This window comes from Ahaetulla prasina, chromosome 7, assembly GCF_028640845.1.
Source record: "Ahaetulla prasina isolate Xishuangbanna chromosome 7, ASM2864084v1, whole genome shotgun sequence".
Lineage (NCBI taxonomy): Eukaryota > Metazoa > Chordata > Lepidosauria > Squamata > Colubridae > Ahaetulla > Ahaetulla prasina.
In genome coordinates, this window is record NC_080545.1 from 23,926,355 (window position 1) to 24,070,533 (window position 144,179).

General features: G+C 39.9%; 1 long non-coding RNA gene across 1 annotated transcript; it reads right to left on the reverse strand.

Annotated features, from left to right (window-relative positions):
* Nucleotides 1-3,813: 3,813 nt before the first annotated feature.
* LOC131202122 (uncharacterized) lies at nt 3,814-86,395 on the reverse strand. Its single transcript, XR_009156066.1, has 3 exons — nt 86,360-86,395; nt 16,230-16,313; nt 3,814-3,843 (listed from the first exon to the last, which is right to left on the reverse strand). It is a non-coding gene; the product is annotated as an uncharacterized LOC131202122 (long non-coding RNA).
* Nucleotides 86,396-144,179: the final 57,784 nt, after the last annotated feature.

Genomic DNA, 144,179 nt, shown 5'->3' on the forward strand with positions numbered 1-144,179 from the left:
CTAGTGCTGTTAACTATGGCTTTAAAACTTTTGATAATTATAAATCCTGCAGTCATACTAAACTAGATTGGCAGATGAAATACTGATTACTAAGGGCTTATTAAGGCCTACTTTGCAACCAATTATGCTGATATTTGACTTGATTTGACAGTTGTATTGCGCAAAAGATCCCTCAGAACAGAACAATTTTTAATCCTTATCATTCATGGATAATTGTTTTGAGTATGTTCATTAATATACCACTACAAAATATATTTTTATCCAACATGGAGTACCCTTAATTCTAGCTGTTGAGAAATACTTTGCAAACAAGCCTTATGAAGCATTTTGTTTTCTATTAGGTTTTAGGTAAAGGTTATTTCTCTTTAACATTGTTTTCCTGGAATTCATATTGATAGCAATGACAAAAGGTGTCTCTTATCTGTAGATATCAACAGATATACTTGTTTATAGCATTTATCTGTAACTTTTCTAGAACAGTTAGAATCTAATAAGAAAACACTGCAAGAAAAAAAGATGGGTGCCCGTTCTAATCACTTTATTATTTTCATAATGCCAAAATGCAATGGAAATGAACTTCACTTGGTAATACAGGTGATACAATCTTCAGAGTATCCATAAAATTACTTTAATTTTCTAGTACTGCAGTTTTTATTATAGTCTTGAACTAGACATTCAGTGTAAATTAGAATCATCAATATGACTTTTCTGTTCTGCTAATCACAGACATATCTACCAACATTATGTTCTTAGAAAAAAATGTGTTATCTTAAATGTATGTGTAACTTGTGTTCCACCAAGGCAGATAAATTATGTCAGCCATGCATAGCGTTTTCTGGTTTTTCTTGTTGTTGTTTTTTTAAATGGGAATTTTAATACAAAAATCCTTTCTTGGTTTGTGAATAAGGTTCAGGAACCCCAAATAGGACAAGAGTTTGAATAGAATAGAATAGAATAGAATAGAATAGAATAGAATAGAATAGAATAGAATAGAATAGATTTTTTTATTGGCCAAGTGTGATTGGACACACAAGGAATTTGTCTTGGTGCATATGCTCTCAGTGTACATAAAAGAAAAGATACCTTCATCAAGGTATAACACTTACAACACTTAATGATAGTCATAGGGTACAAATTTAACACTTAAGATATATCCAAACAAATTCTTCCAGGCTGCCCAGTTTATAAGCAGATCTATACTAGAACATGGTTATTAGGCCCATAATCATAACAATGTATGTGACCCAATTCCATTAGAATTAGCTGAAGTTTTATCATTCTCCCAGTGAAAAACATGCATAACAGATAACCCTTTTATCTCAATACTTCATCTTGAATTCTTTCTTACTTCAAGGCACAGCAGTACAGACAACCAAACTGTTTGGCACTCATCTGCTTTTGGTTTCGGCCAGAAAAGCAAATGACAAAATAAGAATTCCTTTCCTTCAAAGCTTACTTGACATAAATGATGGCAAGGAAACAAAACTCATCCTTCATCATATAGAAATACAGTTCTCTCTGTTCTTGTGATACTATTGGAATAAAACTTTCTGCTAATGTTTCTAATCATTATGAAAGAAACTTTAGGAAGCCAAATCAAACAGACTGCTAAATATAATCATTAGATTAACATGGGCATCTAGCAAATGTTAAGCTCTTCATTGAGATGACAGAGTTGTGCCATGAACTTACTTACATAATACCTTTTTTTTTCCAATGTGGAATTTAAAAAATAAACATGGAATGATGCATTAATTCAATATATTTGCAAGGTGGCCATAGGCTTATTACAGCCCTATACACCACAAAATGATGACTTAAGAAAACAGTACTGATGTCATAACGTTATCCAGGATTAGATGGAGCCATGGTGTCTACTGTAGCTCTCAACAGAGAAAAGTTTCACTTCTATCCCAAACATTGGGCCTCCTTCTCCAGCCTCCCTTTAATGCAAATATAAGTCACACAGAAGTCTGAATTCATTTCTAACCAGCTGTGATATATTTTTACTTTTGCCTTCTCACAATCTACAAGAGCAGCTTTCAAGTTGACTCTCTTGCAGAATTAAAATGGTCCCATGTCTTACTTTACAGAGAACAGGCCTCTGTTTAAGCTTCTTCCTCTATTTAGAGAGCTGTGGAAGATTATAAAGATTTTATAAAAAGAAAAACCAAAACAAACATGAGTTCTAGGGGCTTTGGAGTGGCTCATCAAATACCACTGAGCACATATTAAGGTTAGCAAGTTACAACCTGCCCCACTGTCAAGAGATTATTATTTCTTCTATATAGCTTTCTTTCATTATTTTTTTTCAGTTTTGCATCTTTTTGCTTGGAAAATCATGGACAAATCTGTAATCTCTCTTACCTTTGAGGGGGCAACATGGAAACAGTCACCTTTAAAAATAGTTTTATGATAAAATATAACTTTGTGTTCATTGGAGATTTTAATATAAGATCAGTAAGTCATGTAGAAATATAATTTTAAACTCTATCTTTTTTTTTAAACAACAGGCCATAGTTCATGTTATAGAACCAACTTTGATAGACTATGGATTATATGCTAACAACTCATTGTCAGTTCTTAGAAACCGCATATATAATCTCCATGATGATCTGCCCAATCTGGTCCTTCAGCTCTTCTAATTGCACTCCTATTGTCTCTGTAAACAAAGCTGTCAACTTTGCTGCTAATCATCCCCTATTTCCTTCCACATTTCCCAGTACTAGAGCATTCTTCAGAGAGTTAGCTCTTCGCATAATGTGTTCAAAGTAGGATACTTGAGCCTGGTTATTTGTGCCTCTAGGAACTCTGGGTTGATTTGTTCAAAAGTCCATTAGTTTCCTTGGCTGTCCACAATACTTCTTCTCCAACACCAGAGTTCAACACCTTGGCAGAGATACCCAAAAAAGGGCAGGGTGTTAGCAATTGTGAAGCAGAGAAAGCAGTGCATTAAATAACTTTATTCCTCTGTACAAGATATATGATTGCTCAAAGAACATTGATTTTTCACATATTAAGTATCTGAAAGTATCTAAATGAGCTTTTCTTTATTTACTTTCATGACATTAAAGTAAGACTGTTGGAACTTTCTTTTCTGGAAATAAATTCCATCAAAATCAACCCACCTTACTTCAAAGGAATATGACCTTGAGGGTGAAGGTTTGTTCTCTGAGCTTGTGTGTTGGTTTCCAAATATTTCATTACCAAACTGGGTAACATTTTCAGCAGATTTTCCAAATGAAACATTCGGAAACCAACCCACAAGCTCAAAGAACGAACCTTCACCCTAATCCTACACCCGAACTACAGATATCCACCACTATTGTGAATCTGTCCTTGTTAACAAAACTTTACACCATCCAGAAATAATTGTTGCTTGTTTGTTGCCATTCCCTCCTGTAATCTTTTTTTCTCTTTTTCCTTGGTGCCATTATGACTGATTTGTGCACAGGCTGATATATACTGCCCTGTCTAAATGATATTAAGTCAAGATGCTTAAAAAATTTCTTCTTTAGCAGTTATTTCCAATTGCTTTCTATTAACATGATTCTGCATCTTGTAATGACAAGTGATTGGAAGCAATTTCTTTTTTAAAATATCATTTTGTCACTAAGATGACTCCTAGTTGTGTGTGTGTGTGTGTGTGTGTATGCGTACGCTTGCTTAGACAAAACCTCTTTGTGTGTCAGGAGTGCAGACAGAGTAGGAACTGAAAATTATAAGGAAGTTGAAAGGATCAGTTTCAAATTGGAATTTGTTACTTGTCTGGAGAAAAGATGAAAATGAATAGGCTCTCCGTGCACTCAATCCAAGTTGAAAGGAAGCCTCTACCAAGCAAACCTGCACAATTCAAAAGAGCAGGGTCAGCTTTGCAAATTCAGTTGCAAACATTCTGTGACAAGTGTTTAAAATGTTATAGATGGCCAAACAAGTGACCCTAATGAGGTTCTGTTGAAAATAAAAGGTCATAGCCTGAGTTAGGAATCAAATCTGGTTCAAGAATCAAGTTGTCTGCATACACACACATATGTATGCATACACATAGAGAGAGAGAGAGAGAACACCAACACAAATTTGGCCCATATCCTGATTTTGGATGTATAGAAACAATAACATACTCAGTGGCGTGAAACCTAAATTTACTCAATGTCATATTAGATGTCACCAGCTAATCTAAGTGGTCCACTTAGAAGTCTTTTGGGGGAGCCTAGAGTTGTTGGTCGTGTTCTAACAGCATCACTATATCATTGGAAATAAGAAAAAAAATTGCAAAAAATGTGGAGAGGTAATCAATTTTTAACCTGTGAAAGAAAACTGCAACTTTAAGGGTTTCATTGCACTTTACTGGGAGTCCCACAATAAACTAAAGATAAATACCATAATTAGTCCAATAATGTTATATTTCCTTTTCCATTCTATTCAATTAATCTCAGCAGAGTGACTAGTTATCAACTGAATTTTTAATCATATTCATCCCTCTATCACCTGAAATTAGTTCAATTTGATGCGTAAGTCAAGCTTACATTAATCAAACTGAATTAAACTCAGTCCAGGCAATTCAAGTAGGTTTACTTCACATTTTCTTCTGCTGTTAACAGAAGGGAATTTTCAGGCCATAATAAATATACTAAAATATATATTATGTTTTTACTGAGTATATATTGATACCCTGAGATTCCCTATATGCAGTGGTGGGATTCAGCCAGTTCGCACCACTTCAAGAAAACCGGTTGTTAACTTTCTGAGCAGTTTGGTGAACTGGTTGTTGGAAGAAATCATTAGGGCAGAGAACTGGTTGTTAAATTATTTGAATCCCACCACTGCCTATATGTCATTTTTATATGACATATATAAATGTATATGTATATGATGTGTGGGGGGGGAGAGAGGGAGAGAAAGAGATTTGAGGATGGTCCTCAATTGAATGACATATAGAGAAATTATATTTATGGCTCTCTTAGGAATACATCATCAAAATGAGCTGGAAATCCCCGCATGCATCCCATTATATCTGGCATACTCCAGAGTAGACTAGATGATGCGTTCTCAACATCTCTTGTTCCCAAAACTGTCTAATGACATTAAGAGTGAAAAATGCATTCAAAATACAATAAATATCTGCCTCACTTTATACGCTTGGCTTCTGGCTTACACTATGTTCAGTAACTCATAAATGGCACAAGCCACAGGTCACTGGAGTCTGCATGCATAGATGTCAATATATGAACTTGTATACAATTCATAATGGGGATGTACTTGTGTTTAAAAATAATTGCATTAGCTCATTTCCTTAAACTTCTTATATGTCTATTACATAAGCAATTTTCTTCCTGATCTATGCTATAAGGTTTGTTTCTTTGCTCTTGGCCTTATTAAGCATCTCCAGGCTGCAAAATGCAGGCGTGTGATCTTTGGCTGTCTTGAATTATGTTCCTGAAAGTAAATAAGCCTCTGTGGCTCAGACTGGTAAGACAGTCTGTTATTAACAGCAGCTGCTTGCAATTACTGCAGGTTCAAGCTCCACCAGGCCCAAGGTTGACTCAGCCTTCCATCCTTTATAAGGTAGGTAAAATGAGGACCCAGATTGTTGGGGGCAATAAGTTGACTTTGTATATAATATACAAATGGATGAAGACTATTGCTTGACATAGTTTAAGCCACCCTGAGTCTTCGGAGAAGGGCGGGATATAAATGCAAATAAAAAAAAAATATATTCCCTAACTAAGAAAAAATTCAATGCTCTTGGATTCAAATGAGAGAAGATGACTTCAGACAATTGGTCACAGACCTAATTATCTGTATATTAACATGCACCCAAATTAAAATTCTTATTTAGCATTTGTATGTATGAAACTATTCTTACTTAAAACATGTATTTCTAAAAACAGGTAGTATCCAGTAGTTCTGCTGGCATACGGAAATTCTGTGGATTTGTAATCATCAACTTATTTGCATCTTTAAATGAAGTTCTGGAATACTGGAGAACTCTTTAAAGGAAATGTGAGATCCTGCATATTGGTAAGGAGGAGATTAGTAGAACGTTCCAGTTATAAAATTTGTCCCTGAATGAAGCCCATCACTTCCAAAATATAGACTTCTAATGTATTTTCATAAAATCCATGTGTCAGGATATTCGAAAGCTTCAGAAAAATTAAGATATGAAGCTTCTTGTACTGGTTTCATGTACTGGAATGTGAATCAGGTTCATGTATCTGTGTTGCTCAAACGTTTTTTGTCGGGATCTTCTAGGTATTCATCAAAAAGCCCACCAAAAACATCCAAGGATCTCCCAGCTAATGGCCTTCAGAGGCAGCCTCCCTGCCATCCAGTCTAGAGACATAATCCACAGGGACTAGGTAGGTAGGAGACTCTTATGCCCCAAATCTCTTTGAACCCAGAAAGATTCCATAGTATCCATTTTTTATTTTTTTTTGTGGGTAATTCAAAATCTTGTTGGTTGTAAAAGTGGGCAAGCTATTTTTTTTGTCATAAGATCAGCCTAACACAGTATTATAAAAGTGCTCGTAGGAACAAGTAGAGGTCCATATGCTTACGAAGCTCACTGACCTCATAATCTTGTGTGAAGTCAACCCTTATAACCATTCTTGTGAAGTCAAGTAGGGAAGACTACATGTCATCTCACATTCCTTGAATGACAAATGTTTTTTTTTAATTTTTTCTTTTAGTTTTTTTATTTACATGTATTGATCGCCCTAGTCCAATATAGCCTTATGTTTCTGCAGCTACCTTCTCTGACTGTTAATCAAACCACTCAATACATATAATAATAATAATAATAATAATATCAGAGTTGGAAGGGACCTTGGAGGTCTTCTAGTCCAACCCCCTGCAGGAAACCCTACACCATTTCAGACAAATGGCTATCCAACATTTTCTTAAAAATTTCCAGTGTTGGAGCATTTACAACTTCTGCAGGCAAGTTGTTCCACTGATTAATTGTTCTAACTGTCAGGAAATTTCTCCTTAGTTCTAGATTGCTTCTCTCCTTGATTAGTTTCCACCCATTGCTTCTTGTTCTACCCTCAGGTGCTTTGGAGAACAGCCCGACTCCCTCTTCTTTGTGGCAATCCCTGAGATATTGGAACACTGCTATCATGTCTCCCCTAGTCCTTCTTTTCATTAAACTAGGCATACCGAGTTCCTGCAACCATTCTTCATATGTTTTAGCCTCCAGTCCCTCTTTGTCGCTCTTCTCTGCACTCTTTCTAGAGTCTCAACATCCTCAACATATATGACACAATTCCTAGAAAACAGCTGAATGATTTATAGCATCCATTATGCAGAATTCCTGGTATTTTGGATAACTCTAGCTGCAATTCACAAGAATCCAGATTTGCTTCTTCCAGCCTGTGGTTAATAGCAAATATACTCTGTTTTTTGTGTGCACAAAGAGGGCTAATTATTTCTGTGTATAACCCTAAATAATTAAATATACAATTACATGAAAATCAATTGTATTTTTAATCAGCCCTGTAACTATAGCTTTCTACATTACATTGATAAAGATTTATGACTGAGTTCAACACATTTATAATATGCTAAGAAGTCTTTATTGTGGTTCTGTAATTATTCTTGGTTTGATGTCCAGCCTTGAGACTAAATTTCAGTCATAAGCAAAATAATCTCTCAAGCAATCTGTTTCTAAGTGCTATAATTTGGAATGATTTGCAGCAACCAATCTAGTGCCAAAACTGCGACAAATTTATTTTGCTGAACCCCAAATATGCAAAGATCATTACTGGTTATATATACTTTCTGAAAGCTTTACTACATCTATTCTAAATGTTCAGATAGTCATATTTTTACACACACACACACACACACAAAATATTCTGGCAGTTCTATAACAGGGCAGCTGGCATTTTAATTACTGTTACACATTTACGGGTTCACATGCTGTAGACCTGATTCAAACACAATAATTTCAGGGGGGGGGATGTAAATCTGTACTCTACAATGTGGGCTTTGTCATAAGAATTGTTTTATTATTGTAGTCATATTTTAGGCTCTGAGCCTAGGTATTGTTCTTTTTTCAGCAGTTGTTCTGAGAGATCAGAGATTTTTTTTTCTTTAACAATCTCCTGCTAATTACAGCCTTCCTAGCTTTCAAGGGGCCAGTGGGTCTCCACATACCATCTGTTCACAATTCTGGTCTTTGCCCTCTTTTAGGTCTCCCCAGTCCTTAATTCATTTTTGTTGTCCATTATAGAGAAATCTCTCCTTCAGACATACACATTCATGGGGTCATGTCCTTTCTATACCCCACAGCACATGCCACTATCCTGAGGGATTCAAAAGCAAGGCTAAAATTACATCTACTAAGCTCTCTTCATACCACCTCAGAATAAGAACAAAACTAAATTGCCTTTTAACTTATAGTCTTGCCAGTGGTGAAATTAATTTTTTTTTTACTACTGGCTCTGTGGGCATGGCTTGGTGGCCGTGGTGTGGCTTGGTGGGTGTGGCTTGGTTGGCATGGCAGGGGAAGGATACTGCAAAATCTCCATTCCCACCTCTTAGATTGGGTGAATGAAGAGACGGAAGCCAGGCTCAAACAACAGTTCTTTATTCTAGCTCTGAATCATCTAGCAAAACCTGCTTGGCAGTTTGCCTTTATATAGGGATCTGTCAGACATCTCAACCAATCAGGTTCAATTGTTTTTCCCACTTGTTCAGCGGATCTGAGTGAAGCCTATTGCTTCACTGTTAGTATTTAACACCACCCCACTCCAGGGGAAGGATACTGCAAAATCTCCATTCCCAGCCCACTCTGGGGCCAGCCAGAGGTGGTATTTGCCGGTTCTCCGAACTCCTCAAAATTTCTACTACCGGTTCTCCAGAATCTGTCAGAACCTGCTGAATTTCACCCCTGAGTCATGCCCATAATTTGTCCATGAAAGCATTAAATACACACAAAGAGGCAAAATACAAGATGCAATAATTTAGTTTCCAAAAGGACTCCAAAACAATTCCAGAAGATTCAAATTAAAAATCTAGTGCCAGTGCAGGAACTCAGAGTAGCTTGAAGACTTGCTGGGCCAGCATCTCCTCTGCTTCAAGGCTTGAGCAGACCTCTGCAGTACTACATTTGAGGGAATGTATGTTTCTGTCATTTGGGGATGGTTGCATAGATATTCTTTTTATGTGTTGGCGAATTTTAGCATTTGCTTTCTCCTGCCTCAGAACCAATCAGCATGCAAGGTGTGCATCTCCAGATGTGTAGCTGGGATTTGGGAAGTGTTTGCATCAGCCCATCTGAAGCCATTTGCAACCTCACAGCACAGGTATGGGGCAAGAGGTCTGGGCAGTTGTGGGCAACTCTAAATGAGCTTCTGCCACCATTATGTTCCCCTGAGTCGCTTTCACCACAACCACACTCACTCCTTTTCCTGCTTCAGCTATGAGGGGCATCCCAAAGTCTAAGCATCTTTCTTGATAATATTCTTCTACATGAAGAACTTTTAAGATTACCTAGAAATGGCAATTGCTGAAAAATTTAGCTGCCTACCTACTGGCTGTAACAGCCTCTTTAGCCCCAAAAAATCTACAATGTAGAAAATAGCAGGGTCTACTAATAGGCTTCCAGATGCACTTCCAAGTACTGTTTATGACATTTCAGCATTACATGCTTAGCTTCTTCTTACCTGCCACTTTACAAATATACCTGAGCTTCAGAAATACATGATCGTGTGGTCATATCTGACTAGAACTGTTTGGTCTGGTGTCATAATTTAAGAGCCGTGGTGGCGCAGTGGTTACAGTGCAGTACTGCAGGGCTAATTCATGGCTCACTCTAGGAGTTCAATTCTGTAAACCACTTAGAGTGGGCTGTAAAGCTCTGTGAAGCAGTATATAAATATAAGTGCTATTGTTATAATCCCAGCTAGTAAGGTATCCCTAGCACAAGAGATAAAGAGGGTCTTGGGGCAAAGCTTCTTAGTTATGGATCTCATTTCACAAGATGATTATTATTTCTTCTTCTTCCTCCTCCTCCTCTTCCTCTTCCTCCTCTTCCTTCTCTCTCTCTCTCTCTCTCTCTCTCTCTCTCACACACACACACACACACACACACACACACACAACAACTTCTCCTCAGGCTAGGCTTATATAGACTCTGACCTCACTTTAAAAAAGCAGCAAAACTGTACTACTGTATTCCATAGGACTTTGGGAATCTCAGGTTACCTATTGAGTGGGATCTATAGTTGGTATGGCTGGTTAATTGAATTACTGAATTAATTACTTAATTATAGTGTTTTTGTTTCAAGGACTGTTATATTCTTATATATATATATATATATATATATTATATTCTTATATATTTCACTTTATTGTGAATTGGTTATGTTGCCATTGTGAACTGGGATTTTGAGATTTGGCAATGCAAATTCAATGCATCAATATATGAGACATCTCATTAAAACAAATCATGCTGGCATGTTTCTTCTAGACACATTGAAGGATGTCATTTTTCAGGCCCGTGATCTTTAAGAATTGTTTTGCCCCACCCCCTCTCAAACCGATTACAAAAAAAATGCCATTCTGTCAACCATGATGCAAAATATATGCAAACATAAATCTCAACATTTGTGATTGTGCTGAGTTTTCCAGGGCTCAGGTTTGCCTCTGCCAAACTAAGCAATGTTTACTGTCAGGTAAAAAAGAAAAGAAAAAAGAAAAACACATTTTTATCATTTAATTCAACAAAACATCATTTGGTTGTGAAATCTCTCTCGAAAGAGTCAAGACATTTTCTGAATTCTTCATGGTCAGAATGTGGTTTTCTTGCACATGTCCAGCTATGTAATGGTTATGTGGGAAAGAATTTGGGAGATGGGGTGAAGAGATGCTGCCTCAGGAAGGGTCACATATGAGACAATATATCCTGCAGCTAGATAATGGGTAGAAGAGACTTTAGTGTCTTGAGCTATAAAGGAGACTTGCTTGCAATGAAGCTTTACAGTGTAGTAGAATTAGCTCATCAGCTTACAATTCCTGTCAGGTCTAAGCTATAAGGCCTACAAGCAGTAAGACAACCAAAACAACACAGGAGAATATTAATGGTAGAATTGTTTTCTTCAGTACCAACTCTGACTTTCAACACTTCAAGTTAAATGCCAAGGAAATACAAAATGAGACCATTCCTTCCACTAAACCTTTTCAAATTTAGGACATGTGGTTAACTAGGAAAACTTTAGAGTGATGGAAAGATATACAAGGATTGAATGAAAGCAATGTGGCCTCCTCCATTCCTTTCAATAGGGATATTTTAATAAATAAGTTCCCTTGTTACTTATACTTTTGTTTCTCCACAAAATAATCACCATTTGCTACCCAATCCTACCAATGAAGGGCAAACTTTTGAAAGCTTTCACAAAAGAACTCTATACTTTATCTCTTTGATTACATTCTGACAGTCCTTTCCACCTTTTTGAGTCAAATAGATACCTACAAATACCTTACAATAGTTTTAGATGAAACATGTAAATTTGATTATATGTTCTGCAAAAAAACATAACAAATTTAATTTCAAATAACGCATATATATATTCTACCAACAGTGGCACTCTCAAGAAATCTACCAAGTGGGTCCAGCAAGATAAAGAACAGGATTATTATTATTTTCTATTTTTTTTACACTTTTTTCAGGATCAACATTAATTCCTCCCTTTGCTAAGAGCTTATCCAGGAACTAGGAAGCACTAGGAACAGATCTGCCCTGTTAAAGTAATAGATGCCAAAATGCACATGAGAATATTTTTCTTCCATTGTATATGAATAAGGAATGTCATAAAACAAAACGTTTCCTGTATGGAAATTAGAGTGACATATTGAAAAATAGATTCATTTATTAATCCTTAATTATAGTCCAATCAGAGGTGAGCTGCTGGGGTTCGCAGGGGTTCAGGAGAACCTTTAGCTAAGATTCTGTGCAGTTGGAGAACCCCCAAATCCCACCCTGGCTGGCCCCACCCATCCTGCCCATTGCCTCCCAGGAATCCCCATGCAGCCTGTTTTGGATGTAGGTAAGTGCAGGGTGCGCACGGAGGCTCAGGGAAGGCGAAAAAAAGGCCTATTGGAAGTTCAGAAAGGGCCTCCAGAGCCTGAGGAGGCCCTTTTCACCCTCCCGGAGGCTCAAGGAAAGGCTCCGGAGCCCAGAGAGGGTAAATCCCCAAACCACCATGGTGCAGGAAGCGGACTAAGCCATGCCTACCATGGCCACACCCACCCAGCAACCAGATAGAGAACCCCTTGGTAAGATTTTTGAAGCCCACCCCTGAGTCCAATCATAATGTATCACAAACTCTGCAAGCCATGCCCACCATGGCCACACCCACCCAGCAACCGGATAGAGAACCCCTTGGTAAGATTTTTGAAGCCCACCCCTGAGTCCAATCATAATGTATCACAAACTCTGCAGGATTCTCAGCTTTTTCCTTGCAGCTTGTACCTCTCTATTATATAAAAAAGCGAACACAAATGAGAATTGTCAGTATCCATTGCTGCACTTCTCAAAAAACCAGACATACAGCCATGTGAAATTCCACATCTTCCATATAATATGGGTGAGATAAAGATATAAGAATGCACAACTTTTATGAATTCCTTCGCTTGAAAATACAAGAAAATCATAAGGTTACAGCAGATATATTCTGACTAAACAGAATTATATTTTTTTCTCAAGGTTTCTCAGCAGATTTAGCTTCTAAAATATATGTATGCATACATTACCTTTCCTTTTATATAATGCATGTCAGATAGGATTGTTTAAGGACTGAACCTCTATTGTGCAGCTTTGTACAATATCCAGATCTTCAAAACAGCAATGTTTTCCAGTTGTCAGATTGGTCAAGTAGAAAACAGCTCTCTTGTTTTGTAGAGGAGATCCAACTGGAAGGTCATAAATCAAACTACAGCATCCAGCTGAAAGATCTTTGACATGAGTCACTGATCCTTCTTTTAAAAGCTGAATTATTCCATAAGGAATTGTAGTGGGAAAACTCCTTTTATATTAAAATTAATTTAATTCCTGCTGTATTTCTCATTTACCATCAGCGTCTCGGTTTAGACCAGGAATCTCCAAACTTTTCAGTCTGAGGGTCACATTTGACATTTTGAGGACCCGGTGGGGGAATCAATTTTATAAATGAGTGAATAAAATTTAGTTGAATGAATGTGTTTTATTTTGCTCAATGATATGATTCACCACAACAGCAAAAAGGAAATGTAACAACTACAATTTATGAAGAAACAATGCTGTGCTTGTAAGGACAAATGATACAAGAAAAATGTCGAGCATAAACAAACCCCCTGAAGAAACAATAAATTAATAACTGGGTGAAAAAAGAAAGCTATTCTTTTTTTGTCAATAAATTTTATTTATTTAAATTTTACAAAGTTACATTAATGAAAATCTGCCCAATTTTGTGGTGCAGAATATAAATAATAACCCCAAAAAGAACTCCAGTAAAACAAAGCAAAGAAATTCTGGCAATTGCATATTTTAATCAGCAGGAAACACAGGATTACTGGGAATGATGAAGCCAATTTTTTTTAATTGTAAACTACATCACTGAACTGAGGTTTCAAACTTGAGGAGCAAATGATCAGAACAGACTTCAAATCCTCATCACATAATTTTGCTTGATGGTTGACTTGATTTGCTTGTAGATTGGCATCAGTTTTACGCACAATATGCCTATGTGAACAAACATTTTCAAAGATGAAATGTGTCAAGTCTAAATATTCCAAAGTCCAAAATTTCAAGTTCAGAAACTGCTCAGGAGCAAATTTTTATAGAATTGGATTTGATGACCCCCACCCTGTTAAAGACCTTGGAGTTTTCATATCCAATGATCTAAGTGCCAAAGCCCATTGCAACTACATCGCAAAAAAAGGCTTTAAGAGTTGTAAACCTAATCTTACATAGCTTCTTCTCCAGAAACACTACACTACTAACCAGCGCTTATAAAACATTTGCTAGACCTATTCTTGAATACAGCTCGCCTGTCTGGAACCCATACCACATTTCAGACAGCAATACAATTGAACGTGTCCAGAAATATTTTACAAGAAGAGTTCTCCACTCCTCTGAATACAACAAAATACCTTATGTCACCAGACTTGAAATCTTGGGTTTAGAAAACTTAGAACTCCGCCGCCTTCGACAGGACCTGTGTTTAACTCATAGAATCATCTATTGCAATGTCCTTCCTGTTGAAGACTACTTCAGCTTCAATCACAACAATACAAGTGCAAACAATAAATTTAAACTTAATGTTAACCGCTTCAATCTTGATTGCAGAAAAAATGACTTCTGAAATAGAGTTATTAATACTTCGAACACACTACCTGATTCTGTGATCTCTTCTCAAAATCCCCAAAGCTTCAACCAAAAACTGTCTACTATTGACCTCACCCCATTCCTAAGAGATCTGTAAGGGGCATGCATAAGAGCACAAACGGGCCTACTGTTCCTGTCCTATTGTTTCCTTTCATTATATCCAATTAATATAGTTGTTACATATATACTCCTATATATATGCTTATATATTATATAGTTATTTTCATGCTTATGCGTATATAAACTGTTGTGACAAAAATAAATAAATAAAAATAAATCAATAATCAATGATCTCCAATTGAAACTGACTTGGGAGTTTCTCAGCATAGCAATCAACACTCCAGCCGGCTTCCTATTCTGTGTCTGGCTGGCCCTGAGCCAGTTCAAACGGGGCTTTCTTTGGGCAGGAAGGGAGGACAATACAAGGGAGCTCCTTGGATTCTACCTTCCTTTCCAATCAGCTGTGCTGTTCGGAAAGGATTGGGGCACAGCACATGGGATGAGCCAGAGGTGGGCTTCAGCAGGTTCTGACCAGTTCTGGAGAATCGGTAGTGGAAATTTTGAGTAGTTTGGAGAACCAATAGTAAAAATTCTGACTGGCCCCGCCCCCATCTATTCTCTGCCTCCCAAGTCCCAGCTGATTGGGAAATGGGATTTTGCAGTAACCTTCCCCTGGATTGGGATGGGAATGGAGATTTTACAATATACTTCCCCTGCCATGCCCACCAAGCCACGCCCACCAAGCCACACCAAGCCACGCCCACAGAACCAGTAGTAAAAAAATTTGAAACCCACCAGTGGGATGAGCCATTGGGAAGGATGGAATCTTCTGGAGAGCCCGATATAACCTGTGGGCCTTAGTTTGGAGACCCCTGGTTTAGACCAACAAAAAAAGCTTTATTATATATGTTCCATAAGCATCTATAAGGTCTATGTGTACGAGTCCTAGGAAATATTATGGTGTGACGCACCGCCATGGAACATTTCTTAAATACGGCAACAACTTACTTTTCACTTGATTCTAGTTTCTTCACTTCATCAAGTCTATTCATTAGGATTGATTGTATCACCGTAACATTATTTTGGTGTGAATTGAAAATGAAATGTTTTAGACATGAGTGTGTGCGCTATGTGTTTGGTGTCATTGTTTATATTTCATAGTTTTTAATCCTCTATGAACCACCCGCCGACATTGTGAGATAAATTATATAAATAAAAAAGATGAATACATTTTATCAGGACGCTGAATTGTCTTGATTGCAATGTCTTTTCAAAAATGAGACTGACCAAGCTGATGCCAGACTTGCTCCCAGCTAAATGGATATAAAGTTGTGCAGTCATGCATTTTATGCAGGTTTACAAAATGCATTACTGAGGACAACCCATTATTTATGCTTCAGTAATGTGAAATGATTGCAGAATAATATAAAGTGGAATTCCTCTATCATTATGCACATGTATCAATGACTGAATAATTTTATTCCACTTTGCTCAAGGCAGCTGACAAATATACCAATTTTTTAAAAAAGCCTTTGAATGTTTTCTGCAGTCCTTTTCAGTTTCCTGAATGCCTACTTCATCTTGAATCTTTCTGACCCTACATTTTTACAGACATCCACTTTTATATAGACTATAACAACATCAGGATTTTCCACCCACGCATAGAATCTTTTAAATAGCGCAGTGTCACTTATAAACTATTGCTGGCAGGTTACAAGCAATAAGCTGCTTTGCAGTCTGGGCAACACAGCATATTTCCTTTTTCCTTTCTTTCTTTCTGCATCTCTATTTTGGATGGAATGCACATTTTAGCATATTCACTTGCATATTGTTCCTTCCTTAGCAAATATTAGTTACTCACCAAGACTGCAGTTGTCCAATTTTCATTTCACGCTTATTCAATCAGCACTAGTAAGCACCTGAAATCATTTGCAATCTGCTCTAGCTGTGGACAAAACAAAGAGGTGGGTTTAGAATAGTTTACAGATTAAATGCACTGTGGCACATCAGGTTAGTTATATAGTTTCTGTAGTAGTGGATAGATGCAAGGAAACTTTATTGGTTTGCAAATTTGGCATATACCTGGGCAGGAAAAAAGGCAAGTCACATGCATCTTGACTTCATTGACAATAATGTGTACCATGTAATTACCCAGATACATTGATACCAGTGTCAAACTCAAGGCCCACAGGCTGGATCCAGCCCATGAGGTGCTTAGATCTGGCCCACGGGGATGCTCTGGAAACAGCAAAGGACTGGCCCACTGTGCCTCTGCCAATGAAAAAGGAGCCCAGGCACACAGCTCTCCTGGGCTCCATTTTTGCCAGCAGAGGGCTAGCAAAACAAACTAAAAAAAACAAAATATGTTGTATGCATTTGAGCATACAAGAAGGGACAAAAAAGGAGAAAGGGAAAGAGGAAAGAAAAAGAAAAAGAAGGGAAGATGGGAAGATAGCAAGGAAGGAAACATAAGGAAAGGGGGAAGGAAGATGAGAGAAGAATGAAGAGGGAAGGAAAAAGAAGAGAAGGAAAGGAAAGGAAAGGAAAGGAAAGGAAAGGAAAGGAAGGAAGGAAGGAAGGAAGGAAGGAAGGAAGGAAGGAAGGAAGGAAGGAAGGTTATAATGAGAGTAAGGGAGATTCTGAAGGAAATCCTGCCTTAGCACTTGGCTACCACAGGTGCTGCTGACACAAGTGACCTCTTGTGACCCCTGGCCATACCTACCCCAGCCATGCCCACCCACCCCATCCCACTCCCCAAGGTCAAACATGACCTGATAAAGCCCACAATGAAATCGAGTTTGACACCCCTGCATTACACAATTCAGATCACTTGAGCAATTACATTAGGACACATGTGCCATCACTGTGGCTTCTACCAGAGCCCTACATCTAAAAAAAAACCTCCCCTCCCTCCATGGGTATAAAAGGAATTTTTAAAAAAATCTACAAATAGATATAAAGTGAATGAAGTAAAATGAAGGACAGAGACTCAGAACTAGGGATGGAACTCATAGCCTTTTCTGTCTACATAATCTATACAATAAGAAGATGCACTAAAGGAAAAAGTAATTGTAGAAAGCAGCCTACTGAACAATTTCCTGACCAAAAAGTTATTTTTCTCATCCCAGTTCTGGTAAGACAAGTGGAAATACAAATATTCAGGATCCTGAATGTCATGGGGAGCTCTTTTTGCCATTTGACAAGTAATTTCTTCCAGAAACAGGCAGGAAAACGATTGTGCAGATGATTGTGTGTCAAGCTCAACTGCGAGAATCAATGTTCAAAACAAACATCCAGTAACAAACTCCTCACAGCAGGCAGGACAGCTCTGCATCTTATAACTCTGGCCCATTCACACGGTTAACAAAGCTGAACAGTACTATGAATTCCTTGGGGACAGAAAAGCAATAAATATCAAATAATCTTTATGGTGAACAATATGGATGTTCCCTGGGAAAACAAAGAGTAGGATATGATTGCTTCAGTATAATATTTCTTATTTAGTAAAGCTATCTGCTAAAAAAAAAAAGTCATTGATTTTGTGGCAATAAATGAAGATTTAGAAGGTGTAGACTTAAAGGATAGTACCGCTTCAGTTCCCTGTAGTACACTAATACAAATTCTGGACACATGAGTTGTTCTTTGATGACTTACTTTATTAGGTTTCCAAATCATGCTGATGCCCAAAGGGCATGAATGGAATGGAATTCATTCTACATTGTTACAGGAAACATGAAAAGGGCCTGTTTTATGAAGTAGAAGCTGATGCTAAAATAATATCTAACAGATGGTCACTTTTTGCTGTTCATTATAGTGGACGCTATTTTGTATTGAGCACTGGGAATTCATTGTGTGTTGTAGCCCAAAATATATCAGCAGCATCTCTTTAATTTGTTGACAATGTTTGTCACTGTAGAAAAATTGTAGAAAAAAGAATGATATGCTTTAATACTAACACATTACTGTAACATGAGCACATTGATACGATTCCCTTTGAATCCTGCATGTATTCTCCAACAAGGTTATTTCTATGTTTTCCACCATTTACAAATGCTCTTATTGCACAGCTTATTAAAATTCTTACACTCAACAGAACCTTGTTTCATAATATTTAGACTTGCTGTTTTCTAAAGGTTTGTCATTTTCTTCATAGATATTAAAGCATGCCATTACACAGGCAATAGATACATGCACAACTTTGAAATGCATTACAGATCTCATACTCTGACAGCCATACTAGTCCGGGGGATAATAGTTAGGGGGGATAATCTCTGCGGATGCGCCCACCCCATGTACTACATGGAACCCTGCCCCCATGCATAGCCCCCAGCACATGTCCCGCTCCACAAACATGCATGCACAGGCCCCTGCAAGTGCCCCTCCCCCCACGCATGCACGCATGAACCTCCACATGCCCCCCCATCCCCCACACATGCGCAGCAGAGACCCAAAAACATGCTGGCTGGCGGGAGGTGCGCACACATGTGCAGCGGAGCTGAACTGGGGCGATGGCTCGTGTGCCCACAGAGAGGTACCGCATGCCACCTGTGGCACATGTGCCCTAGGTTTGCCATCACGGGCCTAAATCTTTGCATAGTACTGTAAAATTGTATATTGTAATTATATGAACAAGTGATGTATGTGAAGCCAATTGCAATCTCTGCCTGAGATTTAGCAAAATCTCAATAAACATGTAAGTTAATTTTGGTGCTGGAATACAATATTAACTGTTAATTTATCATCAAGGTAATACATCACAGAAAATAAAGAGTTTTGTCGGTTATTAGCAAGAACCAGACTCATTTTAACCCTCCAAAGAGACCTACCAGAAGAAAGACAACAAAACAATCTGCACAGGTACAGTATTGCATTTGTTTTTTTCACCTACGCCTTAGAACGGTGTTTTGCAACCTCGAGAATGGTGGAGAGATCATTTTCACTGCTCCTATCATGCAGGATGGAATACAGGTAATGTTAAAGTGTTCCAGATGTGTTTGGATTACATGCAAGTTGCCTATTACTATTATAATCTTTGCTTTATTTTGCCACAGTTGTTCCATTTCTCCAGGTATTTCTCTTCTATTTTATTGTTATCTGGTACTGCTATGTCTACTATCCAGATTGTTTTTGTCTTTGTTATTGACAATTGTTAAGTTTGGAGTGTCATGGAACAGATGCTTCTCCGTTTGAATTCTAAAATCCCAGAGCATTTTACCGTGATGGCGGGAGGCTGTGGCAGGTGGGTGGAGATGGTTTTGCATCTCATTGTGTGTGCAATATTTGACTATGTGAAAATATTTACAGACCCCTCACATCCTGGACATAAACTGTTTCAACTCCTACCCTCAAAATGATGCTATAGAGCACTGCACACCAGAACAACTAGACACAAGAACAGTTTCTTCCCGAACGCCATCATTCTGCTAAACAAATAATTCCCGCAACACCATCAAACTATTTACTAAATCTGCACTACTATTAATCTTCTCATCACCCATCTCCTTCTCATCACCCATCTCCTTCCGCTTATGACTATATGACTGTCATTTTGTTGCTTGTATCTTTATGATTTATATTGATATTGTTTCCTGATTGCTTATTTGTACCCTATGATTGTCATTAAGTGTTGTATCATTAAGTGTTAAATTTGTACCCTATGACTATCATTAAGTGTTGTAAGTGTTGTACCTTGATGAAGGTATCTTTTCTTTTATGTACACTGAGAGCATATGCACCAAAACAAATTCCTTGTGTGTCCAATCATACTTGGTCAATAAAAAATTCTATTCTATTCTATTCTATTCTATTCTATTCTATTCTATTCTATTCCATACATGTGCAAATGGAGCATGCACACCCACAGCTTGCTTAGATTGGGGGTTGGATCCCCTGATGTAGAGCTCTCAATATAGGCATAATGTTACTCAGCCGCTCTTAACAACTAGCATGCAGGCCGTTCTATCTGGAATCAGCTTCAGGTTGTCAATAGTCTCTAAGGACAGCCTTATGTAGAGAACATTAGTAATCCAACTGTAAAGTACTGAAGGCATGGATGTCAGTCACTGGGGCCTCGTGTTTTATAAAGGGACAGAACCTATAAACCAATCAAGGCCAAGCAAAAGTCTCCTGGCCACCAACTCCACTGTTATTCCTGTAGGACTCATGAATCCAAATTATTCTTTTAAGGGTGGTATGAGACTATCAGAGCCAGTGTGGCAGCCCACTGAGAATCAGATGATTTATAGACAAATAACCACTTCATCTTTCAGCTTCAGTTTAATACAATCTATGCAATCTCTTATGGCTTTCAGGCATGAAGACATATATTGTATCTCCAGTAGAGAGTAGGATCCAAGGTATAAGATATACAATTGGATATTATCCACATATTGATGCTACCTGACCTAGGACCAATGAATGACCTTTCCCAGAATTTCATCTAGATATTAACTTCTATTTCTTATTTTTATTAACTATAATGAAAAGAGGTTGCTGTCATAAATACCACATTTTAAGTGACATATATGTAGAATAGAATAGAATAGAATTTTTTATTGGCCAAGTGTGATTGGACACATAAGGAATTTGTCTTGGTGCATATGCTCTCAGTGTACATAAAAGTCTAGATTCCTTCATCAAGGTACAACACTTACAACACTTAGTGATAGTCATGGGGTACAAATTTAACATTTAATGATCATTAAGATATATGTAATGTATGTGGGAAAGATCTTAGAAGAATGGGCCAAGAAATGCTACCTAGTGAATAATCAGAAAAGAGACAGCATAGCCCACGGTTAGATAGTAGGTAGGGCAAGAGACTCATACGAGACCCTCCCTAGTTTCTTGGGCTGTAAACGTGACAGTGGGAGAACTGTATCATCATACATGCAAGATTCTATTAATGGAGCTTTACAGTAAAGTAGAATTAGTTCATCTGGTTGTTTCCTGTATGGTCTACTTGGTAGAACTGATGTTGGGAAGCACCCAGCCTAGCGAGGAGAGAACAAGCACAGAGCTATGCTGCAGTTGCTGCACAACCACTAAAGGACTAGGGCCATACACATTCCAGTTCCTTGGAGCTTTATCTAATTGTACCAGGTGTAGGCTGCCAGATTGGAGAGATTCCCATATTATATGCAGGACATAATAAAGTAGCTAGCTCAAACTCTGTACATGTGGGTCCAATTGTTCATGCCTGACAGCTTACATTAGAGTCTGGCATTAGTTTTAGTTATGGGAAGGTTGAAAGCAATGCTTGAGCATCTTCCACTGCATACTCATCTCTGTGGTGCCCAGCACTCTCCATGCCTGGCCACATAGTTGCTCCAGCCAATGCTACCAAGCAGCAGCAGCTGTGACTGCAAGGTGTATATATAGCTCAAAGAAAGAAAACACACACTCTAATAATTCAGTTACAGGAAGGTTGATGTCTGGTCGCATCTTGTCTTCCCTTCAACAAGGATCTCCCCAGTGTCGTGCAATCTCCCTTTTTGGCATTAAAGGCGTGTTCTTAATTACCCCCAAAAATCTTCCTCATTCATGTTTATAAGAGATTACCTCTCTATCATCCATTTTTTCTTCTAGATCTATAAATTAACTATCTGAGATTTTTTTAAAAACAGGATCAAAATGTATGATGATAAGCAGTCAATAAAATGGATTGGATTTACCCTATCGGCCCACCTAAAAGATACGTGCATCTCACTCATGTTCAAAAAGGCAGTTTACTTATGAAATAGCTCCCTCAAAGCCTAATAAGGAGTCAGAGCTGTCATTCAGTCACTGGATGATCCAAACCCATTCACTGCCCAGCTGGAGCTAACTGCTGCTTCGGTTAAGGAAGCTCAGTTGCATTTCATGGCCTGACACCAATTTTCTCTTGATCTAATTTAATGAGAATATGTTTTCTGAGGGCACTGTAAATGTTTCATTAGAATAAAAATAATGGCTTCCTGGGCTCTTTTTTCCCTTCTTCCAATTTAAAGATAAAATTCTGTTTTAGCTAAAGGAATATAATAGAGATTTTGATAGACTTGTTTGCTTGACCGCAGTATGTTGAATGAATTACAGATGTCTGAGCCTGCACATGAAGCTGACCATGAATTACAGGCCACAGTGAAAGGCCTGCCACCTAACATCCCTCCCTCAACAGGCCACATCCTGGCTTAGTGTGGAATATCAACCCACCTTTGTATATTTAGATTCTTGATACGAGAAGAAAAGAGAAGACATCAATAGTTCAATCCCTTACTATCAAAATTCCCTACAGGTGAGTCATGCAAAAGATCTGGGGAGATCTCTTCACAGGCATCCCAAGGCAGACATTTTTAAGAAGATGCTGAGGAAAATAATAGCTTTTCTAATTAGGTGGATTTCCCATGTTGCTAGATGACGTTATAAAAAAAATACCAATAATTTCCTGAATGCAGATCCTTTTCTCTTACAAACAAACATCCTTCTCTTATGCCAATATCACCTGCATAGGAGAAACTATGAAGGAATATATAAGCTCAGCTAGTTTATTTTACGTAACATGGTATTGTGATGGGACTGTGTCAGTTTAAGGAAGAAGATAGTGGTAGACAGAAGAGAATGGCCAGAGCTAGGTCAAGGCCAGTATTATAGGGCAATTGAAATGGCAAAACTTTCCCAATGGTGTTGTAAATAACTGATGAAAAACACACACCCTTTGATTTGCTACCTCTGCAATTATTAAAACAAAAATCCTTCTCTGCCCTTAAGCAGACCAGCAAATTTATGTTCAGGTATTTTATTAAAAATTCAAACATAAATCTGCCACCCTGAAGTTTGCCCTACAAAGCAGGCAGTAGGGCAGATCAGATTTACACCAATCCAAACATCCCTACTGGGGACGGGCCCTTATTAGACAGATGGCACAAAAGGTAGGATAAAGTTCACATTTAATGTGTTAAATGTTTTTCAGTAATGTACTGCCTTCTCACTTGGGTATTATGTGTTCGGCTACCCCGTGGTCTTTTGCTGCAAACACAGGCTCAGCATTTTCTACCAGTTTAGCAATTCTGCCCACATGTTAATAAACATGTTCTATGAATTCATATGTGTATTTAACTATTTCTAACAAAGGGACAGGAGTGGTTCTACAATGGATGTGAATGGCACTCAGATTCAGTGGTGAATACTTTGAGTTCCCTAAGTTAATGACATCTAAACCTGTACATGTGATTCTAGCTCTTCTACATATTTCCAGCCCACTGCTACAGAGGTCCTTTGTTCACAGGAGCCCAGGAAGGAAATTGGAAATACAATAAATAGTCAATAAGCTTACAAAAAAAAGAACTCCAATGTGGCAAAATTGTAGGAACGATAATACCTATCTTCTGCTATGATTTTACCGTTTAACATGCAATAAATGCTCTCAGGCATCAAATAAGTATTAAAGTAATTCATTATTTATATCCCTTTTTGTCATTTTTTTACATAAATAACTTAAAGTGGTACATACACATAATAGTCCTTCCTCAACAACCCTGCAAGGTGAGTTGGGCTGATAAAATGGTTAGCCAGCCAATTTTCATGTCTAAAGCAAGACTAGAATTTAAAGTCTCCTTTTATTTATTATTTATTTATTTATTTTGTCGAGTACATATTAAATAATATAGATAAGTATAAGCATGAATTGAATACATAAAATGAATACATCTAAAGGGAACATTAGGACAGGAAAGGTAGGCACACTGATGCTCTTATGCATGCCCCTTACAGACCACTTAGGAATGGGGTGAGGTCAACATTAGACAGTCTTAGGTTAAAGTTTTGGGGGTTTTGGGATGAGACCACAGAGTCTGGTAGTGCATTCCTTGCTTCTAGCCTGGTACCTTCGCCACTAGACCAAACTGGTTCTCAATAATTTCTATTTTTATATTAATTTAATTAATTATTATAACATAATAATGTTCAATAATATTGAAAACTATTTGAAAATCAACTGTGTTTGAGACAATGCAACCAGCCAATCCGGATTTAACCTTATACAATTAAGTACGTGTGCTTACTTGGGATCAAATACTAATTAGGCTTACTTCTAAATAAAAAAAACTTTTAGGTCTTAAGTCCAAACTGAGAGCATAGAAAGTTGGAAGGACGGCCTTTCTCATCTGTTCCCCCTGTGTTCAGCCTATGCAATACCCTAACTCCAACCCTGACCCTACTCAACACCTACATTTACCTGGCACTTCTGACCCCAGCCTCCATTCTGCTCTGCTATAAAATCAGTTAAGTCAGTTGCTACTGCCGTTAAGTTATTTTGCCATTTGTCTGTTTGCATCAGGCAAATGAATGAATGCTGCCTGTGAGGCGGGAAGCAAAGGGTTCTAATCCACTCATTGGCTGTTCCTTGTGGAGCTTTTATTTCTCTGAACTTGACATCTTGGTGCTTCAGTTCTGACTGGCTGTCCAAACCAGCAGCATGTAATCATCACCAATCCCTGACATTAGAAACTTCATGGCCCTCAAAACACACTTTCAGAATGTATTATCTCTTCATATCCATAACCAATAGCATCAAGGATTTTGAATGTTTGCAACTCCTACCAGTAACTGTTTTAGGAAATATGTCTCTTAGACCAGGGGTCTCCAACCTTAGACCCTTTAAGATTTGTGGACTTTAACTTCCAGGGTCCCTCAGCCAGCAAAGCTGGCTGAGGAACTCTGGGAGTTGAAGTCCACAAGTCTTAAAGGGACCAAGGTTGGAGACCCCTGTCTTAGACATCAGAGCAGTTCTGTACCAGACTTTTTCCTAGTCAAATCTCTTGGTCAGGTGGCAGAGGCTGGTTCCTGCTAACAAAGGCAGATTTCCAACAGGAAAATGGAAAAATGCCTGCAGAAGTGACTGTCATTTTTCTTTCCAATATCTAGCACATTCTTCCATTAGAAATAAACTTTTCTTTTCCTTAAAGTCAGACTCAATGTCGTGTCCCACTCCTCCTCTGACGGCCGGGTCAGGGAAGTCCATATCAAGCATGGCTGCAAAGCCTCTGCAGCTTTGCCAAAGTTCTGTCAGAGTTCTCAGGGCAGGCAGGAGACCAGGATGTAACTTCAGCAATCCAAGTTAGACTTTGCCTGACTCAGAGAATGCCAGAAAGCAGATCCTTTATATAGGCCATGGGGTGTGGCTCCATGATTCAGCACTTATCCAGGCCTGCCCCTCCCTTCCTTTTGCTGACGTCGCCTCTCTATTCTCTGGAAGCGAGGATCTCTCCAGCCTCCAGCTGTTGGTAATATTAACTCATGACTGGCTTCACATTCTTCAGGCTCACATGCTTTGGGGGAGGGGTTTAGTTGCTCCGTTTGTCTGGGCATGGTGCCAGGACGGGGGCTGGAGGTACGTCAGGCCATTCGTCTTGCTCGGCCTGTCCGGGCATGGTGCCAGGGCTGGGGGCTGGAGGCATGCCAGGACATTCTTCCACACTATCAGCGTCCAGCAGGAGATAAGAGGGGCCCGGCTGCAGCGGGGGGGAGCGAGCGAGGCACAACACTCAAGTCCTGGCAGCTACATAGACAAATCCGAGTGGTTTTCCAGACAGAATTTTCTGCCACTGTAATTTTAGGAGTGCAATCTCATCATGGTGGTGAACACCATTTCAAAAATCTAAGTCCCTAAAATGCAATAAAGCACAGTAAAGTAAAGGTTCCCCTCTCACATACATGCTAGTCATTCCCAACTCTAAGGGGCAATGCTCATCTCTGTTTCAAAGCTGAAGAGCCAGCGCTGTCTGATGACAGTTCCATAGTCATGTGACCAGCATGACTAAATGCCAAAGGTGCACGGAATGCTGTTACTTTCCCACCAAGGTAGTCCCTATTTTTCTACTTGCATTTTTAAGTGCTTTCGAACTGCTAGTTTGGCAAAAGCTGAGACAAGAAACAGGAACTCACCCCGTTACGCGATGCTAGGGATTCGAACTGCCAAACTGCCGACCTTTCTGATCGACAAGCTCAGCGTCTTAGCCACTGAGCCACTGCAACCCCCATGGGCTGGTATATAAGCCTAAATGCTATTGCTATCTATACTAAAACATGATTCTCCTGCTTTTCTTGAACACATTGAACAAACGGGAGCCCACCACATCTCTGGTTTAAAATGTTTTGTTTCCATGTTAAGTTCAATAATAAGTAGTCTCAAAAGGATAGTGCTCTGCATGGAGTACAAACAACTTCTGCTTCTCTTCTCACCCACCAGCGTCATTGGCCAAAAGTTACCCAGTTGTATGAATCCAGAGTACAGAAATAAATGGCTTAAAGAAAATCTGCATAAAACTAATCACGACAACTGAGCAAATTGCAGGATGTCACTCCAGCCTGTAAGTTCTGCATGCTAGAAATTTATATAGCATGTTTCTGCCTTTGAGGTCACAGGAGGATAGACAATGTAGCTACAGGCTAAAGAAAACTAAAGAACTTTAAACAAGCCTTAGACATGCTGATTAGGAATTGCGAAAATTGAAGTTCAACACATTTTGGGCCAAGAAAAATGGCATATTTATACACTGATGTAACGATAGAACAAATGCTTACCAGCTACTTCAAAAAAAATGTTTCAAATTATGGAGGTAAATATTAATCACACACCAGTGGGCATCAGTTAGAGCTGAGGGACTGTAATTTTGACCAAAATACACTCAGGCATTATCCTTGAAAAGTTGAATTCAAATGAAAGTGACAGGAATGCACTTTTGACATCATATTTCCCTTCGTCCACCTAAGCCTGAGGAAAAATCTAATACTTCAATTTTATAGTTCAGTAATTTTAAATTAAAAAATGCTTTAGCTCTTTGTTCAATAGCATTAACATAAAATTCTGGCATTGCTGCCAAATTAGCATCCTCCATAATCATCAGCTTAAGGCCAGCTACTCAGAAGGTCTCAGCAGAGTACTCTGGCTTTTTCCACTTAAGTTTATCATAATTGTCCAGCCTTTGAGTAAAAAGAGAAGGGGAAAGATTGGCCATATTACTATCAGTTTCCTTAGACAGAAATACTATTTTTAAAAAAGCAATCACAATAATTCCTCATGAAAAGAGAAAACTGTAAGCCATTTTATTACCACAAAAGCAGAACAGCATAGCAAATGAATTCAGCATAAAGACACACTTTGCCATTTGGCACATTTGTGAAGACGTAAAATATAATCGCTTACTAATGATAGGAGTTTTCAGAGCATGGATTAGTATCCTTATAAAAAAAAACCAGCAACCCTCTCTTAAGTACAAGTGGCAATCTGAGTTGGAAATTTTTATTAAATTATAAACTAAATATTCTTTTAAAAAACAACCTGGCAATGACACCTATAGCTAACAATGTCTAAATTTTTTTGTTACAATTTGTTGTCTTGTCATCCCAAAACATACCCTGCTAAAAGGGAACAGGTCCACAACTCATAGTCGTGGACCCAGGTATCATTTATTGGTGACTGTTGAATGTGTGACATCTCTGAATGTTTCTTGCATACTTTGCAGGGCTCCTTCTATCTGCAGAAAAGTTTTGGATTCACGTTATCCTCCTAACAGACAAAGGAAGTGTGGGAAAAGTAGGGAGAAATTCTCCTTTCTCCCTTTGGCCCAGAACTTCTCATTTCTGATGGTCTCTGAAAAAAAAAGGCAGGGCAGGGCAGGGCAGGGCAGGGCAGGGCAGGGCAGGGCAGGGCAAGGCAAGGCAAGGCAAGGCAAGGCAAGGCAAGGCAAGGCAAGGCAAGGCAAGGCAAGGCAAGGCAAGGCAAGGCAAGGCAAGGCAAGGCAAGGCAAGGCACTGGCAGTAAAACACCAGCATCATCATACAAAGACAGCCACTGTTACCTGGAAGCAAGCACACCATGTTTAATTTCTAAGGAGGAATGAGCAAGGGAAAAAAGTAGAATCAGAGGAATAAGATAAGAGATAAACAGATAAGAGACAAACAAATGAGTGGCAATTAATCCATCATTCAGAATGAGTTTCTGCTTAGCAGTACAAACTACGGTATACATGAGGAAGGATTAACTGAATGCTTTTTATTATAATTGTTTGTTTGTTTACTGCCCATTTCCCTACAAGAGAGATTTTCTGGGACTGGACTTGGCTAACTTAATTTAAAGGAAAAGTGAGGGCAAGTAAAATGTATATGCACCCTTCTTGATAAGTCAGCAATGCTTTATTGTTGTTAGACTTCAATTTTCTTCTTATTTGTTGCTAACTCATGAAGTAGTGTATACATGTTTTCTCTGAATAAGTTCCCTCTGCTGACCAAGGCTGTGTACCAGATGATCTCAAAAGAACCAATCTCAGTAGTTTGTAAACCGTAGATCAGAACAAGTGGGAAGTATTTGGAAAAGCCAGTTTGGTGAAGAGGTTAAGGCATCAAATTAGAAATTGGGGGACTGTGAGTTATAGTTCCTTTTTAGACACAAAGCTAGCTGGGCTATTTTGGTCACGTCACTCTTTCTCAACCCTAGGAATGAGCAATGGCAAACCATTTTCAAAACCTTGTCAAGAAAAATTCAGGGACTAATCCAAGCAGTCCCTGGGTATCAAAAATGATTCAAAGGCATTAAAAAAGACCCAAATAAACAGAACTTGGAAGTCCATGTTTCAACAGGAAGCATATCAACCCTTCAAGGTAGGTAAGGTCAGGAAACAAACACAGGCTATAATAATAGAATCTTGAAAATCATTTCTCTAGTTTCTTCCTTGCACTTTCTTGTTTTCTCATATTTAGCTAATGTTTTGCTAATGCTTGCTGCATACTTTCTCCAAGGTCATCTCTGAGCGCCTCTATAACCAGGAAGAATAATGGACTCTAAAGAAGATATCTGAAAAGGGGGAAGAATTAAATGTTGAGCCTTTGTAACATTCCCCTGTCCACTGGATCAATTTTTCATTGGCACAAAGAGCTGCAAAAAAAATGCAGATCTAAAATGTGAGCCTGGAGAAATTCTCCCAACTTATCAGTAATAAGGTTTGGCTACATGTTCAAAGTTTTGGACAGGGATGGGTTGCTGGTGTTTTCAAGATTGCAAAGGAGACCACCCTCCCAAATAAAGTCATTCTTGCTCAAATGATAAATATGGCTTTACCTACTTCCACTCTGACTCCCTGTTTATCCTCTCACACAGATGCACAAAAGATTAGAACACTTCTGACTTTTTGTTCTTTTGAAGCAAACATTGTTCTCTGAGACATAGCTAATAATCACTGTCAAAAGTGTTGTAATGTTTTGCTCTTCTGCAAAACCTCCACCTTTACACAGGCTTCACACGAAAGCATGAAAGTACGAAAGGCTGTGCCATGCCTCCTAACCAGTTTGAGAAATTCATAATCATCTTCATCTTGTTTTAGTTTAGTTGCATTGGTTGCCATCTGGTTTGCAGGTTATCAACTGATTTGCAGGATTTGAATATTTTTTTTAAAAAATATTCACATATCAAGACTATGGCCTGATTCACTTGCTAAAATCTGGTTAGTAGGATTTGCTGTCAATGTCACGTTTGCAGTACATAATAACACAATGAAAAGCCATCTAGAACAGGGGTCTCCAACCTTGGCAACTTTAAGACTTGTGGACTTCAACTCCGAGCCAGCAAAGCTGGCTGAGGAACTCTGGGAGTTAAAGTCCACAAGTCTTAAAGTTGCTAAGGTTGGAGACCCCTGATCTAGAAGGGCCTTATCTGATTTAATTATTTAATTCAGTTTCAAGGCCAGCCTACTCAACTTCTCTGAGCTTACCCTTAAAATAAAGCAGCCTACATCAAAAGAGAAATAGAATACAGCCAATTGAAAGACCAAATCTATAAAACAAAACCAAGAATGGAATGTCCCAGCATCCATGACTTGAACATCTCTTAAACAATAGAGGGTAATACAGCTTTTTCTTAAATATGTTTTCAAAGGGCTACAAAATCTGTCTTTGGAAATGTACATAGCTTCTCAATGTGATATTGGAATTTTTACCCCTCATGTTCCTTGGTTTATTTTTCACATTTGGAAATTTGATGGGTTCGGCAGCATATTGCCAGTATTGAATTATTCTGCCAATAAGTAGAATAATATGATTAAAAATGAACACACTAAATTTCAACTTGGTTAGCATATTATTATAGTTTTTGTAGTTAGTCTATTAAGTTTAGGGTTTGTTTGTTTGTTTGTTTGTTTGTTTTTTGGCTAACAGTTGGCATTCTAAGAAAAACTCACTAAAAAGAAAATAGCATTCCTAACCTGAAAGCAATTTTTATTTGCATTGCCTATGAACCACCAATTTTCTCAGTGACAACAAATAGATCATCATTTTTCTATTGCAAGGCCTCTAGCTATTTTCTTTCCTGATACAAATAACTTTTAATATATCCTTTCATATGTTAGTAATATATTTCCACAGATTTATCATAAAATCAAAACTAAAGATATTTTTTTCTGTCAGAAGACTAATGGCTGCAATCAATTCTTGCTCTAAGATGAAAACATGAAAGGGGTGAAATGCTTCTCATCATCCATTTCCTGTATTATTATGCAATGTCTTTTGTTCGGTTAAGGTGGATAGTTATCCATTTTCAGTGGCTCACAATATACTCTTTGCTACAAGGGTAGACTAACTCCTTCAACAAACAAGTACACGTTTCTTAGTCAATTCTTCACCATTAATAATGGGGTTGACTACCCTTAATGATAGCTTCAAGCCCTTACTGAAATCCAGCTTAAAATGGGAATACTGGGTAAATGAATGATGGTTAGATTTATTACAGGCTTCAGCCTTTGCTGAAAGCAATTGAAGGAGATTAAGTGCCAAGATATTTAAGCTTGCCACTTGGTTATACATAGGTTATAAGCTATGGAACTATGATCTTATTTACTGGTTAACTTCAGAAGCCATCTACTTACCTCTTGTAAGCATGATCGGGCTTTTCCCATGAATCGCTGCATCTATTACAAGCCACAATACCATTACAAGGCACACTACATCAAAATACACCTAAACTCTTAGGGATTCCTGTTTACAAACCTACTTTGAAGGGATGACATGAGTTAATATAGAAAAAAATAGTAGTGGTGGGATTCAAATTTTTTTACTACTGGTTCTGTGGGCGTGGCTTGGTGGGCATGGCAGGAGAAGGATACTGTAAAATCTCCATTCCTTCCCCACTCCAGGGGAAGGTTACTGCAAAATCCCCATTTCCTCCTGATCAGCTGGGACTCGGGAGGCAGAGAATAGATGGAGGCGGGGCCAGTCAGAGGTGGTATTTACCGGTTCTCCGAACTACTCAAAATTTCTATTACCGGCTCTCCAGAATTGGTCAGAACCTGCTGAATGCTACCTCTGGAAGGTAGTATATAAATATCAGGTTTCAAAGGATAAACATAGCACCTGAAGGGCTTATGATCATTCACTAATTTGAATGAAGCAGCAAGGAACAAAATTATATTTTACCTGTTGTACACAACTACATGTCCGGTTGTAGGGCACAATTAGTGCAAGTTCAAATAATGTGACATTCAATTTAGTGTGAATTATAAATTGATACTAAATCACATTTAATGCAACCCCAGAGTTCAATAAATGTGAGCCTTTTGTGTGCACGACTGAACTAACACATGTGCAATTGCAGTTGGGGTTTTAGATGCTGCTAATCTTCATGTCTGCAAAATGGAGAAAGGGAAGATTCTGTCAGAATTAAACAGTATAATTTTTTTTAAAAGAGGATTATTATTACATTAGATCAAAAATCTGATGTAATTGAATGACATAAAAGTGCTGAATCTCTGAATCTGAGGTAATTTTTTGTGGTTTTACTTTGCTTTTTATAACTACTCCATGATTTTGTTAACCATAAATTTAAAATATATGTTCTTTTCATCTTTTACTGTAACGGTTCATTAATATCAGGGGTGAAATGCTTCCGGATCAGACTGGTAGTGATTGTGGCCAGTAGTTCAGTGATTCGGTAGTGATGGCAGGGGTGTCATATGTGTTTTTTACCTTCTGCGCATGCACAGGTGTGTGCATGCATTTCCTGATCGGTAAGGAAGGTAAGTAGATTTCACCCTGATTAATATGCAGAAAACAAGTGATGTTTAAAAAGTTTCATTGCCTATTACCATTGAGCTGGAACCAATTACTGTATTTTCCATAGAAATAGCACTTCAAATAGTGCAAATTCAAATAATGCAATCATTTAATAGGATTCATTAACAGCATTAATTAAGATCTACCTGTGTATTGCACATTACTTAGCCACTGAGAAAGTTACAATTTTATCACTATGACATATATGTGTGTGTGTGTGTGTGTGTGTGTGTGTGTGTGTGTGTGTGCGCGCGCGCGCGCGCGTTAAATCAGATGTTACTTGAAACATGTGACAGCCTTTGGAGAAATATCTAAATGTATTATGATTTCATAAAGATGTCTTACACCAGATTCTGCCTCCAGATACCTTTCCAGACACAAAGACGTGTCTTATAGGCTTATTGAAAGACCATTACTTTCGGGAGAATAAAATAAAAACCAGCCTTCAATATTGAAATTTATATCTCAATTATATGCTGACCCTTTGAAATTCAAATACTAACTGAATATGTGTTTCTGCTATTGAGCAAAATGTGTTTTGCAAGATGAAGATTTCCATATATATCTCTATAAACCGTAATGATATCTAATGTTGTTTAATGTACATACTAAGTATTACAATATTGTTCTGCCATTATGTTTTTGAATGTGCTGTATTCACAACAACGGGTAAATAATACTAATTTAATTTGTTTCCTCATATCAGAGAGAGAATGAGAGAATAAACCATGTTCCCAATAGAGTAATTGGTTAGTTATTACTTTAGAGAATCTTTTAATCAATATATACACCTGGGGCCCAAGCTGATCCTGCATTCTGTTTTGTTCTGCACTACAAAGAAAATTAAAGAAAAAGAAACTCTAAACACATAGCATGCAGTATTCTACTAATTGCATTAGGAAAGCTTGCTTGACATTAGCTGAAAAACAGATTCCATTCATAGCATAAAATGCATGTATATAAAAAGCTGCTTCAGTGATAAATAATACTGTGCTAGTTTTGAAGAATTTAGCATATGTTTGCTTGAAAAATGTCACATAAAATTCCTAAATATAATTAGCATAATAGCCTAACAGTTTTGATTCATGTCTAACCAAAAGGCTAGGAAATTGAACTAGATAATTAATAAATTATCTTAAGAGGATATTGAAAGTGCGTAAAACCTAGATAATACCAGCAGTTTTATCCACTCACCCATAAACTTAATTTAAAAAACTAAAAAGCTGAAATGTCATCTCTCTCATATGTTTACGGTATTTGTGCATGTGAGCACATGTTTGTTTATTTATTTATTTATTTATTTATTTGTGTATTTGTGCATTTGAGCACATGTGATTCTATATTCTCACCCAAAATCTAAGGAGATTTGTGTGCCCCATATGTAGACAAAAGCTCAGAGGCATTGTTGTCAGAATTTCACACATTTCAGCATTTGCATCTAGTACTTGATTTAAACCCCTGGAGTAGAGAAAACATTATGAATCCCAGAGAAAGAGAAATTACATGTGTGCTGTGCAGCTGCACACAATAGTCCAAACTAATTCTAGCTCCATGGTTCCCAAGTCTACTTAGTAAAGACTATTTGAGCTTCTCTGCCTCATGCAGTTAATCTTAAAGAAGAGTACAGTTTATAGCCCTGCAAACTTATTTCTAGCTCAGGCTAAAAGTCAAGCAAATTGTTCATCTGAATTATTACAGGGATAAAGCTGAAGTACAAAGCTCAGGAGTACTAGAGTACAAACTTCCCCATATAACCTTTTTCCAAACTCGTCTCAATCTGCTCCCAAATTTGGAATGGATTCATCATCAGTGAATCCATGGCAGCGCTGAGAAATTCTGGGAATTGAAGTCCACAAGTCTTAAAGTTGCCAATTTTAACCCTGATCTAAGATCTAAGAGACAGGTTCATTCCAGAGGGCAGGCACTGCTACAATGAAGGCACACTGGTGTATGGTGGAAGCTTTCAGGGTCAACTATTCCTAATAATTCCCCTATTTTGTGTACTAAAACAGATGTAGAAACTATAGGGCCCATAATGAATTGAGTGGGAGAAGTGTCTAATTCGTCATTCATAAATGTACCCCCACACCCATTTTCAAACCTTCTTTACATTGCTTTCTCCCCTTATTTTGATTTTGCTCCAGTTTGAGGGGCTGCCACAAAGAAGAGGGGATTAACCTGTTTTCCAAAGAAAGCAAGAAAAGAAACAAAGAGAAAAGCAACCTAGAACTAAGGAAAATGTTCCTAACACTGAGAAAAAAACAGTGGAATGGCTTTCTTCAGAAGTTGTGGTGCTTCAACACTGGATGCTTTTAAGAAGAGTCTGGACAGCCACTTGTATGAAATAGTATAGGTCTCCTGCTTGAGCAGAGGGTCAGATTAGATGACCTCCAAAATCCCTTCCAACTCTATTAATCTGTTCCGTTCTCTGTTCCCAAGAGTGACCCAAATTAAAGCCACAGACAACCTTAACCATCACTGTTTCTGTCAAACCTTAGGGGATTAAAATGGCTGAAAGGGAAGAAACAATGTCTTGTGATATTTTCTCTAATTTATATATTCCAAATAAAGGGAGATGCATTACAGTGGACCAACTCAAACCCAAAGTAACCAATTTTGAGTGCATTCACTCTGAACTGAGCCCATAGAAATGTTGTAATCATTTTGAGCAGAAGCTGGAAATGTGGGTCTAAGACACAGTGCACTCTAAATAATTTTGATATATTTGTTGTTATCTTTGAAGCAATACAGAAAGTTCCCATATTTCAAATCTTCTAGTGTTGTCCCTTTTAATATTGTTCTAGCATTAAAGTTCAGCCTTAACATGGTGTTCAGAGACCTAAAAGCAGATAGAAACTAAATCATAATCAAGTTTACATAAAAATAGAATCTCATAATATATAAATGTTACAATATAATGAAACATTCATGAGAAATATATGCAAAACAAATTCATACTAGAATAGAAGCAATTTAACCTTAGCTTGTTCTTTGACTCATGGACCTTGAAGAGATTAAGATCACCTAATTCTAATTTGCCATATTATGGTTCAGTGATTTTTACAAACACTCTAAATGAAGACCCACATCTTTAAAATTTCCAGTTCACACTTGTTTAGAAACCTAACAAGTTTTCCCTCTATATTTCCTCTCTACTCAGGTCACATCAGATACCTGTACAATTAGCACAGGGGGCCCCCAAGGCGTTGTGCTCTCCCCACTTCTCTTCTCTCTGTCTACCAATGACTGCATCTCTAACAATCCATCTGTTAAACTACTGAAGTTCGCAGATAACACAACAATGATTGGTCTCATTTGAGACAATGACGAATTTATTTATTTATTTATTTTATTAGATTTTTATACCGCCCTTCTCCCGAAGGACTCAGGGCGGTGTACAGCCGAAATAAAATACAGAGTATATACAATTAAAAGAAATTAAAAAAAACTATTAATAAATGGCCGATAATTTAAAAATTTACAAATATTTAAAATCTCTAAAACCCAATTTAAAATCAACTATTTATGCCAGTCCTGCTTGAGTGAATAAGTATGTTTTTAGCTCACAACGAAAGGTCCGAAGATCAGGCACTTGACGTAAGCCATGGGGGAGTTCGTTCCAGAGCGTCGGTGCTCCCACAGAGAAGGCCCTACCCCTGGGAGCCGCCAGCCGACATTGTTTGGCGGACGGCACCCTGAGAAGGCCCTCTCTGTGAGAGCGTACGGGTCGATGGGAGGCATACGGTAACAGCAGGCGGTCTCGTAAGTACCCGGGTCCTAAGCCATGGAGCGCTTTAAAGGTGGTAACCAGGATCTTGAAGCGCACCCGAAAGACCACAGGAAGCCAGTGCAAACTACGGAATCCACATATAGACGAGAGGTCGATTGACTAGCCTTGTGGTGCGACCGAAACAATCTGGAACTGAACACACTCAAAACCATAGAAATGGTGGTAGACTTTAGGAGAAACCCTCCCATACTTCCACCTCTCACAATACTAGACAACACAGTATCAACAGTAGAAACCTTCAAATTTCTAGGTTCTATCATATCGCAAGATCTAAAATGGACAGCTAACATCAAAAACATCATCAAAAAAGGAAAACAAAGAATGTTCTTTCTGTGCCAACTCAGAAAGCTCAAACTTCCCAAGGACCTGCTGATACAGTTCTACAAAGGAAATATTGAGTCTGTCATCTGCACCTCTATAACTGTGTGGTTCGGTTCTGCAACCCAACAAGACAGACACAGACTTCAGAGGATAATAAGAACTGCAGAAAAAACAATTGCTACCAACCTGCCTTCCACTGAGGATCTATATACTGAGTGAGTCAAAAAGAGGGCTGTGAAAATATCTACAGAACCCTCACATCCTGGACATAACCTGTTTCAACTCCTACACTCAAAATGACACTACAGAGTACTGCACACCAGAACAACTAAACACAAGATCAGTTTCTTCCCGAACGCCATCACTCTGCTAAACAAATAATTCCCTCAACACTGTCAAACGATTTACTAAATCTGCACTACTATTAATCTTCTCATCGTTCCCATCACCCACCTCCTTCCACTTATGACTGTATGACTGTAACTTTGTTGCTGGTATCCTTACGATTTATATTGATATTGTTTCCTGATTGCTTATTTGTACCCTATGACTATCATTAATTCTATTCTATTCTATTCTATTCTATTCTATTCTATTCTATTCTATTCTATTCTATTCTATTCTATTCTATGTCCCTAGAACTTTTACCACAAAATCTGTTGAAAGGCTGATAAATGATGCTAAGAATATATTAATATCACTGCTATTGTGGTTAATTTCCTAAATATTCCAGACACAATACACATTCTCCAGCCACTAAAATATTGCCAATGTCTTTTTATAACACGTGCAAGCTTTAGGAAGCTCTTGTGATGTTGTAATGCCACCATCTGGTTGGGGAATAAAAACATATGGTTGAGAAGGTGAAAAAAATGAGCATTATGCATTTTTAAGATGTGGAAGGAAAAATGTTCATTGAAATATTCAGTGACATGCCAGCAACGAAGTCTTGCAAATATACAACATGTAGACGGAAATGATCTTGTTCATTTAAAGACTTCAGGAAGTCAGAATATAGAGGAAACAGCTAAAAGGAGATGAACATGCTTTGGCTTGCTGTTACACTGCTATTCCAAGGAGCTGTGTCATTAATATTAATCCTGCATGAAGATCTGTTCCCCAGTTTCTTTAAAATTCACTTTCCCTGCAAAGGAGTCTTCTCTTTTTGACTTATTCCAAAGGCAAGAGTTTTCTTTTTTTATTACTTTCTTTGTTGTCCAGTTTTTGATCTGAAAAAGCAACCTGTGGGAGATATTCCTCATGAAGGCTCACTTTGGGATTTAATTAAATCATGTAAAGCAGTGGTGGTTTTCACATTTTGTTACCACCGGTTTGCCGTATGCACGCACGCTCGCTTCGAGCATGTACGTGCCTTCCATGCATGCGCCCGGCCCAGAGGTGGGTTTCAGCAGGTTCTGACCAGTTCTGGAGAACTGGTAGTGGAAATTTTGAGTAGTTTGGCAAACTGGTAGTAAAAATTCTAACTGGCCCCGCTCCCATCTATTCTCTGCCTCCTAAATCCAAGCTGATAGGGAGGAAATGGGGATTTTGCAGTAACCTTCCCCTGGAGTGAGGAGGGAATGGAGATTTTACAGTATCTTTCCCCTGCCACAGCCACCAAGCCACACCACACCCACCAAGCCATGCCAACAGAATCGGTAGTAAAAAATTTTGAAGCCGATCATGTGCTTTGCTTGCACGTGTGCCTTCCGCGCATGCGCCCAGCCTCAAAAATGTGCCTAAATCGCTGGTGGGGCAGGCCCACCAGCGATTTCCGCTACCAGTTTGGGTGAACCAATCTGAACCAGCTGAATACCACCTCTGATGCAAAGCCAGACAGATTTCTAGTCACGAAGCAGGTAATCTGTTACGAAAGAGGAGGCATTTGCTTGCAGAGCAAAGAAATATGCTTGCCTTTCTTTTTGAAGACATGGGGTTTGAATAATAAGGAAAAGATAGGGAGAGGAAACAGGAAAGCAACTCCTATTGCAATAGTAATATATTTAGAGCAGTGCTTCTCAACTTTGGAAACTTGAAGATTTGTGTGGCCTTCAATTCCCACAATTTCCCAGCCAGCTTGCTGATTGGGGGATTCTGGGAGTTGAAGTGCATATATCTTTAACTTGTTTAGGCTGAGAAGCACTGCTCTAGAGCAATTACCTGTTCCATTCCCCTAACAGCAAAATATTATTTAAGGAATGAATGCATACATTGATTCTATTCATAGGAATCAACTATATGAATTAGAAGTGATTGGTTTCCTTTCCCATCCCAAGTCTGGCATGGAACTGAAAAGATGCTGAGGTTACTTTTTGGGGATTTAATTTCCAAAGCATCTCACAGAGAATTGGTCAGCCAACAATTTTTTTCCCCAAAAAATAAAAGTGGGAATGGAACAAATAAATTCTAGAAAGCAGATTATTCCCATTTCCTCCTTTACAAGTCCCAAGCCAAGTTGACAGTTTTGTTGCTGAATTTCAGGAGTGATAGAGATACAGGTATCTACAAAGAAAGTTCAGGAAAATCTATCCCTAATTTAAATTAAAATATTAGCATCTTGTGTTAGACTTGAAAATGGACAGGCCATCATACTGCTTTTTCAGAACTGATGTAACTGTACCAGCAGAATTCTTATTCTTCAGTTCTATCAGGTTATCTTAACTATTTTCAAGTTCAATTCTTATATATTATAATACTCCATACTGAAGCATTAATAAGTAACCAGTCCATACAGATAATGAAAGTTTACAGCTGATAAACCAAATATAGAATACAAAATAGCAGAGATGCAAGGGACCTTGGAGGCCTTCTAGTCCAACCCCCTGCTCAAGCAGGAGACCCATACTATTCTGAACAAATGGATGTCCAATCTCTTCTTAAAAAACCCCAGTGATGCAGTACCTACAACTTTTGGGGGCAAGCTGTTCCCTTAATTTTTTTCACTAACAGGATATTTCTCCTTAATTGTAAGTTTGCTCTCTCTCTGATAAGCTTCTATGCATTATTCTTGCCCTGTTGACCTAGGTGCTTTGATGAATAGATCCCCTGTTCTTTGTGACAGCCCTTCAAATATTGGAAGATTCCTTTCGTATCATCCCTAGTTCTTTTCTTTGTTAGACTAGACATACCCAGTTCTAACAACTGTTCATTGTAAAATTTAGCCTCCAGTCCCTTAATCATATTTGTTGCTCTTCTCTGCATACTTTCTAGAGTTTCAACATCTTTTTTGTTTCTTGGTGACCAAAACTGTGCACAATATTCCAAGTGTGGTTTTACTAGTGCAGTAGAAAGCAGTAGTAGCCCTTCATGTGATCTTGATTCTATTCCTCTGTTAGGCAACCTAGGACTGTGTTGGCTTTTTCGGCAGCTGCAACACATTGTTGGCTCCTATTTAAGTCATGGTCCACCAAGACATTTGGATCCCTCTCACAATTGCTGGTATTAAACCAGGTACCAATTCTCCTATATTTGTTCATTTGGGTTTTTTTTGCCTAAGTGTAAGAACTAGTTCTCACATGGAAAGATAGTGGTGTCCTTGCATGTGTATGTGTCAAAAAAGTGTCACGCTCATGCCCATACAAAAGGAGTAGAGGTTCAATTTACTGCCAGGGTCATCGTTTTATTTTTTTTAAAATTCTCCCCACGGACACTTCTGTAAAAATCTAGTTTGACATTTTCTTCTGTTCCTTTTGCTCGAAGACTTCTACAGCCTTACTTTGATTATATGTAGGTTTCTGAAATTCTTGTTTTAAATCGTTAATATTCTGTATAATGAATGCAATTAATCAGAGTTGTTCTACATATTTTCAGCCTCCACAAGAAGGTGAGAAAGTTAACACTAAAGTTGGAAAAAGGGGAAGTTGGAAGCACTGTAGCAAAAAGTATTGTTGAATATGCAATATGTTTCAAACAAATCAAAGTTTGTTATTGATATATGGATAAGGTTAAAAAAAATCCTAACTGTTCACTTTCAGGTATGAAAATGAATATGAATTGTTCATGGTTTAGTGTGTTGCTATATGCAAATGCCATTTTTTTTCCAAACCTTGCCTTGTTAACAAGCCAGGTTGTGAATCCAGTTTGATAATTAGCTTATATATAGGGCTGTGCAACATTTTGAATTAAGACTCCAAAAGGTGTTTTGAAACAGTTGTGAGTGTGAAAACACAGTAAGATAAAGGTAAAGGTAAAGGTTCCCCTTACACATATGTGCTAGTCATTCCCGACTCTAGGGAGCGGGGCTCATCTCTGTTTCAAAGCCGAAGAGCCAGCACTGTACGAAGACATCTCCAGGGTCAGATGGCCGGCATGACTAAATAACAAAGGTGCACGGAACGCTGTTACCTTCCCACCAAAAGTGGTCCTTATTTTTCTACTTGCCTTTTTTTAACGTGCTTTCAAACTGCTAGGTTGGCAGAAGCTCAGACAAGTAATGGGAGCTCACCCCATTATGCAGCACTAGGGATTCAAACTGCTGAACTGCTGGCCTTTTGATCAATAAGCTCAGCATCTTAGCCATTGAACCACCACGTCCCTATTGAAAACACACTACCAGATTATAAAACCTTAAACATCTGTGCCTCTTCCCAACAATTGTGTTATATCCAGGGCAGTTATGTGATCTCAGGGAAAGACACATCTGATTTTAGCTGATGTATTCATGCTCCTGTCATTCCAAAGCATCTTTTGGAGTTTGAATCATTGCACACTATTAAAATATAATATGGAATATAATGTGTTATGCCCACCCCAATGACTCATTCCTTATTGAGTCTGGATGCAAGCTATAAATTGTTTGATTCCTCATTTGTTTATCAATATTGCATACTGCTTTTCTTCAGTAAAACACAAAGCAATATTTAAAAGTTAAGGTTTTAAGCAGAAGAACCCTTTATTCACATTCAAGGTTTCTCTTTGAACCATTAGGTAAAGGTAAAGGTTCCCCTCACACATATGTGCTAGTTCGTTCCCGACTCTAGGAGGCAATGTTCATCTCTGTTTCAAAGCCGAAGAGCCAGCACTGTCCGAAGACGTCTCTGTGGTCATGTGGCTGGCATGATTAAACACCAAAGGCACATGGAACGCTGTTACCTTCCAAACAAAGGTGGTCCCTATTTTTCTACTTGCATTTTTTATGTGCTTTAGAACTGCTAGGTTCAGAAGCTGGGACAAATAATGGGAGCTCATCCTGTTACGCATTACGTTAAGCCACTGAACCACCGTGTTCCTTATATTTGAACCGTTAATGTGATACTATAAAGAAAGAAACAACTTTTGATAGTTTGGGAAAGTTTTGTATGAAAGTTTGCATATATGAAAATAATTATGTATATACAAGCATGCATATACACACATACACAGATTGATTCTTGGCAGATAATACTCACAATGACTTTACCTCAATCATATGGGCTAAATTTTGAGTGTCTTTGGGGAATGTTCTTTACATGTATTGAACTTATTGTAAAGATTATAGGTTTTAATTTTTCTATCTTACTTTACAGAAGGAGCAGGTGACTATATTTCCCACATTCTTGTAGCTGGCTGATGAATTTTAGAGATATAATAGCTGGAGGTGTAAAAAAAAAAAAGAGGTCACATGTAGCCAACAGATAATCCATCAGTCCTTAAAAACTTACATACTACCTTAGCTAGGCAGCAAAAAAATCCTGATAATCATGAAATAGAAGCCCACAATAAGAGTTCTGTCTTGGTTACTTCCAGCTAGTGATCATGTGAATTTTTGTAGCTCAGATGCATTTATTTATTATTATTTATTAAACCTTATTTAAAGTTTTGTCACTAACTTTTCCATTATATAGCTTTTGTCGTCTCTCACCCTATAACTACTATGAAGGATATGGCTTTGTAGCATTTGTACTTCCTCAAAATAAGCCTGTGGGAGGCCTGGGACCTATCAGATGAAGAGATCTCTAGTAAAACCAGTGGTGCTATTCAGCTGGTTCTATCTGATTTGGGCGAACCAGTAGCAGCGTCTGTGTGAGGCTCCGCCCACCCACCCAGACGTCATCATGTCCTGTTTTTTGATGCTCTGCACATGTGCAGAAGATCCTGCACATTCGTGGAGGTGCATTCACATTTGCGAACCATTAGCGACGGAATACCACCCCTGAGTAAAACGCTACAGAATCATCATGGATGGAGAACAACCATCATTGATAATCATTCTAGATCAATACTATAAATAATAATTGGGAAGTTGATGGAATCTTGGCAGATAAACTTGCCTTGAAGATGTAAAAAAAAAGCCACATTTATCCAAAACATTTTCACTTCACCCTGTGCAAAAGATAAAACTTTCCTTCTGGCTTTCTAATCACTCTATTTGCAGGAGAAGCAGTCTGACCTATGCTATCTCATGAAATGATTGAGTGAAAACATAATGCCTGATGGGGCACCTAATAAATGAGGGAAAGAGGAGGGGAAGGGGGCAAAACTACCAATATTTTATTTCTGTACTAGAATTCTGACACGGCTTATCGGGGAGCGAATGTCATCGTTTTGAAATGAAAAGCTTGGCTAAATTAGTTAACAGCACTGCTGCCGCAAAACAATGAAGGGAGCAGATGTGTTGTCACATGACCTGGAGACCTTTTCCACTTAAAGGTCAGAATCTGTGCCTCTGCACAAAAGGGAGTCATTTGAGAATTCAGTTTTACATATATTTGTCATGTTGCTCAATAAGAAAGGTATGACAACATCTAACTGGTCCATGTCTGCCAGGGTCAGTCCAAATATGGCAGAATCCTCAAGGTCACCTTAATGGTTCCACTTTACAATTCATACCAGTGTCCGAATGTGCTGAAGCAAGCCATTTCAGTATTACACTTTTGATGTTTACTTTTCCACTAATCACTTCTTTTGACCTCGTGGTTAACCAACCACTTTTGATCAGAAAATTATCCTTTGGAATTGGATCCTTTTGGCAGGGCGTCAGCTGTCTAATAGTTATAGAAGTGTCCCATCAATCAATAGTTTGGGGATTATTGGATCCTCCACCTTCTGACAGGAACAGAATGGACTGAGAATAAAGCAATTTTAAAAATGCACATTGTAAATGTGGATATTTTATAGGAAAGGGTTTTATTTTTACCAGAAAAGAAAAGTTTAAAGAGCATAGTAATTTTTCAAGCAAGTGGGTGGGTACGCATATCTCTGAGTCAGTATTGAGAGCCTGGATTAGTCCCTGCAATTTTTGGAAGTGATTTGGTGCTGTCTTCCTTTTGGGGCTGAGAGAGAGGGCTAACCCAAGGCCACTCTTCTGGCTTGGTTGTTGTTGTTGTTAGTTGCGAAGTCGTGTCCGACCCATTGCGACCCCATGAACAACGTTCCTCCAGGCCTTGCTGTCCCCTATCTTCCTCTATACCTAATGCAAGATAACACAGTGCAGTCCTATATATATTTATTCTGAAATAAATCACACTAAATTCAAGAGAGCTTACTTCTAACAGAATAAGTCTCTTCAAACTCAGTGGCCCTTTCTTCTGAGCTTTATACATTGAAGATTCTGCTTCACCCGCCTTGTTTCCCACACTGTATAGAGTTCCCACCCTGCTTGAGCAGGGGGTTGGACTAGAAAATCTCCAAGATCCGTTTCAACTCTGATGTTCTGTGTTCTACATTCTTCTGGTTTGGGGGGAAATCAAGCCTGGGTACTATATGGTAAAAGGAATAGAAAAAGAGAAGAAACTACAGACATTTCGCTTTCTGAAAAGCTTCCCTCAAGGCTCTCTGGCTTCTTTCCAGATCTGTGAATTGAATTGTATCGTATCACTTCCATTGATCTACTGATAGTTTTATGGCCATTAGTTACATTCCAATAAGTAATTAGGTACCAGCACAGGATTAGAAATGCAGGCTAAACTGGGGGGTGTGGTGCAGGGGGAGAGGAGGAAATAAAGCTCATTAAAGTCAAAGTCAAAAGACCAACAACCTTTTTACAAGTCCAAGAAACTCCCCTCTCTCTCCCCCGCCCTCTCTCTCTCATAAAACAAGCTATGGAATTGGTGGCTTCTCATATTTTCCTCATATACACACCCCAGTCACTGTGGCTCTACCTACTGTTTCTGAGAAGGATCTAGAATGCTGTAGTCATCACTATGTGAAGCTTCTCAGTCTTGACAAGCCTAGCTAAAATTCGTTATAATAATCTCAACATAACATGACTAATGCAAGAATTCCTGTGGCGTAGCTACTGTTCCTGACTAGTAATGAAAGAAATGACAGATCAACAAAAACTGAGGAAAATATTTTGAGGTTGCAACAACGAACTCCAATTCCAACAGCAAAAGATGAATTAAGGAGGTATATGATTACTCCTTCAAGGACAGTTCAAGTCCATTCTTGGGGTTTGGGGATAGGGTTACGTAGGAGAGAGACCTCATGTCATGACATCATTCCACAAACATCACAACGTATATGCCTAGGACTCAACTGCATAATTGTATCATTCGGCAAAGCCATTATGACACATGATATCCTTTTGAGATCATTTTGGCTTGTAACAGACACCTATTAATCCAAATTATTTTTTTAACCTACTTCTAAAGACCAATCACTTCAAAGAGCCTTTGTCTTATCAGGATTCACCCTTCATTTAGCAATCCTCATTCGGCCCATTATACCATTTATACCATCTAGACAAATCAAACCTGCATATTTATACCTTGGGTACATTAAATAATTATACCAAGAAGAGGAAGACTGGGACCCATCAGCAAGATCTCTAATGACTTTACCCAGAAATTTCGTATACATATTAAATAATACAGAGAAAGCCACTGTGAAGGATATACTATTATTATTCTGGTACAGAAATTATAATAAGACTGTTGTAAACAGTTATTATCCAGCTACAGACAGCTATAGAAACTTCAATTGTTCTGCCTATCATGGGTGGAAAAAAAGAGTTCAGTTTCAGAAAGTCATGTTCAGTTTCAGTTCATTTTATTGTTAATTAATTAGTCAAATAAGCAAAAAAAAAAAATTGGACAAATCAATTTGGTTTCAGTCACAATTCAGAGTTTCAGAAAACAGTCCATTAAGCTCAGTAGTAGGATTCAAATCCCATTGCTCATGGGTGCATGTGTGATGCTTCTGCGCATGCGCATGTGCGATGCTTCTGCGCATGCGCAGAGATTACTGGGCGGGTGGGCAGAGCCTCCTACCGCCACCACTACTGGTTCACCCAAGCCGGGGTGAACTGGTAGCAACCCACCACTGATTCAGCTCCATATTGATTTGGCATCTTCTCAATGCAAGTCTAAGCATGAGCTTGAATCACCATTTCAAACTCTAGATATACATATTTTCCACTGAATTGTGGTTAATCATCAGTAAACACCATCCCGTCTTTCATTTTTGACAAAATCAAATGACCTGTTCAAAAATGGTAGTACTTCTTTTGGGTGATGTTTAAACCAAACAACAAAGAACGCTAGATTTACAGATTATTATTTTTTTAATTTTTTGATAAAATTTCATAGCAATGTTAACATTTCTGAGGGAATTGTGTTTGCCAAAGATTTCTATGCAATACAACCTCCCCAACTGGGAATATGCTAGTCATCCATATTTTGCATAAACAGGTTCCTGGAAAAGGTATCTATAGGTTCTGCAGAAATTGGCAGATGTGATCTCAGAACCACTGAACCATACAGTATCTTTCAAAGATCCTGGAGCAGTGGGGAACTACCAGATGACTGGAAAAGGGCTGATGTAGGTCCCATAAGCCAACATAGTGCTAGGCTGTATTAACAGAGGGATAGAATCAAGATCACGTGAAATGTTAATACCATTTTATAATTCCTTGGGAAGACCATATTTGGAATATTGTGTCCAGTTTTGGTTGCACAATATAAAAAAAAGATTTTGCTACTCAAGAAGGAGTGCAGAGAAGAGCTACTAAGACAATTAGGGGACTGGAGGTTAAAACATCCAATATCTAAGAGGCTCCCACAAAGAAGAAGGAGTCAATCTAGTCTCCAAAGCACTTGAAGGCAGAACAAGAAGCAACTGATGGAAAGTAATCAAGGAGAGAAACAACCTAGAACTAAAGAGAAATTTCCTGACAGTGAGAACAATTAATCAGAGGAATGACTTGAAATCGTATAGGGTTTCCCACTTGAGCAGGGGTTTGGACTAGAAGACCTCCAAGCAGGGGTGAAATGCTACCGGATTGGACCGGATTGGGCGAGTCGGTAGCAGAGTTTGGTTTTGGTTCGCTGATCCGGTAGCAATCGCTGGCTGGCCACACCCCCGAACCAGTCCACGGCCTGCAGTCTAGCCTTTGCAACACCGGAACACCAGGAAGGCAGCTCGCCACCTGCTCGCCCTCGGGTCAGGGGCCGGGGCCCATTCCCTGAGGCCCCGGAGCCGCCGCCTTCCCCAACCGGGTCAGGGAATGCACCATTCCCCGACTCAGGCCTTTCCCTGGAGCCGCCGCCCGCTCTTCCTTCGCCCACTTGCTGTCCGCTTGCCACCTGTTCCCCCTTCGCCTTTGGTCAGGGCCCAGGGATACCTCATTTCCCTGAGACCCCGGAACCACCCCCTGCTTGCCGCCTGCCTCAACCGGGTTGAGGAATGCACCTTCCCCGACACCAGCCTTGTCCCGGAGCCGCCGCCCGCTCTTCCTTCGCCACGCAGCACATACTTACTTTCTTCCAGCGGCTGGCTGTCAGGAAAGGCAATTTCTTGTTGAATCTCCTTGAATCTGCCACTGCCATTTCTGCTTTTCCATGCACCAACCGCGCAAGCACACACCCGCTTATTTCATTTATTTATCAGCGGCAGGTTGGGTGTGCGCGCAGCCAGAGCATAGAACGCGCTCGAGCGGGCCATCCCTTTGAACCCAACCAATCACAGTTCTTAAAACAACGTCCCGGTAGGAGGCCCGAGCCACTTCCTGAGATGTGACTGGGCCAGAGTCCAAAGAGTCAATTAGTAGAACGGGTGCGCCCGGGTGGGTCCTCGATTTCCTGGCAATGGGCATCTGCTCAGTGCGTCCGCATGCCCCAGCTCCTTTCCAGGCCGATGCTGCAGTTTGTAGGAGTAGGCGGCCAAAAAATAGTCCATCTGGTCAGTCTAGGTGAGAGTGCTACTGGCGTTGGGCGGTCGCCAGCCAGTAACCCCAATAGCGGTCTGTGATCAGTCACAATTTCAAAGTCTCGCCAAAACGATTCGTGAAATTTCTTCACCCTGACACTATTGCGAGAGCCTCCCTATCTAGCTGGCTGTAATTTCTTTCAGCCGGGACATCGCTCGTGAATAGAACGCTATAGGGGCTTCAGTGCCGCTTTGGGAGTCTGTGGCTAAGTACAGCTCCTACTCCATAGGGGATGCATCACAAACCAATACTAACGGCAGCCTGCTACTGTATTGTATTAACAGGCTATCGCTTGATAGCAAACTTTTACTGCCTCAAATGCCCTATTCTCTGTCTTTCCCCAAGACCAAACAGTGTTTTTCCAACAACTTGTGCAACGGTTCAGCAACGGTTGCTTTGTTTCTTAAAATACAGCATAAAAGTTTACCAGACCCAGGAAAGCCTGGAGTTCTGTCTTGTTTTTGGGTGCTGGGGCTCTCTTTATCGCTTTGACTTTGCTCTCAGTGGGGTGAATCCTTTTGTCTATTCTATAGCCCAAAATTCAACAGATTCGACCCTATCTGGCATTTTTGCTTTAACTTTTAATCCTGCTGACCTAAAATGGCCAAAACTTTCCTCAGCCGCTCCCCAGTTCTCTTAAATCTTCCCTGATACCAACACATCATCGAAATAGGGCACGACTCCTGGTAACCCTTGTAGGAGCCGCTCCATCAAATTTTGAATAGCCCAGGGCCACACTCACCCCAAACTGTAACCGGGTGCATTTAAAGGCACCTCGGTGCGTTATAATGGTCTGGGCTTCAGCTGTGCTAGCATCTACGGGTAGCTGTTGGTACGCTTGTGCCAAGTCTAATTTGGCGAAAACTTGTCCGTGCCCTAGTGAGTGCAATAAGTGTTGCACTACTGGAACTGGGTAGGCGCTTTTGCAATGCTTTGTTCAAGGTAGCCTTGTAATCAGCGCAAATTCTTATGGACCCGCCTGGTTTTATAGGGTGACGATTGGCGCCTCCCATTTGGCATGGTCAACTGGCACTAGTATCCCTGGCTGACTAATTTATCTAACTCTTTGTCGATTTTAGGTTTGAGTGCAAAAGGAACCCTCCTTGCCTTTAACCTAATGGGAGCTATTTGGGGTCTAAATTGAAGGAGATAGGGGTCCCTTGTACTTGCCTAAACGGTCCTCGAATACGCCTGCGAATTCCTCCATTAGGGTGTTTTGCAGGTTGCATCCGTCCGTGGACGCCAGTCACCCCATTCCCAACGCCTGAACCAGTCTAGCCCCAGCAAGCTTGGCAAGGTTCCCGACTAACGTGATGGGCAGGGTCTTTTCGTATGTCCGATTGACCTCGACGGTCGTTGTCCTCGAACAGGGATGCGGTTGCCCTGGTAATCCTGCACCCGGAGCCGTTGTTTCTGTAGCTTGCGCTGCGATGTGCGGCAAGGCTTTCACAAAAGTGTCCCAGGACATGATTGTGATAGCTGATCCTGTGTCTACTTCCAGTCGGCACGGTACGCCTTCAATTGTCGGGTTTGTGAAGATCTTTTCTTCGATGCGGTAGCTGCGTGGTCTATGGTAACAGTCATTCGGTTTGACTTCGCGCTCTTTCTTTCCTGGCCAATCGCTGGTCGCCTCGCCGATCTCGCGCTCTGATTGGCTGGTTTGAAATTTCGCGGAATGTGGGGTTTGCATCTCTGACTCAGAGCCGCTCTGATTGGCCGATTTGAATTTTCGGCGGAAGGTTGGGGTGCTCGGCAGACTTGAGCCAGGTGCCCTTCCTTTCACACCGCCGCAAATGGCGCCCTGAACTTACATCTTTGGCGCTGATGTCGCCCGCAACTTCCGCATTCCTCCGGTCTTCCCTTGTCGATTTTCCGTGTAGTGGACTTCTTCCTCCTCTTCGCTGGTTGACTCACGATAGGTTTCTTCGTGGTGGACTGTGCTCGGCTTTGCGCCCGCCATCGGCGTGAGTCGCTTTGTAAGGTGTCTGCTGCATGGTTGGACATCTCATGGGCTCTGGCTTCGTCCAGGCGTTTGCCAATGTCAGGTTGCTCTTGGCTAGCAACCGCCTCCTCAAACGGATGTCTCTGACCCCCGTATAAGTTGTTCCAGCAGCTCTTCGTCCAGATCGCGGTACTGCAATGCTTGGAGGCTTGTCTCAGGGCTGCCATGTAGTCGCTGATAGACTCGCCTTCTTGTTGCCTGCGCTCCCCAAACTCGCACCGTCGAACGATTTGGACGGGCTGGTGCGTAGTGATTCTTCAGGAGGGTCTGAAGGGTCTGCCACGATACGGAGTGTAGCGGTGTTGGCTCCGCTAGGGCTTCTGCGACGGCGATGACTGCGGACCCACAGTGGCTTATGAAGTAAGCCCGTTTACGGTTGTCGGAGACTCCCTGTAGCTCGTTTGCCTCCAGGAAACTCTCGAAACGGGTCATATATATTCCCCATGTCTCCTGGGCAGGGTCAAACGGAGTGGGTGGCGTGTAGCCGGTCATCGCTGCATTCGCCGTCACCTTGCTGGGTTTGAGTCTCGTAGTGAGTTCAGCTCTGTTCTGGTGCTCTGCCTCAAGATCCCATCCTCGTCGCCAATGTTAAGTATGGGTATTGACGAGGCAGGAGACCAGGTTAGTGACAACAGCTCTTTAATATAGTGTGACCCAGCAAAACTCTGGAGAAAAACCTCTCCTTATATACACTTCAGCCTGAGGCTGCATCCAATCAGAGACGAGATATTTCCCGCCTAAAACTCCCGCCAAAACTTACAGTAATACATTACACTGTTCAAAAATGGTAGTACTTCTTTTGGGTGATGTTTAAACCAAACAACAAAGAACGCTAGATTTACAGATTATTATTTTTTTTATTTTTTGATAAAATTTCATAGCAATGTTAACATTTCTGAGGGAATTGTGTTTGCCAAAGATTTCTATGCAATACAACCTCCCCAACTGGGAATATGCTAGTCATCCATATTTTGCATAAACAGGTTCCTGGAAAAGGTATCTATAGGTTCTGCAGAAATTGGCAGATGTGATCTCAGAACCACTGAACCATACAGTATCTTTCAAAGATCCTGGAGCAGTGGGGAACTACCAGATGACTGGAAAAGGGCTGATGTAGGTCCCATAAGCCAACATAGTGCTAGGCTGTATTAACAGAGGGATAGAATCAAGATCACGTGAAATGTTAATACCACTTTATAATTCCTTGGGAAGACCATATTTGGAATATTGTGTCCAGTTTTGGTTGCACAATATAAAAAAAAGATTTTGCTACTCAAGAAAAAGTGCAGAGAAGAGCTACTAAGACAATTAGGGGACTGGAGGTTAAAACATCCAATATCTAAGAGGCTCCCACAAAGAAGAAGGAGTCAATCTAGTCTCCAAAGCACTTGAAGGCAGAACAAGAAGCAACTGATGGAAAGTAATCAAGGAGAGAAACAACCTAGAACTAAAGAGAAATTTCCTGACAGTGAGAACAATTAATCAGACGAATGACTTGAAATCGTATAGGGTTTCCCACTTGAGCAGGGGTTTGGACTAGAAGACCTCCAAGCAGGGGTGAAATGCTACCGGATTGGACCGGATTGGGCGAGTCGGTAGCAGAGTTTGGTTTTGGTTCGCTGATCCGGTAGCAATCGCTGGCTGGCCACACCCCCGAACCAGTCCACGGCCTGCAGTCTAGCCTTTGCAACACCGGAACACCAGGAAGGCAGCTCGCCACCTGCTCGCCCTCGGGTCAGGGGCCGGGGCCCATTCCCTGAGGCCCCGGAACCGCCGCCTTCCCCAACCGGGTCAGGGAATGCACCATTCCCCGACTCTGGCCTTTCCCTGGAGCCGCCGCCCGCTCTTCCTTCGCCCACTTGCTGTCCGCTTGCCGCCTGTTCCCCCTTCGCCTTTGGTCAGGGCCCAGGGATACCTCATTTCCCTGAGACCCGGAACCACCCCCTGCTTGCCGCCTGCCTCAACCGGGTTGAGGAATGCACCTTCCCCGACACCAGCCTTGTCCCGGAGCCGCCGCCCGCTCTTCCTTCGCCACGCAGCACATACTTACTTTCTTCCAGCGGCTGGCTGTCAGGAAAGGCAAGTGCCCAAAAGTTGCTGGAATCCCTCTCCTTGAATCTGCCACTGCCATTTCTGCGTTTTCCATGCACCAACTGCGCAAGCACACACCCGTTTATTTCATTTATTTATCAGCGGCAGGTTGGGTGTGCACTTGCGCAGCCAGAGCATAGAACAAGGCGGCATATTCAAGGAGAGGAACTCTGGTAACTTTTGGATGCTTGCCTTTCCCGGCAGCCAGCCGCTGGAATAAAGTAAGTATTTGCCGTGTGGCAAAGGAAGATCAGGCGGCGGCTCCAGGAAAAGGCTGGTGTTGGGGAATGGTGCATTCCCCGACCCGGTTGAGGAAGCGGTGAGCAGGGGGTGACTCCGGGACTGCAGGGAATGGGGCGTCCCTGGGCCCCAGCCCCTGACCAAAGGCAAAGGGCGAGCGGGCAGTGAGCGGGCGGTGAGTGGGCGGCAGCTCTGGAGAAAGGCTGGAGTTGGGGAATGGTACATTCCCCGACCCCATTGAGGCAGGTGGCGGCTCTGGGGCCTAGGTGAAGGGAGAACAGGTTGGCGAGGGAAAGGGAAAAGAATTTTTTTCCCTACTGGGTTCTGTGGGCGTGGCTTGGTGGGGGGTGTTGTTACTGAGTGGGCATGGCTGTGAGTGACATTGAGTTGGCCACACCCACTCAGTCACAGGACACACCCACCACCAAGCCACACCCACAGACTAGGTAGCAAAAAAATTTAGATTTCAACCCTGCCTCCAAGGTGCCTTCCAACTCTGTAATTCTGTTAGAGCACTGGCTTTTTTCTGAATGTTCAAAACTATATATGGGAATAATATAAATCAAACGATGAGAAACAAAGCATATTCATTTGTCAAATACCCATACAAGGAATATTTATTGGAAAAAAAGAACATAACAGTAATAGGCTGAAATGCGGTTGTAGAAAATTAAGGAGACTAAAAAAAAAGAAAAGCAAGCTGTCTTCACAGGTTCACCTGGATTTAATATTGAAGGAGTTTTATGGGATTTAATTGTATCCTATATTTCTAAACCCCCACTATTTTGGAAAAGTAGTATTAAATAAGTGATAAATCAAATTAATCAGAATACTAATCAGTAAATATATCTTAAGCTCAGGATTCAAAAATTTTTACTACCAGTTCTGTGGCTTGGTGGCCGTGGCAGGAGAAGGATACTGCAAAATCTCCATTCCCACCCCACTCCAGAGGAAGGGATACTGCAAAATCTCCATTCCCCCCACCCCCTACTAACCTGCTTTCCAGCTCAGTGTGCAGGGTAACAAAAGAAGACCCAGCCAATCAGCTGGGACTCGTTCAGCTAGGACTTGGGAGCCAGTCAGAGGTGGTATTTGCCGGTTCTCCAAACTACTCAAAATTTCCACTACCGGTTCTCCAGAGCTGGTCAGAACCTCCTGAATACCACCTCTGCTTAAGCTCCACTCTATGTAGCACTTCCATCAGTCAGCCTATGATTTCTATTTAGTTGGCCTTTCTTCCCTTTCAAATATTTCCATTTCACTTTTTTGCTATTAATTCTCAGTTTTGTATTTTCCTCCTTAATACAATACATAGACTCTTACAGTATATAGAATCTCAGTATTTGATTCAATATTACTAAACATCTAAACATAGAAACCACTATCCGCAAATGTTATAAAAAGATCTATCATGCTAATTAGGATGATGTTCAGAGGTCATAACATTTAAACATAGCTTGGAGCATAAGCATGAGAAAAAGAATACCACTAAAAACACACTAACTATGTGCTCTCTAACATTACTTTGAATAAATTAGCTGGCATTGCCCAAATTAGATTTCATATAAAAGAGCATCAAACCCTACGTAAATATAAATGGGAAAGTTTATAATTATTGTATTTATCTATTATTTTAAATTTTGACAAATCCATGCTTCCCAGTGCAAGGCTGAAATTAAAACTAGGTTGACATTCTATATAATTTTCAAAACCATAAAAAAGCAAAAGTTAAAATATTTTGGAGAAATGATGCAACACCCAGAAAAATAGGGCATCCTTCACTTAATTTTCCAAGATAAGATTGAAGACAAATGAGGTCCAGGCAGAAGAAGAACATCATAGTTTCAAAACCTAACGGACCGGTTTGGACAAAACTCAGCAGCACTTTTTCATGAGGCTGTTGACAAAAATAGGATCACCAGCATCCGATGATGGATATAGCACAAGAAGAATAAGAATTTTCCTTTAATCCATGGGGAAGCTCTCAGTTAATTCAACGGTGTCTTTATTTTTGTACAGGGTTTATTTTATTTCCTTTCTATGTGCACTACGAAGAGTCATTTTTTATTGTTGCAGCATAAAAATATGTTTAATAAATAAATAAACTCATACAAAATACGGTTACATGCTTAATCAGTTTAGCTCCACATATTAGTATGATGTAGGAGACTGTGGGGAAATTCATGCCTATCACAAGCCAACAGACAAAATCAGTTCATTAATCTATCCTGACAGATTAATTTCATTCCATTTCTAACTTGTCAGTTCAAAACATGGAACAAATAATCAAAAAGCCTTTAAATCGAATATACAAAATCAAAACTAATTGAATATATTTTGTGTGAGCTGATAATTTGATCCATTTTTCAAAGCCATGATAAGAATGCTTGTTAAAGTGTAAAAATATAGGACTATTGAGGTTTATAGGGAAAGAAAGATATTGAGATAGGAAGTTGACTTTGGGGTGATTCGTTCTTGATGAAATGTGCGACAAAGATAAGAATACGAAATAAAGCTTGCATGTTATTTGTGTTTTAAAGATTGTTTGAAATAGATAATGTTACTCAGTAAATAGAAATTAAGAATGATGCTTTATCAGAAGAGAGGAATATTTTCATTAGGATATATAGTTGTAGAAACAGAGTGACTTAATTCTTTATTCCCACCCTCCCCCCATAGTATCTTATTCCCATTAGGAATAAGATGCAATCTTTCTCACAAATCTCTCTTTTTCAGTAATTGAATATTTCTTTGCAGTGCAAATAAATAGGGGAATGATGCAAGACAGTTAAAGCAGCTATGTACACGGAGAACATATGCACCAAGACAAATTCCTTGTGTCAGTGATGAAATCCAATTTTTTTTACTACCGGTTCTGCGGGCGTGGCTTGGTGGGCGTGGCAGGGGAATGATACCGCAAAATCCCCATTCCCTCCCCACTCCTGGGGGAAGAATATTGCAAAATCTCCATTCCCACCCCAATATGGGGCCAGCCAACGGTGGCATTTGCCGGTTCTCCGAACTACTCAAAATTTCCGCTACTGGTTCTCCACAACCTTTCAGAATCTGCAGGATTTCACCCCTGCCTTGTGTGTTCAATCACACTTTGCCAAGAAAGAATTCTATTCTATTCCATTCTATTCTATCATCAACCTTGGTACCTTGCAAAATTTTGGATTTCAACACCCTAAATAGCCATCTTAAACAGAGTCCTGGAAGTTGAAGTTGACACATTTGAACAAAGTTAAATACATTCTTTCGATCTCCTGATAATGTTCTGATTCCCACACCTTATTTTGGTTTTTGGTTTTGCGAGTGAATTTTTCTAATTTTTCCCATCATTGGGGGGGCGGGATCTGGAATATTCATTAAACCTATTCTAGTACCATATTCAGCTACAAGCTGAACAACAGGTACTACCAGACTCCTACGTGTACTGTGAAATTATGCTTCCAATATCGGAAATTTGCATATAAATCCTCTCATCCGTTCCCACTCTATCCCTTTTTCTTGACTTCAGAAATATTTTACTATTACAATGTGACACCAGTGTAACTTGTATCTTTCATTAATTTATTGCAGGGGTGTCAAACTCAAGGCCTGGGGGCTGGATCTGGCCCACAGGGTGCTTAGATCTGGCCACCCTGAAAAGAGTGAAGGACTGGCCTGCAGTGCCTCACTGGCAGAGCACTTTGGCCACCACAGGCGCCCCCAACACGAGTGATGTCAAGCTGGCCACGCCCACCCCGCTCCCCTAAGATCAAACAGAAGCCTGATGCAACCCTCAATGAAATTGAATTTGTCACCCATGATCTATTGCAAAGCATTCAAAAATCATAAGTAGATTCCAATTTACTTGTACTGTTTATTCCTGAACTAAAGCAAATATTTGGACATCTAAAATATTCAGTATTATCATCATGGAGAGATTGTGAGAAGAAAATAGAAAACAAAGAATTTAATTAATGTAAGGGGAGAAATTTTTTTTTTTTTGTTTTGTTTACATTTATACCCCGCCCTTCTCCGAAGACTCAGGGCGGCTTACAATGTATAAGGCAATAGTCTCATTCTATTTGTATATTTTTACAAAGTCAACTTATTGCCCCCCCAACAATCTGGGTCCTCATTTTACCTACCTTATAAAGGATGGAAGGCTGAGTCAACCAAAATGTAGTCCAAATGTAAAAGACACAGAATGAAAGCATTTCAAAAAGGCTCTTTTCTTAGTTAATTCACTATAACTGTGGGTGGAATTTATTGTTACAGTTTTCTACATTCTGGGTTTATTTCTGCCTGGCAAAAATCTCTATTGTTACTGCTGTCTTGGTTTATCAACCACACTGAATTGAACACAGGAATATTAGCCCTTACAAAATCCTTCCTCCATAATTTATTTTAGTCAATATAGTTTTTACTGGATTTGCCCCCAAACACCAATGATTTGTCTAACTGGGTTGAAATGATATTAAATACGGAAAATCTGTCTTGAATCAAATTCAATTCCCATTGATTACATATCCATATTATTATTCTGGCAACAGTACAAATATATTTGTAACTGCTTTTTTCTAGTAATAACCACAACATATTAATTTCAAATAACAAGTCAATTAAAATGAACGTGTTTGATGATCAGTAAAACACTCTTCGGCTTTGAAACAGAGATGAGCACCGCCCCCTAGAGTCGGCAACGACTAGCACATATGTGCGAGGGGAACCTTTACCTTTACCTTTAAAACACCTTAACTAAAAACCTCCAAAGCTGAAACATTTAAAAAGTATTCTTTGTGAAGGCATTCTGACATATCATCAATCAGCTGTTCAGTGAGACTAATAAATGGTTCAAAATAGAGGTCATTTAAGGTTAGCACTACAAGAATACAAATATCTTCCCAAACCTGTAGGGGTTAAATTTATATTTCCATTAATCTCGTATCACACACAAGAATAGATGGCTAGTAGGACAGTTCTTCTCAAAACATTGAGTAGACAGTCCAATTTGTCACAGCTGCTTTAAACAGGGCAGGATCAAAATTCCCATAAACTGGCCATTTGATCAGGCTCTTCATAGAAGATAAATATGTTCATCATACAATTGTGGCACAATTATACAACCTGTAAGATGGGTCTATGCTATAATACTGACTACTGTAAACAAAACACCCGTAGCAAGCAATCATTGTTCCCTTTAGCATATACTCTCAAACTGATTCTGAGCAAGTTACAATAATAATGCAGTGATATAAATCATGCTGCAGCACTCTAAAGGTATGGTTCCTATCCTGCATTTTGGAAGATAAATTAAGCTTTATCTAAGTCTTACGGTAGAAAGTTATTCTTGATAAAATGGAAATATACATTATGACTCAGTGGAAATGCACTGCAGGAAAACTTTTGGGTGTGCATCTTTCTCAAAAGGTATCACAAATAGCTCTGGACCTGTTCTTCTCAAGGTAATAATGACCATCAAAACAACTTTTGTGATGTCCATGAAATATTATTCAAAAATCTCAGTAGGCATGAAAACCAAAATGGGAATTAGTGCATTAGTGAAGAGCTCATGCTTCAAAATATCACACCTCTGATCCAGTCTTTGTTCATTGATTTCCAAATCCATGTGACTCTCTTTCCAAATCTTGAACATGCACTTTTGAAATCCACAGTTTGTTGGATTTCAGATCTATAATAAGCTTCCATAATTGAGTAATTTACTTCATTTGCCCCTATTTTTCTTTTCTTTTTTTCATTCGTCTTCCAGTCACCTGTCAACTCCATGCCCTGGTTGCCTAGCAGAGGGAGCTGAGCCCTCTGAAATATTTTTTGCTGAATCTATTTTTGCTATTATTATCATTATTACTATTGCTATTGTTGATTTAATCTTCAATTCGATTTACAGTCTGGGACTGGTAAAAACTTAACAGTTCAAGTCCTAACAAGGACCTAAGAACTATTAAGGTAGCCTCTGAGCAGGATTCTGACAGGTTCTGGAGAACCAGTAGTGGAAATTTTGAGTAGTTCGGAGAACTAGTAGCGGAAATTTTGAGTAGTTTGGAAAACCAGCAAATATGATCTCTGACTACCTCAGAGTGGGGTGGGAATTGAGATTTTGCAATATCCTTCCCCCAGGAGTGGGGAGGGAATGGGGATTTTGCAGTATCCTTCACCTGGAGTGGGATGGGAATGGAGATTTTGCAGTATCCTTCCCCTATCACACCCACCAGGTCATACCCACTAAGCCACACCATGCCCACGAAGCCACGACCACAGAACCGGTAGTAAAAAAAATGGATTTCACCACTGCCTCTGAGTATTATAGACAATTCTGTTGTGTCTCACCCGCTTTCACCGCAGCCGGGGCCTTCTTATCTGCTTCCGAATGCTGAGGAATGTCCTAGTATGCCTCCCGGCCCCAGCCCTGGCTCCATGCCCAGACAGGCTGAGGAGGAAGAAGTACCTCCAGCCCCCAGCTCTGGCTCCATGCCCAGGCAAACGGAGCAACTAGACCCCTCCCCCTCCCCCACAGCATGTGAGCCTGAGGAAGGTCAATTACCAACAGCTGCAGACTGGAGTGACCCTCGTTTCAGGAGAATTGATAGGTGGCGGCAACAGAAGGAAGGGAGGGGCAGGCCTGGATAAGTGCTGAGTCATGGAGCCACACCCCATGGCCTATATAAAGGATCTGCTTTCTGGCATTCTCTGAGTCAGGCAAAGTCTAACATATCTTGCTGAAGTCACTTTCTGGTCTCCTGCCTGCCTTGAGAACTTTGCTAGGACTTTGGCAGAGCTGCAGAGGCACGCCTGATTCGGATTTCCCTGACCCGGTCGTCAGTGGAAGAGTGGGACACGACAAATTCCAAGTAAGGTAGTTTTTTGCAAAGTCAGAATATTCAGGTCTAGTAAGTTCAAAATTTCCATGTATTTAGGCAACCCTTTGGAGATTGCTCCAAGGACTCCTATTACTATTGGTACAATCATTGATTTCTTTCTCCACAATTGCTCAACTTCAATTTGCAGATCATGATATTTCATAATTTTTTCTAGTTGTTTCTCTTAGTTTAATTTAGTTTAGTTTAGTTTAGTTTGATTTCTATACCGCCCTTCTCCCAAAGGACTCAGGGCGGTTTACAGCCAGATAAAACACAATTATACAATTAACATAAAAGTTTAAAAAACCTGTTAAAAAACTAATTTAATTTGGCCGGGTTAAGACTTAAAAACAATAATAAAACTATAATAAAACCCCTATTAAAATTACTATTAGTTCAAGCCAGCCCTGCGCGTTAAAACAAAAATATCTTCAACTCGCGACGAAAGGTCCGGAGGTCAGGGAGTTGTTGTAACCCTGAAGGCAGCTTATTCCAGAGGGCAGGTGCTCCCACAGAAAAGGCCCTCCCCCTGGGGGTCGCCAGTTGACATTGTTTGACTGACTGCACTCTGAGGAGGGCCTCCCTATGGGAGCGCACAGGTCGATGGGAGGCTATTGGTTGCAGCAGGCGGTCCCGTAAATAACCTGGTCCTATGCCATGGAGCGCTTTAAAGGTGGTAACCAACACCTTGAATTGCACCCAGAAGACCATAGGAAGCCAGTGCAGCTTGCACAGGAGAGGTGTTATATGGGAGCCTCAAGTTGCTCCCTCTATCACCTGCGCAGCCATGTTCTGGACCAACTGGAGCCTCCGGGTGCTCTTCAAGGGGAGCCCCATGTAGAGAGCATTGCAGTAGTCCAGGCGGGAAGTGACGAGGGCATGAGTGACTGTGCATAGGGAATCCCAGTCTAGAAAGGGGCACAACTGGCATATCAGGCGTACCCGATAAAAAGCTCCCCTGGAGACGGTCGTCATATGCTCTTCAAAGGACAACCGTCCATCCAGGAGGACACCTAAGTTGCGAACCCTCTCCATTGGGGCCAATGACTCGCCCCCAACAGTCAGCGATGGCATCAACTGGCTGTACCGGGATGCCGGCATCCACAGCCACTCAGTCTTGGAAGGGTTGCGTCGAAGCCTGTTCTTCTCCATCCAAACCCGCACGGCCTCCAGACACCAGGACATCACTTCAACGACTTCGTTGGGGTGGTTAGGGATGGAAATGTACAGCTGAGTATCATCAGCATACAGATGGTATTGCACCCCAAAACCATGAATGATCTCGCCCAGCGGCTTCATATAGATGTTGAACAGGAGAGGCGAGAGAACCAACCCCTGTGGCACCCCACACATGAGGTGCCTTGTGGCCAATCTCTGCCCTCCTGCCAACACCGTCTGCGACCGGTCAGAGAGATAGGAGGAGAATCACCGAAAAACGGTGCCCCCCACTCCTAAACCCCCCAGCCGTCGCAGCAAGATACCATGGTCGATGGTATCAAAAGCCGCTGAGAGATCTAATAGGACCAGGGCAGAGGAATAGCCCCTGTCCCGAGCCCTCCAGAGATCATCTACCAACGCAACCAAAGCCATCTCCGTGCTATACTCAGGCCTGAAACTGGACTGGAACGGGTCTAGATAGACAGTTTCATCCAGGTACTGGGGGAGCTGTCATGCCACCACACTCTCAACAATCTTCGCCACAAAACGAAGGTTGGAGACAGGACGATAATTCGCTAAAACAGCTGGGTCCAGGGAGGGCTTCTTGAGGAGGGGCCTCACCACCGCCTCTGTCAGAGGGACACGGTTCCAATAGACATGTGGTCGCATTCAGCCTCTCCAGTATCCTGTCCATGTCCTCGGGAGCCACAGTATCGAACTCTTCCCAGATAATGACATCAAGACTTACCTCTGTCATCCCATCCAAATCTACCCAATTTGAGTCCAAACCATCCCGGATCTGAGCGATTTTATCGTGCAGATATTGTCCAAAATCCTCAGCATGCCCTTGCAAGGGTCATCCCGCGCCTCCTGATGAAGGAGGGAGCGGGTCACCCTAAACAGGGCGGATGGGCAGTTATCTGCTGATGCAATAAGAGCGGAAACATAATCACATTTTGCCGCTCTTATCACCACTAGATAGGTCTGAATATAAGACCTTACTAGTGTTCAGTCAGAATGGCTGGCCCTCCATCCACTCTCTAGGCATCTTTTCCGGCGTTTCATCTCTCTCAGCTCCTCAGAGAACCAAGGAGCCAGTCCAGATCGATGCTGGGTCAGAGGCCGCAAAGGCACGACACGGTCCAAAGCCCCAGCCGCCGCCCTTTCCCAGGCAGCGACTAGTTCTTCAGCCGAGCCGTGGGCTAGATCCTCAGGAAATGGCCCAAGCTCCGTCAGAAACCTCTCCGGGTCCATCAGGCACCTGGGACGGAACCAACAAATCAGCCCCGTCTCCCTGCGGTGTTGGATGGTGGTACGGAAGTCGAGTCGAAGGAGTGAATTATCTGACCATGACAGGGGTTCGATGACTAAATCCCCTAATTCTAGATCATTCAGCCACTGTCCAGAGACAAAAATCAGGTCCAGCATGTTTCCCCTGATGTGAGTGGGGCCATTAACTAACTGGGTCAGGTCCATGGCCGTCATGGAAGCCATGAACTCCCGAGCTGCCGCTGATGCTTCACCGATCGACGGCAGGTTGAAATCCCCCATAACCATAAGTCTGGGGGTATCAACCGCCATCCCGGCTATCACATCTAACAGCTCGGGCAGGGCTGCTGTCACACAGCAAGGAGCCAGGTACATAATCAGCAAGCCCACCTGCATCCTCTGACCCCACTTCACATAGAGAGACTCACAACCAGTTATCTGTGGTACACTGACCTCCCTCGGATCCAGACTCTCCTTAATAATAACTGCCACTCTCCCACCCCTACCTTGGGCCCTCGGCTGGTGAAATGCTCGGAAACCCGGTGGGCACATTTCCACAAGGGGCATCCCCGCTTCCGTGCCCAACCAAGTCTCCGAAATGCCCATCAGGTCCGCACCCCCCTCTTGTATAAGATCAAAAATAAGGGGGAGCTTTATTCACCACAGACCTGGCATTATATAGCATCAGCCGAAGGTCCAGGCTCTGGGGATTCCAGCCACTCGGGGAACGAGAGAAGTCAGAGGGACTGGAGTGCGCGATCACTCACAAACAGCGAGCGCGCACTCCCTGAACAAGATGCGGGCCCCCACTTCCGCCATATCTGCCCCTCCCAATTACCATGCCAATGGAACAGCTCCCATAGAATTTAGATCCAGCCTCCTCCTTTGCCTCCGAACCTACTACAGCTATGCTACGAGCCCTCGCAGGGGCTGGCCCTCTCACCAACGGGTTTCCCCCAACACCCGTCCTTACCCTCCCTCCCCTTAAAAACCCTTTATTTAAAAAGCCTCGAAGACTCTTCTTTGCCGCATGCCACCCTCGGGATTCCAAAATCCATCATCGAGGTAGGCCCTCGATAAAGTGGAGGGCCACATCTGCGAGAAGGGGGAATCTCACAGACCAAGGAGTTCCGCTGCCGAGTACATATGTGATTTGAAGAATGGCGAGTGTTCTCATCCCGGCCAGTCCAGATGGTAAATCTCCAATTAGGAACAAAGTTAGATGACATTCAATCCAAGGCCTCAATCGCCGAGTCACACCCACTCGGCTTGAGAGAGGCCCCAAGGGGAAAAGATATCACCGCCAACGCCAATGCCAACGCCAACGCCACCTCAAGAGCGCCGCCGCCAAAAGACGTTACCGCCACCATCGCCGCAGCCGCAGCTGCCACCCGTTCCAGCCATTCGGGCCTCCAGGGTGCCCCCTTCATGGAGGAGGGGGGGCTCCTTGGGACTCCTTGGGACTCCAAAAGGGGGGGGGACATCACCATCACCACCGCCACCACCGCCGCTGCAGGAACAGCGCTGCAATCACCAGGAACGTCGGGGATATAACCACCGCCACCAGATGACACCGCCGCCGGTGTCTTCAATCCATGCATCACCTGATATTGCAATATCAATGAACCAGACTTTTCTTTTCTTTTCCACAATAGTGGTGTCACGTTTGTTGTGGGCCAGATGCCAGATCATCATCATCATCATCATCATCATCATCATCATCATCATTATTATTATTATTATTATTATTATTTTATTTACATAAAATGAGAGTATACACAGCAAATGAGATAACTATGCTGGATTTTGTATCACTAGTAGAACACTTCCTTCTTCTTATTATTATTATTATTATTATTATTATTATTATTATTATTATTATTATTATTATTATTATTATTATTATTGTTATTATTATTATTATTATTATTATTATTATTATTATTTGCACAGTCAGCCAGATGTTCAGACTGGGCTTGGCATTTTTGTCTATCTAACGAGTTCTTACCTAGGAAAGGAAAATTATTATTATTATTATTATTATTATTATTATTATTATTATTATTATTATTATTATTTATTCATTAAACATGAAACTCAATCAACTGAACATTCAAAAATGCATCACAAATACCATTGACTGGTGCTAATGGTTGATTCAGGTTGCTGCCAGTGTCCTAGGTATCAACCAAGTACCTTCTTAAGATGTACGATATTCCAAGTAGTGCAGTTTTTTGCAGTTCTGCTGGTGTTATTGCAGGAAGCTACAATTTGTTGATGTATCTTATAAAATTCTTGGACATGGTACCAAATGCCCCAATGACAATGGGTATCACTGTTACATGTTTCATCCATAACCGTGTAGTTTCGATGGCCAGGTCGCGATATTTCATGATTTTTTCCAGTTCTTTTTCTTCAACTCTGGCATCTCCTGGTACCGCAATGAATAGAATAGAATTTTTATAGAATAGAATTGAATAGAATTTTTATTGGCCAAGTGTGATTGGACACACAAGGAATTTGTCTTGGTGCATATGCTCTCAGTGTACATAAAAGAAAAGATACGTTCATCAAGGTACAACATTTATAACACAATTGATGGTCAATATATCAATATAAATCATAAGGATTGCCAGCAACAAGTTATATTCATACAGTCATAAATGGAAAGAGATTGGTGATGGGAACTATGAGAAGATTAATAGTAGTGCAGATTCAGTAAATAGTTTGACAGTGTTGATGGAATTATTTGTTTAGCAGAGTGATGGCCTTTGGGAAAAAACTGTTCTTGTGTCTAGTTGTTCTGGTGTGCAGTGCTCTATAGCGTCGTTTTGAGGGTAGGAGTTGAAACAGTTTATGTCCAGGATGCGAGGGGTCTGTAAATATTTTCACGGCCCTCTTCTTGATTCGTGCAGTATACAGGTCCTCAATGGAAGGCAGGTTGGTAGCAATTATTTTTTCTGCAGTTCTAATTATCCTCTGAAGTCTGTGTCTTTCTTGTTGGGTTGCAGAACCAAACCAGACAGTTATAGAGGTGCAAATGACAGACTCAATAATTCCTCTGTAGAACTGAATCAGCAGCTCCTTGGGCAGTTTGAGCTTACTGAGTTGGCGCAGAAAGAACATTCTTTGTTGTCCTTTTTTAATGATGTTTTGATGTTAGCTGTCCATTTTAGATCTTGCGATATGATAGAACCTAGAAATTTGAAGGTTTCTACTGTTGATACTGTGTTGTCTAGTATTGTGAGAGGTGGAAGTATGGAAGGGTTTCTCCTAAAGTCTACCACCATTTCTACGGTTTTGAGTGTGTTCAGTTCCAGATTGTTTTGGTTGCACCACAAGGCTAGTCGTTCGACCTCTTGTCTATATGCGGATTCGTCATTGTCTCGAATGAGACCAATCACTGTTGTGTCATCTGCGAACTTCAGTAGCTTAACAGATGGATCATTGGAGATGCAGTCATTGGTATACAGAGAGAAGAGAAGTGGGGAGAGCACACAGCCTTGGGGGGCCCCTGTGCTAATTGTACAGGTATTTGATGTGATCTTGCTTAGCTTCACCTGCTGCTTCCTGTTTGTTAGGAAGCTTGTGATCCACTTACAAGTCTGTTCCGGTACCTGTAGCTGGTTTAGCTTAGTTAATAGTTAATGTCAATAAATAGTACGTTTCGGTTTTCCACAACTGTGATATCTGGTGTGTTGTGTTCCAAGTGACGATCCGTCTGTATTCTAAAGTCCCACAAGATCTTCACTTTTCAATTTTCTATATCTTTTTCCATTTTATGTTCCCATGACTTTTTGGATACAGGTAAGTCATATTTTTTTACATAATGACCAGTGGATTAATTTAGCAATTCGGACATGTCTAGCTTTGAAATCAGTTTGTGCGATTTTGCTTCATTCACATATTAAATGTTTTTTTTTTGTTTTTGTTTACATTTATACCCCGCCCTTCTCCGAAGACTCAGGGCGGCTTACAGTGTATAAGGCAATAGTCTCATTCTATTTGTATATTTTTACAAAGTCAACTTATTGCCCCCCCAACAATCTGGGTCCTCATTTTACCTACCTTATAAAGGATGGAAGGCTGAGTCAACCTTGGGCCGGGCTCGAACCTGCAGTAATTGTGAAACGGTTTCAACTTTGTTGTTGCAAAGTCGGCAGTTTGGATTGTCGGTGGATTTTTGTATCTTCACTTTCATGGCATTAGTTTGAGCAGCGAGTATTAAACCTTCCGTTTCTTTCTTGATGGTTCCCATTTTAAGCCATACCCATAATTATATGGTGGTGGTGATGATGATGATGATGATGAGGATGATGATGAGGATGATGAGGATGGTGATGATGTTTAGAATGGCCTGGAATTTAAGACATAGGTTTATTCAGGGAAATATTTTGAACTTTTGGTGACCATTTCTTTTTAAAAAGAATATTTTATGGTTAACCATATACATTTTCACAGGACTAAAGTTATGGTTATTGTCATAAAATTTGAGTCTGGAAAGAAATGATAATGATTTGAGGTTGTTTTAATCCTTATTCCTTTAGTGTATCCTGTGTTAAGTCATATATTTTATGACCACTTTATTCATCTGCCAACATAAAGCAGATTTAAGTTATAAAATAATGATGTTGGAAAATCTACTTGGCAATCAATTTATCCTCAGTACCTTCCTTATTAGAGTCTGAAATCACATACTGAATAATGAAAGCTTCTGAAGTTTCTTTAATATCTGTGTTGTGCTATTCTCAACTACATCTGATAATTGGTGCCAACAACTCCACCTACTATGTTAACCCTGATAGCTAATATAAGAAAATGTTATTCAATTAAACAAAAGTGGCTTTTTCCAATTATTTCAGAATAACATGTCAAGCTGTGCAATATTCCCAGATTTAAGCAGCTGGGATTTTAATTAAAGAACAATATTGAATTAATCGTGTAATTATAGACTGTATTTTACTGAAGATATTGAATCTTTGTCATTACAACTACTACTGTCATAAGCCCAAACTACTGGTCAGAACATCTGGGAACACAAAGTTCCCCATACTATTTTCACAAACAAAATAAGAAGAAAAAAACAAAAACAAAGATATCAGATCAGATTTGGGGGACCCTGCAATATTGTTAAATCAGGTTTTCACATTTTGGCCTACAACTCACATCAATTCTAACTTCCTGGCCATCTTGATTAGGGTGATAGGAGTTGAAGTTCAAATATCTGAAGAGGTTTAAATTGGAAAAGGGGACTTAAACTATTTTCCCACATAATTCAGCAATGTATTTTCAAGAATAGTTAATGTTATGTTCTTGTAATGCTCATAATCAAGCCCAAAATATTCTTGATAACTCATCTAAAATTCAGTTGTGATACAAATTTCACCTAGTGTTGTCTGATCACAAGAGTATAAGGTAAAGGTTCCCCTCGCACATATGTGCTAGTCGTTCCCGACTCTATGGGACAGTGCTCATCTCCGTTTCAAAACTGAACAGTCAGCGCTGCCTGAAGATGTCTCCGTGGTCATGTGTCCGGCATGACTAAACACCAAAGGCACACAGAACACTATTACCAGGTGAGCAGGCCCAGCTGATGGTCAGAGCAAACCAGTTCACTCTCAGCTGATTGTCAGAGTAACTGGTTCTCCCGAACTGGACTGAATAAGCTGAATCCCACCCCTAGATAAATTACTTCCTAATTATAAGCAGTGAAATTGAAACAGAGAAAGAAGTTCCTGGGAGTTTTCTTAAGGACAGCCTTGAAACAAAGAGGGCCAGACCTGTCTGAATTTTCACAGGCTTCAATAACTTCTCAGTCACAGATGTGTCTTGATAGTGTTAGGTATGTTAGTATCTCATAGATTAAATGATATCTGTAGGACTGTGTTAAGGCTAAATGAGAATGAGAAAAGATTGATTAGACTTTTGAAACAGTTTATGTGCTGAAAGGAAAGTTCTTTATACATATGGAATAACCATAAAATGTGAGGTCCATCCAATATTTTCAGTAGTCTCCATGTTTGCCTTCTTCTGTATTCATCTACTCATCCAGCCACATAGAGCCAAGAGGCCATCTCTACAGGACTGTCAGCAGAGAAGGGCCTCTGCAGCTTAGTAGCTCCCCTACACTCTTTAGAATGCCTTCCCCAAAAGATTCAGGTTGTTCATACTTTATATGAACAGGCTTTCAGGAAAACTCTGAAGACCTACTTGCTTCAACTTGCACAGGAGCAGATTGTTATTTGAAGTGAAGTGGATGAGTGTCATTTGCATGTTAGGTATTTATTTATTAAAAATTATACATAATTATATGCAAGTATATGTGTTTTCTGAGGTTATTTATTTTTATATTGGCATTGTCACCTGGAGCTTTCAAGAATGGACAGTATATAAATAAAGTCAGTTAATCAATCAATCAATCAATCAATGAGGAGCAAAGTTTCCAAGTTCAGCTTAACTCTTACATATATGATGTTTTCTTGAAATAATATGGTAGTGGTTTCCTGTTGCCATTTGCCATCATGTTTTCTTGTGATTTCCCAACTAGCCTAGAATTCTGGTATCTTCCAGTTTTCTCCCATCAAAATTCAAACCAGGTCTTTTTTGCATTCAAGCTTAAAGAGAGACATCTTCACTCCAGTCAAGGTTCCTCTTTGCCTTGGCATATGCAAAATGCTTCACTAGCATCTAAATATGTGAAAAATGGCAGCTCTGGAGCTACTTATAGCAAAAATGTTATAAGTAAGCAAATAAATAAATAAAATTTCTGCACCTTTAATAGTTTCCACAAAAATCATTTCTCATATTCTATGAATTTATGGACTGGGAAAGTGTTTTTTAGAAACTGAAGATTCCTAAGCTAAATAGAGTTTCTTGAAGCTATTTCTGTAGACTTTTGAAATCTACATTTGTCAAAGTGCAAAAAGAGTGAAGACAAAATGAGGAAAAATTCAAACTGTGAATGGCAAAGGATTCACACTCAAGTATTATATCTTTCATTATTTGAGCGTGATGAGAAAAGAAGTCCTCACCTGCATATGGAACTCACTCATTCTTTTTTTGCAGTGTATATTCTTGTGAGAAATGGAAAAACTAATAAGTAAATGAATGTTTTCTTGGGTTAGTGTTGAATCTCTCTATTGCTCCATGTAGCTCGTATTTCACTCCTAGTGCTAAACAAATATAAAGAAAAAGCAGTAGCCCAAGTGAGATAGTTCTTTGTCCATGATTGATCAGATTTTCTATTTTAATTGAGAAATCTATTGGGCTATCGTTTTGCACTGCACATAGTTTAGCTTCTTAGCAGGGTATCGGTCTCAGAAATTAAATTTTGCAAACCATTCTCCTTGTTTTCTTATCATGAAACTTGCAAATTTCCTACTCTTAATATCATTAATCTAGTCAGCAAATGCATTTTAATTTATTTTTATTTTATTCAAAAAAAAAGTTAAAATACAAAGCACCAATATTTTTTTAAAGAAACAAAGAAAAAATACAAAACAAGCAAGACAAAAACTAACATATATACACATATTGTCCTAGTTGAATACTGGTTAATATATTACAACAATATTAGTTTCTACCCCTTGAGAAACAGGCCCAAGACTTTTAAACTACTAAACTATTAATCCTATTTGCAAATTATTAACCTGTCATCTGTATACTATATTAATAATCAAATGGGAAGAGTAACAAATAATTAATAATTAATTACTAATTAAAGAGAGAAGATTAAAATTTCACAGCCCTCTGTTAAACTGTTATTGTAATCAACTTGTAGAAAATTTATCGTGGCTTTTTAACTATTCCAAATTGTCCCAAGAATTAACAGATTTATCCTGGATTTATCGTGGATTAAATATCCATGTTTTCTTAATATTATCTCTTAGCAATTGTTGTCTGATTAAATATATGTCCAATCTCCAAAGCCAGTCTATCTTTCCTAAAAGTCCAGATGAAATTGATCATCTGGACTTTTCCCAGTTAAATGTGATAAATCCATTCCCCAATCTTCTTCAGTCCATTTAAAGAAGACCAATTTATCATTTATCCACTCAATCAGTTTTCTGTGGTTGTATAAGAATGCAAGCTTGAACTTCATCAGGGAGGTGTCTGGAGTTAACTCAGTTAGTTGTAAATCTTTAAGGTCCATCAAATCTACTGCTTTCAAATTACATCCCTTTTGTGGATTTAGTTTATCTATAGTTACTTGCCTCTGAATGTTTTCCTGCAATCTTTATCAATTCATCATTTTTTTTTAAAAGTGTTCCCCTTTGAATTACATGTTACCAAATGGGTCTTTTTTCAAGCATTAGCCTCATTCCATTATCTGTGATCTGAAAGATTGTTATTGCTCCATGTAGCTCGTATTTCACTCCTAGTGCTAAACAAATATAAAGAAAAAGCAGTAGCCCAAGTGAGATAGTTCTTTGTCCATGATTGATCAGATTTTCTATTTTAATTGAGAAATCTATTGGGCTATCGTTTTGCACTGCACATAGTTTAGCTTCTTAGCAGGGTATCGGTCTCAGAAATTAAATTTTGCAAACCATTCTCCTTGTTTTCTTATCATGAAACTTGCAAATTTCCTACTCTTAATATCATTAATCTAGTCAGCAAATGCATTTTAATTTATTTTTATTTTATTCAAAAAAAAAGTTAAAATACAAAGCACCAATATTTTTTTAAAGAAACAAAGAAAAAATACAAAACAAGCAAGACAAAAACTAACATATATACACATATTGTCCTAGTTGAATACTGGTTAATATATTACAACAATATTAGTTTCTACCCCTTGAGAAACAGGCCCAAGACTTTTAAACTACTAAACTATTAATCCTATTTGCAAATTATTAACCTGTCATCTGTATACTATATTAATAATCAAATGGGAAGAGTAACAAATAATTAATAATTAATTACTAATTAAAGAGAGAAGATTAAAATTTCACAGCCCTCTGTTAAACTGTTATTGTAATCAACTTGTAGAAAATTTATCGTGGCTTTTTAACTATTCCAAATTGTCCCAAGAATTAACAGATTTATCCTGGATTTATCGTGGATTAAATATCCATGTTTTTTCTTAATATTATCTCTTAGCAATTGTTGTCTGATTAAATATATGTCCAATCTCCAAAGCCAGTCTATCTTTCCTAAAAGTCCAGATGAAATTGATCATCTGGACTTTTCCCAGTTAAATGTGATAAATCCATTCCCCAATCTTCTTCAGTCCATTTAAAGAAGACCAATTTATCATTTATCCACTCAATCAGTTTTCTGTGGTTGTATAAGAATGCAAGCTTGAACTTCATCAGGGAGGTGTCTGGAGTTAACTCAGTTAGTTGTAAATCTTTAAGGTCCATCAAATCTACTGCTTTCAAATTACATCCCTTTTGTGGATTTAGTTTATCTATAGTTACTTGCCTCTGAATGTTTTCCTGCAATCTTTATCAATTCATCATTTTTTTTTAAAAGTGTTCCCCTTTGAATTACATGTTACCAAATGGGTCTTTTTTCAAGCATTAGCCTCATTCCATTATCTGTGATCTGAAAGATTGTTGTTGCTCTATGTAGTTGATAAGAGAGTTCTTCAAAGCAGAATAAGAAATATACAAGGAACAGGAATATTTTCTGGATATTTCAATCCAAAATTAAAAGAAAGATTGAGAAAAATGAGCTCCAAATTTTTTGCAAATAGATAAAATACAAAGTGCCTATAGTGAATGTCCAATAAAAATGTAAATCAAGGAAAAGAACTTTCACTATCCAGGAACACAGCTGTGATTTTCCTTATGGAAAAGCAGCAGTTAATGAAAACAGCCAAATAAATCAAAAGCAAAAAGCAAAAAGAACAGATAAAATCCAGCAGTGGGTTGAAATAAATCATCATTCAACCAGTCAGTTAACTTTTAAAGATTAAAAAAAAAAACCAAAGACTTCAAGTTTCAAGTTTCAATTTATTACAGCCACAGGCCAGAACAAATAAAAAACACTCAGTAAATTTACAATTAAAAATTCAAGAATAAAATAATACATTACAGATAAAATCTATGATAAAAACCAGTTATCTGTTACGTAGCTTAAAATTAAAAAACTACTGACATCAAAGACTTCAAAAAATGAAGTTAGAAGCCAGGCTTGCTAAGAGGAAAAGATGGCTGAAAGACCAATGAATTTTCAGGGAACTGCTATCTTCAAGATTCCCCTACATTGTGGGTCCATGACTATCCAAAAGTCACCTTGGATCAGTCCTAAATATTCCCATTCAAATCTAGGGGCCAAACGGCCAAAGAATTGGCAGCAAAATCAACAAATCATCGTCAGGAGAGAGAAATCTTCCTGCCAGTCAGCAGCCATCTTGGGGAGGAGCCTCAGCCAATGAATCTCTTCTATATATGTCAATTTCAGTTTCTTTTAAATAATTCTTAGTAAGTGTGGTATATTAATATGGATGCTTGTTGCAGGTAGAAGTTTTTACTATTCGAAAGAGACATCAGCTAGTTCTATAACAGCAATATATAGTACAATTTACAGGACAGCCAATTTTTCAGAATATATAAAATATATAAAATGAATAGAAGATTTGTGAAAGACAGAAGTTGACAGAACTTCTGCATTTATAAAAAGATTCAATTTCAGTGGGATAAATTAGAGGTTATTATTTTTACTTTTAAACAGACTGAATTCTGTTCAGATCGGGAGCGAATTTGATGGAAAATTTTTAAAGAGGAATTGGAGGAGTTGCAAATGGAGGTATCAGATTAGACTGCACAAAAATTTCAACAGGTGCAACAGGAAACTGAAAGGAATGATATTGAAGGATAAGCATTACAGCTTTCTACTTTTTAAAATTTGGGGCTTAATTATGGATTACAAATGCTTAACATGGAATGTAAATTAAGCAAATGTTCTTCCAAGAAGAAGAAAAAATATTTCAGGAAATTAAAACAAGATATAATTTGCCTACAAATTTGTATAGCAAATTATAATTTGCTATACAAATATTAGAAAAAAGGATGTACAATATTTATTTAAAAATTGAATGAAAAATTTATTTCAGCAGAAAGTAAAAAAATAAATGGAGTTGTTTTGTATATAAATTCCCTACTAAAAGCAGAACTTATACTGACTTATGAGCATGGTAAATTTGTTGGTGGAAGTTAATTTGCATGGGACTAAGAGTTTGATATTAGGAATTTATGCCCAAATGAGGACAGTTCTATAAAAGTCTTATGGAGAGGTTAATAGTTTCTCTTATGAAAATTGATATTTGATGGGGAATTGGAATTGAGTGATTTCTCGCACAACTGGACCGAACTTTTGAGAAAAGTATTAAAATCACTCAAGGCAAATTACCAAAACTTGTCTTTGATTTGATTAGGGCTTCTGGACACATGGAAACAGAAAAATGGCAATTCAAGAGAATATATCTACTTTTTCTAAAAAACTAGACCCTTTCTGAGAATACTGTAGATATTATTAATAATGAGAAAACAAAGAATTTGGTTCATTAGGAAGCTTTAAAATCAATAAACAGAAGACAATGTTAACAAAAAAACCATGAAAATAGAAGATCAGACAGTTTCCCAGACTATTGAGTGGTACGCACTGGAAGTGCCCCCAGCTACAACTTATAGAGGAAGCCATAGAGGATTTGGAGAGCATCAGGTTGGTGAAGACTGATTTAAATGAAATCTTGATGTGGTATTATTTTATCAATATTTAGCTGAACAAATACTTTTAAAGAAGTTAAAGAAGTGAGCCCTTGTTTATAACAAGAGATTAGTTTATGAGGAAATAAGCTTTATTTATTTATTTATTTATTTATTTTTGTCACACAATATATATAAGCATAAGTATGAAATAATTATACAATATATAAGCATATATATGAGTATGAGTTGTAATAACTATATTAATTGGATATAATGAAGGAAAACAATAGGACAGGAATGGTAGGCACGTTTGTGCTCTTATGCACGCCCTTTACAGACCTCTTAGGAATGGGGTGAGGTCAATGTGTTGTATCTTCACCCACCACCACCCCCGAACCTGGCCTCCTGGCAGAAAGTGACTCAGAGAACGAGGGGGAAGAGCCGACAGGGCTTTCCTCTGCAGAGCTTCCTTCTCTGGCTTTGCTTCAAGTCCCAGAGGCAGGCCAGGTGGAGGAGAGGATGAGGCCTCTGTCTCCTGCATCTCCTCCCTCTCAGGCCATGCCTCAAGACCCAGCTGCTGACAATCAGTCGTGGCTGGACCCCCGGTATAGCAGACAGGAGAGACAGCAACATCAAAAGAAAGGGTGGGGCAGGCCTAGAGAATGCTGAATCAGAGAGCCACACCCCACAGGATATAAAAGCAGGAGGAACTGCCCTATAGTTCTTGTGACGAACAAACAATTGACTGTTGAAAATGTTGTCTGTACTTTGGCTCCTGGACTCTGTTTTGTTTCTTTCTGAACTTTGGGATTATTCCAGCTCGGAATGCAATCGCTCTGATAGATTAGAGGACTTGGCAAGAATAAATTGCTGGCACATCTAGTCAGTTTGCATATCTAATTGATTGTGGTTGGGGGGACAGAACAGAACGGTAGATAGTTTTTGGTTGAAGCTTTTGAGATTTTGGGAAGAGACCACAGAGTCAGGTAGTGTATTCCAAGCATTAACAACTCTGTTTCTGAAGTCATATTTTCTGCAATCAAGATTGGAGCGGTTCACATTAAGCTTAAATCTATTGTGTGCTTGTGTATTGTTGCGATTGAAGCTGAAGTAGTCTTTGACAGGAGGACATTGTAATAGATGATTCTATGAGTTAAACTCAGCTTCAATGAATATACTGAATGTATTTCTGAACATCTCTGTAGGGGGTCAAACTAGTTAAAAAAAATAATGTGTTCTTTTTTCCATGCAAAATTAAGTAATACCAAATGAACCACAAGAAATATGTATTTGAAAATGTGAAGATTTTTTTTTTAAGTTGCAGGTGGCATGTAGCATGTACCTCAGATAAAAATTTAGAGCACATACAATCCATAATAGCTGACATAAAATACACAGACACGCATACATGATGGGCAATTTCCCACTAGCTGTTTATCTTTTACCATTGCTTTTCTCTGGTCTTAACCTGCCATAACAAGGAGAATCCATGGGTACGATATTGCATAGAGTTGCTTTTATTCTACCACACCCTTTCCCCCCACCCTATTCATTTTGGTGATAAAATTTGAAAGCTAATAAAGTCAGACATATTACAGCTGCATTGATGAATAGCCCTGTCTGGCTTTTCTGTCTGGATACCAAAGCAGACAGTGTCGGGAGGAGGAGGAGAAAGAGGACAGAAAAATGGGGTGGGGAGGTGAAAGAGAGAGAGAGAGAAAGAAGGAAGGAAGGAAGGAAGGAAGGAAGGAAGGAAGGAAGGAAGGAAGGAAGAGAGAGAGAGAGAGAGAGAGAGAGAGAGAGAGAATAGCATTGAGTAAATTGATTATGTCTCTCATGGTTAATACCAATTTGTATAAGGAAATGCTAAAAATGTTTAGGATTTCTCTCTTTATCACACCCCTCAACCTATTTAAGATTTAAATGCTCTTGTTCTTATTATTGATATAAATTATCATGATGACCAAGATGAGCTTCTGTATGAAATATAGTAGATATAATATCAGAATATTGGACAAGAACATTGTGCTGTTTAAATTAGATTATATTAACTATGCATTTTCTTAATCAAGGAAGCCTAAAAATTAATATGCCTTGTATTTTTAGAACAAGCTTTCACTTTATTTAAATGGTTTTTACACTGGAATAAAAAAAAAGCAGAAAGACAAATCTATATAGGCATACAGATATAAAGGAACGAAGGTTGGTAAACTTCATTAGTTACATTGACTTTAATCAATACTCTTATTCTCCATTTTTTATAATATGTCCATCTATATGTTTTAATCTTTCCCAGCTTGGTGAGAAAGTGCTGTTAATATAACATCCATTGTATCTAGGAAGGACAAGTTGTTCAGGTTAGGAAAAATATGTCTTCTGTGTTTGACTGAGAGCCAATAGAAAGAAGATTTATGCAGTGATCAAAATGAAAATAGGAGTGGAAGAATAAAGCAATGAAGTTAACACCTAGGATTATTATTTAAAGAACAAGTATTTTTTAAACACACATATACACAACCTATTTTCTTTGAGTAACTGTGAGGGACAAATATTCTACTACAACAGATCATTTATTTTGAACATCCAAGACCCCATTCAAGACTTCTTATTCATTCTGGACGACTTCCGGTGTCCAGCGGCAACGGACGTCTGGAAGGCTTCTCCTGCCTCCAGCGCCCGAATCCGGCCGCCGCCGAGGCCCTCAGGGGCCAGGTGTTCCGAAAAGGACACCTGCCGCACGGACGGCTCGCCAGGGGTCTCCCAGCCGACATACAGGACTGTGGGGACCGATGCTGGCGCGTCCTAGGCTTGGCGGGGTTTGGAGGCCACAGGCCGCGGCCATTATTTTGGTCGTCGCCTGGGCCGCTGTGCCCGGTGACACCGGGGCATTGGATTTATAACTGCAGCAGCCTGGTGGTGAACAGGGAACGGAGAAGAATTGAGGAGGAGAAGGGAAGGGAATATCGGTAAACGTGAGTGGAGTGCTCCGGAGTGCGGGGGGGTTTTTTCTCCCCTGCGGTTGGAAGGAGCAAGAGTTATTCTGGAGAGAGGAGAACTTAAAATAAGAAGATTACCGGTTTTGTGGAGCTCTGGAGAGAAGAGGTGATGGAGAAATTTAGGAGGGAAGGTTTGAGACCCCCCCTCCTTCTGGGGAACAGTGGTGGCGTCCAGCTTCCGCCTTCACTATGAGAATTTTGATGACATCACTTCCCTTCGGCTTCCTGGTTGACTAACTGTACTCTGGACTCGTTGCTCCTGTGAGTGCCCTCTGGTGGATCCGGAGGAAATTACAAGGATACTGTGCCTGCCTGAGGATTTTGTATTTTTTTTTCCTTAATGGCAAAGGTCAGAGACCAACTGCTGGAGAGATGGAGAGAATTTTGGAAAAGTTATCTAATATGGACAAGAAATTGATGAAATAAGAGCAGAAATTGTGACTATCCAAAAGGATTTAAAGGATACTCAACAAGTTTCAGCAGAAAACAAGCAGAAAGTGGAAGGTTTGAGGGTGAGATGCGGCAGTGCAGAAAAGAGAGGAGACGACAGGCAATGCTGTGCTTGGACTACAGATGGATAAAATGTCTTATTTCCTTAGGTTTCAAAATTTGGAAGAAGTGGACCAAGAAGACTTGAGAGATGTTGTGACTAAATTGTTGGGAGAATTTCTTGGGAGAGGTGTTGATTTCATGAATTGGGATGTGGATCGAGTTTATAGAGTTAATTAATATGCACGCACGCATGCAGTTCCCAGAGAGGTTCATGTCAAATTTGTGAGAAGAGAGACGAGAGATGAAATTCTTAGAAAACATAGGAGTGGGGCACTGATTTACAGGGGCAGGGAGATAGCCATTCTGAGGCAGATTCCCAGACAGGTACGTGAAAAAAGAAGGAAATATTATTTTTTGTCAAGCAAATTGTACCAGAAGGGAGTGGGCTTCAGATGGCTGATGCCAGAGGGATTGATGATTTTCCGGGAGGGCATTACGAAAAAATCAGTACAATTGCGGAGGCTACGGCCTATGTGGAGGAACACAAAGCCCTCCTGGAATCAGATGACCCAGGAATTGAAGAAGGGGAGGTTATAGATCATGGGGCGGAGGCGGCTGCCGCTGTTGCGGCCCTGGAGTTGGGTCAGGCTGAACCCAGAGTTCTGAGATCCAAAACTAGGAAGTGATAAAGATATTTGGGATTGTGTTGGTTTTCCTTATTCTCTTTAGTACGATATTCTGTTTATTCTTGACCCTTCTTTATTACGTATTTAAAATTTGTAAACTTAGCTACTTCGTGTTACCTGCTTGCCATATGGCTGTTGTATGTGTTAAAAAATTTGAGTAAAATTCTTATTTTAGATAAGAAAAATGAAAATTTACCATACCTGATATGTATTTGTATAAACCTTTTTTTTGACTAATAAAAACTTTTTGAATAAAGACTTCTTATTCATTCTGTTTAGCAATTTTTAATTCCATGAAATGATTAGCAACTTTAATATGAATTAGTTTATTTTGACATGTTCTAGGGTGAAATGAAGATGAGGGGACATTTCCATACTTTACTGAGTTTTGTGTTTGATAAAATTGTATCTAAAATGTGCACACTGAAGAAAAGGATCTGCAGCAGTTTTGTACGAAAGGAAATTGCTTGCAAAATAATATGCATGCATTAGGAGAAACAGCATGCAGCACAGAAATGCTGACATGCATATTTTATTCATTGATTTTCCTAATATATTATCTTTGCCCCCAGTACAAATATTTAGCAAGAGAATAAAAAAAAAATATGGAGCACTAAATGTGCTTCAGAACTTTCTTGTCCTATGAACTTTTCAGAAAGTCTTGCTAAGATGGGCTAAGCGCTGATCTACATCTGGGTATCTAAATTCCAAGCATAATTTGAAACTTGTATAAAGAAAACCCTCTCACTGTCTTTAAGGACATGACAGAATGAGTTCTGTAACATCTATATTGCAAATTGTGTTGGCATTAAGACTCAAGAATCACAGCTCTGGTATATAAGTCATATAAAAATGTATCCACAACTAATAAATGTAAAAACAAACAACTCAGTCTATGCCTGGTTCATGCTGTTTATCTATAGGGTCTCCAACCTTGGCAACTTTAAGACTTGTGGATTTCAACTCCCAAGTCCACAAGTCCACAAGTTGCCAAGGTTGAAAGCCCCTGATCTATAGCAACAGTAGAACAGCCTTTTTGAGAAGCGGGTGGGTTTAATTTTTCTTTTTATCAGGGTCCCAAGAGTCTCTGATGTAATGATATGCTGGGATTTTCTGCCCTTTTCTATAGGTGCATTCAGTCTATTGGATATGTAACACTCCTGCATAGAAATGAATAGAAAATATATAATGGAAAAAGCAGAAAAATCTGTGAGTTCAATCTGTGTAGAAGGTTTGAACCCCATAGAAAAACTTCTGGCTAACCAATAAGAATGATTCTGGTCACATGGGGCCTTTTAAATATAATAAAAAACCATGACACTATTATTTGCATTTTGTAACTATATTTCCAGCCTAAAATTTTGATGGGCTTGGAGATCACAAGTAGCCTATAGGCCATGAGTTCCTTATACAGCAGGGGTCTCCAACCTTGGCCACTTTAAGAGTTGTGGACTTCAACTCCCAGAATTCCTCAGCCAGTTTTTCTGGCTGAGGCACTGGGAATTGAAGTCCACAAGTCTTAAAGTGACCAAGGTTGGAAACCCCTGCTATTCAGAATTGAATCACAAACAGAATTATTCCCCAACTTTCTGAGATTCCTTCAGTAGGATATACTGTTCGTTTCCAGTCTTATTTTTAAAACGTTCCTGTTGATAATTTAATTTCCATTTTTATTTTAAAGCAAAACATTCAATTTAAGATTATCTACTTAATCGCATTCAAGGAAAGTTTAAAATATTACATTTTTTTGCATTTCTAAACAAATATTAAAGAACTTCAAAGCTGATTAACCCTTAATCAATTGACTGTCTTCAAGGAAGTCAAGCTATTTGAATTCGTTGGTGAACATTTAATGGGAATGGGAGAAAGAATCAAACCTGCAAAAAAAAAAAATGACTTTCTTCTCTTCCTCATTCCAGTCTCTCCACCTTCAGCACATATAATGTTACTCTTACGCTTTTATTATGCCATAATCTGATTGCTCTATACTGATGATAAATCACTCTGTCCTTATTGCATTTCATCTCATTCTGCTTTCACTTTATTCAGAGCAACAAATTCAGCATTTTTCCTCTACCAAATTCAAGTATGGATGTGCAGGAATAATTAGAAAAAAGATAACTGGGGTTATAAAACACAGAAGAAGGTACTTGCTGACATGAGTATTTTGGAATAGCTTTAGTGATGCGAATGGAATTTGTTTTAATAACCTTGAAATGCCCAACAATATATTAATGCTGTCAAAAGATATTACATTTTCCCCCTTAACTTTGATGCAATATGGGAGTTAACTTCCAGGATCTTCTTTTTTTGGATCTTCCTTTCTCTATTTATATAACGAGGCTTTCAAAATATTTTTTTCAGAAACACTAAACTCTGTTTCTCTATCCAGTCTCATTAAACGTTAACCACAATCCCAGATGAACAAGTATAGATTTGTTAAGGGTTCTCTCTTGGTAGTTAGCATTGTTCTAGCAGACGGTGATGTGATTTTATTAAAAGTGTAGGGCATGATTACTCTCCAAGGTCCTATTGCCATAATACATTTGAGTTAAAATCTATTGGCCTTCTAAATATTCACCGTGCTCAAAGGAGGGGAAGGGAGAATCCCTGAAAAATAAATTAAACTAAGATGGTATTACTGAGAAATGTTTCAAATATACTAAAGGCTGAGCTGAATTTGTTGCGTTTTTCTATTTCAGTTTTCCCTGAGATATTTTTTGATCATTTTTTCAGCAGCCCTTTCAAATGCATACTACCTAGGAATGCAAAATGACTTTGTCACAGATATGACTGACAGTAAATGTTTTCATTTTCAGTAGTTCCTTGGTGGTATGAATGCCGCCTATAATGAAGACTGTCAAGCTCTCATCTTGGATAAACCCAATTTAAAAATAGCAGACGTGTGTTTGTATGTGTGTGCAGATACGTGCTTAAGTATTTCAGCAGAAAAAAATGTATTAACACACTAGATTACTAATGATTTTTTCAAAATGGTTTATACTGCAGAAAGAATTTGGATAGCCTAAAACTGCAAAATGGCAATATATTCGATTTTTTTAAAAAAGTCTTTTGATTTCTCAATTTTGACATGATGTATGAGCAGCTTTTAAAACTCCCAAATTATTTATTCTGTTGGGAAGTGCTTTGGAAGATCACCAGCCTGCCATTTATTTCTATAGGATGCTCAAGATATTATTAGCATTTGCAAGAATGTAGAATATAGAATTAGAATATTCTATGGAAAATCAATGATCTTATATTTTAATGAATGTTATATACAAGGGTGAAATTGACTTACCTTCCCTACCAGTTCACAAATGTGTGCGCAACCCGTGCATGCGCTTTGCTCGCACGCATAATCTTCCGTACATGCACAAAGCCTTCTGCACATGCGCAAAGCCTTCCACACATGTGCAGAGGCTTAAAATATAGCAAAAAAGCGATGTCATGGTGTCTGCATGGATGGGCAGAGCCTCCCGCAGCCGCTGCTACTGGTTTGCCTGAGCTGGATAGAACCGGCTGCATTTTACCCCTGGTTATATATGTTTCTTATGATCTTAACAGAAGACTCAAGAGATTCTTTTTCATGAATCAGGGAATTTTTAAGAAAGGATGAGCGTCAACTTTCTCAGAGCTGAGTTGGATTGACAAAGACCCATTGTTTCACTATGCTTTAATGAAATCTGTTGTATTGTATTATGTTTTTCTTTTGTTTTTGTTACTTATCATACTTGTTCTGACCTAGGTTTCCTGAGTCAGTAAAACACACGAGTAGTCCCAAATACCAATTTTATTGCAACAGCTGTGAATTCTGTTCATTTACAGATGAGTTCCAAATAGTTGTAAAGAGTCCTTTGGGATAAGGCTGATAATCACCCACCTTTATCTCCCTTGACACGCTGCCAAAGGCCTAATTGGCAAATCCACACAGAGTCCAGAATCAAACAGAGCTTCAGACTTTAAACTGAACAGAATTAACAATGTTGCTTTCCTGCAAAGGGCCCACATGCCTTTGCTCCTCTTTTAAGATTGGGAGGGGCCAATCATCTCAAACCTACTCTTGAGTTGTCCCTTTTGTTTTAACTGTTCTTGCCTTCTGGCAGCTCTGCACATGCACGCACTGGGAACAGGATCCTCCTGTTCCTCTGCCTTGCTGAGGTCCGACTCTGGAGGCTCCAGAGGCAGAACGTACTTCCCAGATGGCCCTTTCTCTGCCTCCGATACAGAGCCCTCATCCGAGCCTTCCCCAGATGCCAGGACTGGCCCATGGTCCTCCCCAACTTCCTCACTGTCCGAATCTGCGGGCAGCTCCGCAGGCCATAGGCGGATCACAACATCATGAGTTCAGACACTGTATAAATGCTTCAGTACAATAAAGAAATGTACTATGTTGGAATTGTCATATATTTGAAAGGACTGTGACCCCTGTGATTTTGACTTCCCCAATGGTTCTATTTTGTCTAATATTCACATCATATAGTTAATTTGTGGAAAAGAAATAAAACTAAAAGATATTAATGTTAGGCTTCTATTATATGCTGAAAATATGGAATTTATTTTTTTGTGAACTATTTGTGAACTATTCTAGACTTTCTGAGCTTGAATATAGCTCAGGCAATAATTTTGCATGGTTGAAAACAAAATACGAATCTGAATTAAAAGAAGAAATTAATTTACTGTTTGAAATTAACTCTTTATTGATGAAATTGGAAGAATGTTTAGTATGCCTCGACATAGGAAATATTTAATTCTTGTTTAAGATCTGACTTGCTTTTTCATAGTAATTGCAATTTTTTAATTATTATTGTGCAGAATTTATTTGGAAGCAATTTTGTTTTATTTTCTTTTTATCCTTTTTTAATGTTTTGTTGATGTTTCTGCCTGCCTTTTTCTTTTTTTCTTACATAATAGCACATAAAAAAAAGTAAAAAGTATTATGGAATGTCATTGTATTACTCCCTCCAAGCCCAACCCACTGAATCATGTTGTTTTTCTATAGGTAAAAGAAAGAGAGATAGCTGTACGTAGAAGAGCAACAAATGAGGGGCTAGGAGGCAAAATCCTATGAATGGTAAAAGGAAGTAGGTATGTTTATCCATAATGTCCAAATATAGGAAACGAACCTATGGGTAGGAGCCTCAGAGTAGGAGATCTAAACTCAAAATAAGGAAGAATTTCCTGATCATGAGAACCTTTTAAGGAATAATCTGCCTCCTGGAGTCACAGATGCTCCATCCCTGGAGGTTTTCAAGTGAAAGTTAGACAGTCATTTGTCTAGGATATTATGATAATTAAACTCTATTGCAGACAAAGCAATTAACAGAAAAGAGAGTGTGTGAACAGCAAGACAAAGAAAAGGAAAAAAAAGAAAGGGGTTATGGGAGATCTATTCCACTGTAAAAACGAAAAAATGTCAGTTATTAATGTATTAAAAGCAGCACACAGTTAAAAATCACAATAGGTTTATCTAATATAGTCATTCTTTAATCACCTCCTTAAGTTTTAATTTAGTCGAGTTACAGATAAATAATAATAGTATAAAATAGTTAAATAGCTATTTCCCTCAAATGTTTTATTTACGCTAAAATGTTTGTGAGGATTTGATAGCACCAAACCAGATTAGGTAGAATTTAACCGAATTTGGTTTAGAATTGAAATCTCTATTCCCACCTTGCTTAGCTAATATAATTCAAACTGAAGTCTTGATTTTTTGAGGACATGACATCCGGTGGGAGTTATCCACACAGGGGTTGCCTTTATCACATTAATCCCTAACCTGGTTTGTTTTCAGATTAGTACAATATAAATATAGCCAATGTGGCACTGCAATCATTAAGGTCTGCTCAATGAATTGTGACTTAACAACATGGCTTAGCATAATATGTGAACTCATACCTTGCATTACACGGAAGTTTCAGTTCATATTCAACAAGGACTATACACAATATAGTCCTAATATTAGGCCTGTGTAAATATGCAATTCATCTTTTTGTGGCATGGATATGATACAATTTTCCTCAAAAATTTTCATTGAAACTTTGAAAATTTCAAAGCAACTTAATTTGAAAGCTCACCCCAGTTGAACAGGAGTGTGACTATTTGCAAACCCAATATATTTTGAACTGTACTGAAAATACTTTTTTTGCTTCTTATAAGCAATAGATATAGAGATGATAGATAGATAGATAGATAGATAGATAGATAGATAGATAGATAGATAGATAGATAGATAGATAGATAGATAGATAGATAGATAGAGGAAAGAGGGAGAGAGTTATAGATATATGCAGAGAGAGATAGAAAGATACTATTTATTTTTTCATGAAGCTGCACTAACCAGTTCATTGTGCTCCAGGATATGCCTCTTCTACTAGATTTATGCAATCAATATACCTTACGATTTCTAATCCTCCTAAAAACTGTTTTGAAAGCACTATCAGTTTTAGGAGGCTTCCAGAAAGGGTCAGTGACAAACCAGTCAATAAGATGAATCCAACCTTCTAAATTTGCACATTTGCTCCTATATAAATAACTGGAGGACACAATGCAAAACCAGCCTTTCACCCCTCTTTCACATTGCATGCCATCTCTTTTTATCTTCAGACAGAACCACCGATGGATTATTTATAGATTGGAAGAAAGCCCTTTGAGTAAAAGTACAAAGGGCAGAGATCACAAAAGATTGATTTCCACAACTCGTTACAGTCATAAACCCATAACCCAAGCAAGTTCAGAGGGAAGAATTCCCTTCTCAGGGTCAACTGCTTATTTCTGGCACATGCTTCCAATATCCCTCAGGGAGCCTTTAAGAAGGGCATTGATGTAGCACAAGTTGAAAGAGCCAGTTAAATAATAGTTTGGAGCCTCCCTTTTCTCTCTCTCTCTCTCTCTTTCTCTCCCTCTTTTTTCATCCTCAGTTCCATGAATTGTAATAGATCATTTAGAGGAAAGGCTATTTCCCTGCCCCATTGTTGTAGGCAACAGCTTCATAGTATTTTCCATAAATAATGGGTAAATAATATTTGCATTTAGGTGCATCTTGTTGTGCAAAATTATCCTGCCTCTTTCCTTTTTTTAATCTTTACCTAAAGAAGAACAGTTGTGTTTTTTTTTATCTTACTACTAGGTGAGACACACCCTGCTCAACAGATTTCAGCAACAGATTATTTCTAATATATACGAGAGAGGTAGCTATATGGCAGGCACAGTGCCAGCATCATGCTGAGACAAACAATAAGTACACTCCTTATATTCAAACTCATACAATATTCAGACATTTCAACATGCAGACTCACATTAGTTTAATAGACTGGAAAGGGAAGAAGATGCAAAAGGCCTCCAGCAGGGAAATCTTAGTCTCTATATGACAATGACCATCCCATATTTCTTGGAGGGGAAAAAAATATGCTGGTTAAATTTTTAAGCCAAGTCTTAAAATGGACAAACATTTACAATATTGATTAGGAGTAATTCAGTAAAACCCACCCCCCCAAAGAATGGGAGATGGCACAGCAGATGTAGGAATAACCATCCTGGATTTCAAACCTAGATTTTAGGCTGTGAAATTTTTAAGACAGGCTGTAGGCTGAGGGATCCTACATGACTGGATTCTGAACCAGCAGCTCTACCCATGACTTCCACAGATGTGATCAACTATTCTCACTCCCAATTCTTACCGTTTTACAGTCCATGGAATTGTGCTAAATAACTGTGGAAAATCAATCTATACCAGGCTTAAACTAGAGGTCTGTGTCATTAAGGGTTTCTTCTTTTCAGAATAGGAGTGGAACGTGAGAGAGGATTTTAACTGACAAGATATTGAAGAATTCTGTTAACACAAAATTTTATTTTCGTTCCAACCTTTTTTTTTTTTCCTGCCCAGTTGCCTGGAATAGGACAAGGAGATAAACAATAGTTCTGGGTCACTCCAGCTATCATAAGCAAAACATACCAGAAATTAGGATGATTAAGGAGGGAGAAATGGCCACTTTTCATTATCCTTCACTAACATAGAAATAATATGTAGTAATCTCACTTTTAATGTATCTGGGAAAGCATAATAGTAAGAGAGGTATGCATCATCGGTGAGACAACCCTGAAATATGAATTTATTAGAAAAACTGTAAATCGTAACAACACTCCAGAGTCTATTGTTGTGGGCTACAATACTTTTGATTTTTCTAAGGACAAATTAGTTTTCCTGCTTCACTTTAGTTGTATGACTGAGGCGAGTAGTGTACGAATTGTCCACAAAGTTCAACTGTCATAACCTCAACAAACAGTTCCTGTCCCCACTTTACAGGAGGATGTGATTACATCTCTAAAGGGACCAAATGACAGTCTACAAAAATGAAAGTTCAGGGAATGAATTGTTGCTAAAGGGATCGGAATTTAATCCAGGAATATCCCTGTGATAGAAATCCTGCTTTCCAAAACAACCCAGACAACAATAATCTATATTATTAATAAACACCACTGTTTTTCAATCTCAGCAGCTTTCACTGCTAGCTATGAAATCCTAGGAGTTGACGTCCACATATTTTAAAGTCCCTGAGCTTGAGAAACATTGATCTACACCAGGGATGTCAAACTGACATTGTCACGTTGTCGTCACGTGACCTAGCATGCCTTTTTTTACCTTCACTAAAACAGGGGTGGGAATGGCCAGTGCGTGACACATCCAGCCTGCGGGCTGCTAGCTTGACATCCCTGATCTACACCATCCACCAGCATCCAAGAAATGGCAGCACCAATTATCTGAGTTCATCTATTCAGTCCTATATTGTTTATTACTTTAAAAAAGCAGCACAAAATAATGTAATTCATCTGTTTTGTCTCATTTATCATACCATCAAGATTGCCAAGGGAATGCAAAATAAACATAGAACTTTAACAATCATAGTTCATCCTCTACATAAATCACAGAGAGGGCAAAGTGTTAGATTTCTGGCTAACTTACCTGAGAGCATTCCAAGCACTTTTTGAATCTGCCTTTTCCTGTTTTATGAAAGCAAAAATATTTTTGCTGAATAAGACCAGAGGCTACACAGTCAGTAAACTGTTTCTCTCAGATACATTTGTGGCAGAGGGGACTCCCACAGGAACAAGAGAACCAGCTTCTGCTGTTATCTCCAGCTTCAGATCTTCAGAGAGGAATTGTCAATAAAATAGAGATGCAGTCACAATGCATCCCCCACCCATCGCACTGCCAGCATTGGCTTACCTTCTAGATCTTTTCCCTGCAGCCCTGCCATGCTTTCCTCAGTTTCCTGCCTTCCACGTGGCCTTCTACTTGCCTGCCTTCACATATGGCTGTGGGCCATAGACTACTTCGGGGGCGTGGCCAGCCAGAGATCGCTACCCTTCTATCGCTACCCTATGCACGGTCACTCACGCACTCGTGACGTCTCGCCTGGATTACTGCAATGCTCTCTACATGGGGCTCCCCTTGAAGGGCATCCGGAGGCTGCAGTTAGTCCAGAATGCGGCTGCGCGGGTGATAGATGGAGCCCCCCGTGGCTCCCGTATAACACCCATCCTGCGCAGGCTGCACTGGCTACCTGTGGCTTTCCGGGTGCGCTTCAAGGTGTTGGTGACCACCTTTAAAGCGCTCCATGGCATCGGGCCGGGTTACTTACGGGACCGCCTACTGCTATCGAATATCTCTCACCGACCCGTGCGCTCTCACAGAGGGTCTCCTCAGGGTGCCGTCAGCGGCAATGTCGTCTGGCACGCCCAGGAAGGGCCTTCTCTGTGGGGCCCCCACCCTCTGGAATGAACTACCCCCCGGTCTTCGTGCGCTTTCGGACCTCCGGACCTTCCGCCGCGGGCTTAAAACATATTTATTTAATTGTGCAGGGCTGAGCTAAATTTTAAATTACTGGCTTTTAAATTGGCTTTTATTCTATATTTTTAATTTTAAATTAACAGGCTTTTAGAATAAGTTTTTTAACTGTTTTTGTATTCTTTATATTGTATTTATGTGTTTTTAAATGCCTGTACACCGCCCTGAGTCCTTCTGGAGATAGGGCGGTATATAAATTTGATCAATAATCAATAATACCCATTCTCTGAACCAGACCCAATCTCTGCTACCTACTTGCCCGATCCGGTCCGATCCGGTAGCATTTCACCCCTGGACCACACTTGGAATACTGCATCCAGTTCTGTCATCACAATACAAAAAAGATGTTGAGACCTACAAAGTGCGCAGAGAGGAGCAACAAAGATGAGTCTGGAAGCTAAATGTATGGTGAATAATTGAGGGAACTAGGTCTTTAGGGGCTATCACAGAGAAGAGGGAGCCAACTTTTTCTCCAGGACCTGAAGCCAGGACAATAGGTGTCAACCCAGGTTCAACCCAGAACTAAGGAGAAATTTCATAATAGTGAATACTGTCAATTTGCAAAGCTTTCCAGACCATACAGAAATACAGAAATGTATTTCACAAATACATTAGATCACCAGTGGAATGGCTTACTTCCGGAAGTTGTAGGTGCTCCATTACTGGAGGTTTTCAAGAAGAGATTGGACAGCCATTTGTCCAGAAGGATATAAGATCTTCCTTCTTGGGCAAGGGATTGAACTAGAAGACCTCCAAGGTCCCTTCCAACCCTATTATTCTATGCTCTATGTTTTAAAATGAAGTTATCACAAGTATAATTCTCCTGAGGGGGAAAAAATGAATACAAATTTAAAATTTATAGCCAACGATTGAAAAGAGACATTAATCTTGTTTGCATATCAAGGCCAATTGAGATGGGTAATGACAAAAAAGGCTGTGCAAAGAATAATACATAATAGTGAAAGCACTTAGGCTCCATCTTTTTCCTTTCCGTGAATTGTTTCTTTGGATCAGTATTTTTCAAACTTTGCCACTTTAAGATGTGTGGCCTTCTACTTGCCTGCCTTCACATATGGCTGTGGGCCACAGACTACTTCGGGGGCGTGGCCAGCCAGAGATCGCTACCCTTCTATCGCTACCCTATGCACGGTCACTCACGCACTCGTGACGTCTCGCCTGGATTACTGCAATGCTCTCTACATGGGGCTCCCCTTGAAGGGCATCCGGAGGCTGCAGTTAGTCCAGAATGCTCGCTGGTGATAGATGGAGCCCCGTGGCTCCCGTGATAACACCCATCCTGCGAGGCTGCACTGGCTACCTGTGGCTTTCGGTGCGCTTCAAGGTGTTGGTGACCACCTTTAAAGCGCTCCATGGCATCGGGCCGGGTTACTTACGGGACCGCCTACTGCTATCGAATATCTCTCACCGACCCGTGCGCTCTCACAGAGAGGGTCTCCTCAGGGTGCCGTCAGCGCGGCAATGTCGTCTGGCAGCCCAGGAAGGCCCTTCTCTGTGGGGGCCCCCACCCTCTGGAATGAACTACCCCCCGGTCTTCGTCAGCTTTCGGACCTCCGGACCTTCCGCCGCGGGCTTAAAACATATTTATTTAATTGTGCAGGGCTGAGCTAAATTTTAAATTACTGGCTTTTAAATTGGCTTTTATTCTATATTTTTAATTTTAAATTAACAGGCTTTTAGAATAAGTTTTTTAACTGTTTTTGTATTCTTTATATTGTATTTATGTGTTTTTAAATGCCTGTACACCGCCCTGAGTCCTTCTGGAGATAGGGCGGTATATAAATTTGATCAATAATCAATAATACCCATTCTCTGAACCAGACCCAATCTCTGCTACCTACTTGCCCGATCCGGTCCGATCCGGTAGCATTTCACCCCTGGACCACACTTGGAATACTGCATCCAGTTCTGTCATCACAATACAAAAAAGATGTTGAGACCTACAAAGTGCGCAGAGAGGAGCAACAAAGATGAGTCTGGAAGCTAAATGTATGGTGAATAATTGAGGGAACTAGGTCTTTAGGGGCTATCACAGAGAAGAGGGAGCCAACTTTTTCTCCAGGACCTGAAGCCAGGACAATAGGTGTCAACCCAGGTTCAACCCAGAACTAAGGAGAAATTTCATAATAGTGAATACTGTCAATTTGCAAAGCTTTCCAGACCATACAGAAATACAGAAATGTATTTCACAAATACATTAGATCACCAGTGGAATGGCTTACTTCCGGAAGTTGTAGGTGCTCCATTACTGGAGGTTTTCAAGAAGAGATTGGACAGCCATTTGTCCAGAAGGATATAAGATCTTCCTTCTTGGGCAAGGGATTGAACTAGAAGACCTCCAAGGTCCCGTCCAACCCTATTATTCTATGCTCTATGTTTTAAAATGAAGTTATCACAAGTATAATTCTCCTGAGGGGGAAAAAATGAATACAAATTTAAAATTTATAGCCAACGATTGAAAAGAGACATTAATCTTGTTTGCATATCAAGGCCAATTGAGATGGGTAATGACAAAAAAGGCTGTGCAAAGAATAATACATAATAGTGAAAGCACTTAGGCTCCATCTTTTTCCTTTCCGTGAATTGTTTCTTTGGATCAGTATTTTTCAAACTTTGCCACTTTAAGATGTGTGGACTTCAACACCGGAATTCTGCACTTCCACATATCTTAATGTCACCAAGATTACAAAACACTGCCTTCATGTTTTGAAATTCTAATATTTTGGTCACTACTTCCTAGAAACTAGTCTTCAAGACCAAGAAATACTGGTTAGTGAATTCTGGCAGTTGAAATCTATACATCATAATGATGGCAAATTTGAAAAAACACTGGTTTAGATGATTTCCTCGATATCACTTTCATTGACATTCAAAGTCAGACCATGTAAAATAAATGCCAAAACTGTTTGAGATCATTTTCTAAGAAATTAACAATTCCACCTGGTAATAATTTGCATACATTTTTCAAAAGGTCTTTGAAGATATTTTTGTTGAATGATAAACATTTTATTAATCAAATGGAATAGGATAAGATACTGATGTATTTTTAATTAATGGAGATCCAGTTTTGTCACTGTCTTTTCCTTGGAATATTCTAAAATCTATTGACTTTTAAACTTAAATGAAATAATGCAATTGCATTCCTCTTTTCAAGAAATGTAGAGATTTATGTTTAATTAATCAGCAGGGGTTTTTTAAAAAAAAGAAAAGAAAATCCAAATTGCATAGTTTAATATCTCATGAAGAAATTATCTTTTTTTAAAAAAAAGAAAGAAAGAAATTGAAACCATTACAAAGGATTATGTTATTAACCTCACTTTATCTCTTTCTTTTCAAGAAATTAAATCTATGAAAATGGAAAAGACTCTTAGCCCAGTGGATTGTTACAAAAAGCATATTGTATTTTTATCTCTTATTCTTCTGGAGACATGGAATGAACATTTTTTTAAAATAGATCCCTGTCCCTTAATTTCAGTGAGATGAACATTATAATTCAATGTAAAATAGGATAAGGATCTTATTCTCTGTTCCAGTTTTATCTATTTATTTGATAAAATCTGAGGTATCACATTTAACAACTCCCTTAGTCTCCAGCATGTCCTTCCAATTATTGTATATAACTCAGACTAGATATAAACAGAATGTAAAAGCTTTGATATTAGATTCTTAATTAAATCAATCAAATCCAGAAGATGTTGTTTCATTTAGACTTGGACATTTTAGAAGTGGGTGCTGATGTATCACAAAGTATGGACAGACATGGCTTTGTTTAAACATGCAGGGGAAAAAATCCAGTCTGGTTCCAAGATGGGAGAAAAAAACACTGGAAATAAAATGGAAGCTGGCTACAAGGAAAGAAGGTCTGTTTATTTGGTTTTCCAGAAATTTCAGTTACAGCAGCGTGTTTCTGGGGTAGCTGACCAATTGGCTGGGTGAATGGATGAATTTTTATAGGGTTCTGGGGTTTTGTGATTGAGATGCTCCAGGGGGTTGTGCAATGTAGTGAGCCTTGTGTCTTTGGCTATTCTGATGGTGGTGGGTAAATCCTATTATGTCCTAAAGGTCATGTCCTGTCCTTAGAATTTGGGTGGGGGAATATAAATTCTTAATCCCATCAGCTCCAGCCTTCTGTGGGACCTGTGGCTGAAGGCATTTTGTTTATTAGATTGGCCCAAAATCTGCATTCCTAAAGGCCAGTCTCTTCAAGCTTCTTAGTTTGGAGCTGTTTTCCTATGGCAGGAAGACTGGGGCTGCTTTCCACCTTTGTTAAGATTTTTCTCCATTTCTTCTTTAGTGAGATATAATATTCTGCCTCTTTTTAATATTAAGAATAAAGAATATTTTAATCTGGGGAGGAGGAGGCTTCCTATAAACCTTATATTATCTGTGATTACTACATTTTTCTTGTTTTTTATTTGGGTTTAAAACAGTGGTGAAATCCAATTTTTTTTACTACTGGTTCTGTGGGCATGGCTTGGTGGGCATGGTGTGGGGTGGTCGGCATGGCTTGGTGGGCTTGGCAGGGGAAGGATACTGCAAAATCTCCATTTCCACCCCACTCCAGGGGAAAGGATATTGCAAAATCTCCATTCCCAACCCACTCTGGGGCCAGCCAGAGGTAGTATTTGCCAGTTCTCCAAACTACTCAAAATTTCCGCTGCTGGTTCTCTGAACTGCTCAAAATTTCTGCTACCAGTTCTCCAGAACCTACTGGATTTCACTCCGGTTTAAAATGTCTTCCTTCTGCAACTAGAAATTCTAAAAGTACTAAAAGATAATCAAACTATAAGATACTGATATATGAAGATAGAAGGTTTTGGTAAACAAATCAGCAGACTTTGTGTCTTCTTACATTACGATGCAAATGAAATTTGATGCTACTGGATAATAATTTTAGCATACATACAGCAAATATTGGGAGATTAAGCTTTGTTTCTTTTGATGTAAGGAATTTTTTAGCAAGTTTTCTCAATGATACATTTGAATGTAACATTCAATTTGACATAAATGAAAGACCTATACAGATGGTCTTGTATTCCTTGAAATATTTAGGCTAAAATAAATGTGATTAAGATGAATTACTGCAAGATTGATTTACATTTCAAGAGGATTTCTGGGTTTTTAAAAATCCCTTTATGCTATTTCAAGATAATTTATAGGATATTAAATAACTGTCTCTGCTAGATGTATTCCTCAAGGTTTTCATTATTTAAATTTCAGTTAGCTGGTAAGAAAGGTGGATTTAATTTTTGTCATTTTCAAGTTATTATTATTCCACATCATTATTTGGGACTTGGGTAACAAAGTTTGTTTGTTTGTTTGTTTGTTCTATTTGTATGCCTTTCCATATCAGCAAATGATATGGGTAGCAAACAGTCTTAAACAAATCAAAGACAACATCTCATAAAGAATACCCACAAAAATTAAAAGACACAGCACCTGAAGAAGTAGCCGCTATTGTTTTTAAAAGTTCTAAAGAACTTAAAATAGAGTTTGTATTACAGAGCTTTGTGGTGATTTATTTAATTTAAGCACTTCTTTTTTTATATTTTATTTTTTATTTTTGGATATACATCAATATCATTATATGAACATTGAGGCATCTGGGTATCATTCATTCAAATATAGATAATCATAGTAATATTAATATTTGTTACATTAATCATACTTATGTAACTATGGTATTATTATACATATTTGTATTAGAGAGTGTTCTTTTATTGTTTACTTGTTCAGTGTTTTTGTGCGCCATTCTTATAACCATCACAATATTATTTAAATGTACATAGTGATACCATCTTTCAAAACCTAATCTTTACATCTAGCTGTTACTTTTAGCATATTAAGAAAAATATGTATAATAATATTCCCCCTTGATCTTGTTTCTACCTCTATTCTAGCTCTCAATAAAGCCAATCTTATATCAAACAACACATTTTAAAGATTTTGCATTCTCACTTTAGTTGCTTTTCTTTCAGGTCTATATTTTTTCTCTCTGTAATTATTTGCCGCTTTGACAAGCATTTCAAAGAGTCTCTTTTCCAAGGTTTATTTTCTTTGGGGTTAGGTTCTAGCAGTGGTGAAATCCAATTTTTTTTACTACCAGTTCTGTGGGTATGGCTTGGTGGGAGCAGTGTGGCTTGGTGGGCATGGCAGGGGAAGGATACTGCAAAATCCCCATTACCTCCCCACTCCTGGAGGAAGGATATTGCAAAATTTCCATTCCCACCCCACTCTGGGGCCAGCCGGAGGTGGTATTTGCCGGTTCTGCAAACTACTCAAAATTTCTGCTACCGGTTCTCTGAACTGCTCAAAATTTCCACTACCGGTTCTCCAGAACCTGTCAGAACCTGCTGGATTTCACCCCTGGGTAAAAAAAGAATCACCTCACCCAGTTGGAACTGTTCACTGTTCACTGTTCACTGAACACTGAACTGAACACTGTTCATCTACACCGCTCCAGCACTTTCTTTGTTTCTTCAGCTGCCCCAGCTTCACAGCAACCATAATGGCTGCCTCTCCTCTTCATCAGTGGATGGGAGGGAATCCCTGGATCCAGCTGGAGAACCGCTGCTCTCTGCGACCTGCAGGGTGCCCCTCCTTTCTTCATCATCCCTATTGGTTGACTTAAGCTCCTTGGGGGGAGGCTCCAATGAGGAGGATTTGGCACGAGTTCGCAGAGTCCCACTCCTTGCATCCGATCTCACCGTGACATCAAACCAGAAATCCTAATTTAAGCACTTCTTATTTGAGATATTTGATCCAGAAACTATTACTAGCTCAAGAATTCCACACTGTCAATAATGATGGTAAAGCTTTTGGGCTGGGTGTGTCAAAAAAAATAGGAGAATGTCAGACTTGACTCTGCTGGCATATAACACGGAGAGAGAGAGAGAAAAACAAAGAGACAGAGAGAGAGACAGAGAGACAGAGAGAGACAGAGTGTCAGCTCTGGAGGCCATCTTATTCTTTGGATCTTCAGGGCTGCCACACTTAGTGCTGTGTGGAACTGGGATGGGAGATTGCATAGAGTGGTAGAGATATTTAGCCATAATAACATTCCTTTTTCTGATAGTCAAGGACATTCGGCCCTGCATCTGGAGAGGCATGACTGGAAGGCATCTCCAGTTGGTACGGTGCAATGATTGTACCATGTGATGGACATGTGGGTGCAGGGGAAAAAATTTCTTTTGGGTGGGGAAAACCTGGAAGCTTTCAGATTTGGGTTTTGCCAGATGTGCCAATATGACATCTCTAATAAAATGGAACTTTGAGGAACTTCTAGCCTCGGAGTCTTCTTTTGTTGGGGGCAGTGGTGGGTTTCTACCAGTTCACCCTAGTTCTGGTGAACTGGTAGCGGCGGCAGCGGGAAGCTTTGCACACCCATCCGGACACTCTGCACATGTGCAGAAGGTTCTGTGCATGCAAAGAAGTGCTGCACGCAAGCAAAGCAAGAGCTCACAGTTCCAAACCAGTAGCGAAAGTAAGTGAAACCCGCTACTGGTTGAGGGTGTTACTTGGAACCTTGACACAGACACAAAAGAAGACTAATTCTTTAGATATTCATTTATTTGAAATGGATTTGGATGAGGGGATAAATGGGGAACTCATCAAATTTGCAGATGACATCAAGCTGGAAGGAATAGCCAACGCTCCAGAAAAAAGGCTTAAGATACAGAAAGAACTTGACAGACTTGAACATTGGGCGCTACCTAACAAAATGAAATTCAATGGTAAAACAAGTAAGTTTCTACATTTGTCTTTAAGAAAAACCAAATGCACGTACAGTATAGGTGGTATCTCACTGAATAGTAGTAACTGTGACAGAGATCTTGGAGTTCTAGTGAACAACCACTTAAATATGAGCCAGCAGCGTGCTGTAGCTGCCAAAAAAGCCAACATGGTTCTAGGCCGCATTAACAGAGGGATAGAATCAAGATCACATAATACCACTTTATAATGCCTTCGTAAGGCCACACTTGGAATACTGCATTCAGTTTTAGTTGCCATGATGTAAAAAAGATGTTGAGTCTCTAGAAAGAGTGCGAGAAGAGCAACAAAGATGATTAGGGGATTGGAGGCTAAAACATATAAAGAACGGATACTGGAATTGGGTATATCTAGTTTAATGAAAAGAAGGACTAGGGGTGACATGATAGCAGTGTTCCAATATCTCAGGGTTTGCCACAAAGAAGAGGCAGTCAAGCTACTCTCCAAAGCACCTGTGGGCAGGACAAGAAGTTATTAAGTTATTAATGCTTGGAACAAACTACCTGACTCTGTGATCTCTTCTCAAAATCCCCAAAGCTTTAACCAAAAACTGTCTACTATTGACCTCACCCCATTCCTAAGAGGTCTGTAAGGGACATGCATAAGAGCACATGTGTGCCTACCATTCCTGTCCTATTGTTTCCTTTCATTATATCCAATTAATATGCTTATATATTATATAGTTATTTTCATGCTTATGCTTATATATACTGTTGTGACAAAATAAATAAATAAATAAATAATCAATCAATCAATCAATGGATAGAAACTAATTAAGGAGAGAAGCCACTTAGAACTAAGAAGAAATTTCCTGACAATTAGAACAATTAATCAGTGGAACAACTTGCCTCCAGAAATTGTGAATGCTCCAACACTGGAAGTTTTAAAGAAGAGATTGGACAACCATTTGTCTGAAGTGGTGTAAGGTTTCCTGCCTGGCAGGGGTTGCACTAGAAGACCTCCAAGGTCCCTTCCAACTCTGTTATTCTATTCTATTCTATTCTATTCTATTCTATTCTATTCTATTCTATTCTATTCTATTCTATTCTATTCTATTCTACAAAAATACAGATAAGTTGAGGCAGCTCCAGGTCACATGAGATTTTTAAATGCTCTTCAATGGTCTCTGAAACCTCTGAAGACCCATTCTTGAGTGGCTTTTGGAGACTGTGTAAGGTATGGCCCTCTCATGCAGTTTCCAGAGGCTCCAGGTGCTGTGTGAGAGAACATCCCATTCTGGGAACAACCTCATCACATGAGAACAGGGTGTAGTTTTGAGAATAGTTGTCGGTGTTGGTGAATGCTAATGTGTCAACCAAAACATTGTGGCATGTCACTTTTGACACATATGTCATAAGATCACCATCACTGGTTTAAAGGAAGATTGTGAATTTAATATTAATTATTTATTGAAACTTTGGAACAAAAACTACGGGCTACTTCTTCTCTGTCTTTTTTGCAAAGTAAGGGAAATGGTTGACAAGCCATTTTTGGAAAGCTAACGTCCATTGAAAGATGTTAACGTTTAAGACTTTCCAGAGACTAGGCATGCATTAAAAATACCGAGGTGTATCAATCCAGCAAATTTCTTTTATGCTACGCTAAATAGCTTTTCTTGCAGGAGCCCTTGGACAAAGATGTAATGAATTTTAATTGCAGGTAGAAGATGCACTGAATTCTAAGTACAAATGTCGCATGCTGTGCCAGCTACTTCCACAATGCTTACTTAGGCCTTACATTTCATTTTGATCACTTTTTAAAGGAAAGCTCATATGCACAGAGGGAATCATTTTTCTTTTAAATTATTAATTAAAAGATTAATGCACACCTTCCACTCTCCCTTAAGAGCCATGTGCAAGAAAATGAAGCGGCTTTTAATGAGGTGTTCAAGAGAAATAAAGCACAATGCTAGTTTGGAACTGTATTTCTTTTGTTATTAAGAAATTCTGTTCCCTTTCTCTGCTGAAGCGCAGAGCTAGTGTGCTTGCTCGCCCACAGAAACTCCAGACTTTGACTTGGTTTGAATAAAAAAAAACAAATCCATGCTGTAAAGTGCCAGCAAATCAACCCGCCATTTTGCTGTTGCCACTCCCATAGAACTAAATATTTCGTTATTAAGGATCCAATCAATCTGTAATTTGGCTATCCAAGTTTTTCCATCAGAAAATGAAAGCTCTGCTAAAATTCAAGTGTGTCGTAATCAGGGGTGGGCTTCAAAAATTTTAGCAAGGGATTCTCCGCTCAGTTGCTAGGTGGGTGTGGACATGGTGGGTGTGACCTAGACAGCCTCCTGCACCACAATGGGGGAGGCATTTTTGCCTTCCCCATGCCCCGGAGGCTTTTCTTGCGCCTCCGGCAGGGCGAAAATCATCTCCCCAGGCTCCAGAAGCCCTCTAGAGGCCAGAAACAGGCCCAGGCATCCAGCCTTCCTGAACTTCTGGTAGACCCATTTTTCACTCTCCCTGAGCTCCACACATGCCCTGCAGTTACCTGCATCCAAAACAGGCCCCGTGGGGACTCCTGGGAGGGGCGGAGTGGGGTTGGCGAGGCCATCCAGGAGTGGGATTTGGGGGTTCCCTGAACTGCACAGAATCTTAGCTAGAGGTTCTCCCGAAGCCCTGCGAACCCCCAGCAGCCCACCCCTGGTCATAATTAATCTATATGATGAAGTAGGTAACCGTAAATAAAGCTTTTAAAAGGCTTGAGCACACAGAAAGATAGGAGAGACTGGCAATGCTACTTTTGTACAGGGGCTTGACACGAAAGGCTGTACAACAGCTGTATACACACACACACACACACACACACACGTGATAGTTTTGTTTCATCTAATCCAGCATGACCCCAGCTAGATGTTTCTGAAGAAAAGAAGTGCCATAAATTTTTGAGCTATTCATTTTTCTTTGGATTTTAAATTATTTTCTTCTGATCACATGTCATATGGTATGTTCCTTTTTAAAAGTAATTATACCTTCATAAGCATGCTTTGAAATAGGCCCAGATTGACCTAAAGTTACCTCATTTGGTTCATCCCTGTAGAGAAACATCCAGCCAGGCAGGGGGAAGCCTTCGGTCTGTTGGAAGAAAAATCCAGTCCGGTTCCAATCCGGGAGAGAGGCGCTGGAAATAAAACGGAGGCTGGTTCAAAAGAAGGTCTCTGTTTATTGATGAACAGAACCTACAACAACATGTAGTTCTGGGACAGCTGACAAATTGGTTTGATGAGTACATGGATTTTTATACGGTTCTGTTCTGATCTAGGCTTCCTTAGAAATTAAACAGCACAAACCTAGTCCCAGCAAACCTCTTTAATTCATACGGCTGTAAATTACTTTTATTTACAGTCTGCAAGGCTTGATAAACATACTTTCAGAGGAAGGTTATCAATACCCACCTATCTCATGTGGAACTCTGCCAAACAGCTAATTTTCAGACACAGGGCAAGGCCAAACTTGGCACAGAGTCAGAATTTTCAAATCTTGAATCGGCCAGATGAACTAATTGCTTCCTGCAAATTAGTTCACTCCCGTTCGCTTCTCTTTTATGTCTTGTGGGAGGGGCCAATCATCTCCAAGCCATACTCCCAAGTCGACCCTGTTTCCTTAATTGTTCTTGCCTCCTGGCAGCTCTGCGTATGCGCACACTGGGAAAAAGGCTCACGCTGTTTTTCTGCCTCACTGATGTCAGACACCGGAGACTCTGGAGGCAGCAAAGAACTACCAGATGGCCTTGGCCCCCACTCTGCCTCCGACTCAGAGCCATCGTCTGAGCCTTCCCCAGACTCTAGGATTGGCCCACGTTCCTCCCGAACCTCCTCACTGTCTGAATCTGCTGCCAGCTCTGCTGGCTGCTGGCAGGCCACAACAGGTTCTGGAAAGCTGCTAGGGGGTTGTGTAATGTCTGTAAGTGCTCCTAGGGGGTTGTGCAATGTAGTGAGCCTTGTGTCTTTTGTTATTCTAATGGTGATGGGTCAATCCTATTTGTCCTAGAGGTTGTGTCCTGTTCTTAGAATTTGTGGAGGTGGAGGAATATAAATTTCTTGATCATATCAGCTGGAGCTAAAAGTATTTTGTTTATTAATAGATTGGCCCAGTCTTTCTTAATGGGCACAACATATCCATCTCTAAAGACTTCAGGCATCTGCTGGAAGCTATTAAGAAAGACTGGGGCTGCTTTTTGTCTTCCTCATTTCTCCTTTGGGGAAGTATAATATCTGGCCTCTTTTAATATTCCCCAAATTATTTCATTCTCCAGGAGTGGGTGGTTATTTCTTAAACAGACACAAAAGATTCAGAAGTCCTTCCATTCCCTCCCCCGGCCCAGGTTCCATAGAACCTTATGTATCTATTCCTAAACTGATCTGGCAGTCTGGGGAGATTCTTGTATAAAACACAGAATATAATGAAGTAGGAATCTTGAAACCACTACAATATAAAAACAGAGGCCAAAGCAGGGGTGAAATCCAGCAGGTTCTGATAGGTTCTGGAGAACTGGTAGCAGAAATTTTGAGTAGTTTGGAGAACTGGAAAATACCTCCTCTGGCTGGCCCCAGCGTGGGCTGGGAATGGGGATTTTGCAGTATCCTTCCCCTGGAGTGGGATGGGAATGGAAATTTTGCAGTATCCTTCCCCTGCCACACCCACCAAGCCACACCATGCCCACCAAGCCACGCCCATAGAACCGGTAGTAAAAAAAATTGGATTTCACCACTGGCCCAAAGCCACTCCCTTCTAGCACTGATATGTTACCTAGTTTGGTAATGAAGCATCTGCAAGAAAACAATCAAACTCATGGAGGACCAAAGATCCCACAAGCTTGAATTCTGCACATGTGGGTCTGGCTGCTGGTGTATGACAATCTCAAAGGAATGACTTAAATCTCCTAGAAGGCACTGTATATCCACTAGTTGTCAAATCTGTTGTTATTTATAATAACTCCTACCAAAAAGACACACATTTTATTTTCATTCCTAGCTGAGGGTCCACTTTTTTATATATCCCTAAGTATTGATCCATTGGTTGTGACAGGTATTGACTGACTGGCTTGTCACCTAAGCTTGATGTCATGGGCTGGGAGAGAATGACTGGCCCAAAGTCACTGAGCAGACTTTCATGTCTAAGGACATCTCAAAAACATACATTGTATATTATAATGATTTATGAGCAGAAACGAGCCCAAAACGTCTGTTGCTAACCAAGGCAGTTGTTAATAAAGTGACCGATCGTCCTCTTTTAGGGAGGACAGTCCTTCTTTTGTAAGTTCTGTCCTCTCTTGAAAAGTGACCTCCTACATGTCCTCATTTTCGATATTTGAAGACTAATCTGTAAATCTCCGTATTCTATCGATGCCGAGCCAATCTGTTGCGTGTGATGTGACGTATTTGTATTTGACATGATGATTTGTCAAGGCTCGGTACAGTGCGGCGAGATGCAATTATGAGACGCACGTGCTCCACACAGGAGAATTGTTTTGAAAGAGTACACCGCGCGCAAGTTTACTTCTTATCAAAACATGACATGGCACACATGCACACATTAGACTCACTTCTTTCTCAGTGAATATTCAATCATACACAGGTGAGCACAATTATTCACGTTTAATTATCTATTATTATTATTTTATTATTATCTATTAGATATTCATTATCTATTTAATAATTTCCAATTATGTATAATTTTATTTACAAGTTTATTTATTGATTTTCATTATTAAATGAAACATTCTCATTTAAATAATAATTAATAGGCACATTAGCATAATTACAAATAGAAAATGTTATTGTTACAAATGTTTTTTTTATTATGCATTTATATTATAGTGTATTCTGTATCATTGTTGCAATGAATAAAATGTTTCTTGTATTTACAATATTTTTTTTTCTTCAATTTATTTGTGTCCTTCTCATTGTAAAAAAGTTGGTCACCTTATTGTTAAGTGAGTTTTGCCCGATTTTATGACATTTTTTTGCTACAGTTGTTAAGCAAATCTCTACAGTTGTTAAGTGAATTATGCAGTCATTAAACAAATCTGGCTGCCCACTTTGACTCTGCTTGTCAGAAACTGGCTGGAAAAGTTTACGATTTTTTTTTTATTTGCATTTATATCCCGCCCTTCTCCGAAGACTCAGGGCGGCTTACACTATGTTAAGCAATAGTCTTCATCCATTTGTATATTATATACAAAGTCAACTTATTGCCCCCCAACAATCTGGGTCCTCATTTTACCTACCTTATAAAGGATGGAAGGCTGAGTCAACCTTGGGCCTGGTGGGACTTGAACCTGCAGTAATTGCAAGCAGCTGTGTTAATAACAGACTGACTTAGCAGTCTGAGCCACCAGAGGTCAAATGGTCCATTACAGTTGCCAAGTGCCTAAATTTTGATCACGTGACCATGGGAATGCTGCAACAGTCATAAATGTGAAAAACAGTGATAGGTCCCTTTTTTCAGTGTTGCTGTAACTTCAAATGGTCACTAAATGAATGTTTTAAGTTAAGGACTATCTATATATAATTTTTTTTCATGTTCTTCGTGGACTAACTTTCAACTAATCAAAATCCCATGCAGAAAACTATGGGTGGAATTTCAGCAACACAGATAGATTAGAGGCCACAAAGAAAACACTATCAAGATAGCTGAGCTGGGAATAGTAAACAAGCAACCATTTTATACAACATAATATGTACCAGGCATTACAGACTCCTTTGAGGAATTTTTGGCTTCAATCGTTATTCGACTTAGTGCAAAGCAACCTTATAAAACAGCTATCTAGTTCTTTTCCGGCACCGATTTGCAATGAAAAGTAAATTGCAATTAGCTCACCACTAAGATGACATAAAGGTACCGTAAGATAATTTGCAAGAACTCTTGATTTCAATCTACCCCTGGCAACTCTTTTATTAGAATAAGCTACCAGAGGAAAGGAAATTGTACACAGCTTTTCATGATGCTAAATCCTCGTATTTATTCTGTCTCCTGTTATTCTTTTTTGGCTTGCAAGATATCTAAAAAATAGCTAAGACCTGATCAGCTTTGGGACTTACTGAGAGAAGTTAACAATAGGATTGGTAGGCGAAGGTCTCCAGCTTCCACTCCTTCGCGAAAGGAAAAATAATAATAATTTCTGGATACAGCAAACCTCAAACAAAATGTATTTGTGAGGTTTCACACAATTTGTGGATTGTACAATGTCCATCCCTATAGATTATAAATAACGCCAAGCAACCCACACCAATTATGAGATTGCGTCTCTCCTCCCTCTCGCGCCCCCTTCTCCACCACTCCCCCTTCTCCGCCTCCTCCTCTTGCGGTTGCTGCCTCCCATTTTCAGAATGGAAGTGAAAAAAAAATCGGGACTTTTTGGAATTGCCGCGGGATGCGGGAAAAGTTATTAAAAAGCGGGACTGTCCTGCCAAAAGCGGGACGTCTGGTCACTATAATATAATTGGAACTAGTGCAAAACTATGGAGAAGCTTAAAAGCTGTTAACTATTATATAAAAATAGGGGTCCATACATTCAAAGAACTGATGTGCAGGTAAGATTTTTCTGAGTTACCAGCTAGGGGTTCTGTGTTCCTGGTCAAGAAAAAAAACCTTGCCTATTTCTTAGAATTGCTTTTTTCCATGCATATAAAGTAAGTCATAGTCTTCCATGTCTTTTTATATTTCTCTTTGTACTCATGGCTCTCTCCTTGAGTGATTAATAATATACAGAAATATCTACATTTTATTTAAGGAGACAGAAATCATATTTGTCAGCTTGATCTTCTTCCCCCAATTGTTTTTTATGTTCTTATGCCACTGACATTTTACTGCAATTCTTCATAAACCCTGGAGAATTTATCTGATACTTTCCTTCTGAAACTGAGTGAAATATATGCACAGCCTGTCAGCAGGTCATCTGTCTCTTGCCAAAGTAGATTTTTCACTTTTTATCAGTGGATTTCAAGACAAAGAGATGACTTGCAGATTGACTAAAAACTGGCTTTATTAACATAATATTAAAGTGATGGTTCCACTGAAGGGAGGCTTAAAACGCTGGCTACCAAAAGGCTATAAAGAAATTCACAATAGCATTATTATTCATTCTATGAATAGAATAGAATAGAATAGAATAGAATAGAATAGAATAGAATAGAATAGAATAGAATAGAATAGAATAGAATTCTTTATTGGCCAAGTGTGACACAAGAAATTTGTCTTGGCGTATTTGCTCTCAGTGTACATAAGGAGAATAAAATACATTCATCAACAATAAAAAGACACAATACTTTGTGATAGTCAAGGTTGCTAATAAGCTATCAAATCGTACTAGGAAACAAATAAAAACAATATAAATTGAAAGATACAAGTAACATGGTTACAGTAATAAGTGGGAAGAGGTAGATACTAGTAAGGAAGAGAAAAATAATAGTAATACAGTCTTAGTAAATTATTTGACAGTGTTGTGGGAATTAGTTGTTAAGCAGAGTGATGGCATTCGGGGGAAAACTGTCCTTGTGTCTAGGTTCTCTGATGTGCAGAGCTCTATTTTGAGGGCAGAAGTTGAAACAATTTATGTTCAGGATGCGAGGGGTCTATAGATACTTTCACAGCCCTCTTTTTGACTCGTGCAGTATACAGGTCCTCAATGGAAGGCAGGTTGATAGCCATAGTTTTTTCTGCAGTTCTAATTACCCTCTGAAGTCTGTGTCTGTCTTGTTGGGCTGCAGAGCCAAACCAGACAGTTATAGAGGTGCAGATGATAGATTCAATAATTCCTCTGTAAAACTGGATCAGCAGCTCTTTGGGCAGTTTGAGCTTTCTGAGAAAATACAAATAGTATGAGAATATAGAGTATATTTTAGGGAAACGTTTAATCCAAATATGTGGAATTCTCAATATAAAATGGAGAATATACAGCAATTGCTTTCCACGTGCCTTGGGATTGGAAATCCAAGAAAGCCCATCCAGCATGTAAATTCAATGTGAGAAATAAAACCTAGAACTAGAGAATCTGATATTAAGGGAATTCTGGCTCATACTTAAGTGATGGTCCATTAAGACACCAAGATCTTTTTCACAGTTACTATTGTTGAACCAGGTACCTCCTATTCCATACCTTTTCCTTCCTAAGTGCGGGACCTTACTTTTCTCTCCTCTGAACTATATCTTGTGCTTTGGAGAAGCACAAAACAAGAATTCAAGTACAATTAAACTATTCCAGCACTAATAGATTATTGAGGCACCTCAATATGTGCTGCATCTGACAAGGCAGAATCTTCTTAGATTCTGGCCCCAATACCTGAGGGAAGTACCGAATTTTTAATTCCTGTCTAAAAGCTACCAGAGTCATGAGAACTGTGTTTATTATTAATTTATTTTATTTATATTTCACCTTTATTATTTTTATAAACAATTCAAGGCAGTGAACATATCTAATACTCCTGCCACCTCCTCTTTTCCCACAACCACCTTGTGAGAAAGTTTAGGTTGAGAACAAATAACTGACCTAAAGTCACCCAAGGGGACTTGGCTCAGTAGCTAAGACGCTGAGCTTGTCAATCGAAAGGTCGGCAGTTCAGCAGTTCGAATCCCAAGTGCTGTGTAACAGGGTGAGCCCTCATTACTTGTCGTGTCCCACTCCCACTCCGACGAACGAGTCAAGGAAGTCTGTAACAAACTTGGCAATGAAGCCTTTGCAGCTTGCCAAGTTCCTTCGAGGTTTATCAGGGAAGGCAGGAGTCCAAGTTGTGACTTCAGCGAAAGAGTCTGATATCAGCAAACTGGACAAGACTTTGCTTGACTCAAGGTTGGAATGCCAAAAGCAGGTCCTTTATATAGGCTGTGGGGTGTGGCTCCATGACTCAGCATTTATCCAGGCCTGCCCCACCCTTCCTTCTGCTGGCGTTGCTTCTCAGATCTCTGGAAGCGAGGGTCCTCCTACTTTGAATTGTCCTTAGCTGGATCTGCTGTCAGTGTCTGGGAAAGGGAGGGGTCAGAGGGACTAGACCTGAGTAATTCCAGCACCTGGCTGGCTTCCTGCTCTGAAGGCTGAGCCAAAGGAACACACGCTGTATGAGTGAGGTTTCATGGGCTATTCCTTTCACTCCTGGAATCCTCTCCAGGCATGGGGCCAGGGGCGGGGGCTGGAGGCATGACAGGCTATTCATCTTCATTATCAGACTCGGAGTCTGATAAAAGGCCCGGTTGGAGACGGGAGAGGCCCGGCTGAGGAGAGGAGGGAGGACAAGTCACAACATTACTTGTCCTAGCTTCTGCCAACCTAGCAGTTCGAAAGCACATCAAAAATGCAAGAATGCAAGTAGAAAAATAGGGACCACCTTTGGTGTGAAGTGTTCCGTGTGCCTTTAACATTTAGTCATGCCGACCGCATGACCACGGAGACATCTTTGGACAGCGATGGCTCTTCAGCTTTGAAACGGAGATGAGCACTTCCCCCTAGAGCCGGAAATGACTAGCACATATGTGCGAGGAGAACATTTACCTTTCCTTTAAAGTCACCCAGCTGGCTTTCATGGTACTAAAATGGTACTAGAATTCAGTCTCCTGGTTTCTAGTTGCTGCCTTAACTACTAAACCAAACTGGCTCTAACTATTTCCAGGGCAGGGGAAAAATCACTCCAGGAAGGCGCTACAACAGAAAAGGCATGTATTTTAGATCTCTTCTAATGAGATTGCTTCAAGGAAGCAACTTGAAACAGGCCTATCCAATTACAGCATGTGGCACAGGCAGAAACAATCGGAAAAGATGAGTCCCTGATAATCTAGTCCTCTATCATGTAGGACTTTATAACCAATTGCACTTAGAACTGGGGCATGAGTTATCACAAACAGGGTCTTCTGATTGCAAAATAGGTACAGTTGAGTTGTACAACCGGAGGACCCCCAAGTTGCATACCAACTCTGACAGGAAGAGGACATACCATGTGCTTCCCACTCCAAATCCCCTGAGATGGTACAGAAGGATCCCCTGGTCAAGTCAAAATCCACTGAGATCAAGAAGGGCTAGGAAGGATTTAGTCCCCTCACACACATCTTTAGACTATCAAAGGCCCTCAGAAAGCATCATCTACGATGCCTCAGTATTCTATGCCCTCAATTCAGGCTGAAAGGAATTCAGATAATCTCTTTCCTCCAGAATCCTTGGCACTGCAGGTGAATTTTGTTCTCAACTACCTTCACTAAAAAAAGTAAGAATGGAGACAAGATATAAATTATGTAATTCTGTTGCAAGGGTCCAACTCATGCACTCCATCCTACCTACACAAACACATACTTCAGAAGCCATGACCAACCAGCAAGGGCATGGATCTACCACACAGATAGTTGTATTAACAGCACCTCTCCACTTTCTTAAAATTAACCGGATCAGACTTGTGACAGATAAATGAACAAGACCATGCTTCAATTATTTCTATAGGATCTGAGTAAATGATAGCAAATCTGAGCTACTTTGTTCACTAAGTGCCACTAATAGTCCACATAATAATCTCCCCAGTATTAGTTCATCCCAGCAGTCAGATGAGTCACCAAATTCTTGCCTTTCCTGTGATGGCAATGGAATCCAGTAGAACAGGGGTCTCCAGCCTTGACAACTTTAAGCCTGGTGGACTTCAACTCCCAGAATTCCCCAGCCAGCTTTGCTGGCTGGGGAACTCTGGGAGTTGAAGTCCACAAGTCTTAAAGCTGCCAAGGTTGGAGACCCCTGATGTATGGCATAGTGATTATGGTGCTGGAGCAGAGATATCCCTTTGGCTTGTTACTCTTTCTCAGCCTGAGAATAGGAAGTAGTAAACATCTATCTACTAACCTCTGGCAGATTGCAATCCATACCCTTCAATGAATAGTTCCTTGTCCTGCAGTGAACTGATTTGCACTGATAATAATCACTACACACCATGTACCACAATTTATATTCACTTAGTAGTCTTGTAACTCAGTATATTAGCTTCTCAGTATTTTATTCACTAAGTAGTTTTATAACTTAGTCAATGAGTTCTAATAGAAGAGAATATCAATGAGATTTAAATCTTTAGATTTTTTTTACTCTTTTTTTTCCTTTCGAGTTTATAGTGTGTGGTCGTATAAACTATTTTATTGATTTCTGTTAATCTTTCAGAAAATGTTTATGTATTTTAATCTGAGCATTGTAACTTTTTAAAAAATCTATAAAATGCTAGTCAGTGATAACAAAAGAATTACCTTTAGAATATAGAATATAGGTTGGAAGGGATCTTGGAGATCTTCTAGACCAGACTTTGCTGGTCTGAGGAATTCTGGGAGTTGAAGTCCACAAGTCTTAAAGTTGCCAAGTTTGGAGACCCCTATTCTAAACCAACAAGCTGTTCTAGACCAACACATGGCAGGAGTTCCTATAATATTCCAGATAAATGGTTGTTCTATCTCTTCCTGAAAACCTCCAGTGAAGGAGCACCCACAACTTCTAGAGGCAAACCATTTCACTGATTAATTGTTCTCACTGTTAAGAAATTTCTCCTTAATTCTAGGTTGGGTCTGTCTTTAATAATTTTTCATCCTTGTTATCCTGTCCTTGGGTGCTTTGGAAAATAGGTTGAACCTCTCTTCCCTGTGACCCCTAAAGTATTGGAAAATTGCTGTCATATCACCCTAGTTTTTTTTTCTAATTTCAATAAATTAGATATACCCAGTTCGTGCAAACATTTATTTTATGGTTTAGCCTCCAGACCCAATATCATCTTTGTTGCTCTTCTCTACACTCTTTCTAGAGTCTCAGCATCTTTTTCATATTGTGGTGACCAGAACGGGACACAGTATTCCAAGTGTGGTTTTACCAGTGCAGCATAAAGTGGTACTATCATTTCATGTGATCTTGATACCATCCTTCTATTGATGAAGCCTAGGACTGTAGCTATAGCAACTGCTTCTTAAACTTAAATGCTAGCCTACTAGAACACCTAAATCATTTTTACAGTTCTTAATCTTAAGCCAGGTACCACCTATTCTGTACCAATGCTTTTGGGTTTTCCTGTCGAAGTGCAAGACCATATTTTTCTGCCTACTGAATTGTGTTTTGTTCAATAAGGCATATGATTCAGATATGGTCAAAATCTTTCTCTGTCTTAAGTTTATCTATTCCCCCCAGCTTGGTGTCATCTGCAAATTTGATGAGTTCCCCTTCTATCACCTCGTGTAGATCATCTATGAAGATACTGAAAACTACTGAGGCTAAGAAAGAACCTTGAGGTACCTCACTGCATGCTTTCCTCCATGTTGTGAATCCATCTGTCAGTGATACTGTCTATCCCCAGTGTTCTATCTTATCAACAAGTGGGCTATAGTCTACTTTGTCAAATGCTTTATTGAAGTCTAAGTAAACTATGTCCACTGCATTTTGCTGGTCCAGTTTTACAAAGATGACAATATATTTATCTGGTACAATCTGTTTTTAACAAACTCATGTTGACTTCTAGTAATAGCCTTGCTCATTTCTATGTGTTCACAGATCCACAGCTTAACTTTTCCAGGATTTTCCCAGGTATTGATGTCAGACTGATTTCCTGGATCCATTTTTCCCCTTTTTGAAGCATGGACATACATCAGCTATTTTCCAGTCTTCTGGTTGTTCCCCAGTGGGCCAGGATATTTGAAATATTTTGTTTGTTGGTTCTGAGATCACATTGACCAGCTTCTTCAGAACCCTGGGATGTAACCCAACTGGTTCTGGTGACTTGAACTCATCTAGACTGTATAGGAGTTCTTTTATCATTTTATTGCCTATTTTGACTTGTATTCTTATTCTGTCTTCTACGGTATTGCTTTTTATAGGTTGTACTATTTTTTCCCCTTTTAAAGATGGATGCAAAGAATGAATTAAGCAATTCAACTTTTTTCCTGCTTCCTGTCATCTCCTTGCCATCTGCTCCCATTAGTGTACCAATCATTTCCTTGACTTTTTTCTTTTTATATATTGAAAAAAATACATTGTTATTTGAGCATTTGTTGCAAGTCTTAGTTCATTCTGTGTCTTAGCTTTTTTGACTTTGTCCTTGCAGATTCGGGCTATATACTGGTATTCTGTTTTAGTTATATGTCCCCTTTCCATTTTTTTATTCTTATCCTTTTTGTGGATAAGGGCATTTATAATCTGATTTGTCAGAGTTTCCCAAGCGTCTTGAATTATTTTCCCCTTAAATCTTAAGATTTCCATTCATGGAATCCTTCCTAAAGTCTCTCTAAGTTTGTTGAAATCAATATTCTTGAAGTCCAAGACACTAGTTTGATTTGTTCAATCACTTGAGCCTGCATTACTTTCACCCTACTATGGAAGAACTGAAATTTAAATAACAGGGACGTACACTATCTACAAACCATGACTTGGGTTTCACAGTTATGCAATGAAGGCTGCTTCCAAATAGCTTCAATTAATTTATGCTGCTATGTCAAATGCCTACATTTTTGGCTTTCCATTCTCAGTCATTTTGCTCTTTCCTTCAAGCCATTTCCCCTAAAGATAAGAATTTAAGAGCAATTTTCTGCATATTTTTTTTCCCTGCAAAGAGAATTTGCTGTTGCATGTGCATGTATGGGGAGAGAGCTGAGAGGGCTTAACAAGCAGCTGTGCAAGCTAAGAAATGCTTTAATGATTTAAATAACGACGCTCTGTAGCTGTTTCTGGTGTTAAGAATGATCTTTCTTAAAGGATTTTCCAGGTTCTAATGCTTTGTCTACTAGCCAAGAAAGCAAAGGATTTTTGTTTGTTTGTTTGGTCCAGATAGAAGGAAAGTATCTGCCTTGCCTTCTGGGTATATTTTTTTCCGCAACAACCCATAGATTCAACATAGAAACAATTTCCCATTCATGTCCAACATATGCACCACTTAGCCTGCATATTATTTGCATAGCAAGCTAACCCAGCCAGTCATAAAATTTAAAATCCTTAAAAGTAAAACTATCCTATTGAAAACCAGACTTGCATTTATAACCTGTCAAAATCTAGCAGAATGGAATAGGACTGTCCAATCTTGTGTGAAACATACCCTATACAGTTTTGTTTCTCTACAAAAGCAGGGGTATCAAACTCAATTTCATTGAGGGCCACATCAATGGCCCTCAAACATTCATTGTGTTTGACCTGGGAGGGGGTCAGAGTGGGCATGGCCAGGGTGGGTGTGGCCACCTCACCATCACTCCTGTCGAAGGCGCCTGTGGTGGCCCTAGTGCTTTGCCAGTGAAAACGGCCCTCCTGAGCTCCATTTTCATTGGCAGAGGCCCTGTGGGCCAGTCCTTCACTGTTTCCCGGTGGCCCCATGGGCCAGATCTAAGCACCCCATGGTTCGGATCCAGCCCCTGGGCCTTGAGTTTGACACTCCTGCTCTATAGGAGGGAAGTTTTCAGATTTTACACTGGGAAAAAATACCCCCATTTTTTTACTTCAGTTTCATTTGGTTGGGGGGGGGAGGTTCTATTCTCTCCACAACAAATTATCCACCACGCTTCACCTGCACTTCCAAAATGTTGACTAGAATTCATCTTTCATAACAACCTGACAAGTTGCAAGCTTCAAGTGGAAGATAGGCAATGTTTCCTCTCTGACAGGACATGTGTTCACAGGACTCAGTGCTTGACATCTGTCCTTTAAGGCAGTCCTGGATGACAAGCTGGGAAATTGAACTCCAGTATTGACTAGCATTCTAATAGACAGGAATCATACGCCTTTGATTTTTGTTTTTTAAAAAAAAGTTTATAATGAAATCTTCAGATAAAACCCCCAGTGCCCTTTGCTTTTGGAAAATGAAAGCCCTTCAACTACTCATGTGAAATGCCACAGCATTATTTGACCACAACAAATACCTTTCAGCGTAGGTCAACATGGTGTCGCTTTACATAGTGCAATATACTTTACGTACCTCTTTTAGAATGTCACTAATCTATACAGAAATCGTTTCAAATCCGATCAATCTTCATCGTGGTCATTAACCAGCCCATTATAAATATACAGAAAAAAATATATTTAGATAAATGTATTTTTATCTAAAGGATTAAAATAAGTGACAAAGGATAAATAAGTAATTTTTTTACTGAAAGAAAAGCCAAAGATCACTGAACACCAGGCCTTAGGTTAAAAGATTTTTAGAATGTATTTATCCATGTGATTTGAATGCCATCCAATTCTACAAGTTTCTGGGGGGCTTACCTAACAGCGGTAAAGAATACAGTAATTTTAACAAAGAAATTTAAAGATAAAAAACTTAGAAGTTTTGAAGAAGAGGTAACTCAGTTCTATAAACCAGACTAAAATTAAGCAAATTCAGCTGCTTTTCATTGCTATGTGTATTTTATATGCAGCTGTACCGAATCAGATAATGAGTTCTTTGTCTCAGAGTTGATGTCAGATAGCAGAAACTGTATACACCAACTTTGGTTGGTAAAGCCCATATTTTTAGAAGCAGCATCATTGGAGTTCTGTGAGGCTTCTATTCCTTGACCATAGAGAAGGATAGGATCCAACAGATTCTTCCTGCTCAAATTGGAATGGACATACACACATTAGCATTGCATTGGGTCAAAAATCTATTAGTAATCTGACAACTAAAATTTTCTGTTTCCAATAAAAGCATAATTATTTTGCTGCTGTGAAAGGAATGTATACATATATATGGGAGACATGATAAGAACAGGCTGTTTAAGTATTTATTTATTTGTTAAAAATTATATGGCCACCCAGTTCAGTCACAGTGACTCTGGATAGCTTAAAATGTACAAAAATTGTAATAATCAATAAACCACTACCCCTCTGGTGGCAATAAACAGACCAGTCCCTATATCAAGTATAGGGCTCTATACCAGTCTGGGGTACTCTGGCCGATTGAGAGAACTATGTCTTCAGGTCCTTGAGAAAGAGTATCAAGGGGGGGGCATCTTATCTCTGCAGGGGTGATGTTACACAGGGAGGGAGCCACAACAAAGAAAGTTCTTCTTCTTGGTCTTACTTTATAGACCTCTTTAAGGAAGAGGACACTTAACCTTCTCTTTTCCCCCACTCTGATGGGTTGGGTGACTGGAAAAAGATGGCCCCAAGCAGGGATAAAATTCAGCCACTTCTATCCGGCTTGCGCGAGCCAGTAGCGACAGCTGTGCAAGGCTCCTCCCACCCGCGTGGACATCATGATGTTGCTTTTTTGCAACAATTTTAAGCCTCTGTGCATGCGCCGTGGTGCATATTTGCAAACTGGTAGGGAAGGTAAGTGAATTTCACCCCTGGTCCCAAGCAGAGGTAGATTCTATTTACCTTTACTACTGGTTCGCAACAGGACCACGCATGTGTGTGCACTTCAGCTTGCATGAGCATGTGTGTGCACTTCTGCTTGCATGCGCATGTGTGTGCACTTCTGCACATGCACAGAAACTTCCTGATGACATCCGGTCAGTGGGCAGAGCCTCCCGCCGATTTTACTACCAGTTCTTGCAAACCGGTCCGAATCAGGGGCAACCCACCACTGGTCCCAAGCCATATAAGATTTTGAAGATAACAACAACCAGCATCTTGAATTGGATCTGGAAGCAAATTGGCAGCCAATGTACTCACACAGGAGAAGTGACACATTTGTAAATCTAGGCTCACACAAAACAATGTGAGGCATCATATTTTGAACCATTTGAAGCCTCTGGAAATTGTTCAAGGGCAGCCTCATGTAGAATGCATTGCAATAGTCAAGATAAGGATGCAAGTAACCGTGAGCAGGGATTGTAATGCATAATTCTTCAAATATGGAAAGGAGTTAAAGCAGGGGTGAAATCCAGCAGGTTCTGACAGGTTCTGGAGAACCGGTAGTGGAAATTTTGAGTAGTTCAGAGAACCGGCAAATACCACCTCTGGCTAGCCCCAGAGTGGGATGGGAATGGAGATTTTGCAATATCCTTCCCCCAGGAGTGGAGAGGGAATGGAGATTTTGCAGTATCCTTCCCCAGCCAAACCCACCAAGTCACACCCACCAAGCCATACCACGCCCACCAAGCCACTAAGCCATGCCCACAGAATCGGTAGTAAAAAAAATTAGATTTCACAACTGAGTTAAAGAAAGATTGAAAGCGACCGGGCTATATAAATCTTTGATTCAGAGATGACATTCAAAGGCAATTTATTAAAATCTCTGAATTAGATCGACAGCTTTGATGGTCTCAAAATCCATCTCAATCAATTTGAAAGGGCTTTTGTGCACATAAAACAGCTTCTTTCATCAAATCTGGAGAGCCCTGAACAACCTTTCAGAAGGCTATGAATACCTGGCTTTTCTCCCCAGTCCTGGAGTTAGAAAACTCCAATGGACATTTATTGACAGTTTTATATAGTATTTGGTTTCTTTTTGTGCTGAATCATTTTTAATTATATTTTTGTTTGGTTGTAGGAAATAGCTCTCAACCCATACTGAAATAAAATATACTTTATATATCATAAACCTAAAAATAATAATGCAGTATAAGCATACATACACATAGATCAGCTACCCAAGTGAAGTATTTATAGATCACCTTTATATCAAGCATTGTATGTTGTGCCACTGATTTATCATTAAACCAAAATTAGATTCTTCACCCCATGATCTCATTCTACATTGTCCAGGATGTTTACCATTTATTCAGAGATGTCTCTTTGGGCCTGAGATACATTTATAAATGTATAAAGAAGCAGAGACATGGATGAGCAATATAGCTGAACTGAGATGGATTCCAGTTCCTACATGGAAGAACATTTATTCTTTCCTATTCTTTTCTATTTTCTTGAACCCCTCACTGATGATAAAATATTTTCCTTTTCTGTCTTTTTCTGCTATAAAAACTGTTATTTCCAGCTCCTTCTGGGATTCTTAAAAATGGAGCCACAAAGTATTTTGCTACTTCTGGATAAAACCAAACAGGAGAGAGAAAGATAAGAGACTAAGTCTTGCAAGGAACCCTGCCATCTTAGTTTCCAGAAGGACTAATTTATGGGAAAGACCATATTTAGAAAGCAACATTCTAGAACAAGGGTGTCAAACTCGATTTCATTGAGGGCCGCATCAGGGTTGTGTTTGACCTCAGGAGGCTGGGAGGCGTGGCCAGGGTGGGCGTGGCCAGCTCAACATCACTCCTGTCAGAGGCACCTGTTGTGGCCCAAGCGCTCTGCCAGCAAAAACAGGCTTTGTTTTCAACCCTCCTGAGTGTACCCCTCCTGAGCTCCGTTTTCACTGGCAGAGGATTGCAGGAGCCATGGCAGCCAAAACCGGAGCTCATTTTTGCTGACAGAAGCAGGGGTGGGTTGCCTCCCAGTTTGGACCAGTTTGCAAGAACTGGTAGTAAAACTGGTGGGAGGCTCCGCCCACTGACCCGGACATCATCAGGAAGCTTCTGCGCATGCACGCGCGGCCCCATTGCAAACTGGTAGTAAAGGTAAGTAGAACCCACCCCTGGGCAGAAACATCGTGGGCCGGTCCTTTGCTGTTTCCAGGGTGGCCCCATGGGCCAGATCTAAGTACCCTGCAGGCCAAATCCGACCCCCGGGCCTTGAGTTTGACACCCCTGTTCTAGAAGATGAAATTTTGAATCTGCCTACAAATAAGAAAAGAACTACAAACAAAAGACAGAAAGGTGGAACCAGAAGATACTGGATGAGACACCCTTAAAGGAATAACTAGACAGCATAAAATTGGATCAATAATATATTTGCTATTTAAAACATTCCTCCCTTCTATGCATTTAACATTTGAGTTATCTATGACAGCTAAGAGTAATTTCTCATACCCTGATCTCTGTTCTCTTGTAATAAAAAAGAAGCTGCTGAGCCTCCATTGCATTTTCTGCAAAATCTGCATAGAGGATGCTCAATCCCGGCGTCACTATTCTCAGCTGCAAATTTGTTATTTAGGAAAGCATGCCGTGATGCCTTAAATGCTACAAAGGCATTTCAAAGTGTTTGGTGAGTGTGTACTATTCTGTGTAATATGGGCATAATTAAAAACATCGACTCAGGCCTGTTCTGTTCCCTTGGTAGTTCTTCCAAGAAAATGCATACATTTATTGGGGCTGTTTGACTGCTGAAAGATTTTTATGACATGAAATTCTTGTTCAGTGCACTTTTGTTCGCTAGCAGTCCGTGAGGCAAATAATGTAGCCACATAAAAGGTTTCATTAGAGGAGGCAATGGGGATAGATTCAGGCATTCAGAGGGGAAAAAATTCACAAGACATCAGGAGGAAAGGGGAGGGGTGTAAAAAAGAAAAGAATGCCAGCACTATAAACAAAGACGACCTTTTGATTAATGAAAATTCCTTCCTTTCACCCACAAAAAGACCCTATCACTACAACTGAGCTTTCTAAAGCAATATACAGGACAACTTTTTATAAAGGATAGGCAAGACCAGATGTTTTCATTGCAGGGGTGCTATTCAGCAGGTTCTGACAGGTTCTGGAGAACCGGTAGTGGAAATTTTGAGTAGTTCAGAGAACCGGCAAATACCACCTCTGGCTAGCCCCAGAGTGGGATGGGAATGGAGATTTTGCAATATCCTTCCCCCAGGAGTGGAGAGGAAATGGAGATTTTGCAGTATCCTTCCCCAGCCAAACCCACCAAGCCACACCACGCCCACCAAGCCACTAAGCCATGCCCAAAGAATCGGTAGTAAAAAAAATTAGATTTCACAACTGAGTTAAAGAAAGATTGAAAGCGACCGGGCTATATAAATTTTTGATTCAGAGATGACTTTCAAAGGCAATTTAGTAAAAATCTCTGAATTAGATCGACAGCTTTGATGGTCTCAAAATCCATCTCAATCAATTTGAAAGGGCTTTTGTGCACATAAAACAGCTTCTTTCATCAAATTTGGAGAGCCCTGAACAACCTTTCAGAAGGCTATGAATACCTGGCTTTTCTCCCCAGTCCTGGAGTTACAAAACTCCAAAGGACATTTATTGACAGTTTTATATAGTATTTGGTTTCTTTTTGTGCTGAATCATTTTTAATTATATTTTTGTTTGGTTGTAGGAAATAGCTCTCAACCCATACTGAAATAAAATATACTTTATATATCATAAAAATAAAAATAATAATGCAGTATAAGCAAACATACACATAGATCAGCTACCCAAGTGAAGTATTTATAGATCACCTTTATATCAAGCATTGTATGTTGTGCCACTGATTTATTATTAAACCAAAATTCAATTCTTCACCCCATGATCTCATTCTACATTGTCCAGGATGTTTACCATTTATTCAGAGATGTCTCTTTGGGCCTGAGATACATTTATAAATGTATAAAGAAGCAGAGATCATACATGGATGAGCAATATAGCTGAACTGAGATGGATTCCAGTTCCTACATGGAAGAACATTTATTCTTTCCTATTCTTTTCTATTTTCTTGAACCCCTCACTGATGATAAAATATTTTCCTTTTCTGTCTTTTTCTGCTATAAAAACTGTTATTTCCAGCTCCTTCTGGGATTCTTAAAAATGGAGCCACAAAGTATTTTGCTACTTCTGGATAAAACCAAACAGGAGAGAGAAAGATAAGAGACTAAGTCTTGCAAGGAACCCTGCCATCTTAGTTTCCAGAAGGACTAATTTATGGGAAAGACCATATTTAGAAAGCAACATTCTAGAACAGGGGTGTCAAACTCGATTTCATTGAGGGCCGCATCAGGGTTGTGTTTGACCTCAGGAGGCTGGGAGGCGTGGCCAGGGTGGGCGTGGCCAGCTCAACATCACTCCTGTCAGAGGCACCTGTTGTGGCCCAAGCCCTCTGCCAGCAAAAACAGGCTTTGTTTTCAGCCCTCCTGAGTGTAGCCCTCCCGAGCTCCGTTTTCACTGGCAGAGGATTGCAGGAGCCATGGCAGCCAAAAACGGAGCTCAGGAGCCCATTTTTGCTGGCAGAAGCAGTGGTGGGTTGCCCCCGGTTTGGACCAGTTTGCAAGAACTGGTAGTAAAATCGGTGGGAGGCTCCGCCCACTGACCTGGACATCATCAGGAAGCTTCTGTGCATGCGTGCGTGGCCCCATTGCAAACTGGTAGTAAAGGTAAGTAGAACCCACCCCTGGGCAGAAACATCGTGGGCCGGTCCTTTGCTGTTTCCAGGGTGGCCCCATGGGCCAGATCTAAGTACCCTGCAGGCCGAATCCGACCCCCGGGCCTTGAGTTTGACACCCCTGTTCTAGAAGATGAAATTTTGAATCTGCCTACAAATAAGAAAAGAACTACAAACAAAAGACAGAAAGGTGGAACCAGAAAATACTGGATGAGACACCCTTAAAGGAATAACTAGACAGCATAAAATTGGATCGATAATATATTTGCTATTTAAAACATTCCTCCCTTCTATGCATTTAACATTTGAGTTATCTATGACAGCTAAGAGTAATTTCTCATACCCTGATCTCTGTTCTCTTGTAATAAAAAAGAAGCTGCTGAGCCTCCATTGCATTTTCTGCAAAATCTGCATAGAGGATGCTCAATCCCGGCGTCACTATTCTCAGCTGCAAATTTGTTATTTAGGAAAGCATGCCGTGATGCCTTAAATGCTACAAAGGCATTTCAAAGTGTTTGGTGAGTGTGTACTATTCTGTGTAATATGGGCATAATTAAAAACATCGACTCAGGCCTGTTCTGTTCCCTTGGTAGTTCTTCCAAGAAAATGCATACATTTATTGGGGCTGTTTGACTGCTGAAAGATTTTTATGACATGAAATTCTTGTTCAGTGCACTTTTGTTCGCTAGCAGTCCGTGAGGCAAATAATGTGTAGCCACATAAAAGGTTTCATTAGAGGAGGCAATGGGGATAGATTCAGGCATTCAGAGGGGAAAAAATTCACAAGACATCAGGAGGAAAGGGGAGGGGTGTAAAAAAGAAAAGAATGCCAGCACTATAAACAAAGACGACCTTTTGATTAATGAAAATTCCTTCCTTTCACCCACAAAAAGACCCTATCACTACAACTGAGCTTTCTAAAGCAATATACAGGACAACTTTTTATAAAGGATAGGCAAGACCAGATGTTTTCATTGCAGGGGTGCTATTCAGCAGATTCTGACAGGTTCTGGAGAACCAGTAGCGGAAATTTTGAGTAGTTCGAAGAACCAGCAAATACCACCTCTGGCTGGCCCCAGAGTGGGGAGGGAATGCAGATTTTGCAATATCCTTCCCCTGGAGTGGGGAGAGAATGGTGATTTTGAAGTATCCTTCCCCTGGAGTGGGATGGGAATTGAGATTTTGCAGTATCCTTCCCCTGCCACGCCCACCAAGCCACACCATGTCCACCAAGCCATGCCCACAGAACCGGTAGTAAAAAAAATCGAATTCCACCTCTGTTCCATTGTATGAGAATATATTAGAATACAGCTTTCTTTTAAATTATTTTTTGGATATATACCTTGATTAATACCAACATCTAAAGTCAGGATGTTGATGGCACATAATCCCACAGCAGGGGCCACTATCATATTGGCACCCGACTTATATACTAGACTTTTAAAAGAAATCTCATCCATTCATTTATTCATTTACTAAAAATCATTTTTCTACTCCAAAACCTAACACTCCTAGGTTAGTGTTAATGAAGGACTTCATATCACAGTAAACAAATAGCAATAACTTGGAGAAGAATAACAACAGCTATTAGCTCTATGAACTGCATGTTGTTCAGGTTTAATATTTTACTATGAGGTCAATATTTGTTTTTATAATTGTTGGTTTCTATACATCTATACCTCTGTTAGAGAACATTCTAATAATAAAAGTATTACGAAGTTTACAGATTTCTGTATAATTGGATTGTATTAGCTTAGTCAAACTGCGATGGATCCAGAATTAGAGACTGATGCAATAAATGCATTTAAAAGTGAATAGATATACTCTGCAAAACAGTACGTACTTAATATACATAAAATTCTGTATTTGGTCACTAGTATCTCCAGATGGGTAAATCAGAGCAAGAATTCTGCACAAGATCCTTGGAGAGCTGTTACCAGCAAAAATAGTAATGGCCTTGAAGGATAAACTGTATGACTTTCTTTAAGACTAAGAGAATAATATTGTTCACTTCAAGGACTCTCCTACTGATTGCTGCAGATGAAAATCACTGCTCTTCATTCATTTACTTTCTATTCTGTCAGTAAATCTGATGAACAATTGTGGTATAACAGACTGTAAAATAATCAATAGTCATTTAACAGAATTTAGTCAGACTGATGTGCCAATTATTATGATTGGTTGCACAGTCAGATGTTTAGACGTATCTACCGACTGAATCATTCCCAAGGATCTAGAATAGGTAGATAGATGTTGTTTGATTATGTTAAAGGCATGTCACTAGGACAACTCACCATGGCCGACTCATAATGGGCATCTCAGCACAGCCATTTCACCATGCCCGACCCACTGCAGTCATTTCATCACAGCCATTTCACCGTGGCCAATATGCCACAGGACAACTTACTACGGCCAACTCACTGTGGGACAACTCCATGATAACTCAATGCGATAAATGTTATCCACCACTGTTTCTTCGACAGTATTTCCCTTTTTGTCAATGGAAGTAATATCAAAGAAATAATGGCAGATAACATTTATCATGTTGAGAGGATTCCAGTGACATTACCGCTCCTGCAGGGCACTCTAACAGGGCGCTCCGCGTTAGAAGATCGTAAAAGTCAGTGAAACAGTATAAATCACTGTTCACTGACCTTAGCATACCCCTTGGGCAAAAGGGAGTGTGCAGAGCTGTGGGGGAGTGGTAGATCTCTCCAGGGGGTTTGCTCTTAAGAGCGAATTTTTCTGGATTTGAGGTCCATCGAACCTCATTTACTCCGACTTCAAACGTGCTCCTGTTTTTTCAGGAAAAGGGAGTAGGAGTCACTTCTGCTCAAAAGGACTTGTCAAATTGATTGATTTTCTAAGCAGACGGGGATTTCACATGCGTTCGATTTTTGAAGTAGAAACAACACGCAAGTACACTGACTCCCCCTTTTGAAATTTGAAACTTCTCTTTGTCTCTGATTAATTGACTTTTAAAATGGCGTCTGAAAGCGAAAGTGAATTCTTTAGTACAACAAAGTAGCGTTATTTGTGGATTGTTATAAACGGAGCTCTCCTATACTGAAAGGAGTAAAGGAAAGTTTTTAAGTTTAAATTCTTGATTCTTTTGAAGACAGAATGGCGGCTAAACCTTTAAAGCCTTCTGGAAGAAGGGGATCTGAAGCAAATCTTGAGGATATATTGAAAGAACAATTAAAACTTTCTGAAGATAGGCAAAAAGAGATGATGGAAAAATTTAATGCAAAAATAAGAGAAGATATTATGATGGCTGTTCAAGGTTTGAGTAAAAAAATTGAGGGATTGGAAGAAGAGATGCAACAGATCTCTCAATCAGATAAGCACTTAGAAGACAAAATGCAAGGTGTTCAGAAAAAAGTGGATCAAAATGAAGATCAGGTTGTGATATTGCAATACAAACATATGGAAGGAGCTCTTAGAATCCGTGGCATGCAGGAACAGAGATGAGAGGACCTAAGAAAAATCATATCAGAAGCATTGGCTGAATTTATTGAAGTGGAACCCCAAGAGGTAGCTTACCAAATTGATAAAATATATAGAGTTAATTCCTGGATCGCAAGACAGAGAAAGCTTCCTTGGGACATTGTGGTTTATTTTGTGAAAAGAACTATGAAAAATCAGATTTTGCAAGTTGCATATCAGACAACTTTGAAAATTGGAGAACAGGAGCTGAAGGTCCTGAAAGAGATTCCTTCCAAGATGTTAAGAGATAGGAAGGAATTTGTTTTTTTTACACAAGAACTTAAAAATCATCAGATTCAATTCAGATGGGAGGTGCCAGTTGGTCTGACAGTATTTTATCAAGGAAGGAGATATAGAATTGACCTTGTTTTAAAGGCAAAGGATTTTCTTTCTACAGTTTTGAAAGTTGAAATAGAAGTGATAGAAAAACTTCAAGAATCCAAGAAGGCGTGGTGATTCAAGAGGCTTCATTGCTGCCAGCATCAGAGGAACCACAAGAGCAAAGGGTGACAAGAGGAGCTCTTAAGCGTAAAGAAGAGCAACAGCTTCAAAGTAGAAGTCAGGACCCCAGTATGGAAGCTGTGGGGGGAGCTAGACAGAAGATACCAGAGGAGGATCTTCCGTTGTCTGCTTCAAAGCTTCAGGAGGCCAGTAATGGCAAATAGAATTTTGTCATGGAATGTTAATGGTTTGAATTCAGCTCAGAAAAGAAGGAAAATATTTTACTACTTGAAACAATTTAAAAATGATGTGATTTGCCTGCAAGAGACACGTATCAAATTATCAGACCAAAAATACTTAATAAACTCAAAATTAGGTAAACATTTTGTTGCATCAGCTTTGGATAAGAAGCAAAATGGAATTGTTGTATATATCAGGAAGGATATACCAGCTAAGTTAATTGAGGCAGATATTCAAGGAAGATTTATTGCTATTGAACTGGTGATAGATGCAAAAAAGACTTTGCTGATAGGTATTTATGCACCTAATCAGCAACAAGAAAAGTTTTATAAAATGTTACCCGAGAGGTTGATCCTCTGGGATTACAGTTTGTTTATTTTATTAGGAGACTGGAATGGAGTAATTGATACAAGAAATGATAAGAGAACCTCTTCTAAGAAGATACCTATACATGCAAAACTACCAAAATCCTTCTTTGAAATGATGGAAGACTTTGAGTTTAGAGATATATGGAGGTTACAGAATCCAGATGAGAGAGATTTTACTTTTTTTTCCGATAGGCATCAATCTTTTTCACGTATTGACTTTATTTTAATTTCTAATGACTTGCTTTCTAGGGTGAAGAAAATGAAGATATTTCCGAGGTGTTTAACTGACCATAGCCCAGTATGGATGGAATTATTACAAGGGAAAAAAGGTCATAGAACATGGAGGCTGAATGAAAATCTGTTTAGATATGAGGATAATGTAAATCATTGTAAGAAACAGATGAAGGAATTTTTTGATTTTAATATGCACAAGGGGACACCTATAGGAACTGTGTGGGAGGCAAGTAAAGCTTTTATTAGAGGTATATTGATATATTTGGACAATAGGCAGAGGAATAATAAACAAAGGCAGCGTAGGTACTTGGAAGAAGAAATTCAAAAGAAACAACAATTATTAATTCAAAACGCACAAGATCACAAACTTAAAGAGGCTATAAGAATATTACAGAGTCAATTTAATATGTTAATGGCAGACCAGGTGGCAACGAATATACAATATGCTAAACATAATACCTTCTGTAATGCAAATAAACCTGGGAGATGGCTGGCATATAACTTAAGGAAAAAACAGAAAGCACGTGTCATACAAAAAATAGAATATAAAGGTAAAGAGATATATCAACAGGATAAAATTAAAAAGGCCTTCTCAGAATTTTACACTACTCTATATGCAAAAGATAAATTATCGAATAGGGACATTTATGATTATTTGGAAGATTATAAGGTTAATACTCTAACATTAGAACAAAGGGAGGAGTTGAATCGGCCGATAGCTACTGGAGAAATAGTGGAGGCAATTAAACAATTAAAAAACCGGAAAACCCCCGGTACAGATGGTCTTACAGCAAGTTATTATAAAAAACTACAGGATGAAATACTAGGCCCACTTAAAGAATTATTTAATCAGATACAACTAGGAGGGGGAATACCCCCCGTCATGAAAAACATCTTTTATTTCACTGATACCAAAAGAGGAGCAAGATTGCTCTAAACCCGGTAATTACAGGCTGATCTCACTTTTAAATAATGATTATAAGATTTTTGTTAAAATAATAGCAAATAGATTAATGTTAGTTTTACAACAAAGAATTCATACTGATCAATCTGGTTTTATAAAAGGGAGGCAGATGAGGAATAATGTTAGACAGATTATTAATATATTGGAATATTTGGAAAAGAAGAATACTTCAGCAGCACTTATTTTTTTGGATGCGGAGAAGGCCTTTGATCGATTGCATTGGGATTTTTTATTTAAATTAATAGAGAAAATGCAATTTGGAGATTGTTTTGTTAGAATAATTAAAGCGATTTATGGAGAGCAAACAGCTCAGATTATAATAAATGGTAGTCTGACAGAAGTTATTAAGATTGTGAAAGGAACAAGACAGGGATGTCCTTTATCACCATTATTGTTTGTTTTGACTCTGGAACCATTATTGGATAAAATACGAGAGTTAACAAAAATAGAGGGAATTAAAATTAGACAATATGAGTACAAAGTTAGAGCTTTTGCAGACGACATAGTGGTTACTGTTCTGTTTGCGAACAATTCGAGGGTCCGAGGCTTGGCTTAAAAACTGCTTTATTAACGACTCTTAACAACTTCTCACCTGGAGGCAATAAAAGGAACGCCGCGCTTGGCTCGGCAGCTGCTTAAGTATAGCTCGCTATCAAGCTGCGGAACCAATCAAACAACCCCCTTTTCCGCTCTTTACACTAGCCGTGCTTTAACCAATCAGCGACGGCTAGCAACAGGCATTCTCTCCTTGGGTCGTATTCCCGAGGACATAACACCCTTCACCCTCCGGATGGCGCATGCATAATCTGCGAGATATGCCAGGCGCCGTCGGCTCCGCCCCGATTGTCTTAGTTCTTGAGTCGGTGGCGCTGGAGTGGGAGGAGCCGGACTGCCATCCTGCTCCGAGGGTGGAGAGTGCACATCTGGATCGGGAAAAGGCCCTGGCAGCTGCAACGGGAACCGCATGGGTAAGGCAGCCGGCGAGACCGCTTCGGAGGTTGAAGTACGTGGCGTGTCTGGCTGGGCCACGGACCCCGAAGAGATGGTCGGGTGTTGGAGCAGCGATGCTTTGCTCAGGGCATGGATCGGCCGGCCCTCTGGATTCTTGACGCAGCTGATTTATATGTCGGCGCCACTGGCGTCCATCTCCCAGTTGGACCCTATAAGAATAGGGTCCGGTTAATTGAATGATAGTTAGGAGCCACGGGTGTCAGCCCGAAGTTTTCTGCGTAGACCAGGTCCCCACCCTGAAATTCCTATAGTTGGAATCTGTGCATCTGGGTATATCTGGGTGAAACTTCGGATGCAGACGATCTAGAGTGGTTCGTCAGCGTCGACCCATCAACATCTCGGCCGGGCTGCGATTGGTATCTGGGCATGGGGTTGAATGTTGTGCCAATAAGTATTGGCAGATCTTGTGGTGCCAGTTAGAGGGGCCCAGGCGGGCTAATGCTTCTTTAGCTGCCCTAACGCGGCCTTTCCGCCCGGCCATTTCCGCGGTGGAAAGGAGCTGGGGGCATGGCGGATGCCCAACCGTGCCATAAACTGCTGAAAATAGGCCGATGTAAATTGGGCCCCATTGTCAGTGACAATGACATCGGGAAGTCCATGGGTGGCAAACAGGGTTTCCAGGACCCTGAAAACGGCTCCAGCCGTGGGGGAAGGTGTCAATGCAATGTCAACCCACTTCAAGTAGGCGTCGACTAGAATTAGGAAGGTTTGGCCCAAAAAAGGTCCAGCGAAATCCACATGGATTCGCGCCCAAGGGTTTCTGGGGTTCTCCCAGTTCTGGCCAGGGGCGGCGGCTGGCGCTGATCTAGAGGCTTGGCACTGGGGGCAATTTGCCACCCAGGCCTCGATCTCCTGATCCATCCCCGGCCACCAAACGTAACTGCGCCCTAAGGCTTTCATTCTTACCATTCCTGGGTGGGCATCATGCAAACAACTCAAGATGCGCTTACATGAGTCGGAGGTACTACTACCCTATTCCCCACAACAGGCACCCTTAAGGACAGATAGTTCATGCTGCGGCGGGAGTATGGAAGGAATTCAGAAGCTAGTGATTCCCGCGGCCAACCCCTTTTCACCCAATCAATGATTTTAGACAGAAATGGGTCCTTAGCAGACAAACTCTCGATATCGACAGCAGAGACAGGAACGTCCCAGTCCTCAACAAGAAGGACAGCGGACGTCGGGGCTGGGTCGGCCTCCATTATAGGTAAGGGGCAGCGGCTAAGCGCATCCGCGTGCCCTATAGATTTCCCGGGTTTATACAACAGTTGGTAGGAATAGGTGGCAAGGAATTCCACCCAGCGGGATATGCGTGGGGATAGAATTTGGGGGGTTTGGCGGTCGCCTGCCAGCAACCCCAGCAATGGTTTATGGTCGGTTACAAGATAGAAAAACCGACCATAAAGGTAGTCATGGAATCTTTTGATTCCAGCTACTACTGACTAGGGCCTCCCGATCAAGTTGGCTATAGTTCGTTCGGGAGGGATAAGGTGCGTGAATAGAAAGCGATAGGGCTTGGAGCCATCAGGAAGAAGGTGGCTCAGAACGGCGCCCACACCCTAGGGGAGGCATCACACATTAATGACAGTGGCAGGCAGGATCATACTGCACTAGGACGGCCGCCGACGTGAAGGGCATCTTTGACAGCCCGAGCAGGCGCGCAGCATCAGTCCCATCGCCATGGGGCTTTGAAATCTAACAGCCTATGCAAGGGCTCGGCTAACGTGGCCTTATGGGCACAAAGATGGCATAAAATTAAGAAGCCCCAAAAGCTTGAAGCTCCGCCTTATTTGCAGGCGTTGGGCATTCTTAATCGCCTCTACTTTGGAGGCGCGGGTGGATTCTGAAGAATCACGAAAATCAAGAATTCTACCATGGAACCCCAATACAGCACTTCTCTTTTTAGCTTTAGACCGCGGCCGGAACCGGCTAAGGGGCGGCCCTCAAGCGTTCGACGAGTTCTGACCTGTCCCTGGCGGAGATCAGAACGTCGTCGAAATAGAGTAAAACCCCTGGAATTCCGTGGAGCAATCGCTCCATCAAGCCTTGGAATAGCCCGGGGGCTATACTGACCCCAAACTGCAGGCGGGTACACTTAAAGGCACCCCCGTGGGGGACAAACGCCTGAGCCATGGCGGTCGCCTCATCCACCGGGAGCTGCTGATACGCCTGGGCGAGGTCTAATTGTAAATATTCTGCCTTGCCCCAATGAGTGAAGGAGATGTTGTACAACTGGGACCGGATAAGGATTATCCTGCAGGGCTCTATTTATGGTGCATTTGTAGTCGGCACAGATTCTAATGGATCCGTCCGGCTTTAATGGAATCACAATGGGGGTTTCCCAATTAGAATGGTCTATAGGTTCAAGGACTCCTTGGGAAATAAGTTTATCTAGCTCTTTGTCTACCCTGGGACGGAGCGCTAGAGGAACCCGTCGGGGCTTAAGGCGCCTGGGAGCTATCTGAGGGTCCAGATTAAAAGCGATAGGGCGACCAGTGTACTTGCCCAGACTGCCGTCAAATACATCCCCAAACTCTGAAAATAAATTGTCTGGAGTATCTAGGACATTAGCATGGACTCCGGACACTTCAAGATGTAGGGCAGCAAACCAGTCCAGCCCTAAGAGACTTGGGAGGTTATCCCTGACTACAATGAGAGGTAATTTCCCCAAGAAGGACCCATAGGCGACCCGAAAAACCCCGCATCCCACAGTAGGAATTTGTCGGCCCTGATAGTCCCTTAACGAGATCTGACACGGCTGAAGGCAGCGTTTAGAGATGTGGGGCATCAACTTCTGCAGCGTCGGCCACGCGATAAGTGATCTAGAGGAGCCGGTGTCAATCTCCATTGAAATTGGTACATCTTCTAGAAGAACTCTAAGGAAGATCTTTTGGACGGGAATACCGGAAGAGGCGTGGTTGACGTCAATCGTTGCAACATCATAGCCCTTGGAGGCGGGCTGGCGTTTGTCATGACGACTCGGCATTCGTCTTGCATCGCGCCTCGGTTCGAGCGGGGTCAAATATGTGGTTGGGGCTGGAAGTAGGGCCCGGCAGACTCTTGATAGGTGACCCATTCGGCCACACCAGCGACAAATCGCGGTTTTAAATCTGCAGCTCGAGCGGTTATGGTTTCCCCCGCACCCGAGGCACATCTCTGGTTTTCCCCTCCCCTCGCGATTGCACTCATTTCTTCATGCTGCATTGAGGCGGCGCACAGCTTCATCAGCAGGGAACGGCGCGTCGCCATCTGCGTCTTCATGGTGGACTGATAGCGGCTTAACGGCAGCAGCAGCCGCAGCGGCTCCAACATGGAACCGCTGGATCTCTGCTGACGACCGTTCTGACATTTCAGAAGCTCGCGCCTCTTCGATAGCCACCTGGAGTGTCACTTCAGAGCGGGCCAGTAGGCGGCGCTGCAACCGCAGGTCCTTGACCCCTGTAACTAGTTGGTCTAACAACATGTCTTCCAAATCAGTGAACTCGCACTGTAGCACAGCATCGCGAAGGGACGCCATAAAATCATTGATAGACTCGCCCTCACCCTGGAACCGCTGTCTAAAAAGATGTCGTCTGGCCACGCGGGAGGGTTTCGGGGAGTAGTGGGCCTGTAGTTTCTCCAATAGTGTGTCCCAAAGGACGGACGACACTGCTTGTGGGCGGTGAGCCCGAGCCGTCGCAAGACGGACTGACCACAAAAACTAAGGAAGTAACCACGCTTCCTAGCACTCGAGATATCAGATAAATTGTTCGCCTGCAGGAAGCATTGAAACGTTCATCGCTTCCCAGACTTCATTAGCAGGCTCAAAGGGAGAAGGTTAAAATAGCGGTTGACATTTAGGAAATTTTTGCTCCTACCACTATACGGAAAAGCCTCACGTAGAGTTCCACTCCTCGTCGCCAGTGTTCTGTTTGCGAACAATTCGAGGATCCGAGGCTTGGCTTAAAAACTGCTTTATTAACGACTCTTAACAACTTCTCACTGGAGGCAATAAAAGGAACGCCGCGCTTGGCTCGGCAGCTGCTTAAGTATAGCTCGCTATCAAGCTGCAGAACCAATCAAACAACCCCCTTTTCTGCTCTTTACACTAGCCGTGCTTTAACCAATCAGCGACGGCTAGCAATAGGCATTCTCTCCTCGGGTCGTATTCCCGAGGACATAACAGTTACTTTAACAAATCCTATAAATTCAAGTAGATTTTTGTTGGAAACAATTGATAAATATGGAAAGGTATCAGGATTTAAAATAAATGAGAATAAAACAAAAGTGATAATCAAAAATATGTCTATACAACAGAAACAAAAACTAGAGGAAATAACAGGATTTGAGGTGGTAAAAAAGGTTAAATACTTAGGGGTTTATATTAGTTCATTGAACAAGAAACTTTATAAGAATAATTATGACTTACTATGGCAAAAAGTTCAGAATGATATGAGTGTCTGGAAAAAATCGCAGTTATCGCTATTGGGGAGGATTGCGGCTATCAAAATGAATGTGTTACCTAGATTTTTGTTTCTGTTCCAGATGATACCAATAATTAAGAAAGATAAAAATTTGGAGGATTGGCAGATTGGGATTAATAAATTTATATGGCAAGGTAAAAAGGCGAGGGTTAAAATGAAAATAATTCAGGACTCACGGGAAAGAGGTGGCCTAAAAATGCCTAATTTTAAACTATATTATGAAGCAGTAGCCCTTTCAGTAATAAGTGACTGGTTTAATTTAACGGAGGAAAGAATTTTGAATATAGAAGGTTATGACTTGTTATATGGATGGCATGCGTATTTATTTTATGAAAAAAAAGTGGATAGGGCTTTTAAGAATCATGTGTTGAGAAGTGCTCTTTTGCGGGTCTGGAAAAAATATTCTTATAAACTAGACTATAAGATTCCTATATGGGCGAGCCCCAGACATGCAATAGAGAATATAAATATAGAACAGAAACAGGAAATGATTACTTATAAAGAACTTTTGTATGCTGAAGGAGGTAGATTGCAATTAAAATCATTACAGGTATTAAATGAAGAAGGGAGGAATTATACTTGGTTTCAATATGGGCAAATAAGTGCTAGATGGAAAGAAGATCAAAAAATTGGTATAATGCAAAGGGAGGAAAATTTAATAAAGCAAATTAGAAATCAGACCCAGGAGCATATAAAGAGATTGTATAATGTGTTGCTTGAAATAGATTCGGAAAAGGATTTGGTAAAGGACTGTATGATAAAATGGGCACAGAATATTCAGGAACCAATAATGTTGGAAACATGGGAGAAAATCTGGGTTAGAAATGTTAAGTTTACACAAGCACAGAATTTAAGGAAAATTTTTATAAGATGTTTTATAGATGGCACTTAGATCCCAAAAAATTATCATGTATGTATCCTGATATCCAAGCGAAATGTTGGAGGTGTGACTGTGATGACGCTACATATTTTCATATTTGGTGGACTTGCAAGAAAATTAAGGCCTTTTGGATAAGAATTTGGTGGATTATTCAAAATGTACTGAAGAAGAAGATAAAGTTCCTGCCACAATTTTTCCTTTTGGGAATTATAACGGATTGTACAGGGATTGAGACTAAATTGATTCTGAATTTAATAACAGCAGCAAGACTGTTGATTGGACAATACTGGAAGAAAAAGAGTTACCTACAATAGAAGAATGGATATTGAAAGTTATTAATTTGGCTGAGATGGCTAAAATCTCAGCTTTTTGAAAGACAATACGCAGGAAAGATATTTAATTGAATGGAAAAATGGATTGATTATCTACAAAACAGATATCAGATTAAGAAATATCAGATTGCCTTTGAATAATTAGGAAGTATTATTTTATGTAATGGGGGTTGGGAAATGAAAAGATTTGGATGAGGTTAATTGGATTAGAAGGAAAATTTTACTCTATGTTTGGTTTATGTATAACAATACCTTGTGATTGACCGGAAGCCGGGGAAGGAGGGGAAGAGGGTTTTGTGGGGGAGAGGGGGGGAAAAGGGGGGAAAATGTTTTTGTTTGTTAAAAACTTTTTCAATAATAAAAAAAAACATTTATCATGTTGAGTTATCCAGTGCAGAATTTTCCCGCAGCAAGTGGGCCATGGTCCCCCAGCAAATCGGCTGCAGAGAGGTGGCTGTAATGATTGGCTGTGACGAATTGTCTCTTTCTGGTCACAAGATGTAAACTGTTCCAAAGAAAACTGCCTTTTGCAATTGATGACTGGCGATGTTTTCAATGCCAATAATGTTCAACTGATGGTCCCAGATGTTTCTGCATTCCACTCATGAGGCCTATTATTGTTGATGCTAATTTTGCTTCTTCCCCCTGCCCCTCAGTTATTCTACTTCTATTTACAGGTGTTGTTGTGACCGAGGCCCAAAGTAGATAGTAGGAAACTCAGTCAGTGTAAAAACAAACTTTATTAGAGCAGCTGGGAATTACTTCATTCTCAGCACAGTCCTACTAAATTAAAGCAAATTCCTCCCAACACAGTTCCTCAGTCCTGTCACCAACCTTGGTCCTATTAGGCAAACTGCAAAAGGCCTTTCTTGGCAAAAGTTCAGAAGACACAAAACAAATGCAACAAGACGAAGCTATCAACGTTGTTTTCCAGCAAAGAGCCGAAATGCCATTGCTGGTCTTTTAAGTCTTATGGGAGGGGCCAATCATCTCTTGGCCCTACTCCCAAGTCGTCCTCTTTGCTTGAGTTGCTCTTGCCTTCTGGCAGCTCTTCTTATGCATGCATTAGGAACAGGCTCCTCCTGTTCCTCTGCGTCACTACTGTCAGTCTCTGGAGGCTTTGGAGTCCGCACATCACTCTCAGATGGCCCTGGCCCCATCTCTGCCTCCGATGCAGAGTCCTCATCCGAGCCTTCCCCATCCTCCAGGACTGGCCCACGCTCTTCCTCAGCCTCATCACTGTCCAACTCCATTGCCAGCTTTGCAGGCTGCTGATGGACAACAACAGGTGTCCGTATTTTATGGTTTTCTCCATTTCTTTCTTTTCTATTCCATTGCCTCCAGGTACTTTTTTTGTCTTTCTTATAAACAATTGTTAAGTCTGGAGTGTTATGTGACAGATCCTTGTCTGTTTGAATTCTCTGTTTGAAGTCCCAGAGCTTCTTCATTTTCTATTACTATGTCTGTTTTGTAGTCCTACTAGTTCTTGCCTGTAGGCAAGTGGTATTTATTATTATTGTTATTGTTGTTGTTGTTGTTGCCGCCTTCAGGTCAGTGTTGACTCCTATCAACTACCTGGACTAGTTTTTGCAGTTTCTTATTGGCAAAATTTCAAAAGTGGTTTGCCTCCTTCCTAGGACGAGAGAGAGAGAAACTGGGCCCAAATACACCACAACGTTTTATATTACTTCACATCCTATTTTATGTCTTTTTCCTACCAGATTTCGGGTGTCTGTGCAGCAAAAGTCATTTAGGGCACCTCTATCTTAATGCTTTACAGCAGTTCAGAAGCCATATGGGATTTGTCTGAACATATAACATAAGTTGTATTACAGCTGCACTTGAAGGCTGTTTTCTGACTTTTGATACGGTTGTTTGAAATTGGAACAAAGTTGGTATTTCCTCTGAAATTACAGTGACACTATGGCATTTGTCAGCAGTCTGTTTTCCCACTGGCACAAACCCATCTCTAGGTTTCTGCATTTTCTCTGTCCACCCTAGGCTTTAAGTAACACTGTGTTTCATTTCACCAAACCTTAGCATTAATCAACAGTAGTCCTATAACAAAGCCACTACTTCTCCCTCCGTAGTTTTCTTGAAATATAGCTACAAATTCTTTGGAAAGATCCTGAAATACTGCTGATCTATCCCAGACAATCTTCCTCTATAGCTTCATTTTGCAGAAGTAATTTGCTTGTGATGAGTCCATGGTATCTCATTACTGTAGATTCTTGAGCATTGTGAGCAGCCTTTCAGTTGATTATTCAGTGAATAATCCAGGACCACTGCTTGTCAAGCAAAACAAAAAAAAAAGCAAGAATATACAATGCACTGAAAGAAATGTGAAATTTGTGGCTTGCATCTTCATCCTACTCTGTATTCTTCCAGCCTCTTCCAACTAGAAAGACGCTTGAGATAAGCTAACATGGAGTGACCTGTCCATGCCTGCTCAGTTTGACCCAGTCAAATATAAAGTTTCCTAATTTCAATTATCCACTAGATCAAGGGTGTCAAACTCAAGTCATCATGGCAGCATCACATGACGTATCCCCTTTTTCCCCTTTGTGAAACTGGGCGTGGGCGTGGTCAGTGTATGATGCATCCAGCCCATGGGCCCGGAGTTTGACAGTCATGCACTAGATTGTCCTCTATAGTTCTTCCCTAGGATCTGCACAGCACATCAGATTCCCTCCAGGGGTGAAATGCTACTGGTTCACACCAGTTCGGGCAAACCGGTAGTGGTGATAGTGGGTGGTTCAGAGAACCGGTAGTGACGGCAACATGAGGCTCCGTCCACCCACCCAGATGTTGTTACTTCCTGGTTTTAACCAGTATGTAACCTGTTTTTTGCCCTCTGCGCATGCACATGTGCAGGCTTTGCGCATGTGCAGAGGGTCCAAAATCACATGTGATGTGTGCGCGTGCACTTCTGAACTAGTAGGAAAGATAAGTAGATTTCACCCCTGATTCCCTCTTATCCAACTCTGAACCAATACAGTCCTTTAACTTCCACAATGCATTTCTGCTGGAGCCAAAATGCCAAATAAATGTGAGCTACAATCACATGATTTAAATCTGGATGATAAACTTATTAATAGACTCTTTCAACAATTATCAACAACAGCCTCAAAAAAAGATGGGTGGGGGGAGAGAGAAACTATGGATATTAATGTAATTAGGTTAAGTGACCCTGCAATTATTCATCACTGGTGTAAAGCTACTCGGATATGTTGAATTACACCAAGGGTGAATTTTGCTTTGAGAGAGAACTTCCAAGAAATATGAAGCTGCTTGAAATAAGAGATCTCTGCTGACGTACAAATGGAAAAGCAGGACAGAAACAACAAGACAAAGTCAAGGTGGAAAAAAAAAACAAAGAGTAGAGTCATAGCTATCAATTATCCAGGTAAAAGGAATATATACTCAGCAAGCAAAATAAGCCCTAATATTGGCCCAAGAACATTATGAAAAAATAGGCTGGCAACAATGAATAAATTAACATGATGGAAGTGAAGTAAGCTGAACAGATGGGGAGGTAGTATTTAAAAACAAATTGGAAATCGTGATTTTTATTTGATGTCCTTATTAATAAACAGAGGAATGCCACAAAATATAATCAGATTGAAATGCTATAAATGAATATAAACAGGGGCTGGTTCTGATAGTTTGGGACTACAAAAATATGTCTTGGAAATGTTTTCAATCATTTGTTTCCATTTTTGGTGGTATTTCCTGTTCTCTTCACCCACAGGACTTGAAAGTTTCCCCTCCCTCTGAGTAGAATGGATTTGGAATCTCCAGATTAAAAATCTTTTTTAAAAAAAGACTTAGTATGAACAAAACAAACAGATATGTGGTGCTCTATAAGCCTGGTGTTTTAACCACCATCAAACTATTACACCCCATAATATCAATGCAGCACACAAACCAAGTAAAGCCCTCCAAAACTGTAATGGGACAACTCACCATGGCCAAGTCACCATGGGGACAACTCAGCACAAGACAATTCTACAGTTCAATTTAATTATTTAAGACAATTTTAAAAATATTTTAATTTTGGTCATTCACATTTCATTTTGTTTCTCCTCTGGCATCCTTTCTTTAATGATCCTATTACACCATTTCTTTGATATTAGTGTAACTCTTGTCCCGTGGCAAGGTGTCCCATAATGGGTTGGCCATAGCAAATTGCCCTGTGGCGAGTTGGCCATGGTGAATTGGCCGTAGCAAGTTGAGTATGACAAGTTGTCCTGGATTCCTTTAAAACACCTCAAAAGACAAAATTAGACAACTGAACAGGATATCCCACACAAACAAGGAGCTTTTCATGAATTTAGTAGTATCTAAAATTTTCTGAAGAGATAAAAGGACAACTAGATTATCTAATAAAACTATATAAACAGCTTGGTCATAAATAATCTTCAGAGGAGGTATGTTATTTTAAAAGCCACTATATTCTTTCTTAATAAACTTTGATTTACTATCATAAAGTTGAATATTTTAAAAAATCCTGACTTAGTAGATGAGGATCATCATCTACTGTTCCTTGAACATCGTTAAGAGTTAAAATTATATTACCATTGACGCTACTTCCACTTACCTTATCTTTCTCCTCATCTCAATATCTGTGTTATACAGTGGATATCTGGTGCACAGAGAGAAATAGATTATTTTTTCCCTAAACCAAGCCATATTTAGCAATGAAAAAGTTATAGAATAAAGTGAACAAATATTTGCAATAAAAGCAAAAATACTAAATATGCCTTAACACTAATAATAACAACATATCAGTGGTGGTTTCAAAAAAATTTACTACCGGTTCTGTGGGCGTGGCTTGGTGGGCATGGCAGGAGAAGGATACTGTAAAATCTCCATTTCCACCCCAGTCCAGGGGAAGGATACTGTAAAATCTCCATTTCCACCCCAGTCCAGGGGAAGGATACTGTAAAATCTCCATTTCCACCCCACTCCAGGGGGAAGGATATTGTAAAATCTCTATTTCCACCCCACTCCAGGGGAAGGATACTGTAAAATCTTTATTTCCACCCCACTCCAGGGGGAAGGATGCTGTTAAATCTCCATTTCCACCCCAGTCCAGGGGAAGGATACTGTAAAATCTCCATTTCCACCTGTTGTCAGGGGGAAGAATACTGTAAAATCTCTATTCTCTCCCCACACCATAAACTTGCTTTCCAGCTCCACGTGCAGAAGGGGACTTGATCAGCTGGAACCCGGGAAGCAATGAATAGATGGGGGCGGGGCCAGCCAGAGGTGGTATTTGCCGGTTCTCCAAACTACTCAAAATTTCCACTACCGATTCTCCAGAACCGGTCAGAATCAGCTGGATACCACCTCTGTACATATACAAAAAATACTAAATAAATTGAACTGCCAGCAGCTCCAGAGAATTAGGTTATAATACAGCAGGCATAAAAACTTTTTTTTTCATGGTTTTCATTGCTGTATTTTTTCTCTTGGAATATTAAAGCAATAATCATCATTGTCAGCCATTCAGTCATCTCCAACTCTTGGCCACTTTTTTTTTTTTTTTTGCATTTATATCCCGCCCTTCTCCGAAGACTCAGGGCGGCTTACACTATGTCAAGCAATAGTCTTCATCCATTTGTATACTATATACAAAGTCAACTTATTGCCCCCCAACAATCTGGGTCCTCATTTTACCTACCTTATAAAGGATGGAAGGCTGAGTCAACCTTGGGCCTGGTGGGACTTGAACCTTCAATATTGCAAGCAGTTGCTGTTAATAATAGGCTGCATTAGCCTGTTGCGCTGTGGATCAGAACTCTCCATACCTCTCTGTCTCACACCTCCTCCTTCAGTTCTACCATGGTAACTCCCTTGTAGTGTCCAGCCAATGGGTACTAGGGCGGCCACTTCTTTTTCTGATCACTCCTAGCAGAACTGATTTTTTGAATGAGTCAACTTTCATAACATGACCAAAAAGTTAGCCTCCGTTTATCCATCTTGTTTCCAGTGATATATTAGGTGAGATCCAGTTTAGGACTTCTTTGTCATTTTTGCAGTCCATGAGATGCGTAATAGTCACCTCCAGCACCATAGTTCAAAGCATCCATCCTTCTCTTATCTGATTTTTTTCAGAGTCCACGTTTTGCAGCCATAAGTAGCAATTGGAAAAATTATTGCTTTAACTAATCTGCATTTGTTTGTGAGGCTGATGGCTTTACTCTCCCAGTTGCTATTCATGCCGGACATTGCAATTCTTCCAGAAGCTATATACCTTTTGATCTCAAGGCTGTAGTCACCATTTTGGTTGATTTTAGATAATTTTAGATAATTTAGATAACTTTAGATAATAAATAAGATAATCTAAAAGAGCATAGCTGTTGTAACTAGTCAGGCTTTGAGAAATTGTTGGAAGGAATTTCAGAAAAACTCGTATAACTAAAAGGTAATGTTCTTATTTTTACCTATTAATGGAGGGCATAGGAGGTGACAGCACCCTGTTTATCCTTTGTACAAAGTCTGCCATTAAATCTACGTCCTGCCTGGTTTTCTACTCTTCATCTAATTTCCAAAGAAAGACACAATGAGAAAATTCTGTCCACTGGGCTTTCTCATATTGAGAAATAGGGTCTTTGGAATGATGGGAAAATATGCAACAGAAGACAGCATTCCAAGTAATAACTGTTCATCATTTCCACCCAACAAGCACATGAATTCAAAACTACTAACAATAATTTGAAAGAAATTCACAAAGATTCTGCAACAAGATAGAAAAACAGACACTTCTATCACAGGAACAGGTTTAGAAATGAATCTTGCGAAATAACGTTTAGAATACTTACCTCAAGATGAGGTTTTCATGTCAGTATGATTATCCAACAAAATGGACTGAATAAGAGCAATTAGTGAATGAACAGGACTCTGGTTAGAGCATCATTGAAAATCAATTCTTGCTAGCAATTCTTTCATCTCCATTTCATTCAACTTTTTCCTTCAGCACTTCCTGTTTCTACTTGCTTTCATCACCTTTTAAAGTGATAGCGAGTCCTTCCATCAATTGTTTGTCAGATCGCCTGAAGATATGAAGGCCTATATTTCCACCACATCTTTTTATTTACAAATACGCAGCATGTCCAAAGGAAGAAAAGATACAACTTAGCATAAAACAGAGTTACTTTTGCAGAGAGACTCAATTACTGAAGAGAATGTTGAAGCATCTGTTCTAGTTCTTCAAAATTGCTCCTTCCCAACCAACTGAATAAATGGAGACTGATTCAGAATTGTCAAACTGTTTCCGTCAGCCAGTAGTCACCAATTGCCAACACAGTCAACACAGTCAAGTAATATCTAAGAACATGAGGGTTTATAATGTCTTTATTGATCACAGTGTCATAGTTTTCCCTTTAATATGGAAATGGGACCAGGAACCACTCTATAAAGCAACATGGTGCCTTAGGTTAAGGTATATTCACCACATATATATGGCAAGTGTCTGAGATAGCTGACAGGGTATAAGTAACACACACATAATGTACATTTTCCTTGGTACTTTCAGAGTAGGTTTCAATGTTATAACCAACAATAATTCAAGGCTCTCCTTTCCATTTTGGCACTTTTCTTAAGAGAACTGAGGAAATGGAGTAACCTTGCAACTTTTCAATCTCCAAATGTTATTTTGTTCTCCCACATCTCTCTACATTGTCTTCAGAATCTCTCTCTCTCTCTCTCTAAATGGCTTCTGTTTGTAAGCGCATAAAAGATGGAGGTTAGTCAACATTTCCTAAAATACCAACATAAATTATTTTCTTGTCAAAGCACCCAGCAGCAGGAGGCAAAAACAAAACAAAAACAAAAACCCGGAACATTTTGTTTCTTCTTTGTAGAAGATGAATGATCTCCATCTGCCCAGGTAAAAAAATAATAATAATCTGTCTCTGAATTTCCCTTCTATAAAGCTATGCAATTTGCCTTTGATCATCTGGGATGACAGAGAAACCTCTTACTGCATCACAGAAATGTCTATTGTGGCTTTATCTAAAGTGGTAAGTAATGTGCTGTGTGCTTCAGGTATTGTACACACCAGACAATTGGCTCTCATTATCTGTGATTCAATTCCCAAATCTATTTCTAGACAGACATCAGTTGACACCATTATAAGTTGACTATAAGTTACTGGAGATTTTAACAAAAGAGAAATCCTGAACTGTGTTCTTTAAATCAATTTAAGGTCAGTTCAGACTCAAATATTGTTTCTCCTAGCATACTGATAAAGGCATTATATTGCTTGGGCTTAGGACTTGAGTTTATATGAAGCCAGAACATTGGTTTATCTAAGCGAGTATGGTTTTTAAAAAGCCTTTTCCAAACTCAAATCCTCCAGAAGTTGGGATGAAAGCTCCAGATCTACTCTTCATGACCAAAGCCATGTTTCCAGAGAAATCTTAACATATTATGCCAACATTCTTGTGGAACAAGATTAGGAAAGGCTAGATTTAATAACAGGTGATTGCTGTCCAGACCGGACTCCCAGACCAAATGTTAGGAGAGAAAAATAGAAAAGGGGGAGGGACTTATGAAAGGATCAGCAATGCCAGCAAGATCTGTTAACTAAAGGATATCTATAAACCAGGCAACCCAATATGGATGTAAAAAATGGTGATCATGTGTGCCTCAGAAAGAGTGCCCAAAAGGGAACAACACAGTTGAAAACGTATAAGTGATAAATGACAACAAAGAAGAAAGTAGCAGTCATCGGGGAGATAACATTCAGTGGGGAAACCAAAAAATAGTGTTGTGGGATTAGCAATAAAATATGAAAAAAAAAATCCATGAAATCACTTCATGGGAGAAGTTATAAGAATGGGAATCAAGGGGAAGCTAACAATCATTTAAACAATATTCAGGGAATATTGCAATGAAAAATCATCATCAAAAATGCCTGGCAATAAATGATAAAACTGTATATGGAATGTAGTTTTTAGAGAAATGGGACCAATACATACTCCATAAAAGATTTTCTTCTGCCAGGGATTTGGGTGGAGGAGAGGGAGATAACTAAAGATCTGGCTTTGCTGTCCACATAATACAGAAATAACTTGTGGTTACTTCTCCAACAGCTTGTGGTTGGGGAATGCATGTTTAGAAACTAATATTACAATCTGTGACAGAGTTTCTTTTGTAGATGAACTGATCAGAAAGATCCAGATGTTGAAAACAGAAATAATCGTTCGGTAGCTCAAAATGCTTTTACAAAAGAATCTCGGGAGACATCTTTTTGATTAGTCATTCAAATTATTTTAACTATAATTGTCATTATGATTAATGCTTTATTCATATTTAGCCCCTAAATTGTAAGGCTCAGTTTGACTCATCAATCCAGAACAATGGGGAAATGTCTACTTCATTCTCAGTGTAGTGTCTACTACATTCTCAGTTCATCCTTCCAATTTCAAAGGCAATTATTGGGAAGAAAGAGTCAATCTTCCTCCCAATTAAAAACATCTTTTAATACTCCTTTATTTTTACTTCTTTAAAGTTACTAATTCTGATATTTCACTCTGTTTTAGTAACTGTGAGGGGAGTTCATTTCAGATGGAAAACTGGGATACAAATTCAATGAAGAGATTGAGGTCAATAGAAAACATATAGACCTTGATAGAGTAGATACCAATGGTGGGTTTCAAAATTTTTTACTACCGGTTCTGTGGGTGTGGCTTGGTGGGTGTGGCATGGATTGATGGGTGTGGCTTGGTGAGCATGGCAGGGGAAGGATACCGTAAAATCTCCATTCCTACCCCACTCCCGGGGGAAGGATACTGCAAAATCCCAATTTCCTCCAGATCAGCTGGGACTTGGGATGCAGAGAATAGATGGGGGTGGGGCTGTTCAGAATTTTTACTACCGATTCTCCGAACTACTCAAAAATTCCGCTACCGATTCTCCAGAACTGGTCAGAACCTGCTAAAACCCACCTCTGGTAGATACAGCTCTACTATAGCAAGTGTGCTATTTTAGCAAAGAAGGATTTGTTCTGACAACCTCTTTTCAGCACTACTTTCAATTAATCTGTACCTTATATCACCTTTAAGGAAAAAATAACAATGATGGTTTTCAATAAGTTATGCCAGTTGCATGACCTCTCTCCTTGCACTTTGGGGCACATCCATAGAACCGTCTTTTCAGGAGATTGATTAGAGGTAATATTTCCAAGTTATACAGTACTTGTTTTATAAGGAAATGTACAACTCATTCCTTTATGTTCTGGAATAAAGACCTCATCCTATAGCCCCATTTCTGACTTTTATAAGTGGAAAATAAAGATTACTGTCAGGTAAAAATTGCAGGTCAGATAAAATCCTTATGTAAAACTCATTCCTGGCTCTAGAGAGCCATTAACGATGAGGCCATAGCGAGCTTGGTATTAAACAGGAAATAAATTTCTGACACTATCAACTAAAGAGTGGGCAAAATCAAGTTATTAGAAACACAGTGATTGACTAGTTAGTCAGTGCCTTCCATTCAATCTATCAAACCAATAAGTTTATAAAATGTAAAAATGAAGAAGAGCTCTGCAAGACCAACCTTTTGCCTAGTGCAGGGCTACTACAATATCCTTTGTTTAAATAGCTCCAGCAAAGGTGAGTCCCCGACCTTTAGAGACAATCTTTTCCATTTATGAACAATCCTTACAAATCAGTCTGTTGTGCTTGAAAAATTGCCTCTGCCTTGTTTCAGTGGGGATGGAAAGATTCCCCTTTGTTGTGATTGTGGTGCTGCTATGCAAACTATTAAACATGTTGTGCAGGATTGCCCTCAACATGCGTCCTCTGATTCCCTAGAAGATCTGCATGAAGCAGCACCAGAGGCGATGGCCTGGATAGCTGAATTGGGCATCCAGTTTTGAGGCTGCTGCCATACCCTGCCCCAGAAGTTTTACATATAACTTTGTGAACTGTGTATATATAGTTACTTCTCTTCTCTTGTCATGTCCCACTCCTCCGCTGACGTCCGGGTCAGGGAAATCCGAATCAGGCGTGCCTCTGCAGCTCTGCCAAAGTCCTAGCAAAGTTCTCAAGGCAGGCAGGAGACCAGGAAGTGACTTCAGCAAGATAAGGTAGACTTTGCCTGACTCAGAGAATGCCAGAAAGCAGATCCTTTATATAGGCCATGGGGTGTGGCTCCATGACTCAGCACTTATCCAGGCCTGCCCCTCCCTTCCTTCTGTTGCCACCACCTATCAATTCTCCTGAAGTGAAGGTCACTCCAGTCTGCAGCTGTTGGTAATTGACCTTCCTCAGGCTCACATGCTGTGGGGGAGGCTCTAGTTGCTCCGTTTGCCTGGGCATGGAGCCAGGGCTGGGGCCAGGAGGCCCTTCTTCTTCTTCGGCCTGTCTGGGCATGGAGCCAGGGCTGGGGCCGGGAGGCATGCTAGGACATTCCTCAGCATTCGGAAGCAGATAAGACGGGCCCGGCTGTGGGGAAAGCGGACGAGGCACAACATCTCTAATGTTCTTATCATAAGTTAAATAATATGTTTGTCATATCCAAATAAAATCTATTTTCATTCTAATCTGAGACCATTTTTTTCTAATTCTGCCTTCCAAAACAATTCTGTCCTGACTTCTACACCACAGCTGAATGGTGGGATTCAGCCGGTTCGGAATAGTTCAGGTGAACCAGTAGTTAAATTGCTAGCTGGCCCTGCCCCACCACAGCCTGCCCCTTCCAGGAGCCCCCACACGTTCCATTTTGGCTCCAAGGTAAGTGCAGGGAGGCCTACCAGGCCCAAAACCACGGCCCTTTTTCAGTCCCAGGAGGCTTCAGAGAGGCCTACTAGGCCCAAAACAGGGCGCAGGGGAACTGGTGTGTCCCTTCCCCACAGCCTGTTTTTGCCTCCAGGGGTTATTTACGGGACCGCCTACTGCTACCGAATACCTCTCACCGACCCGTGCGCTCTCATAGAGAGGGTCTCCTCAGGGTGCTGTCAGCGAGGCAATGTCGTCTGGCGACGCCCAGGGGAAGGGCCTTCTCTGTGGGGGCTCCCACCCTCTGGAACGAACTACCCCCCGGACTTCGTCAGCTTCCGGACCTTCGGACCTTCCACCGCGGGCTTAAAACATACTTATTTAATTGTGCAGGACTGAGCTAGATTTTAAATTTATGGGTTTTAATTGGGTTTTTTTTTATATTTTAATTAACGGGCTTATAGAATAAGTTTTTTAATTGTTTTTATATTGTATTTATGTGTTTTTAAGTGCCTATGAACCGCCCTGAGTCCTTCGGGAGATAGGGCGGTATATAAATATGATTAAATAAATAAAATAAATAAATAAATAGGAGGCCGAGTGCTGTCTGTCACACCCCCTTGTCACATCCACCATGGCCACGCCCACCCAGCCAGTCATTAGAGCAGAGAACCGGTTGTTAAATTATTTGAATCACACCACTGCCCCAGCCCATCAGATACTTGAAGCCACCTATCATCTCTCTCCACAAAGTATCCATTACCTACAACTGGTCCTCAGAATTGTTTTCTTCTGGGCCCATATTATCTTGGTTTCTGTTCTCTAGACACACTCAACATATTTTCCTAAAATATGGATGGTACCATACGGATGGTACCTGTGTCTAAACTTGGATGCAGTATTATAAGCACACTCTGATAATGCAGAATTGGCAACAACAATAATTTATTTATCAATACAAAGTGAGGATTTGTCCATATCTTTCCTTGCCTGGGAGAAAAACAGAATAGTTGACACATAGTGTTGGCATCTACCTGCAAACTCTCAGCCTCCTAAGAATATCCGCTCCAATACAATTCTGAATATGATCTCCCTGCCTAATCAAGAGCTCAAGCTTAAGAAAAGTGATGAAGCTGCATTTTATTCACTGTTATGTTACCAGGAATAACATTCCTAATCCACTCTACAGTAGTAGTATTATTCATTCGCATCTTATTGACATTTTGATTGTTGATGTTTTAATTTGTTGCTCACAGCTTTTTCTGAGAAAGAAAATTGAGATTTGAAATAAATCAGTGAAGACTGATAAATACTGCATCTGCTTTTATGACTTTAAGGCTGTTCTGTAGGGTGTTGTCAAGATTTCAGAGTTTTGCCTAATAACAAATGATAGCAGGGCAGTGTGTGTGTGTGTGTGTGTGTGTGTGTGTGTTTGTGCGCGCATCCGTCTATCACCTGCAATAATATCTTCAACGCATACATTTTAAATAGTGATTTCCATAACGGAAGGTCTCTTATGGCTGCACTGATGCAGGAACTGGCATTGGAAAAAATGTAACATTTATTTGCCAATGACCAAAATAAATTATGATGACAACATGGAAAAAGGAAGGTATCGCAACCTGATAATTGGAGGAAAAAGAGACAAACCAGGTGCTTAACATTATCGGTCCTGAATGTCCACTTCCATCCAGGAGATCAAATCTGTACTTTGGTTTACTAGGAAATTTAGTACAGGACTGAACGTAGAGAAATCCTTGGGCTAAAGCATGCTGAACACAGAGTGGTGCCCTTTGTAAAAGGCTATCTGAAATCCTATTCTGTGGCAATGAACCATGAAAAGGATTTCGTTCTTTAATACCACTGCTATCAAAGGTGTGCTAGCAGGTGCTGTCATCATTGTCTGCAAAGTTATGCCTCAACTTGGAATGCAGGATTGGGGCAGGTCATTAAGAAGGAACCTTGGCAACCACTTACGGGACCGCCTGCTGCTACCGGCAATCTCCCATCGACCAGTGCGCTCCCATAGGGAGGTTCTCCTTGGGGTGCCGTCAGCCAGTCAATGTCGGCTGGCGACACCCAGGGGGAAGGCCTTCTCTGTGGGGGCACCAACCCTCTGGAACACGCTACCACCAGGTATCCGTTAACTCCCTGATCTTCGGACCTTTCGACGCGAGCTGAAAACATTTCTGTTTCACCGTGCAGGACTGGCCTAGTGGGGTTTTAATAAGGGGTTTTATTGGTTTTAAGTTTTTCAACCAACTCTAAATTTTCCTTTGTATTAATTGATTTTACTTTGACTGTAAACTGCCCTGAGTCCTTTGGGAGAAGGGCGGTATAGAAATCGAAACAATAATAATAACAATAATTTGTTCAACCACTGTGGATTTTTTTTCCATAGAGAGAACAGTAACAGGAACTACAGTGAGATGAGACCACCTCACTCTAGCCTCCTAGAATGACCATTATTAAATTCGTCAGTTTAATAAGATCATAGAATCATAGATTAGGAAGGGATCTTGAAAGGCTTCTAGTTCAGCCCCTGTCCAAGATAGAAGTCCTTTTCCATCCCAGACAAATGGTTGTCCAATCTTTTTTTTTTTTTTTAAACCTCCAGCAATGGAATATCCATAACTCCAGGAGGTAATCTGTTTCATTGATTTATCATTCTCACTTTTGGAAATTCATCTTTAGTTCCAGGTTGAAGTTCCCTCTGATGAGCTTCCATCCATTGCTGTTTGTGCTGCCCTCAGGCGCTTTGGAGAATAAATCAACCTCCTGTTCCCTAGGACAGCTCTTCATGTACTGGAAGACCGTTATGTCATCCCTAAGACTTCTCTTGGTTAGGCTAAACATACACAGTTCCCTTAGCTGTTCTTTATACGGTTTAGACTCCAGACTCCTCATCATCTTTGTTGCTCTTCTCTGCACCCTTTCTGCTCTCAACATCTTTTTTATATCATGTCAACCAGAAGTGAATACCAAGTGTGGCTTCACTAATGTAGTATAGAGCAATACTATTTCTATCAGGAGTGGGATTCTACCAGTTCGGACTGGTTTGGGTGAATCCGTAGCTCCAACGATCAGCTGGGAGCGAACCGGTTCTCCCTGATGATCAGATGGGCCCACCCACCCACCTGCGCTATTTTCCTACCTTTATCTTCTCAGCTGATTTGCGTGGTAGAGCAAATTTCTGCATGAATCAGCTGTGTTACTCCTCCA